The 144,179-nt window shown below is 41.0% G+C and overlaps 6 protein-coding genes across 6 annotated transcripts; 5 read left to right on the top strand and 1 right to left on the bottom strand.

The window, feature by feature from the left end:
- The first annotated feature begins 28,985 nt into the window (after positions 1-28,985).
- On the top strand, positions 28,986-66,186 carry LOC129110780 (rho GTPase-activating protein 21). Its single transcript, XM_054622990.1, has 23 exons — positions 28,986-29,041; positions 31,930-31,951; positions 41,746-41,838; positions 42,762-42,840; positions 43,222-43,276; positions 47,274-49,269; positions 53,584-53,733; positions 53,823-53,925; positions 54,050-54,086; positions 54,481-54,597; positions 54,766-55,065; positions 56,092-56,156; positions 56,249-56,391; positions 56,566-56,708; positions 56,920-57,078; positions 57,501-57,579; positions 57,708-57,781; positions 58,024-58,113; positions 58,208-58,333; positions 58,425-58,466; positions 59,270-59,375; positions 62,015-62,046; positions 63,390-66,186. Exons 3-23 carry the CDS (start codon positions 41,772-41,774, stop codon positions 65,040-65,042), a joined length of 5,616 nt encoding a protein of 1,871 aa, XP_054478965.1. The 5' UTR covers positions 28,986-29,041; positions 31,930-31,951; positions 41,746-41,771; the 3' UTR covers positions 65,043-66,186.
- Positions 66,187-68,148: 1,962 nt separating this feature from the next.
- On the top strand, positions 68,149-72,510 carry apodb (apolipoprotein Db). Its single transcript, XM_054623280.1, has 5 exons — positions 68,149-68,218; positions 69,657-69,789; positions 69,872-69,993; positions 70,735-70,820; positions 71,867-72,510. The coding sequence occupies exons 2-5, from the start codon at positions 69,679-69,681 to the stop codon at positions 72,097-72,099; spliced, it is 552 nt and encodes a 183-aa protein (XP_054479255.1). The 5' UTR covers positions 68,149-68,218; positions 69,657-69,678; the 3' UTR covers positions 72,100-72,510.
- A 430-nt stretch (positions 72,511-72,940) lies between these two features.
- Positions 72,941-75,367, top strand: otos (otospiralin). Its single transcript, XM_054623376.1, has 5 exons — positions 72,941-72,952; positions 73,247-73,308; positions 73,460-73,527; positions 74,049-74,072; positions 75,180-75,367. The coding sequence occupies exons 1-5, from the start codon at positions 72,941-72,943 to the stop codon at positions 75,365-75,367; spliced, it is 354 nt and encodes a 117-aa protein (XP_054479351.1).
- Positions 75,368-77,209: 1,842 nt separating this feature from the next.
- On the top strand, positions 77,210-82,142 carry cops9 (COP9 signalosome subunit 9). Its single transcript, XM_054623223.1, has 3 exons — positions 77,210-77,380; positions 78,575-78,647; positions 81,937-82,142. Exons 1-3 carry the CDS (start codon positions 77,318-77,320, stop codon positions 81,972-81,974), a joined length of 174 nt encoding a protein of 57 aa, XP_054479198.1. The 5' UTR covers positions 77,210-77,317; the 3' UTR covers positions 81,975-82,142.
- A 3,166-nt stretch (positions 82,143-85,308) lies between these two features.
- and1 (actinodin1) lies at positions 85,309-92,578 on the top strand. Its single transcript, XM_054623375.1, has 8 exons — positions 85,309-85,381; positions 88,282-88,326; positions 88,710-88,855; positions 89,847-90,263; positions 90,863-91,117; positions 91,225-91,431; positions 91,663-92,157; positions 92,190-92,578. The coding sequence occupies exons 1-8, from the start codon at positions 85,309-85,311 to the stop codon at positions 92,265-92,267; spliced, it is 1,716 nt and encodes a 571-aa protein (XP_054479350.1). The 3' UTR covers positions 92,268-92,578.
- Positions 92,579-120,812: 28,234 nt separating this feature from the next.
- tmtopsb (teleost multiple tissue opsin b) lies at positions 120,813-143,934 on the bottom strand. Its single transcript, XM_054623185.1, has 4 exons — positions 143,547-143,934; positions 136,873-137,201; positions 126,729-126,962; positions 120,813-121,136 (listed from the first exon to the last, which is right to left on the bottom strand). Exons 1-4 carry the CDS (start codon positions 143,932-143,934, stop codon positions 120,813-120,815), a joined length of 1,275 nt encoding a protein of 424 aa, XP_054479160.1.
- Positions 143,935-144,179: the final 245 nt, after the last annotated feature.

Genomic DNA, 144,179 nt, shown 5'->3' with positions numbered 1-144,179 from the left:
ACTTTCATAGTAAACAAACATTCTCTATAATACATTCCAGTAGAAATCCACCTTTGGGCTCTTTGTACTCTGATGTGCATCAGCCCACTTTTCTGTAGTCTCTCTCTCTCTCTCTCTCTCTCTCTCGCTCTCTCTCTCTGTGTCTGTCCGTCCCTTTCTGTCCTCTCTCCTTCCATCTCCATTTCTCCTTTGTGGAGAGGAATTCCAGGCTGTTGGCCCGCACAATTGGCCGTCCATTAGCATATGAAAGCTGCCGAGGGCCAGCGAGTGAGGCGGGAAAAGGGGAGGGGAACGGGGGAGTCGTAAAACTTCAAAAATCCGTCCCGAGCACACTAGTTTTAATCGGCCTCATGGCAGCACATGTGACGACGCAAATCCTTTTTAAACATTCATGCAAAAAGAACCGAATTATTCTCCTCTCCCAGCTTCATCACTGCGGTTCTATTCACGGACATTGTCCTGACAGTGAGCAGCATGTCAGCAATAACTGACAGGCTTATCTTCTCAGCCCTCCGGCTACCAGACTTGTCTTCAACCAGAGATGTGCTATGGCCTGCTCCTTAGACACTGCTCTCAGGCATAAAATCAATCAATCTGCAGGATTCGCTTCACTCGCTTGAGATCTTAATGTAGTTCCCAAATGAGGCCGCATGGCATTGTAAGGTGGATAACTCCTGAGAATGCTGTGTGTATGTTTGAAAAAGACAGGTGCTTTCTGGGTGTTTTTTCAGTGCAATGCTTTCAACATTTGGTTAGAAGTTGGACTGAACTGGTTGTTCTGAGTCTAAGCGGTTAAAACCTCCATCTCTCCATCTCCCCACCTCGATCTGGAGATTAGATCCCTATTTTAGGCTCTCAAAATGGCCTTACGACACAAACTTTTAGAGTTCAAATAGTTCAGAATGCACCAAAAGATCTTCCTGATAAGACTGCTTCATTGCATCTGATCACGTCTTTTGATTAGACGTCATTATTCTTGATTATTTTCCCACACTGCAGTGCCTTTTTAGATTTATTCACCGTGGCATCACAACATTGTTTTCAAGTGTTTAGCCTCCCTCTAGAGGAAAAATATGCATTTTAAAATGTATGACTGGTGGACAAACTGTAAAGCATGTGTGTTGTGTCAGTGAGTCTGGTTTCACCGAAGCATTAAACCATGAAGTAATGCCTCCCGCTGAGACGGGTTAATGTTTACACAGACACCAGAACCTCCGACTTGCACCTTTTAAGCATTTTCTTACAAGCAGCAATCAGCTGTTAGTGGAGGCACAAGATTAGTTTTAGTTAATATATAGCTGAAGTTATGAGTGTTAGAGAAACAGGGCTTAAATAAGGTTGTTAATAAACAGGTTAAACTAAATGAATGTCGAGTTTGGAGTTTATTGTGACAAAAGAGTAACGATAAACTATTAAAATTGTCCGAATGCCAAGCTTTGAAACCCTTTTTGATGAATCGACTTTGAAAAATAGGTCACATTTGATAACCAAGAAATGTAAGACATCCCTCCCGTGGCTACTATTGCTGTGTCATTGTCCTCCCGTACAGCTGCAGACTTTGGGGGGGGGGGGGGCTGTAGGGGCTGTCCCTACTCACATTGTCTGCTCGTGGTTGTAAACTGTACTCCTCAGCAGTTCGGCTGAGTTTGCAGTGAGGAGACGCGGCGTGAACAGAATGCTGATTCACCTCACGCTGCCACAGTAACACCCCCCACACACCCCCCCCCACACGCCTGCACACTGCCACATAATCCCAGAAAGGCATATAAGAAGCGCAGTGCTGCAGTAAACGTACAGGGATGCTGTTTGTAGAGGTGTGTGTGTGTGTGTGTGTGTGTGTGTGTGTGTGTGTGTGTGTGTGTGTGTGTGTGTGTGGTGTGTGTGTGTGTGTGTGTGTGTGTGTGTGTGTGTGTGTGTGTGTGTGTGTGTGTGTGCATGGCTGCGTTAACAAGAAAACAAGCTGAAAAGAAAGAGTCCATAGAGGCTTGGCTCAGCAAAACCAAGGAAACACCTCGTCCTTGGAGTGTTTGTTTACACAGAATATAATGGCACATAAAGACGCCTTTTCTTCAATAATATCTCAAGGACGCTATTCGTCTAAGCCAGAGGAAAGAAAAGGAGGGAGAGAGAGAGAGAGAGATGAGAGAGAGATGAGACAGTGGAGGATGTGAATAAGGAGTAGCTGGATGCTGCTGAGTCTCCTTGGCCCTCGGATGATGAGGAAAAAAACTGGCTCGGAAAAGATGCAGCTCTCTTTGGTGCAATGCAGACAGGGCTGGGAGGAGGAGGAGCCACGGCCAGTGGGCGGAGCTACGTGTGCACGCAAGAGAGCGTGTGTGGATGTGTTTGTGAGAAGGTGTTGTTTTGTTTTCGTCTGCGAGTGCTTACACAATTTGCCCAGCCCCCACCCAGACTCTCCCTCTCTCTCTCTCTCTCTCTCTCTCTCTCTCTCTCGGTGAGGTTGTAAATATCACGGGACGGTTGTTATGGAGATTTTGCACGTGTGCGTTTTTTTTTTTTTTTCCGAATGCCAGTGGTGCGTCTAAACTCAATCAGCCTGCTAAGAGCGTTTACGTCATGCGGTACAGTGTCAGGGCGGAGCAGGGGCGAGTGAATAATCCCCCTGCAGAGCGCTGACGGAGAATCCATAGATCACTGGTGTGTGTCGGTCAACCTCTCCATACTCCACCTCTCTCTGCTACTGCTGCCAGAGCTCGTCCTTCACAATCCCATTATTCCAACATGGAATGATCAATAACTTTAAGAACACAGTTTGCTTTTTTCCTTTTTGTTTTGACACACATATGCCCATCATGTCCTTCTCCCTCCATAAAACGCTTCGCCCGGCTTGTTTGCCTTGTTTTTCCTCGCACAACCCTAAAGGCATCCCAGTAAAAGAGGCGTTAATTGGCTGCCCCACTCGGTGCCAGAGCACGCGATTGGCCGCCAGGCGCCACGGGGCTGCGGCGGCGATCCGGACAGTGATAATGATGCCCTCTGTCCCGCGGCGGCCAGCGTGCCCGCTCCGCTTTGTCCCGACGCCGAACGAGACACGCACCAGCATTCAGAGAGCGCCTCCACACACCTTTAGTGATGGAGATGGGCTGAGCCCCCCAGATTTGACTAATCAACGTTGATGAATTGCCAGCAAAACCAATCTGACAGTGTCACAGGAGAGGTCAGCAGAGGGAGACGGGGCCAAATTTGCTATTTCTGCAAATCTGAATGCCTCTCCGCCCGCTCTAGGAAAGCTATTCCGTTGCCATTGTCTGCCTGTATTACACAAATGACATCCATCTGTTTCTCCCTCGCTGTGTTTCTTTGGCGTTTTTTTTTTTTATATAAAGGGGCCTGTGCGTGCATGCCAGAGAGACCGGCTCACTCAGTCAACTGTTTACTGTGGTGATGGAGAATGCAGTGGACACTCCCTCTCCTCTCTGTTAAATGGGATGATTAGAAAAGCAGTCTGATAAAGGCAGACAAAAGAGAGAGAGAGGGGGGGGACACCAAGGGGATAAAGAGAGGAGGTGAGAGAGATGGGAGACTGAAGATGGAGATGCTAAAGTTGAGGGGTTTAAAGTGCTTTGAGGTGGAGCGAGAAGGGGCAGCAGTAAAGGACAGGGGATGGAGGGGAAAAGAGGAAGAGATGAGGAGTGCGATGGGGTTTTTCATTGTTTCCAGCTGGGTTTGGGTGTGGTCATCATGGCCTGGGGACCTGCTGTGTTCAGTTCTGCTCCGAGTCTCCGACCCATCTGCCAAATGGCTCCTCTAGCGCGTTGTTTTTTTTGTCCGCATATGTTCATGCACGTGTTCCATTTAATTGGGATTTAATTATGTTGTGCGATGTTGTTATTTCACCTAGAAAAATGTTAATTTTTAAAGGATTTCTGTGCAAACTGGAGCGTTGTTCGGCTGCAGCGGGAATCAAACCGTTTCCACTGCAGGATGATCTATTGAAATAGAAGGAAACCCAGCAAGTGGAATGTGAGTCTCCAGGCCGTAAATCTAATTGAGCTGCTTGTCATTTTTTTGTATTTGTTTGCTGTGACTACCATCAGTCTTTGACATGCTTTATTCTCCGTTGAGGGTCGGCTGAGGTAGTGAAAGCAGTCCAACTTAGTCAGCACTTCCTGTCCAGGCTGGCACACATCCACATTGTCAGCAGTGTCTTCTCTCTCTGTGACTGGCAGTGACATTTTCTTTGTCATTTTTGCATATGAGAGATTTACATAAAAAAAGCCTGCGTTTCCCAAAAAAGCAACAAAAACCTGCAAATTAACCAGCATTTAAAGTAAAACAATTTTTAAGGAGACATTCCCAGTTATCGTGTTGCGCCAGAGTTTGAATATGATTCAACACAGTGTACAAACGGGATGGAAAAAAGCAACAAATAGGTCCAGACCAGCCAAACATCCAAACAGTTACGGGAAGAAAACCGGCTGCCAGATGGACTTTGAAAAAGGCTCCATTAGTGAAAACACCAGTTAACATGGATTCAATTAGCTTATATTAGCTAAACAAAATTATGAAGCAAGGCTCTAATAACATAACATGATTCCAGGCTCAAAGTTTACGTGATCACGTTGATGGATGGAGTGTGACAACGAGAAGTGACTCGGTCAGTTTTCGTGTTTTTTTTTTCTTCCCTGCTAACAGGATTAAGCTTTGACATGAATGAAAGATAATGAAAGTGTCGCTGACAGTCTCGTAGCCACAGAACTTATAAAATGTGTCGCTTTTTCAAAACCAAAGTTTGCAGCCTTCACCGCACAATCTCCCCGCTGGCAGCCTTTTCGGTGCAGTCCTCCGCCGTGTGGTTTTTTTCCCTCCTCTCTCATCGCTCCATTATTCAATTAAGCAGTAAAACACATGTTAAAGCTGAACGTCAACCGCACCGAGGATCCCCTGTTGGGACGAAGAGCTCTTGTATCACGCTCCATCAGAAGCGATGAGACTCCCGGCCTGCTTTTCATTTGGGCAAAGGTGATGCCGCGCGACGGGGTGCACCTTGTAAATACCTTCTGGTTTTGGAGGGTGGGACGGCGGAGAGACGGGTTGCCAGGTCTGGGAGTGGATGAGGTGCAGATGGGTGCGTTAAAAGAGCCAGGAAGAGACATTTAAGCCTAACTGGAGGAGACATTTGGTTTCTACTAGTTTGTGATTACTGCGGAGGTTGATGGAAACAATGCTAAACACTCTGTGTGTTAGCTTTTCCGTGTATGTGTGTGTGTGTGTGTGTGTGTGTGTGTTTGTGTACGGAGGCTAATGGGGTCAAGAAACAGTCGGGTGTAGAGCAGTGATTCAGGTGCAGAGATGATCCCATGCAGCCTTCCCGTCAGTCCCAGTGGGGGCATCCATCAACTGCCTCCAGGCCCTTTTTCTTCTTCTCTGATTTGATTGATTGCTAATGACTGGCACTAATGGACATGTGGCTGCACACACACACACACGTGATACAACACACACACACACACACACACACACACACACACACACACACACACATTTTGTAGAAATTCACACTCCTCTCAGACACACTTATTCTGGGCCTTTCCACAGTCTCCACATTCCACTGGCCGTATCTCACCGAAAAGGCCCCAACTGCTTTTAATCAGTTGGGTCACGAGGCGCTCCAGATGGGCCTCAGCGTTGGGTGGGACTGCCGCGGACGTGCTGGTGGTGGTGGTGGTGGTGGAGGGGGGGAGGCGGGGGAGGAGGAGGAGGAGGAGGAGGGGGGGGGCTTGAGCTCGTAATAGTCAACATATTTGTGCCCCCTCTCCTCAATCCTCAACATCCCCTCCCCTCCTGTATTGCGTCACCCTCCTTGGAGACCGGCTCTGGACAGCTTGAGCTACACTGCCGTATTCAGCGCACGCATTTTCTAAGCCTCTCACTTTTCCAGCGTTTTTTTTTTTTTTACTAGCTAACATTTTCCATCGTCAGACTGCATGCTCCGAGTGTTTTTGAAAAGAGCACTGTGTGCTTTTGGAGAGCGCCGTCCCAGGATGTGCTTTTATGCAGTCAGAGGAAAAGTTGTAGGTGTACATTGCAGTTTTTTTTACCCCTCAAATGTCTGTGTTTATAGTGAGTTCACTGAGTACAGAATGTCTTGAAGGCCATAAGGTGTAATATGTGCAGAATGTGGAGGGAATCTCTTATTCCATGTATGTATCAGCCCAATCAGAGTAGGAATGAGGCTTCATCATCCTTTTCTGGTCAGCATCCCAAAATGAATGTGAAATTACCAGAAACTTAGTCAATACCAGTGAAATTCCAAAATACATCATACCCAATTCGATACCACGGTAACAAAACTAACAGAAAACACACACTCTGGGCTAGTGTTAGAAGGTTAAACCGGTCGTTGTTCCCACTTTCACATACTGCTGTGAAAGCATCTCCTTCAAACTGTATTTATTCAAGTTTCTTGCTTACATTTGAACATGTAATATAATTTAGACTCCACCAAATACAAATATTACCTCAATAGAGCTTGAACGCGCCAGAATGAAACTCAAAGCAACCTCCGTTAACGTTAGCTTTTAGCTCTGCAGGACTGTGCTGCCCACCGGCTGCTAACAGCTAACGTTAACTAGCCTTCGTCTTGTCGATTTCAACACAGATTAATTGTTCACAATGCCGCGTTATTAGGGGAAAAATAGGGTTCCTCTTCTGGATACATAAATAGAGTTTCCCCGAGTCTTTTTGGATTTGCATACCGTTAGTGTTTGTGTTCGTTGCTGTAGAAAAACAAGCACCGTCACGTAGTTTTTAGACTTTTAGTAGTTGTTCTTTTGACATCTCTGTATCCAATTGGGGATGTAGAGATGAAGCAGAACAAGGAGATATTGTAAAGGAGTACTGAATGTGAAAGTCTATCCAGTCCAAAAGATTAGAAGCTAGATCAAAGCTCGACCACGATGGCAATGAATACTTTCTTTCATAAACACACGGAGTCATTCCATCCATTCGGTTGTTTAACTGCCACAAAAGCTGGTCTTGGTCATTATAAAGTCCCGTGCTCTGATTCCCTCCGTGTTCAGTCTTGCTTTGACAGTGTTTACGACCCGTTACCTGGATACCCTAGTACTAATCTCCCCCTTTTCCTCTCTCCCCCCTCGTCACCTCTCCCACTTACTGCTGAGGTCTCACGTTACAGAGGGCTGACGTCGCCTCGTTCTCAGCGCAGGCCTGTTGGGTTAATACTCACAGGGAGCACGCCCTGGGTGAAGGTCACAACACATCCGCACCGCAGGAAACGTCTGGGACACTCTCAAATATTCGGAGCGGGATGGGATCCGACATACTACCGAGTTGTTCCCCGAGAGTTCATCCCCAGCAGAGCGGCTCCTGTCGTAGTGAGATTGTGGTTTAGTGCCAAAAGGTGACTGGACCAGCTGAGCCATGATGCTTGATGGGCAGGCAGAGTAGGACGAGAGAGAGAGAGAGAGAAGTAGATACAAGAACAAGAGCGGGGACTTTCCTGTTTTATGGGCAAAAAGCAAACTTCAGTCATCTCAGGTTTTTACCTCTTTGGTGAGCTCCCAAGAACAAGAATCGTCTCAGCGACTGCCCCGAAAATGACATATGTTTACATCAAGTAACAAAGCCCTCCAGCAGAGGAATAAATTATGACTGGAGCAAAAACAGGGAAATCAAATGACATTGTTGTAGAGCAGAAAAAGTCCACATTTTACGGGTTGGATGGAGGGGTTTACAAAAAGTCTGGATTTAACTCGGAAAGCCACCGTTTGTGTCACGTTTCCAACTGCGAGTCAACATTGTTGCACGATTGTTTCCTAAGGAAAGAGTTATTTTAACCCAAACCATGTTCTTCCCCTCAATCTAACAAAGTCATTTTTGTGCCTAAACCTAATTAAACCTTAATGTTTTTGGACACATTAAACATTTTTTACTGTTTTTTACAGTTTTGAAAGACACAGACAAATGATGTAATCCTGCTGGTTGGGACGTAACATCAGAAAATGCTTCTACGTGTGGTTTGATTTGAAGGAAAAAGCTACAAATAAGCCTTTTTTGGGGGCTTTTGATTGCAAACATATCACACATATGAGTGTTTTGGAGGCAGTTCTCTGCAGTCAGGGCCCAATGCAGCAGAGACGCAGCGTGAGCTCCGCCACTATTCCTGGAACATTCTTGTGAATGGGATTGACTGAGTAAGGTTTGCTCTGTTTAGCATCTGATCTCAGCTGTCCTGAAGGGATTAGGGAGGCTGCACCTATAAGGTAGACGTTGGGCATCCCTTTGATGGTTGCTCCCGTAGCTTAAAGTTGTCTGTCACTGTTACGACTGCCAAGCTGCCCCGCGCTCGCCAGCATCACACGCGCGATTTGTCCTTCCCAGTTTAGACTAGAAAGGTGCTAAACTAATGAGCTCTGGATTAAGCTTACCCTCCGCTGCTATCTATCTGAGTCTCCTTTCTCTTTCTCTCAGCTGGCCATTTAATCAGGATTTGTTGCCTTGTCAGCAACCCTGCAGCCCTCCTGTCCACTTCAAAGACCATCCACGTACCATTAACACGATATGAACGACTCGTTTGATCGCTCCAGCTACGTTTCGTCCCGGCTGTCATTTTCTTTTCCATGGCTTGGGAGTCAAACAGGTTAAAGGCAGGAAGCTCTTAACTCTGATGTAACACTAATACTTTTTATAGGAGGATACGTTTATAGCCAGGAAGATGTTTGATGTTCAGGAAAGACTTGATGAGGCTTCAAAGTCATTTAAATCCATTTATACAATAAAAAAAACTTTGTGATTTGAGACTGTTACAGATTTATGATGTGCTGTATTTTTTTTTTTTTGCCAAGTTGCTCATGTAATATGAGAAATAATACTACAGAAATAAAAGGGGGTGTTTGCCGAGCCTGCAGACTGACAGACCCCACCCGGTTTGAGTCAGTGCAACATTCACATAAAGAGGCAGTAGCTTCATCTGCTCCAGGCCTCCATTAAGGCTAAGTGTCTTGTCTGGTGTTACTCACACGCAACCCCTAACCTTTCGCCCTAACCTTGAAACCTAATTCCATTTAAATTGCCGGTGAAAGCTCAGCGTGTGTTTCTCTCTGTGTGTGTGTGTGTGTGTGTATGTGTGTGTGTGTGTTTGTTTGTTGTTGCCATGCAGGAGTCTTTCTCTATCTCCAGTAGAATCTGTCCTCTCTCCCGCCAACAGATTATAAACAGATCTAATGCTTAATCAGTTGCTCTAGTTTAGCCCCAACACCATCATTGACTTCTAATTTATATAAAATGAATATAAAGCAAAGAAAAATGTGTAAAAGAAAACCAATCATACACCCACATGTCAGCCAATAGGGGCACCCACACACACACACACACACACACACACACACACACACACACACACACACACACAACACACACACACACACACACACACACACACACACACAAAGATGTCCTGGTTGTACGGTCATTTGGTTTCAGGCCAAACACACAATCCCAAACTGGCAGAGAGGCGACGGGTGTTCCCAATGATTTTGTTTGCTGTTGAAGCCATCTGGCCCTTAATCTGGGTTTGCATTACCACCAGCAGCCCTTTTTTCCCCTCTTTGCCTCTTACAGTAACACATAAGCTCACACATGTGCCACATCCAAGCACAAAAAAATCACCAATGAGTCGCAGTTTTGTACAACTTTTTGTTCAATTAGAGCATGTGATTATTTTTAGATTCTAAAGGGGACATATTTCATATTCTTGTTAGTATTAATTTGAACTTTGGGCCTCCCGCCTCCAGTTTGTTTGGGTTTGATAGTAGCTCTTTCTTTAGGAGACAGATTTTACATTGTATTAACATACTGCATGTGTGCTTGATTTTTAATGGCTGCTCCAAGGCAAGTTTTCCTTTTTAAGGGGCAAAAAGGTTAAATTATTAATGAACATGGAGAATTTAAATATTTCACTTTGTTGCCTCCAGCAGTTAAATCATGGGGTTTTGTTCCCAGCACTGCTGAGATAATAAGTCTGAAAAGAAACATCTTGGGATGGAGTTTCTCTGTTGACACTGTGTTCATCTCCAGCTGTTCTCCTGCCAAGTGCCTGTTTGATTTGTTGACACAGCCTCATAAACTGTTCATATTTAGACCTGTTTGCACATTAAACCCCCTAAGTCATATCAGAGTCTCAAATGTACACAAGCAATAGGTTGCATTTACACGAGCGCAATAACAAAAAACAAAGCTAGCCAGACTCATTAATTTAAGGAGTTCCGAAGGTTATGAGGCGTGACGAAAAATGTCTGGCGGAGAGAGTCAGAAGGAGGTTGAGCAAACAGAGATCAGCTTTATGCAGATGACCAGCCACGTGTTGTAACAATGGCTGATTAAAGAACATCTTTTTTCATTCTGCTGTAATATGTCATAAACGCTTCGTTGTGATCATTCTGCTCTCTGTTTATAACAAAATACATTGGTCATTAGGATGATACAGTGCGCTTTTATCAGGCGGCAACCTCTGAAAAGTGTAGCCAATATGGAAGTGCTTTAAATCTTGCATTTTCTCTACTGACCAGCAGGGGGCGACCCCTATGATTGCAAAAAGAAGTCTGGTTGTATAGAAGTCTATGAGAAAATGACTCTACTTCTCTCTTGATTTATTCCCTCAGTAAACATTGTAAACATGAGTTTATGGTCTCAATAGCTAGTTTCAATTCTCCTTCAATACAGCATGATGTTCATTTAGTAAATTATGGTCCATTAAAAGTAAAATAGACGATAAAGCAGAGTATGTTCTAAGGCGGGGCTACCTTGTGATTGACAGGTAGCTACTAGAGCCATATATAGTGTCTCTACGTCACTCCTTCGCCGTCTAAATATGGCTACTTCCGTTCATTGGTTGCAAAAAGTCTAGATAGCGACGGCCGTAAACCAAGATGGTGACGGCCAAAATGCCGAACTCCAGGCTCCAAAACATCCGTCCACAAACCAACTACGTCCACTACTCGCATACAGTCCATGGCTTTAACCAACACTAACGTACTGTATCAAAGGCCCACAGAAGAGAACTCCACCCATTTTACTGCTGGGTGAGTGTTTGCGCTTGATGGCAGACACTTACCTGATGTGGTTGCACCCAGCTGAGTAACAGACAGGACTGGTTGAGTCAGTGAGAAGAACCTTTGAATATTTACATAACTGTATAACTGTACATACTCTGCCTTTCATACAGACCATAATGTTCAGCCCATTCATCGGTGTTTAGCTACTGGATGTCCCTTTTAGGACATTTTAAAAAGTCTTTAAAGTTACAAACATTCTTTACATTTATTAATCCAAAAGGACTGATGAGCAAGAAAAAAGACATGTGTCATGTTTAAGCAGCGTGACAATTTATGGACTTGTTTGTTGATGATTGCAGGAACTTTAAAGGGTTTTGTATTTGTGACGGTATCCAAATTATTCAAAAACTATGTAGACAAAAATGTATTGCCCTAACTAACTAAATGACAAGCAAGACTGGACGTCCCCTTGATGAAGCAATGATGTTTATTCAGCTCTTGAGGCGGTTTGGTGAAGGGTGTGTGTTTGACGGGACAATTAATCAGTTAAGAACGCTTAACAACTCTTATCTTTAAGTGGGTCAGTCAACTTGGACTCATTTACCGTAAACACAGACAGACAGACAAACACTCACTCACTCGCACTGAGTTGTGATTGGTCGGCCCTGTGGCTTCGGGGTCTCAGCCCCCCCCCCCCGGAAAACATTCCAGTGAATAATGGCTGAGCTGCTCCACGCTGCGGGGAGAGAGCTGCGGAGCTAAATGCTCTTTTCTTCAGCTCATCTGGCCCAGGTCCTCATTGCATAACTGGGTTTGTTGGACCGGCTCGAGGAAAAGAGGGGACTGTTGTGGCTGTTAGGCGTTAAAAGGAGATGCCGCTTGGGTAGTAAACGGTCAGCACTGAGAGAATGCTTTGATCCAATTTGATATTTGTGTGATGCTCTCCTTTTTGAATGGAACGTAAGATGTCTGTCACTACATCACGCGTGTCCCGGCTACTCGTTGACATCAAACGGCAGGCGGCCCGGCAGCTATTCTCCAGCGAGTGATGTTTGAGCGCTCAGCTGAAAGACGACATTCTTCTCTCCTCAGCTAATACAGGACATTACTGTTCGGTCACACCTGCCCCGCCCGCCGTAAATCCCACGTCTGTCTGAATGTCTGCAGCGGGTCACATGAACTCTGGTGAACCCCGCCCCGAACGGCAGCCCTGGCTGACAGCACCGCCCGAACCATTTTTCAACTTCTCAGCATCTCTTGGGGCATCTCTCTGAATATCTGTATTCCCTTATTTCACTCCGAGTCCAAGACCTTATCTCACTCACTAGTCCTGACATTTTCTTCCGATGTGACGCTGACCCTCAGCTTCCAGTTTCTTTTGAATTCCCAGCTTTTTATGCCAAGTTCTCATCCCTGTCTTTGTTCTCACCCATAAGTCCTACAGGCTCGTCTCAACCAGCGTTGGTTGCTGTACCTACGGTAAATAATGCGCCATAATTCTTAGGCATTGCACCAAATCATTTCAAATGTTATGCAGGTAATAATGAAGCAGGGAGTTTATAGACCCACAGGTTGGGCGGGAGTAGAGGTGAATGGGCCCAACGAACAAGCCATCTGGTAGCCATTAGTATGTGCAACAATGCCAAAGTATTCAGTATTTCTGAATACTCTATCTGAGAAAAATATCTCCATATCCTTAAGTTCTCCTTATGAGTAGTGCTATTTATATCTTTTCGTTCCTCGTGTCAAACAGGAAGTCAATGCTGATTTATTTGTCACGTAACTTGCGTACTTCAGTAACGGCTCTTCGGCAGTTATTTGATACCGAACAACGATCTTTTCTAAACCTAACTAAGTAGTTTTGTTGCCTAAACCTAACCGAGTGGTTTCCTGTATCCAAGTTTTGAGCTGAAATGGAAATGTATTGCTTGCTTTTGTAGGAGAACGCACAAAAAAACAAATCGAGGAATAACTTTTCGCAAGATAACATACGAGGATACGTTGAGTCATGTAAAGCCCAGGCCCCAGGCTCCGGCCCCAGGCTCCGGCCCCAGGCTCCGGCCCCAGGCTCCGGCCCCAGACCCTGCACCGACCTCACTGAGAAGTACCAGCTGACATTAGACAGCAGCTCAGACAAGATGTAAAAAAAACCAAAAACCTCTCTGATTACAGTCTGACTGATCCACAGAATCACTCGGGCCATAAATCAGACCTGCATCCTCTCTGAGCTGCTGCCAAATGAACTCTGAAGGAACGCCTTTCCCCGCAGCGACTGACAATATGTCAATGTCAATAAATGTTTTTTTCATAAAGCTGAAATTAACACTATCTCAGAGTTCTTGTCGGGTTTTCTTAGGTCGTCACATTTTAGTTTTTCACTGATGAGTAGGGCTGCATCTATCTGCAGATACATTTTTTTTCTCTCGATATTGTCTTTGAAATAGTAAAATGCATTCATAAAATCATTGGCATGTTTCACTATTTTTGCTTGAAAATAACTTAAACAAGTACTTGATTATCAAAATAGTTGCAGGTTATTTTTTGTTGTTGAATATGTATTGTTCTTCTACCCAATCTGCTGGACTGGATCTGAACCATACAACAGCTTGTGTGCTCTTGCAGAGTCTTAACACCCAAACTCCATTGTGGTCCCTTTGATGAGATGCAGCATGATGTCACTTAAGTGAGTTCCTGGGCGTGCATGTCAGCGTCTTAAATGATGAACTCTGAGGTCTGATGAAGTGCAGCAAAGGGCGTCTGCAAAAGGGGTGGGGGGGGAGAGAGACGACGCACCCATTGGCAGGGAAGTGAAGGATGGAGGGAAGTGGAGAAAGGAAGGAGGGGAGGGCAGATGTTTGCTCCAACTCAGGCCATATGTATAGATAGGAAATCACCATGGCGTTTTCATGGAGAGGACCAGCATTCTTCTCTGAGACACGACGGGCATCCATGATGACTCACCGTGCACATCTTCTTGAACTCTTCCTCTCATTCTTTTCTATTATTTTCCCCCGTTCTCCCCAACACGCCTTCTCCTGCCTGGATCATAATAGCGGTGTAATTTACAGCTCTTGGTCAGCTCGGGGCTGTGAGTGTGTGTGAGTGTGTGTGTGTGTGTGTGTGTGTGTGTGTGTTATTTAAAGGGCGTGTCCCACAGTCCTCATCAGTGTTGGCTCCAGTGCAGAGAGCCTCTCTGCATAACCAATACCAGATCTGTCTCATATTAAATCTATTACAGTCCACTGAATGCCTTTAGAAAAAAAACAAAAAACGCTGATTAAAATGTCTTTTAGTATACAAGCATGAATTTTCACCTTTTAAACATATGAAAGGGCAGAATATAACCAGCATAGCCATAAAAACTAGAGGTATGTGGTCTCCATAAGGAAGATCAGAAAACAGTAAAAAATCACATTACAATATCCCAGAACCAAAAGTGATGCCTTGAAATTGTCCTTATTTCTCTGACCAGCAGTCAAACCCCAAATAAATTCAATTCATAAGGATATAAAGCAGGGTAATGCAGCAAATCCTCACATTTGAGAAGCTGGAACAAGCAAATATTGGAATTTTAGCTTAATAAATTGCTTTAACATCAAGTATCAAAATAGTTTTTGATTCATTTTCAGTCAACTGACGGAGAGAAAACATGAAAAAAGTCGCATTAGCCTGGAAAGTGGGGATCCAATCTTGTGTGTCCGTCAACCTCCTATCATGTGTGATGAGTTTCTCCAGAATTCAATTACACAATCATGAGAACAGCAGTCGACCTGTTCTGGCTGCAGAGTTCATCAGTAGGAACACATGTTGGGAGGTAAACAGGAGATCTCCAGACATGGTGGTTCATATCAAGATGAATATTTCATGCTCCATCACGCTGTGAGGTGTATTTATAGAGTTTGGGAGCATCTCTCCAGTCGCTTATGAATTTTAAATGTCAGTCTTGAATATTTCACAAGTCGACCAGAGGAGGCTGGGAGAGATGACGTTTGTTATTTCAGGAGTGGATCCAGTTTTAAGGAGTGTTCACACTTCTGTGTCGTAGCTTTTGCACGTTTGTTTGCTTCATGGAGATTCTTTTTTATGACTGAATAATCTGAAGGTTAGTTTTGAATGAATTAAATAATAGTTTACTGTATGAAATATGAATAAATGATATATAATATTACAAACTGAGAATAAGAGGCTCGAGGACACATATCATGTAATCGAAGCATTTCAAGTTTGATTTAAATAAAATAAATATTCTTTGTCGTCACCCAGGCTCCATCATTGGGTTACCTGTGTACACTTTTCAATACATCAACTCAACTGGAAGTAATCATAGTTTCATAACACTATTCTTATGCAAGCAGAGGACTTTATCATGCTTTCACAAGCAGTTCAGCTTTTTTGAATCAAAATGTTAAATTCCCAAAGATTCCGCCCCATTTTAGCTTAATATTTCTAGATGGTATTATATTAAATTTTTTAATATCTAAATTACTTTGATGCCTGGCTAAATGCTGTAGATTAAATTTAAATATTCTCACATGTAAAACAGCATCACAACATCACTGTAATCTCCTCTCAGTGTTAATCCAGTGTTTAATCACAGCAGAGGACCTGACTCAATGTTGGCTTCACTTGTTTTCATACCATGATTTAGGGCAGCTAGATTATGGAAAAAAATCATAATCACGATTATTTTTGGTCCTTATAGGGATCACGATTATGTAACACCATTACGCATTGACTTTGGAAACATCACGCATTAAAAAAGAAAAAAATTTTACACATTTTCAAGTTAGATGCGTCACTCTGGTGTACTTTAAGAGTAAAATGAAGAGGCTAGATCTATGAAGAACTTTGTGCTTTTGTAAACAATTTTACCATAAAGACTTTGGTTGTGTGGATATGAGTTTGGATGACACGGCAAAAAAGTAATGAGCCCCAAGTGGAGCGAAAGTGCACCGCTGATGCTGAGAAAAAAGAGGTGCGCTGGATTTTAAACACAACACAAAATCCATTCAAAAAATGAAATGTGTCACAATAATTAACATTTTCCATAAAACCATCGAGATAACCTGGACTATTTTATCTCCTTTCTAATGAACAAATACCTAAATGAATGCGGTTTCATTATGATCCTCTCCCTACTACCGCCACACCGTTATTATGCATCGTCAGCCATGAGTCTGGAATGAGTGGACCTCCACCCTTTAGCCTCCCCTCCTCCTCCTCCTCCTCCTCCAGCAGTCCGACCTCAAACCTCAGCCGAGGGAATTCCAAGATCAACTTACCGCGCTGCTATATGGGCTCTTTATGAAGCACACACGCTGGCCAACGGCAGCGTCACACTTTCTCAAAGGAGCCCTTTCAGACCTGAGTGACTTAGTTTACATTCAGGGCGGACAGGTTCGTCCATACGTCCCGTTCTGGTGTTTTTTAGCAGCCTCCCGTCTTGAATCAGGTGTTTGTCTGCGTGTCTCGGTGTCTGATTGATGGTGTCTGTGTGGAGTTTTCCAGACGTGGGCGGTTAACGGTGTTGGGTTGGTTCTGGATAGAGTAGGGGCGTCTTAGGTTGGGTGAATCCTGCTTTACCTATGGTGCCACTTCAGCACATAAAAGGCTTTAGTCTGACGCGTTAAACTTGACCCATTGATACGTAAAGACTGCTTTCACAACACCTGCAACCGCAGCTCAGACTCCATATAAACAGGTTTCTTTACCAACACTGGGAATAGAGCGTAGCAGACGGTGTGGATAAAATGTGAGTTATTTTGTTTTGTTTATTTGGGCTCTTAATAAAAGGTTAAAACGACCTTGCACAGCCTATGCAATGTTTCCAATAGATTTATTTCCACATATTTTTAAAGTAAAAGGTTCATCATTGTGGCTATCCTCCCGCCTGACGCCAAACTGTTATTTTAAATATTTAACATCAGACACAGAAGCACGGATTCCACACCAGTGGGTCAGATATCGGTTGACCTCAAACATAGGCTTGTCTCACGTCGCCGTGTCGGTCTGACAGGAGCACAACCGCGTCTTCATTAGCGCCTCCAGATGATCTGAGGGCTCTTCGTCGTCTCACCATGTGGTTGTCTCCCTGAGGGGGAAACCGTCTGAGCGATGAGAGGAGAGAGGCAATAATTAAACAACAACAGGGAGAGTTTTTTTCTATGTCCGCGAGTCGCTTGAGATGGGTTCGGGTTGTCGTCTGTCATCACAAACATTTCTTTTTTTTTGGGGCTGTCTGAGAGCAGCTGCTGAGGAGTGAATGAGCGGCCTACTGAATGCCTGATTGGCAGAGGCATTTGTGTGGAAGTGTCGAGGGACCTCCGGAGACAATTGTCCAGATCGAGCAGGGTTCCCTCACTGGGGGGTACCCACCCCCTTACCTCCCCCCTCTCCCGAGCTCTGGCCTTTTGTCTTCCCTGTTAGTTTTCGGGGTGAGTTTCCAACCCACGGCCTCTCCTCTCTGCAGCCACAGCTCCTTCTTGAAGGAAATCCCCTGTATTTTTTTTGTTTTGTGCTGCAGCGTGTTTCGTCTCTGCTCTCCACAGATGGTCTCCATAGCAAACCGTGAATTCTGATGGTTGTTTTTGCCAGCGGAAGAGGAGCGATGCACTGGCTCATGAATATATCGCTGGCATGACTCGCGGGGGAGTTCAAGTGGTAGCTTTTGGAGTAGTTGCGTCATGACTTATGTCTGAGTCGGATACGTCTTGAATTGAAAAGGAAGGCTGCTGCCAACTTCCTCCTCACAACAAAAGCATGTGTGAGGAAAAAGCAGCCATTGTGTCGCTGGTTGATTTAATAAAGAGGACTTTTAACGGTGGCTTTGACAGTTGTTGCAACATGATCTTTTCAAATGCAGTACCTGATTTCACTATTGCCTCCTACACTCAGATTTAGCTACTTATCTGAGCCTGAAACGTGATCAATCTGCTCCAGTATCTGCTTGATCAGCCTGCTGCCTCCCCGTGGAAGCCGATTGTCGTGGGGTTCGTACCCCCTGAGGGCCGTATGAAGAAGGGCATTGTGGGTGTGCAGTGGTGTGGGCGCACAGTGGTAGCAGTCTGTTCCCTCGCCCCTCATTAGCCAGTCCTTTGTTACAGTAAGCCTTACCTCGCGGAGCCCAGATGCAGCATGTCCAGATTAGATCTTACACCCGCCAGGAGTCCTGAAAAGCCACCCTGAATCGAGCCTAATCCTCCTGCAAGACTTTCTCTTTTCTTCTCGCTCACCCACCGCACCACACACACACATACAGACACACACACACACACACACACACACACACACACACACACACACACACACACACACACACACACACAGACGCAGATATATAAAGTTGGTCGCACACGAGAACCAATTGGAGACTTCAAAATTACTTATAGTAGTTTTTAGAGTCCAGTCGGTGCCTTGTGTCTTTAATCCCCGTCCAGAGATCCTGTCAGCTGCTTACAGACCATGGGCCTTCCCCCCTCTTTGTTACACAAATCAGAGCTGCAGATAATCATCTAATAAATCCTAGACTCCAAGATTTGGGGGGATTAAAATGAAACGGCATCATGAAACAACCTGGTTTTCATTGTGTAGAAATGTAAACATCTGAAACGAGTTTTGCTTCTCAGGGAACACAACTTTGGCTGTTAAGTTTTGAGAATGTTCCGCTGCTCACTTCTTTGCCGTACTGCTTTAAACGTAAATAGAAAAGACAGAGCAGCCACTTTTCCTCCAACTAGTTTTTGCTTCTTTTAGCTTCTGCACAAACTGGACTTGTCTGCCGGGGTGTTTCAACACACCACTAAATGTAATTTCAGCTTTTAAAAAAAAAAAAAACGCCACACTAGTCTCTGGGAAGCTTGTCGATTTCTCCATCCTTGTCTTTATTTCACCACAGCCGCAGTGTGGATGTTGTCTTTGGCCCTGAACGTCGTGTTGTGTGAGGCCGCAAGGCCATTTGCAGAACGCTCAGCGAGGGGACTCCAAGAAGGAATAGCACTGCGTCGGGTCCAGCAGCTATAAGCGGTGCAGAGAGAACGACAAAGACCTCTAAATGTTCCAACACACACATCAATAAACCCTCCATCTGTTGGGCAGTTACTCACCCGCCGGCGGAATTTCACAGGACACCCTCAAGTCGATCTTCTCAATTTTTTTATTTTTTTTATGGGATGGACAGCGCTGCTTACAATTTACACCTCTGTGTGATCTCATTAGTTTCTTCAAAGCCTTTTCATAGCTGGCGTTAAAGAGCTGTGGGTAGTTTATTGCGTGTTTTGAAAACATCATCTCGTTCACCTGTTGCTGCTTTTGGTTGGTTTCATATCGAAGTAAACAGAATTCATTGTTGGAAAGTCAGGATAAGAACTTTGAAGAAGTCCTGTTGGGCTCTGGGAAACTGCTTTGGCCCCCATTGTCTGACACGGACCCCATTTACACTTTTAATTTCAAGCTGTTTAATACTCTCATATCACATACAGTATATGGGTCTCAGTTGGCGGATCACAGATTGGGTTCCAACCCTTCTTGGTTTTCCAGGACTAGGACAGGGTCGGTCCTCCTCCCCTCCAAAGAGTTGAGGTAATGCGCCTGAAGCTGTTTGGTTACTGCCAAGAACACCAGAAGACTCATTCAGGCCAATGCAGATCAATGGTACGGCTTAATGATTTTGACAAAAAAATTGAATTGGGATAATTGATTGCAATTGCGATATGATTGGTGATATTAGAGAGTATGATTGGGTTCTTATTTTCTCATTTTCATTAAAAAACATATTAAAATGATTATGCTGAGATTTTCGCAGGCATCACTACCAAACAAAGATGTTTTTCTTAAGTCTGTAGGATCTCATGTGGAGGCCAATGACATCACTAAAGCACGACAATATTTAACTTGAAACAATATTTGACACACGTTATGCCTTTAACAAATATTGAACCTCCTGCTGTTAGAAAAATGCATCATGCCATGTTGCAATCTTGATTAAATATTTATTAATCGTGCAGCCATGCGCACACACACACACACACACACACACACACACACACACACACACACACACACACACACACTCATTTCATTCAATTGTCCCGCTTATCAGGGATCAGATAAGAACGTCTGCACGGCCTGTTTATGTTGAAATAGCTTGAGCTGATTTGTGTGTAGCTTCAGATGTCTTTATGACAACGCTTACGCTCTGTCGTAGTAAAATACTGGGGGTGTGTTGTGTGTAGATGGATAGGTTTTTACGCCTTTACAACATGTTACATCAGTCCAATTTCAATCCACCTGTAAAGCTTCTTTGCTGCATTGACACAGAGCTCTTTGGGATGGGATAGCTGTCCGATCTGCACAGGATGTGTGAGTGTAAATGGGCTCGTAGTTGTGAGATCCTACGTGAGAATGTAAAAAGCATCAAGGCTGCACCGTCTAATACAGTCTGTTGCTCTTGACAAACAGCATTTTGCTGATTTATCTTTTGTGTTCAGGCGCCCATTCTGATGAATATCTCCATGCCACGCCTCTGTAAACAAAGTCCTTGGGTTGTTTACAGTAGTTAGTTAATATGCTAGAACATGACTCCGCTGATTACTTTCTACTCTGGAGCCACAACACCAGAGATGACCTGAATTATCCTTAAAGCTGTGTCAGTGCTGCTCACACATGAAAACACGAGTCAGACAAACAGAGCAAAGCTAAATCCAGACCACACACATAAATCCTTTCCTTCACTTTTTTTCCAGCATCCTTAACTCTAATAAGCATCTCCTCATCGTGTTCTGGCCTCCATGGCGTCCTTAGACACACTGATAAACAAGAAGGGCGCCTAGGGAGGACACCCCAGTCCAGTGGCCGACATTGTTGCGGTGTGGTGGGTTGCCACGACGACAGCACAATATTTCTGGGCAGCTTGTCTAGTTTTTGTGTCTGCATGGCACCAAAATCCACTTCCTTGCCAACAGGAATTCCATTAAAGGAATCTTTCTTTTTTTTTTTTTTTTCCTTATCATGTGTTTTAGATTTGCACGAATTTCGAGACATATATGATGTGGGTTGTAACCCTATAACGGTGGAGGTAAGACGCATTGTTGGGCTGGAGACTGTAGCTCTAATGGTGATGTGGGTTTGTAATGGTTATGATATAAAATGGCATTTTCTTTTTCTACAATTTCCCATGTACATATGTAGCAGACTGTGCGGTTGTAATATGTAACCATTCTTGTGAGGCTTAATCCTTGTTTTGGCTTCCACGAGTCAAGTATCTTAACCCGCTGTGTTAGTGGACGTCTATTTCTGCCGTCCTTTCCATACGGAATACCACATGCTATATTGAGCTGAGTGAATGTGGTAACAAGATGCTCACAACAAAACGCTGAGAGGGAACATTCCTCCACTGGGTTCCTGATGTTGCATTTCATCGTCGCCGGCCGTCTTGGATGGCAAATATATCTCCGAATCAAAATAGTCCCGGTATTTACGTTTTTTTTTAGACATTTAGCAGACGCTTTGGTCCGTGGCGATTTTTGCAAACCACAGCGGCGGCTGTTGACGGACGCGCTTTAGCTGTTGTTGGAAGTGAGCCAGTTAACTGACAATTATGGGACACTCTGTACAACTAATAACTCACCATGGGGACATAGTTAGGTATTGAAATTCAAAACGGAGGAAAGAAAAAGGCGGACCCATTGTCCTCAAGCAACATTACACAGGCTTATTCAACATTTAGAGAGAGAGACTACATAACAGCACAGAGTCCTCATGGAGCAGCAGGAACGCTCCAGAGAGCCCTGAGATGAAAATGTGATTAAATATTAAATGGATGTTTTGGCCCTGCGCTCTACCGGAGAGATTTACTAAAAGGTATCAGGAACGAGTCCATCCCGCTCTCCCGACCCGCTCACTCTGCTCCTGAAATAAAAGTCAGTTGCCAAGCCTCCGTGGAGTTTCGATTAACTTGAAGGATTGAGGAGGTATTCCCTCGTGGCGTGGCCGGCTTCTTATGTAAGACTGCGAGGCGAGTGTGAAGAGAGAATTGGTGGTTGCAGGTTGTGGAGTTTCGACTTACAGGCCCTAATTCAGAGCAGGTTGTCCTGAGTGAGGAGGGTATAGGGTTTCACTGTCATGGTCAAGGTGATTTTCGACCATTATGGGACATTTAAAGGGATTGAACATGTAATCTTTGGGTTTGTGACAGCGAGTGTAGTCAAGGCCACCTCTAACTAGAACCAGGTCAGGACGGACACCAGATTTCATTGAGATGGAGACAAGAGCGAGACTTTAAGGAGTTAAGAACACAGTATGACTCATTTAAGATAAAGTGTGGAACATACAAACTATACACACTCCTCAAATGTATCTGAAAGACCAACATTCCCTCTTTATCCACCTCTTTTATTGCCAAATGTGCTGTATGTATGTGTATGTTTACGTGTGCATGAGAACCTATAAAGTGAAGTTAAAGCATGCTGGGGGAAAAAAAAGAAACTCTATGAACTGATAACAATGATAACATATAAACATTGTCCTGGCCTAACCGATGCAACGAAGGAGATGTCAATCAAGCAGTCTTAATCCTGACAAATCACACAACAGAGGTGGAGACCTGTTTGTGGGTGGACTGTAGGTTTGTTGGTCCATCATAGTAGATGCTAATTCATAGTAGTAAACTTTCAGTAGAAAAATCACATTGAAATGTCTGTTTTTTGGTAATCTAGTGAATAAAATTAAAGAAATAATACAATCAAAAACTGTAAATCCAATCTATTAATGAGGAGTTATGTAAAGTAATCCATTGGTAAAACACCAAACCCTGCTTGAGACTATTTTCTCTCTACTGATGCATTGTGTTTTATTACCAATCACCTGTCACACAAAGAAAGGAATGGTCCCTGAAATAATCCATGAAAATCTTAAACTTTATTACATCATCTGTCTTATTATCTGCCATGTCTGTTAATTAAACTGGATTTTTACATTAAAAATAACAGTTAAAAGTCTGACCAAGGCGAGGGCTGCAGATGCACTTCTAGCTAAACGTCCTATCCAGATTACATCTGCTGCACTGCTTATCCTTAGGTAACAGCGTTTATCCATATGGACCCTGTTAAACAAACAAATAAATAAATATCCAGGAGTCACCGTGTGTTTATGCAACTCCTGGTAGTCTCTCTGACCACAGAGCCTGCCACCCAGGCGTTAGCTCTTTGTAGTTGCCAGATGAGCTGCAGGCATGCAAAGGTGGGCGGGATGGGCTGTTGGGCCATTTTGGAGCCTTATGGTTTTCACAGAATCCATATGCTTCCTTATCTGTATTAGCCCCACTTGACTTCCTCTGCAGGCTGTGAAAACAATCCCAGTTATTCCTGCCTGCTGACAGAGAGCCACTTTGTCCTGCGTGTGTTTCCTACTATAAAAATGTTTGAATAATCCTCATATTTAACATACCGTTTGACTCCTTTCTGCGTCTCCTCTCCTTTTCTTTTCTTTTCTTTTTTTTTGGATTTGTTCTTTTGATTTATTAATCAGCCTCAACACACAAGTCTGTTGGCGGGGGCGCGTTACAGCTAAAACTTTTAAAGGCTTGCCAGCGGAAGAGCTGCGTTAGAGAGAGAGATGGGGGGGGGGGGACAGGAAAGGGAGAGAATTCACTTCAGGCCGCCTGATGTGTGTGTGTGTGAGAATATGTGTGTGTGTGCGCATACTTTGGGGAGAGAGTTTATGTGTGGTGAGTGGGTGGGTGCGTCAGTCAGTCGGCTCTCTGCAGTGCACTCAGCCGCTGTGCTCTCCGCTCGGCTGAGTGGAAACATCATGTGTGTCTGTGGGACGCCCCGGAGAACAGCCCTGTTTCCCCCCCAAACCCAGACCAGAATAGACAGTTGGAGACGGACCGCGGGAGGAAGAGGGCGCGTTATGGACTCATCCAGAACCTCGGAGTAGACGACGTAGAAAAAGAGGAAGCAAAAGACGCTGAAATCAGAGCTTTCATCTATTCTGCCATCTGATCCGACCACCTCAACCCTGGCTATGCCATGCTGGCTCAGAGGAACGGGCTACCACCGGGCTGCAAGCCGGTTCCCCTGAAGGATCACCCGGACCTGCGGGATGTGGACGTCAACGCAGAAGGGTGCTGCTCCCTCTCTCCCTCCCCGTCGGCAGGAGGGTGCCCCTGGGCTCGGCTGGCCGGGGTGGACGGCTGCCTGTCGGAGCCGTACTGCCTCTGGTTCCAGCTTTTGGCCAGAGCCTACTGGGGGGAGGTGGAGCTGGGGCTCACCAGTCCTAACCGCAGCGTGTCCTGGGCTCGGCTCAGAGAAGCCTCCAGGAAGAACTGTGTCCGGTCTCGGGTAAGGACACTTTTGTGTGAGAACGATGGAGAGCATCCTTGAAAATTGACATTTTTAGGAGGCAAGTTGTGCTGCAGTTTCGAAGGCATTTAGGAATTCCCTGACTCGCTGAAATATGTGTGTCTGGCAGAGATGTATAAGTTTACATAGGAAGCACTTGATATGGGAGGAGAGGTGAGGGGCGGCTCCACTTTGTTGTGCTGTCTGAGGAATTTAGTGTGCGTCATCCTGCAGTAAGGGTAGTCCTGTTTCACTGACCGGTATCTTCTGTAATCTGAGCGTGTGTGTGTGTGTGTGTGTGTGGGTTTAAGGTTTCATTTATTGTTGGCGTGACACTGTGCTGTAAGCTGTCAAAAGGGAGGTGATGCTTATTTTCCAGCTGTGCTTATTTTTTGAATTTCTTCTTCTGCCATTACTAAGCGAGGACTGAAGTCTCCTCCTTTTTGAGGGAACTAAAAGGCATATTTTCCTAGAGCATAGTGAACAAGTGTGACTAATGTCAGAGTCTGTGGTCAGAGAGGGAGAGAAGTTTGGAAAGAAAAGGCGAGAGGGGAGTGAAAGAGGTAGATCCATGAGGTCAGACGTCCCAGGGGTGACTCACACACACAGAAAAACAACAAAGAAAAAAAAGAAGTAATGTGGAGAGAAGCTGAGTCCACAAGCAATGCCATTCAAATGCACTCCTCTGTTATACATAAAGAAGCAGGAACGGGCATGCAAATGCACCATCCCGCAGGCCAAGGCACCATATGGCAGCTCGCAGATCAAACCCTCAGTGTGCACATAATGTGACTGTTTTGATGAACAGACTGCATGCATAATGAAGTCATATTTATCAGGTAATAGGGTGAGCGTGTTTGGAGCATATTTACAGTATTATGGCTGTATTTCACTGACGCACAATGTCCCTCCACACTGTGCCATGCTGCTGCTTCTCTCTCCATTTAAAGAGATGGATAATGTGTGTGTGTGTGTGTGTGTGTGTGTGTGTGTGTGTGTTTGTGTGGTGCATTGTGAGCCAAATGGATTAGCTGTTGCATAATATAACATTACAATTTCAGCATGAAATCAAAAACAAACTGAGTTGGACTGTCAGCTCTCCTCTCTCCTCTCTCTGTAACAATATGGATTGTGGCTTGCCTCCAGCTCCACACTCTACTGGGTATTGGTGGTGATTTCACCAGTCATACCATTAAGCCCACACCCATCCCACTCTCCGGAGGCCTTCTACATCTGCGACTCCCAGACAGGCGGAGGAGAGAGAGAGAGAGGTGTGGATAGAGAAGCCGGAGGGCTCGGTGGGGAGAATGTCTTTGTTTTGGATCCACACCGAAGACGTGTTTTGGTAGGAGAAGGGCCCGTGGAGGGATCCGGGCTGAGGCTGAAACTCTTGGCAGTCTCTCGTAGCCCGGAGTCACGATGGCAGCGTTAGCAATAACCGCTGACGCGCGCCCTGTGGTGCAGCGGTTCAGCTCCGTCGTTGCTTTGATGATGGATGTGACAGAAAGTCTCTCTGCTCAGACGGCTCGCAGCAGAAGGAGAAGTCAGAGTGTTTTTCTCAGTGATGGTGCAATAAGGAGACGTTGGGATTAAGAGTTATGGAATATTTCCTGCTGTATGGTTATGGTAGTTCTAAATCTGGGTTGTTTAATTCTTGAAATGGCTTTGGCAATAAATGATCTATCAAAAGTCGAGTTGAAGTCCTGGATAAATTGTTCTGAGAGTGGTGTTGTTGTCCTGTATGTTTGGACTATTGCAACACTTGACATTTTTTTGAGTTTTCAGTTGACTCTGTTTTTAGGACGGCAAATATCAATAATTTGAACTGTCATTTATTTTCTTCAATGATTAATTAAAGATGCTCAACTCCAAATTCTGAGCATTATTATAGCAGCAAACAACTTTTTGAAATGTGAAGTGGAGTAATGTCTACCTGAGCAGATGTCCCCCTAAACACCGTTAGCTCTGTCAGCACTGTTAGCGCTGTCAGCACTGTTAGCGCTGTTAGCACAGTTTGCTGCAAGCCGCATACTGTTACCATGTTGAGAGCAATATGGACGCAATAGAAATGCTGTGAATTTCGTATTGAGCTCTTTTAATCTCTTGGTCTCTAAATTGTCACAAAATAATGAAAAATGCACATCACAATTTCCTAGAAAACGTTGCAACACATTCAAATTGATTGATTTGTCCAAACAACTGTCCTAAACTCACAGATATTCAAGTTACAATGGTTTACGAGAACCAAGTGCTTGACATACTGAATATTTATAAAACTAAATTATGCAAATAATCGGTAGTTGCAGCTCTACATCACGCTATTGAGCCTTTCTTCACAATGCAATCTCTTAAGTTTTGATGTAAAATGAGACCACCCACACTCCCTCTGTGCCTGAATGTTTTTCTTGTAATTCTTGTAAAATTGTTTGTTTTTGTAACATCATCTTCAGGAAAAGAGGGTCTTTGAACGTAAACTTCTCTGACTCACTCTGTATTTCCAGCTTAGCTACAGTTGCCATTTGAGACGGAGTCGGAGTAAACGCTTTCCGTCATAGAACAGTTAAATGCAGAGTTTTGCTGCTGATGTGCGGCGCATGTGTTGTGTTATATAGGAATGAATGTAATGTTACTGAAGCTGAGAGCTGCCAGCACTTAAGGCTTGTTTTTATCCCGTGTTAGTCACAGTAGGAATGTAGAAGATAAGTCTGTCAGCGTGCAAACACGCCAAATAGCCCTGCAAAGCCCCAAATGTGCAATAACTAAAGCCATATGTACGCTTTGTGCGGAGCTCGCGGCAGTACAAATGTGGCTTAAACGACGGCCCTGATTATTTTGACAGATATTGTGATCACTGACATGAACCACAACTTAGGAACTAAATTATTTGACTGCATTTTTGGCCTCTGTCACCAACATTTTAACTGTTTTCATCTGGGGATGTCGGTTGTGCTGAATGAGATGGTTTTTCTTCTTGTATCTGGAAACTGAAACTCATGTCTTAATCAACAGATTCAAGTGAATATGATACGTTATAAATCCATGCTCACCATTTAGACAGGTCGCAGCAGCGGAGGAGATCAGTTCGGTGGTATGTGAGGCCATTTTTGTTTAAGTGGTGATGGCATTAAGAGTCGGGGAACATTTTGAGCTATTTGACAATAATGTATGTGAACCGAAATTACAGATCAAGTCCAGAAAATAACACAGTTTAGTAGAATAATGATAAACCATTTATATTGTGGTGGAAATGAAGGACTTTGTTTGAAATATGTTGTATATTTGTGATGGTATCAAACTGCCACTGTGTTTGTGTATAATAGCAGCTCAAACGTTCCACGTCGTCTAAAACCAATATGTCATCATTTATTTATGTAGCAGAAACAACGTATTTTTGAACATTAAACCCTCTTGATAACTATTTTCTACTTATTCCCAAAAGTGTGAACCTTGTCACCTTTTGTTATTGAGCAGAATCAACACAACCTAGCCTGATTAATGAGATCTATGCCGAGCCGTTAGCTGATTCATCTGTGAAAACATTCTTTTCTTTGTTTTAACCAAACCTCTTTTCTTTACACAATTACCGGGGGTTGAAGTGAACACAGTGACTGTATTTTGTCCTCAACAGTGAACATGGGGAAATGGCAGTTTTACTATCAGTGCGTCATTGTTTTCACAACCACATTTGATTTTCTTTGTTGGAAAGCAATGCATCATCTGCATCTGTGGTTCCAAACTGGGTTTTCAACACCTCCCAAGAGTCTAGAGTACATTTTGCGGGAGGTGATGATGATTTAAGGGGAAAAAGAGAGAAAATTATTTCTGTTACACAAGATTATGTTTATTTTCTTCCAACTTTTATCAATGATTTGACTTTTTTCTTGTTAAATACAGGATACTTTCACCTGATAGGCCTCAAAAAGTCCTTTTAGTCAGTGATCTAAAAAAATATTTTCATTTTTTTTCCCGTTTACATTATTTTTTTTTGCATTAATCAGCATGGAGAGAGTTAGATTAGAAAATCATTATCCAACTCACAACTGTACGTTAAATATGGAGCAAAAGCCGGCAGGCATTAGCTTAGCTTAGCATAAAGACTGGAAACAGAGGGAAACACCTAGCCTGGTTTGGTCCAAATGTACCAAAATCTGCCTATCAGCACATCCAAAGCTCAATCTTTAAAAACAAAGCTGAATCTCTTTTCAGTCTTTATGCTAAGCTAAGCTAAGTGGCCTCTTGTAGCTGATAGCTTATATTTACCGTACGCGACTGTACTATGTTTGGTATTAATCTTCTCATCTTACTCTCAAGAAGAAAGCAAACAGGGTTTTTTCCATAAATGAATTATGAATAAGTCTATCAAAAGCACTCCTCTCCTTTCCAGTGTCTGTCTGCGTCAACCCCACGGTTCAGGTTCTTCACCCTGCATGTGTCCTGAAGATCAACACTGACGTACCTGTTTGTTTGTCCTCCTTTCAGGCCAAGCAGAAGGATGGGCGCGATCAGAGCGATGCGTCGGCCGTGGCTTCTCCCGGGGCGGAGGAGGAGCCCTTTTCCTGGCCGGGGCCCAAGACGCTTCACCTGCTCCGAACCTCCCAGGGCTTCGGCTTCACGCTGCGACACTTCATCGTCTACCCGCCGGAGTCTGCCGTCCACAACTCTCTGAAGGTGACAGAACGCCGTCTATTGACCCTCTGATGACACTATAGAACAATACAAAACAACCTTTATATCATGTAATGCCATTCAGGGCTAAGTAATTGTTTAAAATAAGCAAAACATTCTGTCAGTTGATGTAAGAAAATATACTTCCATCACCAAAGTAAATACACTTTTGTTGAATCAAGTGATGTTAGCCTGAGCTCAGCAGGAGGATCTTTATTTAAGACACTGTCATAAAAATCTTTGCTGAAAAAGATGAAATAATCTCAGACCAGAAGCAGTTTTAAGGAAATAAAAGGAAGTAAAACTTGATTAAGATATTATAGTTTAAGAAAAATATCATTTCCAGGACTGAAATCCCCCATGAAGCTGTATAATCTTCAAATTGACTCAAGGATACAACCCTTTCAACAGCATCATACAATATAAGAGGTGTTTAATTGTTTTGTCTTGTTCAATCGACTACTACTGCATCGCTGTCATGCCCTGAAATTATAACCACTGGTCAGTATTTCAGATTGTTTTCATAAAATGTGACTTTATTTAGCTTTAAAGTGTCTGCAATGATGAGAAAACACCTGATTTGTGTGACACGAGGGGCAAAACATAATCAGAATAAGTATTTAGTGCTGTTAATACTTTTTAACTTTTTTTTTGGTCTATACCTTTGTGGAAACACAACACACTGAACCCCATAGGATTAGGATACACCTTGTATTATATGAAGAGTATCCATAGTACAAACTGCATTACCACTTGGAAATATAATCAATATTTACTCTGTTCAAGGTGTTAAAGTTGAGACATTTAACACAGACTAAAGACCAGTACAATGTTAAATGTGACAAATTCAAGTCCGTAATGTTTTCATCAGAGCCTCCCTGACTTGTGTCATCCCACCTGGGAAGTCTGCCAGCTGTCCTCTGGATAACATCAGCACCAATCAGCTCTCTGCTTTTAATCCTGATGTTACAGCACTTCCGGCTCCTAATGGGCACCACACACACACACACACACACACACACACACACACACACACACACACACACACACACACACACACACAGTAAGGGGCTTAGGATAAATACGACAGGGCTTCTTTAATGGTAGAATGTGCCGGTGTGTTGTGTCCGCTTTCCCAAAGCTTATCACAGCGTCCTGACTATTAGTTTTTTTTAAGTGATAATTCCGGATAAGTTGGGTTTACTTTTCTCTGAAGTGTATTTAGACAACCTCTTCAGTTTGCACAGAAGGATTTCCTACAAAGTTAGCATAGTTTCTTGTGTTTATAGCTTTTGGCTCCTGTTCTGTATGTTGAAAGAGAAGCCAAGGCACGACAGTTTGGACTTTTAGACATTTGTGTAACCAAAACGATGGACAGTTTCTCCCGGAGGCCTTCTTGGGTAGCACAATGTTGTTTCGCTCACTGTAAGTCCAGCGTAGACCACCACATGCTCTGTGATCTTCCTGTAACTAAATAGAAGGATATGAAAGTTTGTGAACTTGAATTGAACTGACATTAACAACCACAAATCTGGAGCCAGGCGATCTCAGATGCAAACAATGCAAAATGAAGACAGTAAATTAAACTTGAAACACTAACGGCTCCTGACGAGGCAGAATTCAGCTTTGCGTAACAAGTTGGCATTATTCTCAATCATTCATGTAATTAATTCTGAGACTTTGATATTTAGAATTACACAACTAAAACTACATTTTGTCCTCTGTGGCCTTCTTATCGTAAGACGGGATTCTGGGAAATATTCAAACTGAAGCCTTAAATTTCAATCCTTCAGGTCTCACTCACCGTACACACAAACCAGTCCTCTCCCATTACGTAACCGCATCCTTATACATTCATCACATTTCATTGTAATTACTCTCAGGGTCTTGGATTGGAGCTCTTGATTAATCACAGTTTGAGGGTATTGGGGTTAGCTTGGAGAGGGTCAGAGCGTCTTAAGGAAAGCCTTGGGAGAGCGGACGGTCTTTAAGGATACATGGAGAACATATGTGTCGCTGAGGAGAGGTGGATTAAAGCACGAGTGTGTGGATTTTAACTGGGAAATTACGGTTTTATGTGTTGGGGAAATGGAAAAAAAAAAACACCGCCACAATGCTATGAAGTGGTTTTTTGGGTTTCTCTGTCCTCTCTTGTGTCTTTTGCCACGAGAGTTTTAATTATGTAGCTGTGTTACATTATAAGAAACACTTGTCTTTTCCTCTGTGGATCATCTAATCCATTATTCAGTTCTGAGAGATTACATCCAGGGCTGTGACCAACTATTATTCAGATTATGAATTCATTGCTAAAGCTATAAAATGTCAGCAACACTGATACATCATCATTGGCTTTTAACTAACAACACGTACAGTCACTCCTATTTCCTTCTTTCGTTATCTGCTTCCCCCTTTATTGTTTGTTTAAACTCGGTTAGGGGTGACTTTTTGTATTTGTTTTTATGAAATAACTAAGGAATATATAAAGCAAAGAAAAATGTTAAAGTCTAATGTGATGTCTTTAACTTGCTTGTTTTTTTTGTCTGAGCAATAGTTAAAAACTATATAAAAATATGGAATAAATATTTTTTTATTAATATCTCAAAGGATTAATAGATTAGGAAACTTGTTGTCCCTTATTATTGGTGTTGATGGGATTAAATGTTAGATGGAGGAGGATTTGGAGATGGTGATTAATGTGATCTATATATTTTTCTTGCCATATGATATAAACAGATATTCAATGGTATATTTAAATGAAGTGTGGCGCATCTACTTGTGAATAAACTGATGCAAAAGATAAATAAAGTGTTCATTCTCAGAAAAAAAATGGATCTTTTGAATGAAATGAAATCACAAATCCTCAATATGTTCTTTCTCTCTTTCTCTTCCAGGATGAAGACAACGGCAGCCGAGGTAAGTGTTGACAAACTGGTTTTTTTCCCTTTTCTTTTGAATTCCCTCCATTCATTAGAGATGCGCTCTGTCATCTGGGACCTCAGGTGTTGCAATAAGAATGGCACAGAAACCATTTACTATTAGCTATTCTCCAGTAACTCCACAGAATAGAGATCAAATTAGGATTGACAGTCCATTACTGTAATGTATTCACACTCCTGATAGATCGGTCTCAACATTTCATTAGCGCTGGCAAATTCAGTCCCATTGATGGCTTCATAAATGCACATATTTTGACCCTCGGAATGGCACCACTGAAGCCGACGTAAACAACATGGTGCAGGTGAAGCAGCGGGCAGAAAGGCCAGGATGTCGTGCTGCACTTTGGTCTCTCAAGCTTTGCTCCTCTCAAGAGTGGCGGTCAGAGCTTTGCCGTTAGCTTGGCAAGGCCTCGGCATTCCTGGGAGCATCCAGCTCGTCGTTCCAGTCCCTCGGTATTCTGCTCACGTCTGCAGCCCAGCATGAACGCAGGGAGGACCGCTCCGCTGCATCTGAAGCCTTCTTAAACAGCTTCCACGTCTGTGTGGCGCATAGAAACACAAAGCACGCGGACATGCGCTCCCACAAACATGCCCAAAGACTGGACAGCAACAGCAAGGGGCTTAAACAAATGATCCATTGTGTTTTTGGTTTAAATAAATATCCACTTTACTTCACTTTACCTAGTTTATGTAAGCTTTTCTCATCTAAGCTCAGGGTTCGATAGATCTTTCTGTGTCGAAAACAAGCTGATACCTTTTTGGCAGGAGCGCTATTGTTTTCTGTTTGTAATAAAACAAGGGAGAAAAAGGGAGAAGATTATGGTCATTAGCTGTTTGTTTGGCTTGTAATGAACCCAAAAAGCCCTACCAGGTGTGGTTCAGTGAATTGTTTTGGCATGAGTGGACAGTGAAAGCGAAGCATCCAGGGTGAGAGGCGGGTGAGCGCAGCGTTTTTTCGGATAATTCCGACTCTTAAACGGGAAATTGAGAGATTCCTGTAAGTGTCCCTCATCATCCCTCTTGGCCCTTGGTGTCACATTCCTCACACTTTTTTTTTTTTTTTTAACCCCTCCACGTCCACCCGGCTCATTCAACACAGGCCTCGAAAACATTAAACAACTCACACACTGAAGGGCCCTGCCGTGGAGAGAGAGGAAACCCCGCGGGGAGTCTGTGCGGCTACACACTGTTGAACTTGAATCCCTCTATGTGACTCTACCTGAAAGAAGTCATGTAAAAGCCCACGCGTGTGATGGTGTGAAGAAGTGCGGGGTAAGAGCATGAGAGCTGGTCACTGCTAAGCTCGGTAGATGGAGAATAATGAATCCTGGCCTGGAGATCTCTACCCCCACCCCCACCCACACCCACTGCTGCCACAGGAAGTCACTTGGCTTGCTTCCAGCTTCTCATAAATCCTCCTTTGCCTCTCAACGGTGGGGAGGATGCTGACAGGTAGTAGGGCCACACAGCTGAGAGCAAGTTGATCAAGTTAAACGCTTATAATGGGAATAAAAATCTAATGATACCGTTGTTGTTAACATGGTCGCTTTCCAGTGAATCAGAAATGTTTTATGTATGACGGCACGTACACAGAACTTGACTTGGAAACACAGTGCAATAGTATAAAGTCATAGAAACATAAGAAAACTTAACAAATATATGAGAGTACATGGGAAAATAAGTTACTAAAGTGAACAGTTGTGCAGGTATGTCTAAATGATTGTCCTGGAAAAAACAGTCCATCTCCAAATCTGGTGATTTTTCAAGTAACCTAAAGGGTCTTTAATTTAATACATAATTGAACTCTCTGAAAAATGCCTTGCTAAAAAGATGAAGACAGGGTAGTTTTTCTTGAATCAAAAGTTCACATTATCATTTTGAGGCGATGATGGTTTTTATGATAATTAGGACTTTGCTTATGCTAAGCTGAATCATTGTATGAAGACGAAGGCTTGGATTTTACTCAATATAACTAAGTTTTGAATAAATTGTTCAGAGAGGCAGATCTAACAAAATTCTGTTCATCTTGTGCCTAATTGTTCTGTGTAGCTTAGTGCCTGTTTTTAAGACTGCAGCCAGCTGTGGCCTTTAATTATAGATCCTTCTGATCACCAAACTCTCTCCAAACTGCTGCTGCTGATTGTAATTTGTGTCCAAATGTGCATTGTCTCTTCTGCACAGCACTACCAATCTGATTCTGGCTTCCCATCACAGTGATCATTACTGTTTTTTTAAACATACAATCAGTTTCCATTTTATTAGTCCCAACTAGCTGAAACTAATGCCATGTAATACAGCAGTACTGCAATAAATCTCTTTATGAAGGTTACATAATGGAATTATAGAAACAGTATAATGTGTACAAATTACAAGCTGCAACGTCAAAGCTGCCTTTTAACTTTACTGTGTCCTTAAAACAGATGGAATTAAAGCATAAATAGATGGAGTAGAGTTTTAAAGGATTTTCTTATACACTTTGACAGTAATATTAATCCGTTATAGTAGTTGGTACTCGTTTATATTCAGTGAAATATAATCAGACACTGCTGAGTGAGGCAAAAGGCGATATTTGTCTCCGCTCCCTAGAGGCAGATGCATTGGTAGGCTAGTTTTTATACGCCTTCAAATTATCACGTTTTGGCCTTTGGTCATTTTTTTTGAATGGAAAGTCTAATCGCAAGGTCCATTCAGTAGTTTTTCTGTAGCTTTCGATTGTATTGAATCGTACATTCTTCCTCAGCAGATGGAGTTTTGCCCAGATGTCATTGGCGTTTACTCACTTTTTGTCCATGTCCTCTTAAAGGTTGAGATTTAAATGACCATTCTTGACCGCCTCACACCTCAGCAACATGTAGCCAGACACCTCGAGGAATAAAGAAGGAGATTTGTTGTGGGTTTGAACTTGTAGACATTTAGCTTTGGTGTCATTTCTCGCTGACTCCTACGAGTTGTTATTGTTGCTATGTGACCACCCAGCACACTGCTGGTCGCCATCACAGCGAACCACACACTCCCCAAAACACCCGCAACATCACCGAAAAACAACATAGAGACACATGGACAGAGACGGATAAAAAACATCCACTGTGTTTTTATTGTTTTAACATTTAAAAAAAAAAAAAAAAGTTGTATTCTCCAGTTTTCTGTGATGTTCCCTGCAGCCTCGCGGCCTCCCCGGCGCTCTGCACTGCAGTTTATTTGCTTGACTCTGGGCCAGTGTGTGATGAGGCTGTTGGTGTTTGGAGAGTGTGTGTGTGTGTGTGTGTGTGTGTGTGTGTGTGTGTGTGTGTGTGTGTGTGTGTGTGTGTGTGTGTGTGTGTGTGTGTGTGTGTGTGTGTGTGTGTGTGTGTGTGTGTGTGTGTGTGTGTGTGTGTGTGTGTGTGAGTACGGGGGGGGGGCTGTCGACCGCATGTTGACTAGCTGGGTGTTGCCGCTGGAAACATGCCAGAAAACACGGACAGACCTCCACACACACACACACACACACACACCTGACGTAGATACACAGATAAACAACCGTAAACACTGATTAACGGCGTGGAGAGGTGCATCGTGAAAACGGGGAGACGGAGGAATGATGTGTGTGCGTGTGTCAACTTTGGATCTGTTTGTTTCCTTTCACAGCGGTTGTCTACATACCAAATCTCCCTCCTCTATCTCGCTTCCTCTCCTCTTCCCTCCCTCCCTCCCTCCCTCCCCCCTCCACACACTTTCATGTGTCTCTTTCTCTCCAGCTGCATATTTTAGCAACTTGTTGAAGGGTGAAATCCGAAATGAGGCGTCCTGTGCTCCGCTTATGAATCTGTGGTACCTCGGCAACATAAGAAAAAAAAACGCTCTCCATCTGTTTAAATATTAGTTTTTCACTCAACGTGAAACACTTTTCTCTGCAGATACCAGCTTTATTTCCCTTTTTTTTTTTTTTTTTTTTTCTTGGTCAGACTTTAGTTGGTTCCCATAAAGTCTGCAGAGTGAACGTAATGCAGCACAAGCAAACAGAATTCCCCAGTATTCTCCAGTGGGCCTTTCACTGCCCCACCTTCTTTAACAAAGCTGTGTCCAAAGTTTTATCTCTCTGTTCTCTTCTCCCTCTCTCTGCTTCTATAAGTCTACGCTCCAACCTTCCTGCCTTTCCTTCTCTATCTGTATCTATGTCTTACTGAACGCAATGACTTCTCCAGTCTGAGTTTGCTACCATGAGGCCTGACACTGAATTCCCCAAATCTAGATCAATTTAATCAGGTTTTTTTTCTCTTATTTAATTCTGGCTGCAAGTGGAATTCCTGACCAGTCCTTTTGTAACTTGAGTGTGAGTAGTTGTGAATCAGAATGAGGACTAATGTGCTAGCTGGGGTGTAACTTTCCTAAATCTGCATCAAGTAGCATCCAAGGACAAACCAATGTAGTTAAAGCTGTTGTAGGTAGGATGCCTCTTAGCTTAGCATGCTAACGGTGGAACTTTGCAACACACAGTTTAATCTTTTTCTTTTAAACTTTAGCTGATGCATTTTGTTTTTGGAAATGTTAAAAAAAAAACAGACGCCACCCTCCACATTCACAGCCAGTTGGCTTAAAGCGAGAGAAAGTATTTTAGGCTAAAATCTTCAGGTTCCAGATGTTTGTCACTTGTTCCCTCAGATGATCTGTATATCCCTGGGTAGATAGTTTGGCTTGATTCACAGAAAGAAAACAAAACACTGAATCAAGTTTTGTTTGGTGTGGTCAGTATATCCTCTTTTTTTTTTTTGGTATTTGGAATTCATAAAAAAAAAAAGGGATGGAAAGTTCTCCACCAGCTTCCTGTCTGTGCTGGAAAAAACACAGGTTGTGTGTGTGTGTGTGTGTGTGTGTGTGTGTGTGTGTGTGTGTGTGTGTGTGTGTGTGTGTGTGTGTGTGTGTGTGTGTGTGTGTGTGTGTGTGTGTGTGTGTGTGTGTGTGTGTGTGTGTGTGTTGTGTGTGTAGTCTGTTGTGGTGTAGCGGCGGGGTCAGGCATATCTCACTCAGGTTAGGAACGCCACAGTTGAGGAAATGACTTATTTTGAAATGATCCTTCCCCTCCAGGAATGTAGCCCTGCTGGGTTTTACACATACTTGTACAGTTACAAGTTACATTTTTGTGTCCATGATATCATATCACAACTTATCTCTATTACAACTAAGCCAACATTCTTAGAAACATGTAAAATATCGAAGACCTTAAGTGTTTTTGTCTTACTACTGTTAACATAATGAACATTTCATGCTCAGTTTTCTTTGGTGGGAACTATTTAATAAGCAAAAGTGAAGGATCCTCATCAAAAGTGCTTGTTTATACAATGTATATTACAAAAAACAAGACATATAAGCTGATGTATTGTTATCAGACTTTTTATAATGGCATCTCAAATACAAATCTGGTTCTGGCCTCACAAAAAACAACATCTGTTGGGCGATATAACTCATTTTCTTTGTGTAACTGTTCAGAAACGTGCTATGTTAGTTCAGTTTACCAACCAATTTACTTACATGTAAGGACAAACCGCTGACTTGACAGTGTCAGTGATGGCGGGGGCTTTGAGGTGTATTGACACGTCCTCCCCCAGTGTGTGTGTGTGTGTGTGTGTGTGTGTGTGTGTGTGTGTGTGTGTGTGTGTGTGTGTGTGTGTGTGTGTGTGTGTGTGTGTGTGTGTGTGTGTGTGTGTGTGTGTGTGTGTGTGTGTGTGTGTGTGTGTGTGTGTGTGTGTGTGTGTGTGTGTGTGTGGCCGTTTACAAAGTGCAGTGATTAGTGAAATGAGACCTGTCCATCTGAGACCCGCACCTACAGCTCGTTTCCCCATCTGACGGAGGCGTTCTTCAAAGGATGAGGATGTGGGTTCATGACGTATTTCAAGGGGGTCAGGCGACGGGTACGCAGGTTGTTTTAGCAAGCGGAGTTTAAGCTTTCAAAGTAGAGTTGTGTTTGGACTAGTTAGTGTGTGAACGGCACAGAGAGCTTCTTCATGGGAACGGGAAGAAACAAAGACAGAATTACAGTATTTATTTTCACGACGGCCTCGTCGGCTGTCTTAAAGCAGTCCGGGTCTCTTTGAGGAGGAGTTCGACAGTGAACAACTTCTTTTGAAGGAAGTTGGAGTTTATGGATTTATGTAAAGTGTACTTGTGCTTTGACCTTCCCACACTATGTGGGGAATACACCGTGCCAGGATTATGTGCCTCCCATTTTCATATTTTCTCTGCTGGACGGGACCCGACGCAGATAGCCATCTAAACACACACACACAGGCCTCCTCCGCTTCAGGGTTTGAAAGTTGGGAAAGTTTGAGAAAAACACCTTTTCTTCTCAGAGTGCAGAGCGACAACATCTGTATAGGTTTTTAGTTTATTTCTGTATGTGGTGTTAGTTAATGCAAGAGTGACACAAATGGTTCAGAGCAGTTAGCTTGGACTGAGAGGTATTAGTGGAGGGTTAATGCAGTGAGCGGGCAGCGGGCCCGGCCCTCTGAAGAATAACATTATCTAACCCAAAACAACGGGGGAGCTGGCCGACAGAACCGGGCCCAGCTGTGCAGCCAGGGACGACGGCCAAGCCAGAGCTCGCCGAGGCCAGAGAGCAGCGCTAACATCCAGCCAGTGGACTTTGCACTGCTGCAGTAGATTGGACCAGATAGGGTCGTATAAAACTTACAGTAAGGAAAAGAAATCACATTTTTTGCTTCATATGCAATTGAAACGTGAGGCGTGGTTCTCCTGGAGACATTCTTTAAGCTTCCAGGGGCTTTAAAACTCTGGAATTTGGAAGAAGCCAACCAACGAGGTCAATTTGTGGCTTTCTAGAGGAAAGATGTTCCACAACAGCAATAAAAAGTTGTATTTAACTTTAAATAATGGAATTTGACAAAGTGGTGTCATCATTGCATTTTGGAAAATGGAGATTTAGATTTGTGAGAAATTAAAGTTTCTGGGAAACAAATCAATTAGTAGATAACTTGAGAAAAATAAACATGAGAGAATTATTAACGACCATGATCATCTTCTTGTAACACTACATTTTAAAAATAAGGCTCTGTTTTCACACTTGCTTTGACTTATTTTAGTCTTTTGGATGCAAAATGGGAAAGAATTTGCCACATAAATAAATGAAGCAGGCATTAAAATAGAATAGGAAATTTGTATTGATTACAGTTTTAAACGCTAGCAGCTTTCATAATGCTGTACCAAGTGGCGTTGATGTGGTCAACTTCAGATTGGTGTTATCCACTGTAGTTTGAGCAAAATACCTGCAGTTATTAAAATCTATTTTTAGGCCAAGATCTTCTTCAAACATGCACCTGCTTCACGGAGTGTCAAAAGATGTAGTGAGGCGTGAATGAAGTGCCTTGTCCACTACTGAAACATCCGCCTCGAGTACCACCCAAGAGTAGCCAAGGTTACTCAACTCTCATTCTGTGTTTTGGAACAGCCAAAGTGGATTCAGGGCAGGCTGATGTATTTCATCCACACGGTAGTTTATGCTTCGGTTAGACAGTTGGGAGCATTAAAAAAAAAATATCCAGAGCTTTAGATTTCCACATTTAATCCCGTTCATCCAGCTGCGTGGCATGGAAACTTCCAGAAATCCAATTTGTGCTGCAGAGTTGGAGCTCGGCGAGATTGGCTCTGGATTGGGAGTCTGCCGAGTACACGGAGAGAACGGGGGAGAAAGGGAGGGAGGGAGGGGGGGGGGGGGGCATTTGTTAACATCTGTACCTTCACCTCGGGTCAGTCATGTCCTACATTGTGTCGGTGACGTTACACATAAATGCATCAGTGCACATTCTTCATCACGCTCTGTGAAGGGCTGCAATGGAGCCACACTGCAGCACTTAAGGTTTTCTTTTTATTTATTTTTTTTACATGTGGAGCTTTTGTCCTGCAATCACTCACCGGGTCATCCAGTGAGAACATGAATGGAAATACAGTAACAATTTTACACTGTTCCTCACTAAGAGGGGTCATGTTATGTGCTGCACTGCCTTCTGCTGGATGAAAAACAAGCCTGCAACTGTTGTGAACGTCTCAGTCAAACCTGGAGGGTGTTTATTACTGTATACACAGGGAACGAGGAGTACGATGACACTAAAACAGGGCACATTGGCTGTGATGGGTATCAAACCCGTGATCTTTCATTTTTTAGAATTATCTTTCTAGAAAAACTTTTTGGTGATGATTTCAAACTTTTTGTAAGAGTGTCTGTTTAAACTCACTGTGTTGCTCTTCTATTTTATTTGACATTAAATCTCTGCATCAGTACATTGAACGTCACAAATTGAAATAGTTTGCAGTAACATTTTCAGCCACTGGGGGGAAGCAGCAGAGTGAGTTTGACATACTGTCATGCCGTCATCACAGAAGGACATTTAATGATAACATTTCAGAAGCTCATATACTGGAAACGCTGGTATGTTTACTGCCCACATGAACCCGGAAAACAGAGATGGCGAGGAAAAAAGGCCTTCAGACCAGAACAGGCTTGTTTTCCTGAACCAAGTTGAGTAAACCGATGATTAACCAACTCTCACCTCCTCCTCACCTTTGATGTTGCTCCTCAGCAACACTTTGAACCTCACATCTGCTCCAGTCCAGCTGTTCAGGTCTCTACAAACCACTGATTGCACTGGGTCATAACTGCATCGGTGTAAATGCGAAGCAGGGCGTTAATTAAATAGGAGCATGCGTACTTAGTCGGCGCTCCCTGAGGAAGGAACAGTGAGAAGCTCTGATGTTGCACTTCCTCAAAAGCCTCTCGGCTGTAAGAGGCAGCTGAGGCCAACTGAGATTGAGGCTTAAGGCTCAGGGAAAGACGACTTCTCCCTCTTTTGCTGTCTTAATTAGACGCACAAACAAAGTCACTCCCTCTTTATTGCATGAACATAATTGCCATAAAACACATATTATACATGCTATTTTTACTTAGTCTTAATTAGCTGGACTTCCTCCACTAGCTCGCTCCTTGCACATCACACAACACGGCGTGTCATCCCTTCCTCTGCCGTATAAAAACCAAATTCCCTTGTGGCCTGTTTACCCCCGACCTCTCCTCGCTGTCTCAGGACACATCCGACAGCAGAGTAGCTTCAATGGATGGATGTATTAAGGGAGGGAGCATGTGATAGCACGAGTACGATAGCATCAGGAGACTGAGCGTTTGAGATGTAAAGGGATATTTTGGGAAGAGGAGGAATTAGTTTAACACTGTTGTTTGTTTCATAAAACCTTGGAGCTTGATTGTCTCAAACTAGTAATGCCACTGAGGAAGAGCTCGTGTGTTTTGAGTGAGAAACCTGGAAATGAGGCTGATCAGAATTGAGAATAAGGCATTTTGCAGGGCTGTAAAATGTATCAATTAATCTTACAGCAGTGTAGGGCCGAAACAGTCAGTTTAATATCATTGGGCTTTGAAGACGTCACCTAGGCTTTTTGGTCAAACTCCGGCCAAAAAAGGGGTTTGCTGCACACCTATGTTGATTTGTAAATGCAAAATATATATATATGTTCCAACATAACCATTCAATTCATATCCTCATTAGAGCTGCCTATAACGATTGTTATTGTTATCCATTAATCTGCAAATTTTCATCTCAATTAACAGTAAAAAAAAAAAAAAATGGTCTAAAATGTCAGCAAATTATGATTGCGGCGGTTGACTTTCCGGCTCCAGAGCGATGTGGCCTACTTCTGATTACTGCTGCCGCCGCCTCTCTTCCTCACCGCGTGTGACCAATCGCCTCGTTGCATGTGCTCTCTTGTTGCCAGGGCGACAGCGGAACCGTCTGGAGCCAATGGACACCATTTTCGTCAAGCAAGTGAAGGAGGGAGGCCCCGCCCACGGAGCTGGACTCTGTACAGGTACACACACACACACACACACACACACACACACACACACACACACACACACACACACACACACACACACACACACACACACACACACAGTATCTATGAGGATCATTGCTCTGCTTCTGATAACCGGCTGATCTTACGATTAACTCATCCCGTCTCACATCTCACCTCAAAGCGGCCGTTCGATGCCAAGATTTCTCCACGTTGGTACTGTAGGTAACTCCACTTCCTCGTAACCCGCCAGGCAAAACACATACGAGTTACAAAATAACAGACGGCTCCTTCGTGGGAGGCTGGACAAAGTGTAATATGCACTCTGTTATTCCAACCTCTCCTTGAATCTGTCTCCCACTCTGTCTCTTATTGATTTCGTGAATCACTTCTTATTTTAAGCAGCCAGGATAAAAAAAAATAATACTTGAAATAACTCCCTTCTAGTGAAAATCAGCTCCTTCCAGTTCAACAGCTGAGGCTCCGTCAGCGTTATTGCCAGATTAGCACTCTGTATTACAGGAAATGTTAAGTGGCCTGGACAAGCCCTCTAAACTGTCTGCTTTTATCTGTTCCCTCTCCTCTCCTGGGATAAAGGAGTGCAGCGGTTTCCCACAATTATCTAGTTTCTCTCCCCGAACTCACCTCGCCTCTCTTCCTGTCAGACTGCCATCTTCAGAAAGCTTGAATGGACATGGATCTTCATGGGGCCTTCAAATAAACAAGTATTGGTATTCTCCGTTTGATCTAAACACAGCTGTGTGTTTGTGCTGGAAGGAGCTACTTCAGAGTGGTTTTCTTTGGTCGATAACCACATTGACTGGAGTCCAGATCAATTTCTTTTGCAGAGTGCAGAGGCAGCGTTTATTTGTCATGTATCTATTAGCAATAAAGAGCAGGTTTGTGATGTATTTATTATTTGTTATTCTCTCCAGGGGACCGGATAGTGAAGGTGAATGGAGAGAGCATCATTGGGAAGACCTACTCGCAAGTCATAGCTTTGATCCAGAACAGGTATGATGTGCGATACACTCCACATTTTATTTATTTAACTATTTATTTTCAGAGTGAATGACTCAGACATTGAAACCCTTCACCGCCTTTACCCCCGCTGCATGTTTGTGGACCAGCACAGAAACTAAAAACGCAACCATTGTGAAACCTCTTTGAAAAAAAACCACATTCAGTACATCCAGAGAGAATACTTTCCTTATCGCTGACAAGCACATGTGTAACTTTCATTCGCACTTCATTAAACTGCAGCTATTAAAGTTAAAGATTTTACAAGTTAAACTTTGCTCAGTTTGTGCCCTTGTGTTACAACAGTTTCTCTCTTTCTTTCTCCCACGCTCTCCCTCTCCCCCCCCCCCCCACATCACCCTTTCCTTCCATCAGCGATGCTTCACTGGAACTCTGTGTGATGCCAAAGGATGAGGACATTTTGCAGCTGGTAAGCATTCATGAGTCAATATTGCAAGTGTGCTTGAAAATGCTTAACATTTTTTAGAGCAGAAAACTATCCGATTTTAATACCAGACCAGTCCCCCTTTTTAAAATGTTTAATTTAACTGTTTTTTTTTTATCAATCTTAGTCTAATGGCAATTCAAATACATTTTTCAATCTGGTCATGAAGGGCGTATGTCGGCTGTATCTTGTTTATTTAACCTCTACGTGCACAGGAAATTTAAAAATCACAATTTGTAATTTTAGGGAGAGTAATAAAGTTTAACTAATTCTCTGTGGAAAACATTCTGTGCTGTGTTTTCCACTAAAGTGCGAAATGTCAGATATGATCGGTGAGAGCAGGTCTTTGTCTCTGTGCGGGATCGATGTTACCAAACTTGGCAACCGAGCACTTCCTGGTCACTAAAAATAGTTCCATCATGCAACACCCCCTATGACCTCATCATGTGACTTCTATGTTCCTGTTTACAGGTCAAACAAACCAAACACAACATGTTAATTGGCCAATTTTGATGTTGTTTGTTGGGGGTGTTTTTGAACTTTGGACCAGGCTTCATGCTAAGCTAAGCTAAACTAGCGTGACCGCAGCGCAACGATAAATATGAATCATTTTCTTCCGAAATGTGAAGCTAAACGACACTCACCTGTGAGTCACGTCAGGCTCTTGACTCCCTAACAAATAAATAAAGTGACTAGCCGTCTATACCGTAGCAGATAACCTTCTGGTGGACGCAAGATTGAGTCATTGGACTCCAGATCACCAGACAGGACTGTGTTAAAGACTGTGTGATTATTTCATTGTAAAGATTTGAAACTAGGTCACAGTCAGGCCTGATATTTAAAGAGTCACAGCGTTGAACCATGCAAGGTTCATGGATGGTGCGAGGCCTTCTAGATAAATGTATTGATTACACATGTGGGGATAAAAGGTCAGACTTTCAAACCACTTGCTCATCCCGCCTTGATCATCATCTTACAACATAAATAGCAGCGTAAGACTTCATGCCAAATCTGGACACGCCCCCTCTACCATCACGCTGATGATCTCAGTGATGCAAGCAGCCGGCCCGCGCCATCAGTCAGGGTCCAGAGCCCCGCAGACGATAAACCAGCGCCAGGCCACGTCAAAACCAGTTGCCACACGTTGTTCCCCCTCTGTTCGGGAAGTTCTCTCTCTCTTGGAGCAGAGATCCGAGTCGGATCCCAGTGTGTTGCTAAATTCCACACATAGCTTGTTAGCTTGGCCGCAGTTCACCAAAAGCCACAGAAACTTGCTTTTGGCGTTTTGGAATGAAGCTGAACCCTCACAAGGCTGAGGGATTTCAATGAAGCAATTGTCCCTTGATCCCCATTGAGGAAAAGTCAAATTCAACGTTAACTAGGGATTGTAATACTTAACGGAATCTGGCTTCCACAGTGTTATTGCCTTTAACTGTTGCACAATGTGCTGAAGTAAATTGAAGTAAAGGGGAAGACAAGATGTGATTCAACTGGCAAACGTTTCCGTTTGTACATGATTTAGTTTTCAGTTAACATGTGAGAATCACGTATAGCCATTCCTTTAAACGTCTGAATATACATATTGATACAAATCCTGAATGCTGCTCTATGTGACCTGTTTATCCACGTCATACAAGGAGAAGATTTCTAGGCTGTTTACGGGATGTATGGATGACGCACATGGTGGTGTCTGTGACTATGTTTTTTTAAAAATGTGTTCATGTTGATCTGTTTTGTGTTTCTGGAGACACTGAGCCCACTCACTACCAGAGGGAGTGCAGCTGCCGTCAGCTGACTCCTCTCAGCTCACTGTTTATAGGAGTGCGTGATGGAAGGAAGGAAGGAAGGAAGGAAGGAAGGAAGGAAGGAAGGAAGGCGAGCGTTCTGTTACGCTCACCCATGAGTGGAACACATGAGAGATAGAGAGCGGCGTCTATGAGATGAGGGAGAGGATGAAAGAGGCTCCTGGATGTGTGTTTTTAGAGCCACTGAGGAACCGAGACGGGGGGGGGGGGGGGGTGTACCACAGTGAGCAGGTGAGAGTGACAGAGCAAAGGGAAGAAATGCTGAGTATGTTGAGAGAGAGAGAGAGAGAGAGAGAGAGAGCCAGCAGAAAACATTCACCAATGTTATCTTGACTGCAGCTGGGTTGTGGGTGGAGGAAGACTGGGGGGAGGGGGGGGTAAGAGGAGGAAATAATGGGGATGAAGAGCAACTCAGAAGATATTCAGGTCTGAGAAGGAAAACCAACAATGCTGAAGTTCACCTCTATTCTTCTTTCTTCTTCTTCTTCCACTCCCGACTGTGACGCCTCTGCTCAGCGAGTTTATTTTTAGCCCGTTGCTGAAGTCAGAGAAGTCGCCTGTCTCACCTCCATCGATGGCGTCCTATTTCTTCATGCTCACCTGTGTACTTCTCTTTATTCCCTGTTTTTCCTCTCTGCTTGCCCTTCTCTAACCTGTGGACTGCAGTTTTCCAGGGATATCACTGCTCTGGTAAGAAGGGAAACTATCCTAACTAATCCCTTTCCTTTTCAGCTCACTTTCCATTTGATTCCGAGCTCTTTATGACATGTTTCACCCCGCTTTAGAGCTCGTATTAGGACATGTAGACTCTGGCAAATCCTTAAAACTCCAAATATATTTCCCCTTTTCCCAGCATGCCTACTGCGGTTTAGTATAGGCAGGTTATTGTTTTTGGCATTTCAGGTTGAGAGAAAGACGTTTGTACTAGAAAAACAAATCATCTGGCTTGACATGTCAGCAGACCACAAACACTTTGCCCTGTAATTTCCCTATTGAGGAAATTGGTTTCTATTTAACTGTATGACTGATGCAGAGGGAGGAACCAAGCAGCAGATTTACTGCGGCTGCCTCTGCTGTTAGTGCAATTGTAACCTGACACTTCAGGTAGGGTGCTATCGATTAAAGTCCAACACCACGACTCTCTCCCTTTTCATTTTCTCAGAAGTAGTTGAGCTGGAGGGATGAGGAAATGTACGGCGCTCAGTATGCAACCGGGATCTTTTTTTTGAAGCCGTCCGTCTTTCACTGGAGCGCTCGCAGGGTTATAATTAGCTACATTTCAGAGTTTTTCTTCAAGTTTTAATCAAAGTTAAGAACCCTAGTTGCTACAGTGACAGTAGAGTTGTGGAGCCATGCTGACAGAAGTGGCGTTAGCTGGCAACAGCAGACAGAGGCGTCCCCCGTTCAGCCTCTCCTCATGCCTCAGGGCTCACTCTCCAGTACCAAAGGTGGGTAAGCCCCTGCCAGCTTAATCCTCACTGCTGGCTCCACGGGTTTATTCTGGACTTTCCAGCTTTCTTTCTCTACTTATTTGCCTTTCTGGCTATCCCTCTTTCTCTCCACTCTTTCACATCTGTTACTTCTCAGGGCAGTTCATTTGTATCATGGCATGCTGTAACATTTGTTTGCAGTCTCCTAGGAAATGATTGAGAAACTGTAACTGAAACAGAGTGTGTTTGTTTCGGGGGGGAGTACCAGAGCGCTGTGTTTCTACTATTAGCATGCCGTTGATTTATTGTTTCAGACAGACTGAATTCAGTTGCCGATCTGTCACTTACAGTGTTCTTGAGGGAATTCAGTAACGGTGTTTGTCTTGCTGATAATCTCATCAGATCAAACACAGAAACTCTTGACACTAGTGGGAGATGTGAGCAACCACATTGCCGCGGTGCAGTCCATTCTGTAAAAGTCATAGGTGGGGGTGGCGGCAGTAAATTGTCATCTAGATCTAGATCTTTGTATTCTTGGATTTGCATTTGCAAATTGTTTTTTTTATTGCAGAATAGATTCACAAGCAGGTCTGTAACACTCCCTGTTCTGTAGAAGTCTACAAGCAAAAGTCTAATGTATCCTGTCCGTGGTTGGGTGTGATGCTCTCCCGGGGTTTAATGTGATCTATTTCAGCTTTCCAACCTCTCAGCAACCAAAGTGACATAATGTCCTCTAATCTCTTGCAGGCGTATTCCCAGGATGCATATCTCAAAGGAAATGATGCTTACAGCGGAAATGCCCAGAACATCCCCGAGCCCCCTCCCATATGCTACCCTCGGATAGAAGTCAAGACCGCGGGCATGGCTCAGACATCAGAGCCCGCCGCAGTCAGCGAGACCCCCCGAGGGCCGGCTCAGGGACCAGGAAGAAGAGGGGCGTCTGCGGATAAGAGCTACCGAGTCGAAATCCCTGTTCCGCCATCTCCTCCGCCCCAACCGACGTCAAAGACTCAGACGGTGGTTTGTGTCTGCAGTGACAATGTGAGGACAGTGGCAATGCCTCCTGATCCGGTTGACAGGGGGTCCCGGGCGGCTCGGGCTGGACCCAGCCACAGGACAGAGGAAAACCGGTACAGTCCTTCGGCAGATTCCGGCTCAGCTAGACCGAGACCGCTTATTCCCTCAGTACCTGGGGGTGCACAGTTGCAGTACCCCTCTTCCCGTCCCGCAGAAAGCCCGGTCTACTCCCCATCCTCGAGACCTGGTCCGATCTATCCGGACACGTTGTCTCCAGCTGTACGGGCCGCCTCTGCCTCACCGGACACGTTCTCCAGCGCCATCTCACCCAGCGCCAACCACTACTCACCCTCTCCCACAGCCCCCTCCACCTCCCCACATCAGAACATTGACTGGAAAAACTACACCACCTACAAGGACTATATAGACGCCAAGAGGCTGCACACTTATGGTTGCCGCACCATCCAGGAGCGCCTGGACAGCCTGCGGGCGGCTGCCAATTCCAGCTCCGCCTACGCCCAGCAACGTACACCGCCTCCTGCTAGCGCCAGTCAAAGAGGGGCACTGGACTCCCAGGTCAAACGGAGAAGCGCCTCGAATGACCGCGAGGGCGACGCAAGTGGCAAAGGCACAGCGGTGACTCCGTTACGTAGCGTCTCGCAAGAGAGGCTCGGAGGTGGAGCAGAGAGGACAGCACCGATCAGGAACTGGCCTCGGAGTGCTTCTGAGGATGCCCTGCCTTTCTCCAGCCCCACAGGAGTCCCCAAACCTCGGGCTCGGTCTTGTGACTACCTGGGGCAGCAGTCTGGAGAACCAGGTGGGTTGGCTGTCTTCGGAGACAGGGTGGTGTTGGAGGACAGGCTGCTGCTGTGTCGGGGAGAGGAAGCCAGAGCCAGCAGGCAGGGAGCAGGCCTGAGAGCTTTACCTCATCTGAACAGGAGTCTCACTGGACAGGAGGGGGACCGGCGAGGAGGTGGATTATCAAACTCCGCTCCCGTGTTTACAAAATTTACGACGGATTCCGTGCTAACCCCACGGACAGACGGTGTCATCATGAGACCATCGCGCCTGCCTGTTAAAAACTCCTTCTCAGACCCCGCGCATGCCTTATCCTCGATTAGAACCACCGACCCTCTCAAAGACCAAAGAGCTAACCTCGTGGGCAACCACCTGGGCTACTCCTCCCCTCTGCACCTGCAGCCCCGAGGCCGGGCTGACAGTCTGAAAATGGAGAGCAGGTCCGAGGCCGGGTTGTCAGCCAGGTCCTCCTCTTGCTCTGGTACCTCCTCTAAACTGCCCTTGCAGAGACAACTACAAAGCGTAGTTGCTGCCTCTTCCTCTGGTTCCTCCACCACTAACGGAGGTGTTACCCAAAAGCCAAAAGTCAGAGAAATCTCCAGTTCTACCGGCGCCCTTGTACGGACTAATGGCGGTCTCGCAGAGGGCGTGGAAGGACCGGATGCGACAGTGGTTGTACTAAGAAGGGAGAAAAACTCCGGACCTCCCCACATCCGCCCTCCGTCCTATGTGCTAGCTGTTAATGACAACCAGGGAGGGGTGAGTCACAAGTCCCCGCCATTGGTGAAGGCAGGCTCTGCAGATGGAGCTATGTGCTGGACGTCTAACGACAGCTTTAGGGAGATGCATCTGAGAAGATTTGGAGACACACGACATAAGTCTGGCTCCAACAACTTGGACGACTCCCTGGATTCAATCCCCTTCATAGGTAAGACTGCACCCGTCTGCACACCGCCTTCTTTTGAAACTCTTCCTGTTTCTATAGCAACAGCAGTGGCCGTGTAGTCCTGTTAGAAAAAAAAAGATGAAACCGCATGTGTTTGTGTGAGTCAAAAAGTATGTTTATGCTTGGAAGACTCTTCAGAAATCGAGTTTAAACCAAGATGAGAGCATGCTTTTAATGAGCCGAAAGCATTTTATATGCATGTTCTCACATGATCTTGACTTCTGACGAAATTTATATTTATTTTAAGTATCCAAGTTGGCATCATATGCTTGGCAGACATATTGATGTGATATTTCCTGATCTAAAACAGGAAATGCTGGAGATTCAAGCAGGAAACTTTAGACTGTGTTTTATTTAGGGAAAGTCCTCGTTCAACTGCTTGTGCCAAGAAACACAATACAATGCTTAAGAAGTTTGGCTTATTTTGTTAAAAGGTAAATTACTTTTGTGGTGGAAAAACAAGTTGGTATTTCTCAGTTTGATTTTTAAAAAACGTGCTGTTTTCCCATTATTGAAAGACCAAAATGATACCCAGTCCTTACATACAGTAGATATGAAAAAGTGTGCATTATTTTCAGAGGTCAGTCCATTGGGAAATTCTATCAGGGGGGTTTTACATGCTCAGATACTTCAATCATTCACAAGAGAGAGAACTCAGCTGCAGATGCAAATGAGAGGGTGTGTGTGTCTGTGTACGCTTTGCATACAGCATGTTGGAGGCAGTTCGGGTGGAGATACAGAATGCTGTTTTCTGCACGCAAGGTGGAACTGGTTGGAGTTCATATTGGTGTATTCTCTTAAATCCCCATTTTAAGGTGGCCTCTCTGGTAGTCCTGTCCAATCAAATGGGGACATACTTGTGGTTGCACTCTCAATATTTCCTTGTTTTGTGGATCAAAAAGAAAAAGCCCCTCTCTCCATGGGAACCAAATTACAAAAAAACAACCCCAAGCTCCCTTTTTGCTTCAGGAGTTGGTGCATACAATCACAAAAAGGCATTGAATATCAAGTGTTATCTACGGTGGCCTTTCTTATCCTACTACAAGGACATCTATTGTGTCCTAATGTCATCTTGAAACGCTGTGGATCATCAGAAATAATGGTAGTCTTACATGAAGCACCCCGGGGGTTTGTACTTGTTAGAATAGTGTTCGTTTGAGTAAAAAAACAACAAGCTTATTTAATTTAGTATGTTGCAAGTGAAACCAATCGTCCCAGGTCATGAAGGCAGTATAAATTATTGAATACACAACGTACTTTACTCAAGTTACAGTCAAAGCATTATAACGGTATTTAAATGAATGAATAAATTGGTTCCTTGTGGCGTTTTGAACTCGGGGGTGACATGGAGTCAAGTGTGTGATTATGTGACAGGGTGATACTGTACTGCAGGCAGCCATGACGTATTCAAACGAAGCATCAGAGTAAGGCAGCACACACGCACACACACACACACTCACTCACTCACTCACTCACTCACTCACTCACTCACTCACTCACCCCCCCACCCCCCACCCCACCCCACCCACACTCCCTGAATTGGCTCGCATTTCCCCCTCTGTTGTTCGGCAGGAGAAACCCAAGAACATCGCTCTAATGGACTGTGACATAACCGAGAGAATAAGAGCATTCCTGCGGCTTCAATTAGATTTCATGTACAGTACAGTTCCAAACAATAAAGGGAACGACTGCTGTACATTAGGTGTCCGCCAAAGATTTTGTACCGGGAACAGAGCACAAGGGGTCCTGCTACAGTACGTACAAAATGTCACGTCCCCCCCGACGAGGAAAATTCCTTGTTTTTTTTATGCTTTTCCTCAGAAAACTGGATGTGTTCTTAACAAAACAAATGCATCATAGTTTAACTCTGTGTTTACTTGTTGTGGTGTTTGAACCTCAATTGAAGAACACACAAAATTAAAGTTGTTAAGTATTTATTCGTCTGTGTCTTTTCACATCTTTGCCAAGTTATCGGCTGTCATAACCGAACAAGCTTGAACTCGACCTTGCGTCCTCAGTTGTGTCGTCATCGGTGATTCATCACCAGCCAATGAGTTGTGAATTGTGTTTCTTCGTTCCCCAGAACCTGCGGCTGTTAATCATCATATCCTCTTCCAGCAGCAACGTGTGTACACAAACGCACCTCAGCTGCCGCTTTTTTTTTTTTTTTACCTCTCTACATTTAGATCCAGATTAGATCAGGTTACAATTTCAGCACTTTCAGGTGTTCTGTGTTTTCACACCTGTGATGTGCTGTGAAGGCAAAACACTAAAAGGTTTTGTTATTTTTTTCACTGATGGTTGAAGTTTTATATTTGGACAGACCTTAGAGGAATAGTTTGAGATTTTGGGAAAAGCACTTATTGCTGAGATATCATGTCTGAAAACAGGGGGAAACAGTTAACCTAGCTCTGTCCAAAGATTATAAAAATCCACCTACAAGCACCTCTAAAGCTCACTAAGTAACATGTTATATCTTGTTTTGGGTATATTTTACTGGGGGGGGCATGTCATGTGCTTCATATTTAACAGAAAACAATATGAGAGTAATACTAGATCTTTTTATCTGTCTCTCAGCAATTAAGTTTAGTTCCCAAAAATGTGTAACTATTTGTTTGAAGATCTGAATCTCCTGTTATCCCCTGTGAAGGATATTCTAGTCTTGCGTGTCAGACATGCTATTCCACAGGAACAGGACTGGAGGTATACAAACAAGTCATTAAATGAATCTGCGGGGATGGGCTGAAATGAGGTCTGCAGTGTCATGGGAGATGTCTGAGGTTTTTAAGGGGGGGGAGATTTCACAGCAGTAATCCGTACACAACCAACAAGCAGATCAGATGATTCATATTAAAGTTGTTGTGAAAGTTAAAGATTTGTATCAGTGCACAGGAATTTAATCATGTCGATCTTCTTTTCTTTTTTTTTGCTTGATCTTACTCTCCATTCATTCTGTAACGAAGGCAGCATAATGGGGTTTTCATAAAGCTAAAGAACATATGAAGCGCTCTACTTAGTTGTTTAAGTTGGTGGTTCACCTGAACTACCTGCATCAGCACATTGGCTGATATGATTCAGCGTACGCGTCCCTTCATTTGTTTTTAGGGCTTGCCATCCTGCTGATATTGCGTATCAGACAGTATGACACGGCCGTGTCTGTGGTGATGTAATGCCACTGCTGCCTGTGTTTATTTGAAAGGGAAGGTGTGTTCCAGCTTATCGGCACTGAGACGCCTCTCTGCTGGCTGACTGGCTGCGTCTGGCTGCGTCTCTGTCTGCGTCGCGTCGCTTTAGCCCCATGCGCCATCATCACAGCGTTTTATCACCGTCTGCTGAATGTTTATTCTAGTGGAGTCAGCAGAGATGAATAAGACTTTGGTTTTGGGTGATTTAATGTTCCTGTTGCTCAATATAAATGCATTTATGCCAAAGTGGTATATGAGTTCAGCTGGAATAATACAGAGCATGCCACACAGTTGGAATTATGACACAGTAGATCTGGTAGTCATGAAGGTTTTTATCATTTTTTTATGGACTTTATGTAACAAACTAATTCAGTTAGCTAGATAATGATGTGTCAATGGTTTCAGTTACTGCTGCTGGTAGGAAGCTATTTCGACAAATATATCAATAACAATTGTTTGATGACTAAGCAGAAACACACACTTTCTAATACATTCTTTGCACTTTTGCATTGGGTTTGTGGTTTTCAAAAGATTATTATAAAAAAGACACCCTTCAAACTCTTTAAATGCCAAGTAAGCGGGGAGAGGTTTGGCTAACAGTCAGTCACAACCTAAAATGCTCCATGTTTTCTTGCCCTGTAGCTAATGGTGCATTCATGTGCTCCTCATTTAGTTTCATTTCTCAAGTTGGGTAGTTACAAGTCTGGATTGTTGCTGCACCAGAACGTTCCCTAAAACCACTTCAATTTGGCTTTACTTGACTTGTTATGAGGGTTTATGCCAATATATAAATTCTGTAAATAATCTAGGCAACTCTCCATGGAAAGCATCTAACGGTTACAACCTAATATCATATTGGCAATTACATGATAGCAAAAAATGTATATGCAATATGTAAATAAATACAATGTTCTTTTAAACACCAACCCAACATTTACTTTCATTTGCCATGTTTTTGTGTGATATGACGTCAAATTGGCAAGTCATGTACCAAACCTTTCAGAGACGTTGTTGTTGTTGCAACATACATTTTCCAGTTGGGAAGTCATTTTTCCGATTACTCCCACAGCACATAAATGCAGCATAAATGTGTCTCTCTCTCTGTCCTCAGATGAACCATCCAGTCCCGGTACCGACCAGGACAGCACCCTCATCCCCGCCTCTGCTGTTATATCAGGAACGCCCATCATCACCACCACCATCCCACCCAGCCCCTCCTCTCCGTCCCCGCTCATTCGACGCCATCTGTCACATGATCAAGGTATGTTCATGTCAAAGCAGCCAAATCGAGCCTATGACAGCGACTGAACTCGCTGGTTACAATCATTTCTTGACCCTCTCTCTTTATAGATTCTCTCCGTCTCACGATTATTGACTCGGATTCCGGTACTAAAACAGAGCGGTCCAAGTCGTATGATGAAGGCCTGGATAACTACAGAGGAGAAGGCATAGGGTAAGTTATTCTACCATCAACAGCGTCATCATAGATAGGAATAAAGGATTGATTGGCGTAAAAATATTTTTTATGAGGAAAACGTTCAAATTACTTAAAAGTGAACCTTTTCTTTTCCATTCAGGAGGTCTTTAATACCTGGTCTGAAGAGTCTGAGGAAGGTGAGTTAAATCCCCATTTTGTTTTTGAGTTTGAGTTTGTTCAGTGCCAGCTGTGTTCACCTGCCATATGACTGGCACATCCTGCTGCTTATCAGCTCATTAGGTCACACCCAAAAGATAAAACTTCTCCCAGTGAAATTTGAATAGGGGAAATAGGGACGGCTGTAAAAACAACATCAAGCATTGCTGGTAAATAATTAATTCAAAGTTTCTTTCTAAGTATTTAGGATCTTTATAAATCCTTAACTGTGATCATCACTGTACCATCCTAGATTTTAAAACTAAAAAGCTTTTCATCATAAACGACACTCTTTGTCTCTCTCTCCCATATTTATATTTCTTTAACAAAATACATTTTTGGCTTAATGTTATTTGTTTGGTCCGTCACCCGCAGGTGGACAGGTCATCCGAGGATTCAGGGTCCAGGAGGGATTCTTCATCGGACGTCTTCTGTGACGCCACCAAGGAGGGTTTGCTTCATTTCAAGCAGCTGAACACGGACAAGAGCAAGGTGTGGACCGTCTCTACATACGAAAGCCGACGAATCAAATAACTCACACACTGACGCAGAAAGCACGTCTTCAAGCAACTCTGTTTATAAACTGTAGCAGGGCTGCCCTTATTTCTTTGTCTGACCCTCAGATTACCTCAATTCTGCTTTTACAACCTTTTCCCGCAGCGTGTCGGAGGAGGTATGCGCCCGTGGAAACAGATGTACGCCGTGTTGAGAGGCCGCTACCTTTGCCTGTACAAAGACAGAAAGGAAGGGCAGGCTCACGCCAACTGCCAGGCAGTGGACGAGCCGCTGCCAATCAGCATCAAGGCCTGCCTGATCGACATCTCGTACAGCGACACGAAGCGCAAGAACGTGCTGCGGCTGACCACGTCGGACTGCGAGTACCTGTTCCAGGCCGAGGACCGGGAGGACATGCTGGCCTGGATCAGAGTCATTCAGGAGAACAGCAACCTGGATGAGGAGGTGAGACTCACGCTGTTCAAACTATGGAAGATGAAATAATCCACTGGACAAGCATATCTTTTCACCACCTAGAATAATACATTTCCCTTTTTGTGTCATTTCAGTTTTCACTATATAGACTTTATAGTTATAGGCAGGAGTGCGAACATAATTAAAATGAACTAATTAATGAATTCATCTCGAGCATTTGTCTCGACTTTATGTCAAATTATTTCTTCTTCATGTGTGTGACTGTCAAAGTTGGCTGTGAAACTTTTAAAATGCTCTAGTTGATTTTTCCTTATACCGCAACTGATATTCTTTTTCTTTTTTTTTTTAATCTTAACATTTTTGTGAATCAAACGAGAGATTTTTTTAATCGATCACCTTTCAGCTGTTTTGCTTTTGTTTAATATGATAGTGAATTTAATATCTTTGGATTTTGGCCTGTTGGTTGGACAAAACAATACATTTAAATAAGTCAACTCAGGCTTTTGCGAAATCTCAATCAGCATTTTTTCATTACTTCCTTCCGTTTTATAGACCGCAAGTAATTGACAAGTTAATCGATAATGAAAACGGTTGTAAATTGCGGCCCTGATAGGTGATAAAATCTCACAGACGAGTGCTTCCTTATGAACAGGTAGATGCGTTTGTCCAGTATGAGTAAACCTCACAGGAAAAAAAGAGAGATTTAGGATATTGTATTTTGTTCATTTGATACACTGCTGTTGCTTGGCAGCTATTGCAACATTACTGTTCATATAATGATAATGTGTATTGGATATTTCTTGCTATATGCTCTTCTTTGTCTTGAAATAGGCGGGTCTCCTTCCGTTAGAAATTTAAGCCCATCTTTCCTGTCTCTTTAGGATCTAACCACAGTGTCCATACTATGACATTCCAGTGGTCTTACCTGTGTCACCTGATAGCAGCAGGTTCCATACAGATCCGTTATGTTAGGGGTGGGACCTGATGCACCTGAAGCCTTAACCATCACCTATTGTGTCCTCTTTCCTTCCATCCTTTTCCCTTTTCTTTTTTTAGAACGCGGCCTTCACCAGCCATGACCTCATCAGCAGGAAGATCAAGGAGTACAACACTTTGATGAGGTGAGGGGGGGGAAAAGGGAAAAACTTCACTGAGTGCAGGATGCGTTCTGTCCGATGTGAAAGCTCATTTTGTGTTTTCACGTCTCGCGCAGCCCGACGGGCAGCAAGACGGAGCCGTCGCCCAAACCGTCACGCCAGAGCATCAGACAGACGCTGCTGGGAGGGAAGGGAGAGCCCAAAGCATCGAGCCCACTCACTCCCAAACCTGAGCAGGAAAAGAAAAACATGCACAAAGGTAGGAAAAGAAGCAATCCCCATTTAATGTTTTATTCAGTTTTTTCTTCGCATTTGATGTCTTTTGCATGAAAAAAAAAAGTGAAATCAACTAATTCTGTTATTTTTTTTTTTACTAAGAATACCAAATGTGTTCGTTGTGCTCATTGTATTGTTTGTTTCATGGTGCTTGCAGATGACACAAGCCCTCCAAAGGATAAAGGGACATGGAGGAAGAGCATCCCGGGGCTGATGAGGAAACCTTTCGAGAGGAAGCCGTCTCCAGGAGTCACGTTTGGAGTGAGGCTGGACGACTGTCCACCTGCACTGAACAACAAGGTCTGTGCTGATATTTTATATTTGTATAAATAATAAAACCCTGTGAATGATTATGTCGAGGAAAAATACTCATCTTTAAATCTTTTTTTTGCATCTCTACTAAACATTTTAGGGTTTTTATGGATGTTACTGATTTTGATCTTCTCCTCACAGTAATAATATACTTTATGTCCAATAAACTAAACATTTCCCGCACCTCTCTGTCTTCCAGTTTGTGCCTCTGATTGTGGAGGTGTGTTGTAAGCTGGTGGAGGAGAGGGGGTTGGAGTACACAGGCATCTACAGAGTCCCAGGAAACAACGCCGCCATCTCCAACATGCAGGAGGAGCTCAATAACAAGGGCATGAACGATATCGATGTCCAGGACGATGTGAGTGGAACTTTATCGATCGGTGTTGCTTTAATTAAACTCCCCTTGAAGTGTCACGTTCTACAGTGCTGACCTTATTGTGATGGAGACTGCAGTGTTCTCTAGATGTGTGTGCTCACAGAACAATTCTCTGCACTGAATACTTGCTTGTTATCCGTCACTTATTTATTTGAGATAAGTTTGATTGTGTTTCTATATTTAAGTACTTTTTTGTATCCAGAGCAACAGTCAGTGAATGCCGAGACAGAATCTTGCATTTCTAGATTGTCAACATAGCAACCGACGTACGGGGGTGCAGCAGTCAGAGCAGCAGCACCTTGTTCGTGGATGTTACCTGTTTTTTTGTGAGCTTAAAATCTTCATGTTTGTTGAACAAACTTTTTTTTTTTGTATAACTTCAATTCTTTTCTCATGTTTTGCAGAAATGGAGGGACCTCAATGTGATCAGCAGTTTACTCAAGTCCTTTTTCCGCAAACTTCCAGAGCCGTTGTTCACCAACGGTAAGTCTCAAAGGTTGTGCATGACACCTAGTGGCCAGAAGTGAGAACTGACACACAGTAAAAAAAAAAAAAAAAGTTGGCTGTATTTCACCTCCAGCCTTTGCCTAATTGTCTTATTCCTCCTGCAGATAGGTACGCAGATTTTATAGACGCCAACAGAACAGAAGACCCAGTGGAGAGACTCAAAGTGCTCAAGAGGCTGGTGAGTTGCTTTGACAATTCATTTGTGTAATATGTTTTTATTTGTTAAATCATTTATTTATTTTATTTATTTATTTGGTTGTAAAGCATTTGATTTTTCTTTTTTACAATCTGTCAACACAATGTACCAGAGCGCTATAAACCTATGACGTTCTTATGAAATGCAACTAAATATTGTTAGATAGAATAGAATATATGTGTGTTATTATGTCCGTGTGTGATGTCGTCTCTCTTTACTTACAGCTTCATGAGTTGCCCGATCATCATTACGAGACCCTCAAGTTCCTCTCGGCTCATCTCAAAACTGTGGCTGACAACTCAGATAAGAATAAGGTGTGTTACTTACAAATTGTTATCAGTTTTATAAGTTTTTGATTAGATAAATAAAAAGAGATTTACACTAAATCTTGTTTTTCTTGTTTGTTAGATGGAACCAAGGAACCTGGCCATCGTGTTTGGTCCCACTCTGGTGCGCACCACCGAGGACAACATGACCCACATGGTGACACACATGCCAGACCAGTACAGGATAGTGGAGGCCCTCATTCAAAATGTGAGCATCAGATCTTCAACTTTCCATTAAAGATATTGTGGTGTTACATAACACACAGAATAAATTGTAATGCCGTTTGTCTTTCCTCTAGTATCACTGGTTTTTCACCGAAGATGGGAACGGAGATCCAGTGGTGAGTTCATTAAATTATCTTATCAGCTCTGGTCTCTCTCCAAATATGTCTTTTAACCAATTCAATTAAATTAAACCAATTTCTTTGTCCCTAAAGGGAGAAATTTAGGCAAGTGAGTATGCAAATAGAAGTACACATACAGTGCCTTGCATGGCGTTTGTGCTATTTTGTTGCATTAAAACCTGGAACTAAAATGTTTTTTTATATTTGGATTTTATGTAATGGATATAAACAAAATATTCGAAAATGGTGAAAAATAACTTATTTTCCCCCACCTCAAAATCTAAGAAAATATATAAAAACTGAAAAGTGGTGTGTGCATATTTATTCACTCCCTTTGCTATAAATGATAATATTGCAACAAAATAGGAAAAACAATAAGGGGGGTGAATACTTTAAGAACTGTAAAAAATCCATTCATACACATAAAAATAATCCCAAAAATACAAGATATGATAAAAGAACGGATTTGAGATAAATAAGGGTTAATGGCAGCGGCCAATTTTAAGCTGGTCAGCAATATCCAACATTACAGATGCACATTATGTCAAAAAAAATGCATGTGCACTTGTCAAACTGCATGAAGAGTATCTGGCCATCTCTTCTACTACAGCTGTTTCTTATGGCTGCTGAATTAAAAACCAATCTTCCTCCTGTTGTTTTTTCATTCAGAAGATGTAAAACAGGTTTCATTGCAACAAACTGGATGATTTATAAATTGCATTTTAGCTTCTAGTGCTGCAAATTTCTCTAAATTGTCCTCCTGAATCTGCTCCTTACCGCGTATCATTTGTTTCTTTCAGACTATATCCCATAATGACAGCGCGGTGGAGTCTCAGCCCGTCCCCAACATCGACCACCTGCTCACCAACATCGGCCGTACGGGCACATCGCAGGGTGAAGTATCAGGTAACACGCTCTGCCTCTGGCAGACCAACTCTTTGGTGGGTTCATCTTTCTCTACCCTTTCCTCCGCTGAGCGCTGTGGTTGGAGAGCGACCGGTGGGTAAACTAGTAACAAATGTTGATGATTACGCTGCTTCTTCCCTCAGGCCAAGCTTCCCCCCTCTTTTTGCTTCTTTGGCTGCTGCCACTAGATAGAAATGTCTATGGCTAACCATGAGTCCAAACGCCTGCGTGGGTTTCTGTGGGCAATTTATCTGCATCACATCGAGAAGAGAGGATGCAATAAATTGTCTCGCTTCTTCATTTGCTTTACGAGATTTATCCCCCTTTTTCTCGGTATTTGATAGATTTAGATGTCCTTTTCCTTTTTTTATCCCTCTGCCCTTTTAATAACTTATTTAAATCAAACTCCACCCCTGGGCTGTGTTTCCTCGCTCCCTTTATCCCGCCTACTGTTGCATTAATAAGGCATGTTCTTCCTCACGTCAGAAATAGATGTTTTTACAGTGAAAGGCGACCTCTGATTCCTCTGTCTCTAGTGAGGCTCTGTCGGGTGTCCTAAAGGCTTTCCCAGCATTCACACATACTGATCTTGACACAGGCCAAGTGGGAGGAGTCTATCACACCATGATGACACTGATGGACTCTATAGTGTCCGTGATGGACAGCTGGAACTGTAGGAAGAAGGAGGACTGTTGCCCCCAGTGTAGCTGCCTAGTCTGCAGGAACCCGCAGTTCTTTTGAGCGCACGAAAAGCCAAAGAGTGAAAAAAGTAAAACCAAAAAAAGCAATAAAGAAACAAAACCGAGACGGAGAAGGGGAAGCGAAGCGGCTACACGGTACTGTGCAGGCGTCCGGTGTTGTCGGTTGTCTGTCAGAGTTTACCTAACACAGGCCGGTGCTACTGTCTGAAAGGCTTTCCGCTGTCTCTCCTCACTGTCTCGCAAGCTCGCCAACAGGAGAGATAGCATGGTATGGTTTTCTACGTCACCAGTCAGTGTGCACTTGCATATCGTGCCATCACCTGTATTGTAAGGGGTGTGTATAGGGGGGCTCGGCTATGTCACACAAACAAACAAACAAACAAACAAAAAAAAAGCAAAATTCTTAGCTAGAAGGATGCCATGAGTAGATGTGGTTACAGAGCAGGTGAGGACTGATTCTAGGTTTTTCCTCGCTCACATACTCTCTCTCATGTAGTTTCCCCTCGTCTCATATAGCTAGCCCCTCTGTGACCCCCCTGTCACTTCTGTGTCACCACTGCTATTTCTTTTTTGCTTTCTTCCATAGCCGTCTCCTTCATCACCGTGTCACTGTTGTCATGGCAACTCATGTCACCTCACATTGCTTCGTCAGATCAGCTAAAAAGAATTGTAGTCTATCTTTTGAGGTTGGGTATCAAGACTCATTATTAGCAAACAAAATGGGTCTGTTTCAAGTATTGAAAACTGGCGTTAAATGTCCAGACTTCTATGTCTTCTGCTTATCAGGTAGTTACTGACCTACATCAATGTATTGTTTATTTTAGGATTGTTTATTTAGGATCATAAAGGTTCTTTTGATTAAACCAGTGGTTCCCAACCTGAGAGTCGCAAGATGAATCGTAGGGATCCATGAGATAATAATCAGGAAAATCTACAAAAAAAAGTTATGTTTACTTTTAAACTTTTCTCTAACATAGTTTTGCTTTTTTTTCCCCCAATAAAACACTAGATAGTTTTACCTCTCTGTGCCTTTAAAAACATAATTGAAACAGTCTGAGAAGTGAAAGTCACTCTTTGATTGAACTTCTCTCATCTCATGGACTTTGTCTCATCTAATGAACACCATATTTCTCCAAATTTGCTGATTGATGTTGATCAAATATAACCCAAATAAACCTTTGAAAAAACCCATTGGGACATCGGTTAAATGCATCAGCACAAAGCTGAGGAGGAGATTCCATTTTGGAGTTTGATATGGTTTTCAGAGGACTTGTACATATTTCTTTAAGTAGATGTTAGAAACCACTGGTTCAGACCACATGTAACATTTGAGAACTGTGGCTATTTCTGTTGCAAAACAAATATTTTTCTAGGGGAAACTTTAACAGTAAGGCATGGAAAAAAGTATTGTCTAGGTATCTGCAATAACATTTAACATTCTAAAACAATACTCAGATGTTTTTTTGTTTTTTTTATCAATAAATGCTATGATAGGGTTCACGTCTGCATACCTGGATATCCCTCACCGTCCTTGTGTTGCATGGCACATTATCAACCTCATCAAACGTGCTCGTTGTGTTTGTTGCTACAGTTGCACTCAGTATCACAAAGAACCTTGAGGGAAGATCAGAACTTTCCTCGCTCGGCTTGGACTCCATGTTCTGGTGTGTTAGGAGAGATGTGGACCTGAGTGTAACCTAGAGCTCGTCTGTCTCCGTGTGAAGCATGGCCTGTCGTCTGCTCATGTATGTGCTCACTTGTCTTGTCTGTTGTTGTGTGTTTTTCACTCCACACGATCCTTCTCATCAACATTGTTGTTCTATTCTTCCTTTTTCTTTTTCCTTCCCTGATTCATTTTCCCATGTTGCACTTCACCTTTGTGTTCATCTGCTTTGTAAAACCCTCTAACGTGTCCCTCTGTTCTCTCTTTACCCGCAGATTCACCGACTAGTGACTCAGCTAAATCAAAGGTGAGTGTGTGTGCGTGCCCAGCGTTAACCCTCTCAGGCCGCTGGTAGTGTAGGATGACAGGAGGTAGGTGACGAGCGGGAGAGATCGCCTCCACCTCCAGTCAAGATTCAGCATCAAATAAACGCCACGCAACCCTCCAGTTAAAGGGTCGGTTCACCAAAATCACCAAAGAAAATCTCACTTAACTCTTGTGGTTTGGCTTGTCGCCCAGCTTAAATATATATCCCACTTTTCTGCTTTCTAGAATGGAATAATGATTCATTTGTGGTGCACAAAGGTGTTAAAAAAAGGACATTTAAGAAAGTCAGGAGCAACATCTCTTCACATTTTTTTTTTTTTAAATTTCTAAATCAGAACGTTGATGTTGTGTCATGGCATTTATCACACAATTTGACATAAATAAAATGTTCTATTGTACAGTCCAACACAGATTGCAACTAAGGTTTTATTTTTGTTTCGTGCAATGAGAGGGGACTTTACCCTCATGGACTTCCCTGTGAACAGTTTTCATTGTAATCAAATGCTACTGCATAAATGGTCCCAATGAAACCTGTTCAGCCGTTCTGTTAATCACCAAGGATGCTGTATTTTCCAAAACAATGTTTCTTTTTTCGAACTTTAAATGTAAGTTCTCAATGATGTGAGCACTGCAAACTGTACTTCATGGACATCCATATAATCAGGGTAGACGCATAAATACCAAGATGGATATCTCAAAGCTTAGACAAATAAAACCAAACTATCTGCATGGGTAGATACCACAAGGGCTGAGGAAGAAAACATTTTTTTGGGGTGATTTCGGCGACCCGACCCTTTAAGTTCATGCGACTAGTACTCGGTCATTACTGATCAGACAAATCCTCCAGTACGTCCAGTGAGCCGCAGCCTCTTCTCTGCTTCATGTCACATCACGCTTGTGGCTGAGGAGCTCCGTATTTATGCAGTTTCTCATTATGAGATAGAAAAAAAAAAAACTGAGATTGCCTCATTAGCAAAAGTAGTTGCCTCTCATCACTGCACTGCTGTTATGTGGCTGCTTCAGAGCTCAGACTCGTGCAGGGACGCTTCAGTTCATGCTGCTTCTCCTGCTTCTGCTTTTAAGGTCGGCATGGAAACGATACTGTGCTCCCTGTTACTGACGCCTGTTAATGTTCCTCTCTCTGTCCACTTCTCTGGTTTGTGGTGCTTCACGGGAGCAGGTGGAGTTCAGGTTTAAGTTCCCAGGCAGGGGTGAAGGGTTTTTTTGTTCTCTTTGACGTGCTCCTTCGTTGTGTTTCTCAGCGTCAGATATACTCATTTTGGTTTCCTCCTCCTCCTCCTCCTCGTCTGTCCCTCTCTGCAGGGTTCCTGGGGCTCAGGGAAGGACCGAGAGCTGCTAGTCTCCTCCATCTTTGCTGCAGCCAGCCGCAAAAGAAAGAAGTCAAAGGAGAAGCCGCTGCCTAGCAGCTCAGACGATGATCTGGACGCTGTGTTCCACACGAAGGAGATCCTTGGCCAGAAGCCGAACCACCACGGCCTCCAGACTGAGGCCCAGCAGAGCGAGACTCGTCCGGGCCCCAACGCAAAACCCAACGCCAAGCAACCAGTACGCGCAGAGGAGAGGAAAGAGAACGGGAGAACTGTGGAGGTCACGCCTAAAGCCAAGAGAGATCACAAGAACTCCTTATTCCTGAAGGAGAAGACTCCATCCAGACAGCCCTCCCCCGCCCCGTCCCCAAATATCTCTGGCTACCAAACTCAGGTGAAATCCTCCTTGTCGGATCCCCCGTCCCAGCTCGACGAGAACACCTCAGACCTCGGGACCATGAGCTCTGGAGCGTCCGCGCCCAAGTCCAGACCGAAGAAGTGGACCGGAGCGTCCTCTGATCTTCCTGCATGTGTCGGACTGGCGACGGGTCCGGGGGCGTCGGCCGGTGCAGAGGTGAGCTCCATCACCTCCGACTACTCCACCACGTCTTCCATCACGTTCCTGACCGGAGCGGAGTCCAGCGCGCTCAGTCCGGAGCTGCAGTGTGGGGAGGAGGCGGACGACGAACGCAGCGAGCTCATCAGCGAGGGGCGACCCATGGAGACGGACAGCGAGAGTGACTTCCCGGTGTTTGCTCCGGGCGGAGGCAGCAGCCAGTCTACGCCCTGTCCAGACCAGAGTCTAGACAAGACTGAACTGAGAGCAGGTGGAGCAGCGGAGGGCGGCACCACGCCAAAGATGGAAGCGCGGCGCCTTTTCCCGTCACACAGGATGGTTGAGGGCGACACCCTCTCCAGAAGGTGGTCCCTGAGACAGAAGACAGACAGCGAGTCATCGGTGGAGGGCGTCGCTGGGAGCTCGGAGCGTAGCGAGGGTAGGGCGGAGTCTTCAACGCGGCTCTCTCGGGTCCTGGAGGTCATGAAGAAAGGCCGGTCCACGAGCAGCCTCAGCTCGTCCTCACGCAGCGAGTCGGAGCGTCCCGAACCGGCCTGGCACCTTAAGATCACAGAGCGGCTCAAATTCAGGTTACGCTCCTCTGCTGACGATATGTTCACCCCGAAGATCAGAGCTCCGGACGCCCGAGCGAAGAAGAAGAACATCCGCCGCAGGCACACCATGGGCGGGCAGAGGGACTTCGCAGAGCTGGCGGTCATCAACGACTGGAGGGAGCAAGGCGGAGTGGACCAGACCGCCGACCTGTCCGCCCTGGACCGCCTCAAGCCCAGATGTTCCTCTCAGGACTTCTCCATCCGGGACTGGATCACCAGAGAGCGGTGTAAAGGCTCCGATTCGAGCGTTGAAGTTGCACCTAAAGCCCTTCCAGAGGACGATCACGCAGAAGATAAAGACGTAGCGCCTGAAAGACCTTCTCCTTCTGCGTCTCCGGGCGCAACGCCGCCAGCAGGAGAGCAAGTCAACGGCGGCGGGCTGCAAGGCAAAAACAAAGGCAGCCTCGGGGCGGACGCTCACCCTCACAAACTGTCCGGAGCACAGGTGGTCCGCTCACGGTTCTACCAGTATCTGTGAAAAACGTATGAATGCGTAAATGTACGAATGTGGGTATTTTAGCTAAGGTTACTGCACAATATTTTTTCTACAAAGTATACTTTATGTATCTACTGTACATACTATGTATAGGCTTATGTGATTGTTACTGGAATAATGCTGAAGAGATGTTTATGTGTTTGATTCCACTGACTTGTTGGCCGTACTGGAACAGACGTGGACAAAACTTGGACGTCCTCCTGCAGGATGGAACCCTAATAATGCAAGAATGTGACTTTGCTGTTAAGATGTTGAGTTAATGGGACAGAATGGACTTCGTGGGTTGTTAAACAGCACTAATGAAAGGAAAGAATGTCAACTTGACTTTTACTGAATGCAGGAGGAAGATTTTTTTTAAGGAATCATGGTTCAGTTCTTCCTATTATAAGCGGTATGAAGAATGTATTACTCTCTTGGACTAACCCTAGTTGCTTGTGACAATATTGTCATTTTCAAAACAATATGTATGTGTTTTTTGTTTTTTTTGCCTGTACTTGAAGTATGTGGATGTAACTGAAGGCTGCTTTCTGAGCTGGGTGCTGTGGGAAAGTTGTTTTTTTTCACAGTACAGTCATAACAGCCAGATATTAGCTTGATGGACTGGAAGATTATTATAGTTTTATCAAATAAAGACTGAAAAATAAGTAATGAAATGCTGATACTATAGTATGTAATGCTTGGTACAGTAGTTTTTATTTCCAAACGTTGTCCAGTTGTAGTCCAAAAAGTGAGTTTTTACACATTGTTTTTATCTCAAAAAGAAAAAGTGCCTCTTTTTTCCCCTTTTTTAAACAGTTTTTACCAACAATTGACGAGAAAAAAACACTTTTTGGAAAAAACAATCTCACAGGCATTCCAGAGATGTTTTTTTTGTTGTGGGGTGTTCCCTGTTTATAGTTAAACTCACATCAACATCAGAGCATCCAAATGTACGTCAGTGTCTGTGTTTCATTAGAGTTTTAATACCCCTCTTTTATTTTTCAAATGCAGTAAAATGCATGGGCGCTTAAAACCTGGGAGAAAAAAACAAAAGTATCTTTAAAACTGCATGAGACAAAGTTTTCTGAACAGTGAACATCTCACCTGTGTACAGCAAAACAAGGGTGCAATGCCCTCCTTCAACAAACACTGGAAATAAATAATCTTTATTAAATTGTGTGCGTTTGGTCTCATTGGGCCTCGTTTACTAACATTTCTCTGTATCAACACACTATACTGTGACTTTTGCATGAATTTTGTAGATGTGATACTATGACCTGTTAAACATTCTACATCGTGTCTTTTTAGGACTTTTTTTCAAATTACTATTTTTGACTTTTCTACATACTATACTATGACTTTTTATGATTTTTAAAAAATATTTAATTATGACTTTTTCTAACATACTATAATATGACTTATTCGACATACTATACTATGACTGTTTTATGATTAAAAAATATAAACTATATAATAATCTTTTTAGGCATACTTTCATATGACATTTTACATACTATACTTTTTCAAACAAAATTTTTGACCTTTTATATGACTTTTTCAACATACTATACTATGACTGTTTTTTTTAATTTTTAAAATACTTAATTATAACTTTTTCTAGAACACTATAGTAAACTTTTCTTTGACATACTATACTATGACTGTTTCATGATTAAAGAAAAATACTACATAACCTTTTTAGGAATACTATACTATGACTTTTTTGAAATAACAATTTGGGAAAAAAATGTACATGCTATTCAATCTTGTCTATGAAATATTTAATGAAATCTTTTAAGCACAATATACTACAACATTTTTATGACATTTGTATGCCATTGCATTTTAATTAGCCATTAATCATTAGCTCCGAGCACCCAGCATCGATGAAAGGCCATCCACTGTGGACTTTGAAGTTCTGGTGGGAGACTTCATCGCTCATGTGGGTAACAAGGGAGAAACCTGGAGGGAGGAGCAGAACAGCCTGCCTCATCTGAACCCGACTGTAGCTTTGTTATTGGACTTCTGTGTTAGTATAGGATAGGTCCTAACAAATACCACGTTCAAGCATGGGGCAGTTGATAAGTGTACTTGGTACCAGATCACAGGCCAATACTCACAAGCTCTGAACCAGCGACTGAAGAGAGGAGCAGAGCTGTCAACTGCTCACCTCCTTGTGAGGAGTTTGATCAGGTGGCGGGGGAGTTTTAAAAAGGGGGACAGGTGGTCGTGCTCTATTTGACTTTTTTTTTTACATTTTCATGGCATAATATATCATTAAATGTTTTAGGACATTTTATATAAGGGCATTTCTTTAGACATATATATGGCAAACTTTGATACGAGGACGTGTCTTTGCACACTGTACTGTGACTTTCTTATGACATACTATATTATGAAACTGGGCTATGATATAAAGTTACTACTGTATGTCTATTATTATTTATTTTTTGGCACCATCTGGTTGTTGCAACAAGAATTGCACACTGGTGAACAGTAATGTTGTACAAGAAACTCATAATAACAATAAGCCCTTATGTATATCAACTTTTAAAAAATGTACACAAAATGCTTTGCTATGAAAGAAAAAAATAAAACAAAAAACCCTTAAAACAAGCACCACAAATTAGTTAAATAAATAATTCTAAAGAGAATGAAATGCACAAATAAAATAATATAAAAACATTAGAACATGAAACATGATTTTACTTATGCCATCACATTATCTGTTCCATCCATTCCATTTTCCGTAACCTGCTTATCCAGTTAAGGGTCGCAGGGGTGCTGGAGCCGATCTCAGCTGTCAACTGCTGACATTATCTGTTGACCAGTATAAATCAGAATTTTAATATATAATCCAAAATTTGGTATAAACACATAAAATCCTCATAGTCATTTTGTTCAGATGAATCTTCATAATAATGAAACATTGAATAAGAGTTTGCTTAAAAATACAACTGTGTGATAATGGTTAAATATTTGATTCGGTCAATTCCCACAGTGTCTGCATTTTCACAACTGGGAATGTCAGCATGATGACAATTTAACTAATGAGCAGCCTCGTGGTGTGGGAGTGATGTAACGTGAACGTGAACACACTCCCAGTCTGTGTTTGTCCAGAGAGCTCGAGACAGTCCACCAGACCGCCACCTGAAATCTTCAACTCTCATACACCTGAGGTAAGAAAGTTTTACATATTCTATATATTATAAAATGTTTTCTCTCCTTTGAGTCAAATTGGGACTAAAATCAAAATGTTGTTGTTCAACCTTGTTGTACAATGACAAATAAAAACCTTGTTACCTTGTAAATTTGTATTTTACAGCTTTTTTTCATCATGAAGATCAAATCCGTTTATTCATTTTCCGTAACCTGCTTATCCAGTTAAGGGTCGCAGGGGTGCTGGAGCCGATCTCAGCTGTCAATGGTTGAAGGCAGGGTTCACCCTGGACAGGTCGCCAGTCTGTCACAGGGCTGACATATAGAGACAAACAATCCGTTTAGAAACTATTAAATATAATGATTATGGTTATTGTTATACAGTAGTATCTACTAAAAGCAAGAATCATATAAGCCTGAATGAAGGAATAGCTGTTACGTGATACTGGAACAACAGGTTAGGCAACGCCTGATGTTGTGTAAAACAGAGGGCTAAACAGATTGTACTGGCATGTTTTTCACAAAACCTGAAATCCTGGTCAACCACATCTCTGTGTCACGCTATACACCCTAAAGAGAATGCAGTTAAACCATGGGGACGTTTGGGTTCAGTTAAGTCAAAGGTTCAACTCTTTGATCTGAAAGTATCGCAGCCTGCTAACAGAAACATCCACATACAGGTATACTTCTCAATAACAGCAATAACAGCTTGGTGTGGATTGACAGATATTACCTTAACATTAATGGAAACAAAAAATGCAAATTATACAAATTTCCCCATTAAAACCTTGAATTTCAGTTCGCCACACCAGTCTAAATGAACATCACCCAATATGTTAGTACAGAAAGTTATTGAATAACTATTATTGAAACTTAAAATTATAACCAACATCTTTTACAATTACTTTCTAGTTGTATTTAAAACAAAATTATTATAATCTATTATTTCGAACATAAAGGCTGTGTGTGTGTACATAAAGGCTACACAAAGAAGTTTGACTTTGTTAGATTTATTGTGTGTAGTGTAGGTGATTTATTTTTTACAAGACGTTATATTACACTTCCATTATCAGACTCACAATGAACATTTTTAAAACATAAGGATCACAAAGGACATTCTGTTTTTCATTCCATGCATTCTTCTGATTTGTCAAACGCCTGGTGCCTAATTACTCTTTACTGTACTTACGCACATTTTTAAATACTTGACTACAATTCAGGTGGTAATGTTGTCCTTTTTACTCCATTACACTTTTTTGATATATTTACTTTACAGATTCAGAGTAATGCTTGAAAATGTAATCAACAAATAAATTCTAATATCATATAAATACGACTTTATTGATTGACATCAACACATCAATCATTTATAATCCAATGATATAATATAGATTTTATTTTGACATTTTACATATTGAGTACTTTTACTTTTGATACTAACTTAAATCTTGATGTTAGTACTTTTGTACCTTTAGGAAATATGTCTGCCGTCTACCTCCTCCTCCTGCTGCTCCCTCTGGTGTCAGCACAGACCTACCATTGGGGTCCCTGTCCTAATCCCAAGGTGCAGCCCAACTTCAACCTTCAACAGGTAAACGCACATAAAAACCATTCATTCACACACTTGAAATGCATTGAACTACGCTGAACTGATGAACCCTCTCTGTTAACAGTATCAGGGCAAGTGGTATGAGATCGAGAAGCTCCCTGCGTCCTTTGAAAAAGGAAAGTGCATCGAGGCCAACTATGCTTTGAGGAAAGATGGCACCATTCAGGTTCTGAACGCACAGTTATAGTGAGTATGGAGGGATTTTGATTTTGATTTAATTTAATTTGTGTTAGTGATTCTGCCTTGGAAACAAACCCACTAGTCTAGTTGGCTACAGACTCTGAGGAATAATTCTATTGAAGCATTTTGGGAAAGATGCTCATCCAATTTCTTACAGAGAGTTAGATGAAAAGATTTATACCAATCTGTGAAGTTATTGGTGAAAGTGACAGGAACTCTGCTATTTTTACGTAAATCAGGAACACTTAATACCCTAATAATATGCTTGGAATACCCTACCAAGCCAGATAAGTGGAATATAATGGATGGATGGATGCAAAACAATAAAACAACAAAGATAAACTCAAAGAAATGTACCCAGGTTTTACTCAAACTAAACCATTTCACTTTTCATAGTGAGTCAAGGGTAAACTGACCTTTTTTCCATGAGACAGAATGGCACACACCCAAGCTTTTGTGTCAACTGGATCACACTATAAACATAAAAGGAGTAATAATAAGTTAATTAATGAATTACTAGTTATGTGGACACTGATCAGATGAACAAAGGCCTTGTGCTGGCACACCTCAGGGTGGAGTGTGCTTATAGTCAAACAGACTGTAGACGAAACCTTCTCTGTGCTGGGAGATGGTTGACGATTGATTCTGTCTTTCTGATTGCTGATCGCATGTACTTTTGCTGATTTAGTGTACTCCTCATGTTAGTTTGATAAAGTGTAATTGTTTCTCTGTCTCTCTCTCTCTCAGTAAAGGGAAGGTGAGTGTAGCAGAAGGGACAGCGGTGATTCGAGACCTGAACGAACCTGCCAAACTTGGAGTCAGCTTCTCGTATTGTGAGCACTCTCCTCCATCTTTGCTGTTGTCCTCCTCTTCTTCTTGTTCTTCTTTGCCAGTGTTGATGTCTTGTCTTGCTTTGTTTTCTCGTTTTACGTATAATGATAATTATATTGTTAAAATCATTCAACAGTTCCTTAAAGAAAATGTACAAAAAAACAGAAAATCGAACAGAAAAGTACTTTTGTGGGAAGACTTTCCATTCATCGCTGTATTTATTTCAGCTCGTCCTGCTTAAAGAGAATGATGATATATCGACGCATGATTCAGCAGCCTCAGTGCATTTGTAATGGCAATGACAATGAGTCTGTCTGTGACACATGTCATCATCTATTCATGTCCTCACAGTTATCAGTGGATGTTTATGTCCTTTTTTCAGCCAATTTGAGCATTACATCACTATAATGGTAAGGCGATATTTCTCAGGCAGGACTTCCAGTGTGAGAAATGGTGAATGAAGATGTTAACAAATTAGCATTTAGCTCCTCAAGGCTGCTAGCACGGCTATAGACACTTATTCTTTGGTATTTTTATGCTGTTCCGTATCATCAATATGCAGATGATACTGTAATTTATATATGATGTAATCTGAAAGGAAATGTTTATTTGGACCTTCATCCCAATATGTGTCCAGCACAGAAAAAAACATTGCTGTTAGTTCTGTGTACAAATGTCTCAATAGTTTTGCATATGCAAACTAAATAAAAAAGTATAAGTTCCACTCAAAGATAGAAAAACAGACTTTTATTTAACTGCTTAATCCTTGTGTGGATCATTAAACAATCAAGGTGCATTTCTCTTTTAGCTCAAAAGGGTTAGGATACAAGTTGGTCAATGTAGTATGATGTTCCAGATCTTGACTTTGAGCTAGCAGTCCTTTCTCTGTGATTCTCTTAGCATTTCATGTTTTAAATCTTGCTCAGGCGCCTCTGTTTCATAGTACATGTAATTTATTGTGTTGCATTATTTATTTATCAAATAATTTTATAAACTCTGCTTTACAAACACCTGCTTCTCTTATGTCTCTTTGATTTTTTTCTCCCAGTTTCGCCCTACTCCCCTTACTGGGTTCTGACCACGGACTACAACAGCTCTTCCGTCGTGTACTCCTGCACCAGTATCTTAAACATTTTTCACATCGACTTTGCCTGGATCCTCAGCCGATCTCGCTTCCCACAACCGGAGACCGTCGAATTTGCCAAAGATCTGCTGACTAACGAAGGGATCGACCTGTGCAAGATGAAGCCCACAGATCAGAATGACTGCGGGGATAATTAGGGATTCACCTGTAACTAGTCACAGCATGGGGCAGGGCTCAACACTGAATCAAAAGCATTGTGTAATGCAATTATTGAGCCAACAAATCTCAGTAAGGTTAGCTTTGATTTGCAGTTTTCATCCATCATCATCCAGTCCTCATGTTGTAAATATGTCCTCATATCCCTGACAAAAATTAGTTAAATCTGCTGTGTTTACAGATAATAAAACAGAAACAGCATTTATAAAACCTACAAATAAACACCAATGCTCAAGGAAGTCTCAAAAGTATATTGTATTGTGATATTAGAGACATGTTATATTATGTGTAATAATATACTACATATTCTAGATGTGAAACAAGCATATTTGTGGTGATTGCACAAAACTTGTGTGGTAGTTATCTGTGTATTAAACCTTTATTCATTAAGCAGATCATTGTGTCACTCTTTATTTATGTATTTACTATCAGTGAGCAACAAGAAGAAGATAGAAGTTTTCATATATTTGCTTATATATTTCCACAGTGAGAAGATATCCAAAAGTTCCACAGTAACTGTAGGAAAAAAAAGTTATAGTGAATATCCTTAAAGTAGTAGAATAAGAGATTTTTATCCAATGACAAAGAATTTCACTGTGAAAATTAAGCACGACATTTAGCCAAAGACTGCTCATTGACCAACAGCAGAGAAGTCAAGTTGTACTGCTGCTCTGATCGTGTGTGTTCACCTTTCAATAAACAAACCAAAACTGATTTGCAGAATGGAGGCTTGAGCAAAAAAATTCTCAAATAGTTGGATTCAAATTGGTTTGTCTGATTTCTTTCTAAAATTGTAACTCTGATACTGCCAAATATGCACTAATGCTAAAACATGTAACATTATGAGAGGGAAATATGTGCACCTACAGAAAAATAACAAAATGCATGGACAGATCATCTGGAAATATCATTCAGTATATCAGTATATTCTGGGCAGGGCTTGGCGCTGTGTGTGTGTGTGTGTGTGTGTGTGTGTGTGTGTGTGTGTGTGTGTGTGTGTGTGTGTGTGTGTGTGTGTGTGTGTGTGTGTGTGTGTGTGTGTGTGTGTGTGTGTGTGTGTGTTTGTGCACTAGCGTGTAGGTGTTAGGTGCAGGTCCACTGGCTCCTACTGAGCCCCCCACACAACAGACCACAGTCAACCAGCAGAAGAACAGCAGCACCTCTTTGCACGGCTTCACAAATCATTTACAGGTAAACATCTTAATATCATTTTTACTCTCACAAAATTGTGGTAGAAGAAAACATTTTTTTTTTTAGGAATTAGGAACTATTATACTCTTAGTTCTTATGGACTGACCGGTGCATTAAAACCAATAGCATCATCTGCACTTTTGTTAATTTAGGAGGGAAGATGAAGCTGTTGGTGTGTGTCAGTGTTCTCCTCTGCCTCTTTGCCTGTCAACTCAGTGGTGAGTGGTTCCTCTTTTTTAATCTGTAAATTATACTTCAGGTTTAATATTCACATGAATGCTTTTTGTAACTGAAGTTAAGTTGTTTGAATGTAAAAAGATGTTGTTGTGAAGTAATAAAAGCCCAATTTGATAAATATGTGCATAGCTGTGTATGAACTATGTATGATTTTCCCAGATGTGAGAGTGCTGCATCTATATGAGAGAATTTGTTTTTGTTTTTTGGCATGTGTACAAAGAGGACTCTGTGAAATGCTTCAGACTGTGTGTCTCTGTGTGTGTGTGTGTGTGTGTGTGTGTGTGTGTGTGTGTGTGTGTGTGTGTGTGTGTGTGTGTGTGTGTGTGTGTGTGTGTGTGTGTGTGTGTGTGTGTGTGTGTGTGTGTTTATGTTCAGAATCGTCAGCGCTAATATTTGTGGAGGGAGCAGGTATCCTGCGCTTGAATCCCGTCTTTGTGCAGAGGAAGCCTTGGAATGCTTGGGAATGTTAATTTTTTTCCTCTCCCTCTCTCTCTCCTCACAGAGGCCAGAGTCATCCCAGAAGGAGGTACTATATACAAATATCACATCTCCTTTTAGCTGCCTTCATTTTTTGCAACAAAATGCAAAATGCCAGAGCTATATTATAGTTTTCAAACTCTTGGAACTAATGACATTGACACAATGGCTTCAATCTGAAGTAAATACACATTTAAATACTCAAATCCTCCGAAGGGCAAATTTAGTTTAGTTTAGTTCACTTTAGTTTATTTTTTTTTCATCTCATATACAATCACATAGACATATTTTTTTTATTAAAAACAATAATAAAAACAATAATAAATATGTCTTTGTTAAAATTATGGTACAAATTTATAAATAATATAATATTGTAAAAACAAAAGTCACTCTTTCTGTGCATATTTTTTGGCGGATGATATTTTTTCTCATCAAGAAGAAACCCTAGCCTCAGCCGTAAATATAAAGTATAGGTGTCAGTTTATCAGGGATCAAAGGGCTTATTATTAGAACTCCCACCTTAAAGAAAATATATATTTTTGACGATTGATCAGTATTCTGAAATTCAGAGTGTAGCCAGTGTAGAAATACAAAAGTATTAGCATTAAAATAATGTGTTCATCACTTTAATGTTGCATCTTATAATTACTTCATATACTGCTGGGTAGCTTAATCCATAATAATACATCATTATTTATTAGTTGATTTATATTTTGTATTAATAATCTGAATCTGCAGAGTAACTAAAGTTATCAAATATAGTGGTGTAAAAAGTACAATTTGGGCTTCCAAATTGTAGCGAAGTAGATTTTTGTATTTCATAGTATATAATAAAACTACTTAAGTAAAGTACAAGTACCTCAAATTTGAATTTGAGTACAGTTCATGAGTTCTACATTCCACTGAATAGGAGGTGTGGCTCTATATTCAGGAAAAACTTGCTCTTAATGGTTTTTCACCTATATAAGCTGCATGTTCACACCCTTTCTCTGAGGGTTGTGTAAAGGCATTCCGGAGATTTTTCTCAACACACTGACTGAACTAACTGAACCTGAACAATAGGCAGATCCAGACTAACTAATAACCAGTGGAATATGGTTTATGAAAGTATATGAGAGTAGATTTATCATATAAGCTGTCTGCTGTGTGTCTTTAGTGCCTTATGACGAACCACCAGCCGTGCCTTACTGGCCCTACTCCACCTCTGACTTCTGGAACTACATTGAATACTTCAGATCCATCGGCGCCTACAACCACATCAACGAGATGGCCCGGGCCTTCTTCGCCCACCAGCACCTCGGAGACACCCTGGGATACGAGACCAATGAAGGACACGAACACTGAAGTGGGGCTGGAAGGAGCCAGGAAGTGAAAGAGCTAATGTGATATCCTGCATAAATACAAAGGGAGGCATTTATGAGAAAGGAAAGATAACGTGGAAATAATTAAATTGATATGAAGTAAACATAATGAGGTGAATACTTTGTGATTTTTTTCTATAGTATATCACATTATAGAGCGTAGTCATATGTATGAAATACAAATGTAGAGTATGTAGCACTTTTGTAGGTGATTGTATGTTATCTTCATGTAATGCACCACAAATAAATAAAACATTTTTCAAATGTGTAATGATGTCTATAACATTTAGTTTTTTTTCCTTTTCTTTTTTCTTCTCAATCATCAATTTCTCTTTTCCTCTGTTATACTTTTTTAGGAACTTATGAACCACTTTCAAGTAATCAATTTAAGTAAGTTAATAAAAAATGAATACCAGTGTCTTTATGACACAAAGAAAATCTGTTAAAATTACATTTTATATTCCAAAAATATAAATATTCATACATAAATATTCAAATTACTTTTCATGTTTTTCCACTATACATCCTAATATATACATCTATAATCAAAGTCAATATAACTGACAACTATACTGTTGCTAGGATACATTTTGAGAAGAATTAAAAAAATTTCAATTTATTTATTTTGTTGGTAATATAATTCAAATAGAGTAAGCCATGCCCTTTTGCCCCATGCAATGCATTGTATTATTAACTTGTTAGTATAATTTATTAATATAGTATTATCCTTGATTATAGCAACATTGATAATGCATTTTTTGTTTCCAATTTTCTGCATTATTCCAGAAAGAATGGCTTTACTCACCACATTAACATCCTGTAGTCAGATAAAATACATTTCATTTAAATTTAATTTTTTATTAATTTATATTTTTAATCTGTAGTTGTTGCATTCATAGGGACTTGTAGCATTACTTTTGTGTAGGAGTAAATGCAGGGGTACAAACCCAAATCCCCTTAGTCAAAATCAAACCCGACTTATTCTCTCATGCACACATAAATGCACACATATGAATTTACACACACACACACACACACACACACACACACACACACACACACACACACACACACACACACACACACACACACACACACACACACACTCATTCACATCTTGACTCATTGCATTTTTTTCCCTTTGTTTTCTTGTTGTTTATAATGTATTATTATTATAAATCATATCTTGTAAAAATGCTTTTTCAACAATATTTCATACCATATGTATTTTCTTTTTGTATTCGTTATAGTATTGTGATTTTAATATTATAGAGGTGGAGGCTTCAAATAAGCCTCTTCCTGCACTGTAATATCATTTATCAATGTTATTTGTTATAAGATAAGATAAGATAAGATAATCCTTTATTAGTCCCGCAGCGGGGAAATTTGCAGGCTTACAACAGCATAGAGTAAAGTGCACACAAGAGACATAGTAGAAGAAGACAAGATAAAAAATAAAAAATGAAAAATAAAAAAAAAAAAACAAGTATTATAAATAAGCAATAAAAAAACAGTAGAAAAAAACAATAACTGAAATATTATATTTACAGACAGAGAAAAAAAAAAAAAACTATTTTAACTATTTTTAACTGTTTTAACTATTATTGCACAGTGTAATGTGTAATGTATTGCACAGGTTTTTATTGTCATGATATGTTATGTTTCAATTGTGCAAATAAACTAAACTAAACTAAACTAAAATTGAGTTAATATTGTAAACTGTTTTCATGGTTAATACTGCAGAAATTAATTTATCAAACTAAACATTTTATTAACAAAAAACAAAGAGCGGAACTAATGAAGCCAGCTCGCAGACTTAGCCGAGCACAGTTCAGTGTTGCACACGTTGTGTTTACGTGTGTCAAAGCTAGCCCAAGCTAGCCACAAAGTCTCTCTTAGCTGCTCGTTCCCGCTGAACTGATACCGAAACACGATGAAGCCCGCAGTGGACGAGATGTTCCCTGAAGGAGCCGGACCCTACGTGGACCTGGACGAGGTGCGTTCAAAGATTTTAAACTAAACCGAAAAAAAACAACAACACAGCAACAGAATCTAATGCTAATGCTAGCTTAGCTCAGTGACGTCACAGGTGTGATGTTCCAAATAACAATGCAACAACACAGTCTGTGTGCAGCCTCTCTGGGGGGGAAAGAAGCATAATAATGATAATTATGCATTGTATTTATGTATTTATAATTGTGCTTTCACTTTCACTACCAGGCTGCATATGCAGTCTGACAAAAATAATATGTAGTATTAACATTAAAGCCCTCCATGATGCACAGCTTCTTCTTCTTCTTCTGTGGTATTGCAGTGTCTGCTGTCACCCTTCTGTGTATTTCATTACTGCAGATCATGCCTAATATTAAGGTTTTTTTCCCCTTCTCCATAAAGCACATTATCTGCCCTACAATCATGTGATTTATTTTGTATATACTTCAGATTATGTCTGATAACCTTGGTGAATGTGGGGAAGTTACTACTTTTCTAGGATTTACATTACATTACATTACATTACAGTCATTTAGCAGACGCTTTTATCCAAAGCGACTTACAGGAAGTGTATTCAACATAGGTATTCAAGAGAACTACTAGTCACCAGAAGTCATAAGTGCATCTCCTTTCTTAAACAAGCATCTAAAAGCATAAACCAGAGCAAAAGTATAGTGCATAAACAAACTAATACGAATACAATAATTGCAACAAACTAAACTGAATACAATAAGTGCAACAAACTAGTACGAATACAATAAGTGCAACAAATATAGTAAATAAGTGCTAAGTGGAAGGCTCAGGGTAGTACTTCTTGAAGAGGTGAGCAAAAGATATAGTGGAATACATATTCTGTCAGACTGCAGTTTCAACCTGCCACAAAACATATCCTAATAATGCACAGATGATGCCCCACTTCCAGAAATCATTAAGTTATAAAATAAGATAATCCTTTATTAGTCCCGCAGCGTAGGGAATAGTGCAAACAAGAGACATAGCAAAGAACAAGTGTAAAACAGTAAAGAATCCACAAAAACTGAAATATTATATATACAGACAGAATAACTGTTATATTTTTGTTATCACATTGTCCCCTAGTAGCTTCTTTATCCCTACTGTTCACATTTAAAGTAATGTGTGTATGAATATGTGATTTTGCGAATGCTTTAGAACTGGTTGTACTGCTGTGTGTTAACAGGCAGGAGGCAGCAGCGGACTCCTGATGGACCTGGCAGCCAATGAGAAAGCAGTGCACTCGGATTTCTTTAACGGTCAGCCACAGTTTGCTCTCCTTTTTTCTCCCTAAATTATAAAATTTGCATACACTTGGACGAATATTTGTTCCTCTTAAGTCGTCTGTTCTTTAGATATAGCAGCAGAATATGTCAGCAGGACAGCATACAATGAGGAGGAAGCTTGAAGAGTGGAGCAGAAATCAAACAGAAATCTTTTATTCTGCACACAATCCAGAGTGACAACTACTCAAAGGAATACGCTTAAATTCCTTTATCTGTATCACGACTGAACCTAGAATGATTAGACACATGACGTGATGCGACAAAAGAAGCAGAAAGATACTCTTTTGTCTCTAAGAGTCATATCTGATGAAGAAGTGTGAGGTGAAGAAGTAAAAACCCCTCATGTGCAAAGTTACAGCAAGTGAACCATTATGATTTGTTTCAATCTGTCCACTTACTTTATTGCCCATATTTGTCAGCAGACAGTCACGATTTTAGACTTTAATGGCTGTGTTTACATGCATTTAACTTAACTTAACATTCCAGATTTTTGATAGTAATGTCATATCTGCAACATCATGTAAAGGAGAAACACTGTTTCCTGTTTAATGATCAAAGAAATAACAAAACCCTAGTTAACACACATACATTTATTTTTTCAGACTTAAGCTGTAAAATGAAACACATGACAGAACTGTGCAAACACTTGAACGCACTAAAGCGAAAAATCTGTAAAGCATCTTATCACCAGGAAGGATTGTAATGGAACATACTATCTTGAATACAATTAAAATATTCCCCAAAATTTGAAGAAGGGACATAAAATAGTAAAGGGGAATAACCAGATTATGGAAGGCCTGCATGGTAACTGGTTTAATGTTTAACTAGTTATGGTTTAAGCATGTTCTCCAGTTTCTTGCCTAAACCTCTCTGCCTTCTGAAATTAACCCTCCCAAACCCTGTAAACACATTACATTACATTACATTACATTACAGTCATTTAGCAGACGCTTTTATCCAAAGCGACTTACAGGAAGTTTCACACATAAAAAACAAACGCACAAAAACACTAGGCTAATCTGTTTTCCGTCTTCCAGCGTCGGCTTCGGGCAAAACTATTTCGGCTCAGCAGCACATGACTTAGAAAGAAAAGAGCTGATTGTTAAAAAGGAGGGAATGAAAGAAGAAAAAAAAAGAGGGGAGCAAAGAGGAGGATGGTAAAGTGAGTTTTATAGTCGGTGTCAGACTGAAACTCAGCGGGACACCTCGCCAGTCAGCTGCTTTAAAACACACAAACACACACACACACACACACACACACACAAACACACACACACACACACTCACTGTGGTTGTTAACACTGCTAAAACTGCCATTCAGTGAGTTCTAAGCTTGTGGCACTAACAGGGAGTTGGGTCCTATAAGGGCCCTTAATGCTCCTAATGTGAAACGCCATGTTTCATCTGTAAACAGACACAGCTGGTGCACATGATAAGACTGACATACAGTGTTCAAAATGATGCAAGTTAACGGCTCATTATGTCGTGGTATGTGAATGCAGATAGAGAGCTAATGGGTAGGGCTTTCCTCGACCTAGAACATCTTAGACTAACACTGAGTTTCTCCTCAAACAATCACACAAAACCTGTGTTTACCAGAGATGTGCTCATAAGTTTCTTGGAAAAAAGTCATTCAGCATAAAAAAAAAAGCATAAAACATGACTAATCAACTAAAGAAGTCTTAGTCGACTAGAATCAAAACAACTGCTTAGTTGACAAACCGACTCTAAATCGTTGTTATAGCCACTCATCTTTTTATATGTGCAAACCAAACATGTCCGCTAATTAGAATCAGGTTTGAACATTTAACAAGAGGTGAGCACGGAATAGAAAAGTCCAAAAGTCTTCTGTCTGATCATAGAACTCGGGTTACCATTTAAAACCTTTATTTGCTTTCAAAAGTGACCCTTTGGTTAGGCTTTGTGAGCTCAGGTTGTTATTTCCTCACATGGACATGACAACGTTATAATAAGTTGTAGTAAAAGGTCAGCTTAACGGTGTGAAACATGGGACATTTCTTAACCCTGTTGTGAATAAAAGAAGACTTCCAGTCCCTGGTGCTGCTGCGGCTTGTGTTAAAAGTTGCAAGGGGTTATGGGTAGCCGAGGGGCTCTTTGACTCGTGGCCTGTCCCTTATTAGGCAAAAACAGGAATGTCCTGTTGCTAGAAACCACTCAGACATGAAAGAAAGAGTTTCTCAAACCTGGTAAATCTCGATCACTTTCAGCCTTTGGACATTCTGGCAAATATATGTAAATATATAAAATTTGACTATACGGAGAACTACTTGTAGATATTAACATAACTCCTTGCTGCAGACAGCTCAAAGCCCCTCGAGGTGATTTGTGATACTAGGCTTTATAAATAAAACTGACTTGACTCAAAAGGTCAGAATATCATTTACATAAACCACAAACTCACATCTTCTGTTACAAGGATGAAAGTGGTCAAATTGAATGTGTGTGTCTTTAAGGAGAGCCTGGACAAATCCAAATAAATAAATAAGCCCCTCACAGTTTGTCGAGGGTAAAGTTGTTTATTTAAATTGTTTATTGAGTTTATTGTTAATTGAGTCTAAAATCCAAAGATACTTTGATATCACAGAAGACAAAGAAAACCAGCCGTTTGAGAAGTTTAGTCAATTTTGAGCATTTATGTTTCACAAAATGACTTAAATGATAATCGAAACATAATCAGACGATTATAGTTGCTGATTATGTTTCTGTTGATTTATTAAACCACGAATTGTTTCTGCTTTTATCACCAGAGCTTATAAATGCAGTGCTTCATTGTGTGTACATGCAAAGAAAATATGCAGAAAAGCTTTGAAAATGTTGTGCTACAAGAGGATTCAGCCTCCACCTCTTGTTTATATAAATGTATATTATTATTATTATTATTATTATTATTATTATTATCTTGTGTTGTGGAGAATTTCATCATCTGGAGACGTATGTACCATTATCTTTATAACACAATGCTGACATATGTGGATTGGCATGTCATCAGGTCTTGTGCAATTGGCTACATTTTTTTTATTGCAAGTAAAAGACACTCTGGATAAAAGTGTTTACCAAACCTCTCACAAGAAGCTTTAAGGTTTAAACTCAGAGGCTACAATTTAAAGAGACATGATATATTGCATAATTAGCTGTAAATGTAGGGGTTTCTGGGAAACAGCTGGACTAATTCTAACCCTGTTCTCGTCCTGTTTGTCTCTTTTCTTTCCGTCCTGTATCCTTTTGCTCTTACTGCCTGCAGACTTCGAGGATCTGTTCGATGACGATGACCTGCAGTGACGACATCGTCTGACCTCCTGTGTGTTTCTGTGAACGTGTACATACGAAAAGCAATCATGAAAATGGGCTCATTCTGACTACAAGTTCTCTCTTATTTGTACAGCCCCCTCCTCCCTCCTTCATGTCACTCACCACTGCACTGAAATAAAGATTTTTTTTTTGTTTTTACACAAAAAGAAGCTGTCTTTGTAAACCAGGTGTCTGTGAATTCTGAGAATCCCCTTACATTCCTGCTTTAGAGGAAATTATGAGTATGGTTTTGGCGTCGTCGTGTTTGAATCTGCTCCGGTTTGGATTGTAGGTTTGTGGGCTCTGTGAAACACCTGTTAGCAAACTTAATTACATACGAGATACAGTGTTAACATGACCGCTAAATGTTCAGTTTGGGTCCAGATGGGACAGGAAACGCACCGTAAAAACATGTGGAAAGGCTTAAAAAGAAAACAGAGCAAATAGAGCTCTCATGTGTGGAGGTATCATGAATATAGAAATAAGCTGTGATTTGACTTTGAATCTCTTCATATGTTTCTTCAGTTATTTATGCTGACTGTTGAATTAACTCTTGAGTGAAAATGACATTTTAATGTATTCAGTTTTGACTTTCCCTGAGGTGACGCAGGCCCACATAAACCGGCTGCATGTGTCGGCCTAGAGATAAGAAAAATAGAAAGAAACTTCATATTTACACCATGCATGTCCATTAGACTTGTAAACATGTTGCATAACTTACTACTGGCAGAGAATGATGGTTGTTCAGGGCACGTGCTTACACTTTAAAGAAGCTACAGTTCATGTTCAAAAGTGTGGATGCCCTGAATATCTCATTCCTAAACCATGCACATTAATCAGCTGCTTAAACAGCCTCCGCTCCTCTAGAGGGGGTTTCCATATGATGAAGGAGCCGGGATGCAGGGATTTGCTCCCATTCAGCAACACAAGCATTAGTTCAAGTGGACCAACTCACAGCCAGCTTCTCATTCCATCCCAAAGGTGTTTTGAAGGTTGAGGTCAGGGCTCTGTGCAGGTTAGTTTATTCACAACAAACTGGGAAAACCGTTTATTTTATGCACCTGACTGTGAACCGGGTTGTCGTTGTATTAATCCAGAAAACGGCCTCCCCCCCCAAAACTGGTGCCAAACTATTTGAGGCACACTGTAATCTGTGTTTCCCATAAACTCTTAAAAAGGGCCTGAAAAAGGAATTTTTTTAATCCATTTGCTTTTTATGAGATTTCGCCACAAACACAGACATTTCTGGCAAAATTAAAGCAATTGTATTATTTCACCATCCCGAATTTAGAACCACAATGTGATTATAGTCCTGATGAAGGTGAGTTTTGAGTGTTTAAATCTCGATGTATAACACAAACCTTAAACTCTGATTGCTTATTTATTCATGAATATTCAATGTTCCTGAGAAAAACTTTTTAGTGTCTTTCTATGATTTTCCTTTATTGCAATTAAGGGGCCGAGCCGAAACTTTGACTGAACTTTAACAATATCTCAGTGTACATAAATAGAAAAATATATAAGTTTAGCATCTGTGTCTGGCATAAGAGCCAATGCTCACAAGGTGGCTACTTTCTGTACATCCAAAAATATCATCCAAAAATAATAGAAAACTATATCTTCTCTCTAAACTTTAGTACGATTATGTTCATAAATGAATTTTGTCCTCAACAAACATGATTTATTTTGGGTTTAATGACTTTTGGTTTGAAAGAGCAGATTGCAATTTTGCCGTAAACTTGATAAACCCTCTTCAGACGCCGGCCTGGACACAAACCTCATAAGTCTACAGAGAGTTATAACGAAGTTACAGGCTAATGCTGTCATTTGTGCTGATATTGCATCACACATCACAGCTCAGAGACCCATTCAAATCACGGTGTGTGTGTGTGTGTGTGTGTGTGTGTGTGTGTGTGTGTGTGTGTGTGTGTGTGTTACAAGGCTGGCATGCCTGAACACAGTTAAACTGGGGAGGAAACTGTAGATTATCAAATTCCTCATGTGTAGACCAGCTGTCCTGCATGTGTGTGTGTGTGTGTGTGTGTGTGTGTGTGTGTGTGTGTGTGTGTGTGTGTGTGTGTGTGTGTGTGTGTGTTCAGGTTTAAACAGAAGCTGTGGTTTGGCCCTCATTGAGGGTCTCTGAGAAGTGCTTATGTGGCACCTCAGCTCTCCTTCATTATTTCCTGATGTTGTCTTTTCTTCTGTTCCTTTCTGTCTTTTAGGTTTTTTTTCTTTTAGGAGTGATTGTTGCATCCATAAACGACCCAGTGTCTGATTTCTAACCTTAAAAGTGAATTATTGATCAATCATGTTAAATCAAGAAACGCCACTTCTACAACATCTCACACCGCTTCCCTCCACGTCTCCATCTCTGCCCCGAGCCCTCCCACCTTCTCTCTCTTCCTGTCTTTAATTACGGTGCCTCCAATTGGCTGGAACTTTCTGAAAGATCTAACCAATCACGCTTCTCGTTGAGGTGTTCCTTGACCCCCCTCAGGTGGTCCCTGTTTGCGTTTTTTCCGTGTGAGTCTTAATGAACGGGCTCTGTTTAAAACCTTGCCAGATTTCCTCATCGGGGCAGACTGTCAGAAGGGCCTCAGGGACCGGTTGCACCAGGAACCTCTACGATATACGCACACACACACACACACACACACACAAACACACACACACTTAGTGTTGGAGCCCAGGTGGACTGAGTCATCATCGGCTTCATTTGAGTCCACATCTGGATCCGCAGACAGAAGATAAGATAACCACAGGTAAGAGACTCAAAAACAAACACTGTGGTGATTCTGCCCATCTGTGTGTTTACCTTAAAAAGGTACTTAACGAGGGATTCAAGTTCAGGTTACAGTCAAGTTTGACCGCTGAACAACACCTGGTTCTGTTTTTACGACAGCAAAACCAACAGCTTCAGGAGACTTTGAGGTCTAAGGCTCTGGGGTTGTAATTGGGTTGAAAATCTAGTTTCTGCACTCTTGGAGGTAACAAACACTTCTTTTTTGGCTCTTAGTCTTGGAAGATCTGCGTTCTAAAGTTGCAGCTGTAGGGAATTAGTGAAAATAGCAAGACTATTAGATAAAGATACCATTCTACTACATCTGGTTAGGTGAAGTCTAACCTAAAATGTATAAGAATATGGAGGTATCCATGTAAATTTTGGGACTTTGCTATCATTTTTGATATTCCATTGGTGACAAAAAGTTGACATCTGGTAAAATCTGTTGTGTACTAATATTTCAAGGCATAAAAGTGATGGAAGAAAGTTTTTTGTGAGCAGAGCATCATTCTGAATGTTGGTTTCTTTGGCAGGAGAGGAGTCATGGCTGGAAGGAGGAGGACCAGTTTCTTCGGTGTGTTCATCACAACTCTGCTGGCTGTGATTCTGCTGCCCGGTGAGTACAGAACTCAGACTGCAAATATATTCTATTACATGTAAAAGAGTTGAAAATGTTATTCAATTAAAAGTTTGTTAGTATTGTCAGAATTGTTTTTTCTTAAGGTCTCAAAGGAAGTACTCACTGCAGCAAATGAGCCCCAGTGGGTGTTACTGTTGCAGAGAAGGGTTTTATTCATTGTTTCAAATCTAGTTATATGTATTACAATAAAAAAAAGTATTCATTTATTTATTTAACCTTTATTTAGCCAGGATAATCCAATTTATATTTTGAATCTTTTTCTTACAAGGAGGCCCTTGCCAAGATGGCTCCTTAAAAGTTTCACCACATAAAAACACAGATAACAGACTTAAGAATTCTCATAAAAGAGAAGACAGACTTAACACAAACCCAAAAAATAGCATCAATAAGAGAATTTCAAGCTTCAAAACTTGTCATATGTTTTGTATCTTAATCTGAAAAGCAACTAAGAAAAACAGCTGTTAAATAAATGTATTGGAGTAGATAGAACAATATTTCCCTCAGGTATGCAGTGGAGTAGAAGTATAAAGGGGAATGAAAGGGAAATACTTAAGTACACAACTTGAGTAGATATACTTAGTAACTGACGACAGAACACGGGTTCTAACATTTCAATGTCCAAAATCAAAAATATAATTAAACAGAAACTCATCTATGTGGTTCGGCTCATTATAATACTGAGTGAATGGATGGAGAATAAATAATTAGGTGACGAATATTTCAAATTACCACCCTGCACTATGACCGAGGATGAATCATTCAACTCCTGTGTATTATAAAGGATGAATTGAGTCACATGTCGGCTATTAGCTCTGATTGTACAGCAGTAATGGGTCCTTTCTCTTCAAAGCAAAAAAAGCCTAGTTAGATTAATTACCATCATTTAGAGATTTTATCAAAGTTGGCATTGAATGATGAGCCTATGTAATGTCTTTTTAATGATTTAGATTCATGCAACTCCAAAGTGCTGGAGAAAAGGTATTGTGAATGAGTAATTATGAACTCAAACATGCAGTAATTTCACATCATGCAAAAATGACAGCTGGTTAGTGGTAATCATGATGTCGATGGAGCCATTCATACATACATCATCCACAGCATGCATGTTATAATCAGTCTCCATTTTAAAGCTGCACTCTATAGATTTGTGAGTCAAAGAAACCTTAAAATAATTACACATAATCTGATTTTTCCAAGTAGAGAAATATGGTTGATGTTGTGTTTTTGCCAGTTCTGGAAAAAAAGTGTTCAAATATTTGACTTTATGTTACTTGAAATCTGGATTTCAGGACTTCTACTTCAGTAAAAGTACAAAACTATTAGCAGCAAAATTAACTTAAAGAAGAATTCCTTATTAAGCAGCAGAATCCCACCTTGTCAGTGTGATATTATATTATTATATTACCATTACAATGTAGCTTTAATCTTAACTATGGCTCTCATATGAATGCAGTGGAGTAAAAAGTACAGTATTTAGAGGTATAAAGTAGCTTACTAATGTACCTATTACTTTGCATCTCTTTTAGCTGATAGATTTTATTTGTCATCATCCACAAAATCATTTGCTTGTATTCATATTTCATCTCTTATTTATTTTCTACCTCCGTTTGCTTGGTTACCTTGATTACCTATCTTATTTAAAACTCTTCATAAATCAATTTTACTTGCGTCACAGCGTCACCATCTACAACTCAAGGCTGAGGTGTTAGTTAGACTGCGCCGGGTCACCAGTTCACGGACACGTACTCACGTCATCGTCAACTGTAACTGTGCTTCATGTATATCATAACGTGGCTGTGTAGTCATATATCATATATCATGTACAATGTTTCAACATAAAGACAGGTTGCTTCTTCACCACCTGTTTCCAGTTTGCTCGCGACGTGACTGACATATTTACAAAGGGGCGAGTCCCATCTTTGCTTTGAAAATGTTTTTTTTGTTTTTTTATTGCACTAGTTGAAGGGGGGTAAAAAAAAAAAAGCATTAGTAGGAGCAGACTCTTTCATGTAAAAAGAAAAATGAGTACCTGTCAGCATCACCACCTCCTCCGCCCTCTTAAACCTCTGCTGTTTCCAGATGTGCCAGCCTGTTTTTTTACAGGCTCGTAAAAATCTAAACAGCGGATACACTGAGACAGCATCCTTTAGCCCACCCCCTCCCTCCTCCACGTCGCTCCATCACCTCGGGTCACCTTCATTCTCTCTATTTGCCTATTTTTTGTTATATTCTGTTTCTCTCTGCTAATTCATACCTTTGCTTTGTTGCCCTTCATGTTTGACCTTCCACGCTACAGTGTGCATCACATCTCTCTGATTAATCCCGTCAAAGCTCATCAGAACTCTTTCTTTTGATTGATGTTTTTCTACATCCGACACGCGTCACATAACCCTGAATTATCCCCTCTGGATCTCTCTTTTAAACCTGTCATCTGCTCCCCTCTTGTTCTTCCTCCTCTTTCTCCCTTCCTCCTGTAAGGCATTAACACCCTTTCCCTGTGGAGATGAAAGACACCTAGAGCAGAGCTGAATCCGCTGTTCTCTTAGCTGCATGTACGCACACACATACACGTGTGTGTGTAGTGTTCTTTGAAAACGCAGCGTGGGGTGTGAGGTTACAGGCTCACCTATAAAATCTACAAAGAGATGCAGTTGCCAGCGTTTCAGGCTCAGGCAATTACCCTTGCCCTATTTAATGAACAATATCTGCCTGTAAGTGTTTGAGGTTTAATGTCATACATTATCGCTTATGAATTACAGACACATTTAAAAAGGTCAGAAAAGAAAGAGTAAGCAATTTCCAAAACTTAATCTCGACTTCAGCAACTTCTAGGTTTCACATCTGTTTTTGCTTTTCTCTGTTTGTTTTTTTTATAGCATTCTTGTCTGCCGGACCAATTGTGCAAAAGCCTAAAGGAGATGGTAAATATGTGTTTTTTTTTACCTTAAGCATATACTTAGACATTAGTGTTTGTTTCTGCAGAGTAAATTAACCATGAGAGTTAAAAAAATGAGTCCACGATAAAAGTGTAACACCCAAACTCATCACTGCACCTCACCTTGCTTCAGCATCAACACTTAGCTCTGATCAATATCTAATGTGAGATAGGACCAATATTCTTGGCACGTAAACACATTTGAAGGCTTATCAATGATGTCTCACCCCCAAATATAACAAGTTTGATGTCTTGAATAAGTTGTTATAAACTTTAAAAGTTACTAGAAAGTCCTTGAACTTGATGTCCAAGTGAGCACAAAAAGCCTCGGGATCAGGAGCGGCTGAACTTTTCTTTTTTTCCTCTCAGCGGGAGAAGGTATCCAGGAGAGTGCTGGCGCTGCAGAGTTTCACAGGAAGCTGATCCGCAACCGCAGGAACATCAGCTGGTACAAACAGAACTCTGACTTCTGGGGCTGGTACAAGTACTTCACTGAGAACGGCAACCATGAGGCAGTAAGTACACAAGCACACGGAGAAAACTGACATTTCACCTAAAGTCTTTTTAGCACCAAACAAAAGTTCCTCTGTTACAATGAATTCCAATAATACAGGCTGCTCTAGTCAATATTTCCATATTAACAATGAGGCAGATAAGATGTAATATGAAAGAAGTCACTCCTACTGATAAACCCACAGATATCAGTCATTCATCTCCGAAATTCCCCCAAATCAATGAAGCATTTTAGCATCTTTAAGCTCATTTTTTTTTATGGCCAACAACTCTCATCAGTGTTGTTTTTAGACACAGCAGGTAGCTGTTTCTATTGATAAAAGCACTGTACGCTACTTGGTCAGCATTAGACACAATGAAGCAAATAAATTACCCTACTTAAAATCATTTTTAGTTTCTTTTACATTTTCTTCTTTAACTTTATGATAGATAATGTAAATGTTTACTACTACAAAGCGCTCTGTGCTCTACTTTCTACTTTATTCAGGCATGAGGTGTGTCTGCAGGTATTCCTTTCAGGCTGCATAGAGTCCACAGATCTTTAAAGCGTTCCTGCAGCATTATCCACTTCTCCACTATCCATCTGTATTCTCATTTTTCCATCATGCTGTTGGTTTTTTGCTTTTAAAACTTAGTATTATTGTAGTCAGTTTCAATCAAGCAGCAACATCTTGGGCTTAGAGATGAAGCACACGAGGAAGTGGCAAAACTGCAGCTCCTCCAATGGCCACTTGAGACAAGCTCCAAAACGAGTCAATCCTTATAGACGACCATGTTAACATTTTTAAACTTAAAAAAAAGAAAGAAATATTGCAGCCTGATACTGTTTGGTCTATATCGTGAATTTTAATTGACTGTTTGAAATTTTACAGCTGCTGTGCCGACTTTTAAGCCTACACCTGGTTATTTGATAATAAATACTATTTGGGATTTCACAAGTATTGTTTCCAAAACAATGCATCAATGTTCCAAAAACTCATTCTCTCCACTCAGGTTCAGGAGATGGACCGCATCTACCTGGCCTACCTCCAGAACAAGAACCGTGCTGAGGGACGTCGCTCCTACAAGGCCTACTTGCGCCACCTGGGGGATGTCTACAAGTCCTGCTCCGACTCTGACGACCCCAACTGCGTGGCTTCCTACACCAGCAGGCCCAAACCTAAGCCAGAGGCCCCCAAACCGGCACCTGTGAAAACATGTGACCCCACCAAGGACGCCTACTGCCTGTATGCTGCTTTGGTCCAGGGCAAGAGCCCCTACCTGCCTCTGGTGCTCCCAGCAGCTGCCACCCCCGCCCCGGCACCAGTGAAGGCCCCAGCGCCAATGTACGTCCGCTCCGCTGCTCCGGCGAAGGACCCCCAGTCAGGGTATTACTACTACTCTCCATCCGCAGCCTCCTTCCTTTCCAAGGTATGCTTCCAGACAGTGTTTATACTCCAATGTATTGAAGAATTCAGTCTAATATCACCTTTTGGTTAGAAGTATATGATGCATCAATTACATTTAGTACATTGCATGCAGAGAAATACAATATATCAAATTCGTAGCACAAATATCACAAAATATTGCAGATAATTTATTGTTAAGCGATGCAAATCAACTCAAAAATGTTTCTTAAGACTACTCTTAATATGACCGTATACATTTGAGGGATTTTAATATATTTATTTATGAATAGATTGAGGTCGAGCAATTTACTTAACCTCGGGCTGTTGCAGAAAAGATTTGTGTCTAAAAGTTTGTAGGATTTGAAAATGTTGGACTTTGGTGACCCCTTGTGGTAGTTTTAAGGAAGACGCAGTGACCGTGTTTTCCAATTGATACAATATGGGAATGCTGAGAACAAAGGGAGGAAAACAACAACAATTGCCTTAAAATGTTAACAAAATCCCAAACTTATCTCATCAAACCTAAGTTTAAACAAGATAAAAAATCTGCATACAGTGGCTTTACACCACAAGATCAATAACATCATGCCGCCATTTCTGCCTCTATTTTTCATGCATTAGGAGCAGAAGGCTGAGCTTCTGCGTATCTGCTCCGCTGATGATGTGGAGTGCCTGCAGTACCACTTGAGAGCGGCCCACGGGTATGCACCCTCTGCCGGACCCCCGCCTTCCTACGCCCACCTCGGCTGTGACCCCAGCAAAGACCCCAACTGCAAACCCAAACTGGTGCAGAAAGCCCCATCTGGTCTCTACATGCAGTACCCCAACTGTGATCCACTCCGGGATCCTCGCTGTGCCCACGCTGCCTCCCTTGCTGTAAGCTTTGTTTTATGATAGCGATAAAGACTTTGTGTTTGTGTTCTTATTTGCATCTATGCATTGATTATAATGACCTCTGTTTCTGCTTTGATGTGTTCCTCCAGGCGCCTCGTGCCCCTAACACTCCTGCCGCCGCTGGCCCTGGATCCTGCAACCCTCTTTATGAAGAAGGCTGCAACCCTCTAAGTGCCACCAGATTCGCCTCCCCTCCTGATGCATACAAAAACGAGGAAGAAGACGAGGCTGCTGCCATCCGTGCTGCTCCTCAGGCTGCGCACAACGACCCCTACGCTATGTTTAGGGATGCTGCTGCTAATGCTAACAGAGTCAATGATCCATATGCTATGTACCGCCAGGCTAGCGCTCCAGCTTCTCCTCCAGCTAATGACCCATATGCCATTCTGCGCAGATTCATGTCCCAAGCTCAAGGTAACAACCCATATGCCACACGCATGGAGGCTGCTCCACGCATGGAGGCCGCTCCACGCATGGAGGCCGCTCCAGAGGCCAACCCCAACGATCCTTTCTCCGCGATCCGTGAGGCGGCTGCTGCTATGCATCGCCACGGTAATCCCTCCGCCAGGCAGCAGTTCCCTTTCTCCAATCCCAATTATGAGGAGCCAGCCCAGGAGGAGCGCCACCCTCTGGGCCCCCCGGGTAAAACCAAGGAGGGCCACGACTGCTTCATCGGCTACGATCGCGAATGCTACCCCGTGAAGCCCGCCGAGCCTCGCTCCGGAGTTCACCGCCACATCCCCTACCCCGCCGAGGCATACGAGCCCCACCTGAACGCCGACGGCAGCCGCAGCGGAGTGATGGAGCCCACCAACCCACACTGCGACCCCGAGTACGACCGCGACTGCCGCCTGCGCCGCTACGAGCCTCAGCCCGAGGCCCAGCCTGAGCACCACGCCGAGGAGGACCACAGCCAGGGGGCAGCAGAGAGCCAGCAGCAGCCGGAGGAGCAGCACGAACAGGAGCAGTACGAGCGGAGCCCTACCAGAGCGGCCAGGAGGAGCCTCACATGTCCTACCAGCAACTCCCACAGGGTATGCCAAGCATCCAGGACATACTGAGGCGCTACGGAGACCAGTACCCTGAGCAGGAAGATCACAGAGCCTATTCAGACGACTACCGCAAGAAATAAACATGCTATCACACACATGCATGCAGATGGACATGAATACACAGTCCCATGCATTCTTGTAGCTTAGCCATTTACCACCTCATGCAATACGCAGTAAGTCCTACCAGGACCAGATAAGGGACACGAGAGAAATCTATGGACCCAATGAGCGAGTACATCCACATTTACCTTCCAGCTGAAGGAGCACGCTCATAAAGCCGAGGGTGTTCAAGCAATGTTTTCATCTCTTAAGCTGCTTTAGACCTGTTGCTTTGGCCTATTGCCTCAAACCACTCGAATGTGTAATAACTTCTCAATGCTCAGCTTTCTTTGTTTCCATGCATTTGTTTGTTAGTTTTTGTCAGTGATGGAGTATGTAAAGATTTTTTTTTCTCATTTTGGATGTTCTAATAAAAAGCTGTAAAAGCTGTTTTTGTATTTCATTCATTGGATCTTGACGCTTGACTCAACTTGATTGCCTCGACTCAACTCAACCATAATGAGTCCACTGACAACTGAGTTACAAAGCACCAACATGTTTCTATTTAGGTGCTACATTGATCTTAAATATGTAGGTTGATGTGGTCTCATCACTTATATAATTTCTTGATTCTATATCAAGGCTTTAAGGTCAAGTGTGTAGGATTTTGGGGGATCTTTTGGCAGAAATATACTAGTATTGTCATCTTAGAATGATCCTTTTATATCCACATATGGTGCTAGTCCCTTTAACAGAGTCCACCATGTCGCACCGCCATGTTTCTACAGAAGCCCAGAACGAACAAACCAAACACTGACTCTAGAGAGAATCTTTTGCGTTTTTACATTTCCTGAAGGCCATTGTAGATCTCTACTTGAGAAGGGAGGAGTGAGTGTAGGGGTATTCATTTGTTTGAAATCTGCAACCTCACCATTAAATCCACACACCCTGTGTGTTTGATTTACCATATGTATTTTTCCTATTCTTTTTCCTTTCATCCAGCCTTTTTCTTGCTGTTCAAGTTGCAAAATTGTCACTGTCTCGGGTTCATACAAATAGTATCTTTCTTTCCCTTTGAAACAGATACATTTGGAGTAAATCAATGACTCTCTGTTTGTTCGTAGGAAGCTGCTCACACTGTTATTTCTGTCTAAAGCTAATATTTCGATTTGGCTTGACAGCAAAGACAAACAACAGCTTGTCCATTTTTTAAAGGGATTTCTCTGCCCCTCTGCTTTCGTCTTACGCTTCTCTGACTTCATGTTATGCCGTGCTGGTTTTCTCAAGCTCCAAACACACCATGCTCCCCCTGACCCCTTCTCATGCTGAGGCTTGACTTTATCGATCCGAGAGCTCTCAGACACATCAACAGCAGCAGCAGCAGCAGCAGCAGCACCAAGTCAGGGGTCCGAAGGGAAGCTATTGTTTCGCTGCTTAGATGGTTGCAGAAAACTTCAGACTTTATCTAGCTGCAGAATAATTCACCCCAGTTAGCAGCATCACCATAGGTCCTTCTAGCAGGGACGTAACCGGCAAACAAGAAAACACTGATGTCAAGAGATGTGGTGAAAGGGGTTAAGAGAGGTTATGCACTTTTGTTCTACTTTAATTGGACCATGGCCACTCGAAAAAAAAGCATTTATTAATAGTTACAGGCATGGCATTGGGATACATTTATAAGTATTTATCGGATCAAACTACTTAATGTTTACTTGGATCACCTCGGTTTTAATTGTAAAACATCACAATTTCTTTCATGCATTGTTAGAACAGGATCTACTGTTCATTTGAGTACTTATTCATTATTAATCCTTTCAAAAGATAGAATGATAAAATTAGTCAGCTACAAATGGATTTTAAACAATGTGTTTTTGGTCATAAACTTATTAAACTATGAAAGAAATGAAAGATGAAAAGCCTACAAAGCAAAAGAAAAAGGAAGAAGTTTTATTTTCTTCTATTTCATTTTCTGAGATAAAGGCTGTGCAGTTTTGGAAATGCCAAGCCGACCTTTCAGGCTGTCGAGGTATAGTCGTTCAAAAAAGTCAAATGTGACCGAAAATTACCTTCTAAACAACTTAATATGAAAAGTTTGAAAGTTCTATAAGATTCTGGGGTTCAACTTTTCTTCAGTGTCCTAAAAAGTGGAACTAATATGTGCTTTTAACAGGAATGACAAAATATTGCACTGAAAGAGCTGATAAAAATGGATGAAATGGTTTTATGCATCAATAAAATTTAAGCAAATAATAAAGTGTATTCTAAAATGGACCAATCTGGATAATGAATTCTGTTATTTTTGGTACTTTAAATATATATTGAGCACAATACTTTTTTACATTTATGTAAAAGTACAACAGTAAAAACACTGGTAGAAAAGCTTATGATCTGTAGGCACCATAAAATGTGGGGTCATTGTTCATCATCCTGCCCCTCCTCCCACTAAACACAGATAAATCCGGAGCATGTTATTATGTCTTCTTTCATTTTAACCTTGAACTTTACTGTTGTCCTCTTTGATTTGTGTTAACCCTTCTGAGGTACCGTACATTTCCTCTGCAAGTGAAGTCATGACTGCACATAATTGATGTGTTTTTTCTGGTTTTTGTCTGTGTTCTTTTTATCTATTTGGCTATAAAAGACAATTGCATCATTATGAAATTAACCTTCTGATAATATCAGAAAATGCACAAGTGCCTGCAGTTTATCTACAAAATGTAAGAAAGAGACCACAGATAAAAACCTGTGTTCAGTCAGCTTTATTACAGCAACTACAATACAATTACCACTGGAGTTTTTGGCTGTTTTAACCTGTCCCTTGTCATATTTTGGTTTAGGGAAAAAATTAATCTCTTAACTTCTGTTTGAAATTTCTAGCAGCATATCAGTTCTACATTACATTAGCAATGCGATCAAGCTTGTCAGTTAGAAAAGATTGAATCTGTGCAAAGAAAATCAGTTTCTGCAAAAAAGTGAATAATTGCATCTCACAAAAATGTTGATTTATTCAAGTTGAAGCAAAGCCAATACACATTTATTTCATTATGATGTCTCTGGAAACTAGATAATTCCCCCTTATCATCTGTCATTTATATCTGTATCACAGCATCTTGTTCTGCTGTAATGTGATGAACCGCGAAAAGGTCGACAGAAGGTTCAAATAATGTGTTTTATTACTCTCCATTTGTATTGAGATGAGAAATTACAATTCAGAGGCAATACCTCAAAAACCGGACACAAAATCCCCAAAAACAGAAGAAGCAATCTTCAATGACCCTTTAGACCAGGGGTCACTAATAGTGACCCAGATGCCGTTGTATCCGGACCTCGACCAATTACCTATACCTTTGTCTGGTTAAAATCTACCACTCAAAACACTTGCGAAACAGAACTATTGTACTGGATTTTTAAAAAAGGAGAAACGTACAAAACAAATAAAAAAAAGAGAATGATAAAAAAACAAAAACGTTGGGATTCCTCAACTTTATTCCATTAGAGTAACTTTGTTCTTCTCTCTGTAGGACGTTTGTTAAATCTTTGTTTAGCTTCAAAAATTGTTGAGATATTATTCAATTAAACTTTCTTTATTTGATTTGACAGTTGTATGTAGACAGTTGTTGTCTACATAGAGATGTTGATAAAACTGCTAGGCTACATCAATATATATGTCGCTATAAATCAAAGCGCGAATTAGACATTATTGTGTTTGTTCCGGACCTTTGCATGAGGACATTCTCTCTAACTGGACCTTGTTGAATGTTAATTGATTACCCCTGCTTTAGAACTTGAATCTTGTATCTGTTGTTGAACACTGAGGGGCAGCATAGAGTCTCAGTGGGAAGAAATAATGAGAGTCAAGCTGATTACCATTAGACCAGACTACCGTGACTACAGCATTTTGGATGCAAATTCAGGAGGCTCATCACGTAATACATTATGGAGACCCATTCTCACTGGAGCAACAGGTCTGTGTGAATATATAATATGAGCATAAATTTGCCTATATTATATAATTATGATATTTAATATGAATAATATGTAGTTGGACCTTAGAGGACAGGGAGTGTTTAGGGGGAGATAGCAGTTCAACATTGTAAGCATGAGTGTATGGTCTAAATCAATTGTTTCAAATCTTCTTCAATACACATTTCAGTTAATTTAGTAAATTATGGTCCCATTTAGAGTAAAATAGACTGTAAAAAAGGTTTTGCTTTAGGGCGGGGCTACCTTGCAATTGACAGGTTGCTACCCCGGTGTTATCCGGTCTGAGAGTGTTTTCGTCTTAGAACTTTCATGAAAGTTAATTGTAACATTTTGATCACTTAAGTATCATCATCTTAGTCAGCGATGGGTTGTACTTTGCTCTACCCTTTTGTGTCACTTTTGGTTGCAAAAAACCAAGATGGCGACGGTCATTAACCAAGTTGGCGATGAACACATTACTGAACTCGAGGCTTCAAAACATAGTTCACAAACCTAGAATTAGCCCAAATAGTTCTATTACATCATCCGAAGCTGGATGCACCACCCCCGCTCCACTTCAAAACAAATTTTGGCCGATGTTACACCACATAAAAAGAAAATTTACGAGGTCCTCCATCTTCACCTCAGGGCAAAAGAGAATAACTAGAAACACATCAAAGAGAAGAAAATCAGTGAATGAAGAAGTGAATGATGGGAGGTGGTCTCATCTGTGTGTGTGTGTGTGTGTGTGTGTGTGTGTGTGTGTGTGTGTGTGTGTGTGTGTGTGTGTGTGTGTGTGTGTGTGTGTGTGTGTGTGTGTGTAACTGAGAAAGAGATTCACGACGACTGACTGATTAGGAGCGACAGTTTGCCTCCAGCCGCTGACAAAGTCATACCCCCTGCACGGCCAGGAGCACACACACCTACACGCACACACCAAACACACACACACACACACACACACACACACACACACACACACACACACACACACACACACACACACACACACACACACACACACACACAGTAAGTCAGGACTCCCTCTTGTGGCTGCCGGTGTACAGGAGGAGACAAGGTGGAAGTCCGTCACTGCTGTCAAGGCTGATCATTTGCTGAAGACTAACAATAGATCACACTGTCAAATTAATTATTGCACATCCTGTTACACGTCAGTCCTGTCATTAGCTGTTTAATTAACACACATGACATTTAAAAACACTTTAAATTGGCAACTGGTGGCCTTAATTTACCTTAAATGTGGACAGGACCAGGTCTTTACTTGCAATTTACGACTCTATGACCATTTTATCATAATTTAGTTTATTTGATGTTGATGCTGTTTGCTGTCAGGATAGTGTAAATTCCAGCTTAACTTTTTAGTTAGTTTTATAATATATATATATTTTTTAAACTGGCTTTTATTTGAGATTTTATAGTATCAAACTAGAAACTCTTTCATGTTCTTTAAACCCAGTAGACCCTTCCGATTATGTAACTCTTACCTCAACAAATCTTCACCCTCTGATTCCTTTGTCTCTTAAACAGCAGAGAAATCTGAAGAAAAAGTCCTTCAACCTTTCCTTCCATCTTTAAAAAAGTTGAAAATGTGCAATATCTATAAACTCTCTGTGCAGCAAAGTAATTTCATTTTCTGTTTTCATGTTCTGTTAATGTGCATTGCCTCTTTAATTCATATTCAGATGCTAACAGACATTCCTTATGGTGCAGTCCATTTTTGAGTTTTTGCAGTCACAACGATCCACAGAATTTAGACTTCTGATAGACTTCTTGATTTTGAGCCAAGATGCAGAATCAGAATGTGGCAATATGGATTGAATTAAAACCATTTGAAGTTCAATAAAATGCTGTATTAAATCTTCTTCAAAGAATAGTAATAGCCTCCACATTTTTACTGGGTGAATGGATGATATCCTTGTTCAGTTTCCAACATGCTCAGCTTGTCAGAACTTTTCTCTTCGTCAGACTGGCACTTGTCCCTGTAAAACAAAAAGGCATTACTATTATAATCATATTAATATTATTATTTCTGTTATAGTCATGATAATCATAATGATCATCATCATTCGCATTATTAATATTATTATTATCAATATTATTATTCAAGCAAGGACAACAAAGGAATAAAGAGAGACAATATGTTTTGAGAAAATTATGTTACGCATAAAAAACAACAAAAAGAAACCAAAAGCTTTAAAATCCTCCTGAAGGGGATCAACAAGAGTAAAAATAACATCTGGATGTTACATGACAGCTTTCACAAGCACAGCTTTAATTATACTAATTATTTTAATTCACTTGAGACTAAAAAAACATTTAAAAACATAATAAATAAAATGATTGTTGATGAATAGTTCCTCCACATAATGAACAGCTAGAAATGAGTCACAGGCTGCGGTGGTATGTCAGTGTGATGTGTCACCTGAAATAAAGAGGTGTTACTTCTGTCAACTTGTGGCGAAAGCTGCCAGCTGCTACCAGGTGTTGTGAAGCCTCTGGGATCAATAATGAATAAGTGAAGAAAACAGGAAAAGATGGTCAATAAGACAAAGACAAGGAGAGGAGAGGAGAGGAGATGAGAAGGCAGTGAGAGTAAACAATGAGGAGAGGGGTGAGGAAAAGGGAGACGTACAGCAGGCCATAAAAGGTCGTGTTCACAGAGTCGCAGAAATATTCTAAGATGTCATGATGTGAGGGATAAATGTTTCCGTATTGAGTCATCGCCCTATAACGTCAGAGAGGTATATTCTATATATATATATATTCATATATTTGTCACACAGAAAGTGACATTCCTGATAATCAACACTTTCTTATTCTCAACTCGTTAAATAGTGACGCTTTATCAGTGGCCCTATATGCTTCAAACTGTGATCTAGCTTCTAGCCAATTGTTACATGCTCAGTGTCTTTTTAAACAGTTACAGTTACAACATGTTTACATGCGTTAATGCTCATAATCCTCCTTGTTTTTCTCATCCTGGCTGTCCTGCAGCACCTCTTCTCACCCTCTCTCTGAAATACTCCGTTGTAGTGCTTGCTCCTCCCTCCAGAAAGCAAAGTCTGCTCTGATTGGTCAGCTAGCCCGCTCTGTTGTGATTGGTCAACGTTTCCCATTTAAAAAAACATAATAGGGCCACGTTAAAGTAAACTTTTGTCTTCACAGGGAGTTTGGTTTAGGCATTAAACCACTTGTGTAGGTTTAGGAAAAAGAGCGTGGTTGATGTTGACTTGACTCACATGACATTAACTTTTAATTTCACACAACCTGTGTTTGTTTGACTCTTCCACCACTCCACCCGCCTGCTTTGTGCGGAGTATTTTACTCTTTAAACGTCAGTTGCCCTGTGCGTCTAATAATGGAGTTGGTATCAGAAGACAAGGGGAACGGATCATGCATTGGTATTTGAGTGAGGCCGGGTTGGATAAATAAGGAAAGTTCCACATTAGTCTGTAAAGATGACTTTTATTATATGCAGTAAAATATTTGGTTGAAGCACGCTAATACCACTAGGTGATAATACTTGACTACTGAACTGCCTCTTTGATTCAAGACGGCACCACGGATGGCTGCCTCAGTTTGTTTGTTTTGTCTTTTGTTCACCTTTTTATCTGCAGGATCCAGAGCTTTCTCACCAGAGAAGAGCTCAAGAAAATCAGCGAAACAACCCTGGTGGATGCGCCCCACAATTTTTTTCACTCTCTCCTTTTGTGCAAGCAGTGAAGCGTCTGATGAGAGCGATATGCACCGGTGCGCTCATGCACCTCAGCGGACTTTGCACTCCATTACAGCCAGGGAATATTTCTCTCCTTCGTGCGATCGCTGTGCAGTTAACTGGACGAAAAATCAACAGACTGCAGCTGGCTTCGTCGACAAGGGCCGGAACCCCCACTGACACTGACTCTTGTCCAAACCTACTTGGCAATGAAAACTGATTCTGATTCTGTGTTGTCAGGGGCTGCAGCTCCACTTAAGGTCTTTCAGGACAAATTGGACCAAGGTTAGAGGCCAGACTACACGTGATTCATAGATCCTAAGGATTAGCCACAAGAGAGCTGCAGTAAATCAATGCAAACAGGTGGAACTGGGGCCCATGTGTGTTAAAGATGTCACCCAAACCACTACAGAGAAAGGCACTGACCATGTGCATGTGAAAACAACAGGTTAAGACGTAAAACGATCGTCACGCCAACATATTTCAATGAATATGAGGGGGTTGTAGGCTCTATGTATAGCTATTATAATAATAACTTCAAATAGCTGCAGGTTGAACTCATGTGTTGATCAGCTTGCTTTGGCAAAGGAAGCACGGAGAGAGTTCATGCTCAGTGTGGATTCTTCTCTTTGTTAAATACGCCGACCCCCATTAACAGTGTCGTTATTGAGGCCCCAGCACCATTCATGAAGAGCCTCATGCTCTTCACGACGTAGATTCATCTGCGTTCACAGTGAACCAGAGGTCAGGGGAACACAGAGTCAGCAGGATTAGACTGAAGAAGGGTCCACTATATTAATACGGGGGGATTTGAGGGGAAAACTTTTACCTCACATATTATTCAATATGCTTATTCGTTTCTTGTCCACTCTGTCGCCAACTTTCTAGTTGCCTTACTTAGCTTTTGCTCTTGCTCAGGGACATCTTACAATACTGCAACCTCCAAGAATTCAGTCAACCTTTCATGCACATTCTTTTTTTAACTAGCACATTTTGTTTTTTTGAATTGTGTGTAGTGAAATTCTGGATGTTCCTTGAGTTGAGTTGTGTGTGAACTTCATCCCTCAGAATCTTAAATCTAAGAAATGTAATCTTTTTCCTGTGTGGTCTACTTGGTCATCACAAGACACTCTGCAAAGGCGGACAATATGAACCTTTATGTGTGTCTCAACCTCCTAAAGAACAACAAAGCTTCATGTCTTGTCAACTCCTAAATTCGTGTGACTAATAAAAAGGCAAATATCTGGTTTAAAATGTCTAAATTCTGATAAAAAAAAGATGCTTCAAAGTGTGATGGCTCCCTGCTTAACTTCTGAGATGCAAGTGTGGTTTTGCCAGTTTCTATTTTCCCTGTGTCCTTGAAGATAGACACAGGAATGTTACCTTCAAAATAATTTTGCCAACATAATTTTGGCATATCAAACATTTACCTCATAGATTGATGACAGATGTTTCTTTGCAGATATTCCCATACTGTGCAAATGGTTGTCTACAATTAAAACAATTTCTGAAGACCTTTCTCCATCTTTCTCCCGTAGTTTGGTTAGATGTCCAAATCAATTTGACAGGTTTAAAGTTTGTAACCAATTCTTCTACTCTGTTTATTGGAGGCGAAACCAGTTGAAACCTCCTCTGTAGAGATGAAATACCAGAGAGGGGGGGGGGAAATGAATGTCTCGGGTTGTTAGTCACTTCAGGCCTCTCCAACCTCGCTACACCTTTTAGGCGTGGACTTCAGGTTTTACACTCAGACCTTTACACTGCGGACCTTTTACATGTACAAAAATATATATAACACACTAAAGAAGAGGGAAAAAGTGGAAAAGTATAATAGGGTCTATATATACAGGGCGGCTGTGGTGTAGTGGAGAGCAAGGTAGTTCACCAATCAGAGGGTCGGTGGTTCGATACCCAGCTTTGGCAGTCGATGTGTCCTTGGGCAAGTCACTTAACCCCAAGTTGCTCCCGAAGGCTTGCCATCGGTGTGGACTGGATGTTGCATGAATGTTAGTTAGAGTCTGATGGTGGCACCTTGCATGGTAGCCTGTCATCAGTGTGTGAATGGGTGAATGATATGTAATATACTACTGATTGTAAGTCGCTTTGGATAAAAGCGTCTGCTAAATGACTGTAATGTAATGTAATGTAATGTTGATGGAAGCACCTTATTCACAATAGATTTTTGGGAACAATGCGAATGCTTCAAGTTTGCATGGCATTGAAATGGAAACATGTCGACTGACAGAGGACAGAAACTGATGCTGCTCTGCAAATGTGCTGCGTCTATAATGCAGATACCAGTGTTACATACTGGTGTTAAAGAGTGGGCTCCTCTGGCCATCCTGTCCCACCAAAGGACCCTGCGTTTGCTCATCTCGGTCAGTTCTGTTCTGGCCCCACTGTGGTGGATTAAAAGGACAGCAAAGTCACAGCTCATCTGCAAGTTGAAACCTCACCTCATAATTTTATTTTTAATTAAACACTCCATGCTTGTTCTTATGTAGGTTATTTCTTAGCAGGACACAGAGACAGCTTAAAGGTGATTGCTTTCAGCCTTCTGCCATCAGGCTGCTTAACGCTGACGGTAGACATTTTGAATTGAGTGAATGTAGGACAAACAGCCAGTCAGGACTAGATATTTAAATAGTTGAAACCTTCTGTATGTGTTTTTTAGAACAAATATTCAAATTACATTTTTTGCCAATTTCTTTAGACTTACAGAATATTTGATTTGGATGGATTTGTTTCTGAACAGGCGTTTCTTACAGTAGACATAAGATCTTTTTTTCTTTCTGGTTCAGTCATCATTGGTTCTTCTTGCTCCCTGAGGAAACAGAGAGAAACTGCTCCAACAAAGACAAGAGAGAGCAAACTGTAAAGGGAGACAGAAAGAGTAGGTTGCGTGGTGTTTGTCTTATCATTGTGAAGCAGCGCTGCCCAGAGACAGAAACCCATGAACTCATTTCATACTAAATTTACATGAAAATTACTATTAATTACGCAAAGTTATTAGGTACGTTGGAAACAATTATACAATCCACATGCAGACATTATTATGTAAATGTCATTTGGTTTCTGTTCCCAGTGTAAGGCAAGTGTTTAAACGTTTTTTGGAGGCCACATGTCAAGCACACACACACACACACACACACACACACACACACACACACACACACACACACACACACACACACACACACACACACACACACTCCTCTGTGTGTGTTTCCATTTAGTCTCCATTTAAACGTTCCCCCCTTTTGTTTCCTCCCCATGTCGTTGTATAAATTGGTGATTAGATGTTCTGCTAGTTGCTTGAGGGCCACTGCTCTCTGCGGCGAGCGGCGTGGAGCGGTCGCCTCCCAACAACTGGCGACAGGTTGTCGTGGCAACCTTGGTTTGATAGATGTCCCCGACTCCTGCTGTCGTCTTGGCAATGCTCTGGTGTTTATCTTGCCATCCTTCGCCTGGAGGTCCCATTCATCATCCGACTGCTCAAAGGGGGCAACTTCCCCCCGGCTAACCGCACGTCTGATTAAATATTAATCACTTTTTAAAACACTGCCAGACGTCTGTGTCCATGTACAAAAAATAAAACGTGTTTTTTATTTAACTCTTTCATGTCTAGTTTGGTTAAAACATTTTCCTAACTTGCTTCCATCTAGCAGTGGACAGAAGTAGCCTTTGCTCTGCCTCCCTCTCTGTGCTTCTCCTTTGTCACATTTAATTAAAGCAAAATAAAGGAACGCTCTGAAAATGAAATGTGAAGGTCCATGATAGTGGAGCAGCAGTTCGCCCGGCGTGACAGAGTCCATTCTAATAAAACGTGTCTGAATATGTAAAACGTGCGTGTTTCTGAATTATGTCGGCATGTCTCTCTTTCTGTGTGCGCTTTCCAAACTTTCCATGTTTGGCCACGAAGCTGTGCCATCTGGAGCTACAATGCCTCCGGTTAGTGCACGTGTGTGTGTGCGTGTGTGTGTACACATCTGAACAGCAGCTGTCTAAAACAGCAACAGATGGCTCCTCCTCCTCCTCTTCCTCCTCTCTCCTGGGGCCGTTCATGTTTAACCCTTATTGCAACGAAAAAGTGGAGAGATTATAGCAAAAACAGTCGTTTATTTAAACCTTTACATAACAGGGACAAATGTGTTCATTTGTGCAGCATTTTCCAATGAATCACAGCCAAGTAAGCTTAAAAGTTATTGTTTACTGTCATTGACCATCATTTATGATTTTGTGATTTGATTTGATTTATCATTTAATCAACTTTAGTTTTTTCTATTCAGAGAAATAGGTGCAAAGTTACAGGTGACATCACCCACTCTACTTTCATTTATAAACTCTTTTTCCCCCAGTTAGTTACAGTGCATGTTTGCACTCGTTTTCACTCTCATGTCTTGACAGTGGTCTCTTTAAGCCTGTCAGAGTTAACATCCTATCCTCATTGTACTTTATACCCTGATGAAGACTGTTTGAGTCAAAACATTTTGATTGTAAGTTAAATTGAAAATCCTTTATTGATGAAAGGATAACCAGAGTGCCTCGGATGTTCTTCAGTCTGGAAACCTACAGAATGGACTTCCTATTCGAGTATGAAAACAGCTTTGAGGCTCTAACTTTGATTTCCATTTGATAAGTTGAGACATAAATATAAATTTCGACCACATATTCAATTCTCTGAAGTACATTTTTTGGGGCTTAGGCACGGAGTGGAACTTGTGTCGAACAGTCCAACTGAAAACTGTCCCTGAACTATTGAGAGAACTGGAGAGTCAAAAATTGTAAAACATAATATTAATTTACACCATCCAGTTTTAAATAAATTTGCTCTCCTGAGTGAGAAGCAATGTGAAAGAAGCTTTGTTCTTCATATTGATTTAACTCCAAACAGAACAAGTCAAACAACAAACATTAAAAAGTAATTTTAAGCGACCTTAATAACTACAAATGCCGAAATAAGAGTTTTGTTAAGTACAACCTCAGTATCAACTTCTTTCCAAAAAGGAAATTATATCTGTACGAGTTGATGGATATACAGGGGTTCACTTTAAATCTCGTGCAAGTTTAATTAAAAACACGCATACTTCAAGCTGAGTTTTGATCTGGAGATGAGGGAACATGACAAATTGTCTTAATTTATTCAGGCTCCAAATGTCTTCCTTTGAAAATGGTGGAGAAGCCTTGTTACGGAGCTTTATTTTTTTTTTACACATCGTTGTGTTTAAAAAATGTTTTGCCATTCATCAGTGAAAGAACACAACTGTCGCACATCGAAGTGATCGGTGAATATCAGCTGTGGTTCAATGATCAGATAATTATCAATAGAATCGAAATCCTCATAGATAATCTGTGGGAGTCCATCTGGGTACTGTTTTTCAGCTTGAACGGTCAGATACAGACTTGTGAAGTTGTAGTATCTCGTTTTTTTTTTTTATCATTTTCAACCTTGTGGTATAGTTTAATGGCTTTTTTCTGCCAAAGAGAGCCTTTATAGGAACTAGGTGTTCCCAGCTTTTTCTAAGCAGCCATAAAAGTCTGGACCGCAATACTTGATTTCATTAATGATGCCCATTTTTACTCCCACATCACAACAAGCTGCAGACCATAACGCTTTTGCAATGAGTTTAATTTACCATTGAACACTCACACCATGCAACTAGATTCCCAGTGTGGTGAATGACGAAAAAGAACAAGCTGTGTTTACTCCAGAAAAAAGCAAGCTGTGCAAACCCTGAGCAACACTCAAACCTAATTAATGCAGTAGCGCCTAATCTCTGCTTTGAAATCAAAGGTTTCTTAACTATGTTGGTCAGTTCCCTTCTCTATACCCTCAAAACATAAGGCAGCAGATGTTTTTGACAAATGCATGAGTAGAAAGCTGAATGAATCTATCCAGGGCTGTTGGAATGCTTTGTCATACGTCAGAATGATGTATGACAGGTGATCCTTTGTTTGACAAAGTACTAAAACAGAATCTAATTGTCAAAGCTAGATGCGTTGTGCGCAATGATTGTATATCAATGGTATTTAGGCTTTCTTAAATGCTCCACAAAAGCGTCCATACATTTCAATGTATTGGAGAAAAACTTGTTTCCCCTTAATGTCCATAGCACATACAAAATTTGCCTCACGCATGCCATTGTGACACCTAGTCTCAAAATCATTTATGTAAATAAATAAAGGATCTTGCGGCAGTGCCCGACACTGTGTTTCCAATATTATTCATAGATGATTTCTATCTTCTTATCTCAAATAGAAATTTGACATTTCTCATTAATGAAGTAAACACTGGAATTCTCGGATATTCAAAATGGTTTCAGACGAATACATTTGCATTAAATGTTTTTAAAAGATCGAATAATATGATATTTGCAGTGAAGTTGTATTATTATTATTCCAAATGAGTGAAATTGTATATTGATGGTGAAGAAATGACAGGACGTGCACTGCTCAAGTTAAATCTCCTATCCATATTCCAAGCAAAAAACAAAACATAGAGAGCAGAAGACTGAACACCCAAAAAATCTGCCAAAACTCACTGACACAGTGAGGAAAGATTATTTTCTACAACCTACGTGAGAAGAGGCACACATAGTCTTTGACAATTTTCCCCACAGGATCTGTCACAGTCAAGCTGAGCCTGGCTTGCCTTGTTCATTGTTTGTTTTGCCGAGATGTTCACAGCTGGTGAGCATCAGACGCTCATTCTCAATTGTGTTATTTTCTGTGAAATGAGAAATGTATGCAGTGGCACCATCAGTGGCCCTCAATAATGTAGAAATATAAACATGAACTTGACAGCGAAGGACATATGGGAGTCACCAACATAAAAAATGCAAGCCACCCAGCTGCAAGGGTTTCCAGGTAGCCAATAAATATTGATAAATACAGTATTATTGTATTCTGCTTTTTCTGACTGTTGTATTTTGTCCTTTTATGTTTTTTTGCATTCCTGGAAGCATATCTTTTGTTTCCCCACCATGTCTGTGCATCCAGGCCACACAGTGTTACATGACTCTTACACAAAATTAAAGGGAGTGTAAGAGCAAAAGGGCAAAGAGAGAGGGAGCGACCAGGACAATGGTGAGGAGAGGATGAACAGCAGCATTTGTGTTCATCGTCATGGTCAGCCACAGAATGGAGAGAATGACAAAGGTATGGAATAATCCAAGGAAGTGAATGGCAGGACAATAAACAAGTGCGACATGTCTCTATGATAATGTTTCATTAGCATGTGACCTACCCAGGTGTAGGTCTGTGTGTGTGTGTTTGAGTGTAATTTGCCATCATGACTCTCGTTACTCAACGTGCCCTTTGACATTCTCCTTTGGGTGCTCCTTCAGAGCTCGTAAGAATAACAGAACAATCAATGACTGATTGTATAACAGATGAATGTGTATTTGTTTTTGTGTTTCAAGTCTTGTTAACAGCATAACGTCATTTAAAGGGCTGTGATAACATAGGATCAGCACATGGACGCTACAAAATCCCTTTCCAATTAAATATTTTTATTAACGATTCATATCCAAATTATTTCTATCCAACCATAAGCAAATGAAAAAGGGTGCCGGATAAATTTACATATTGACAAATTCTGTTCAGAATATGTAAAATTCAGGAATACTACACACGGATATTTTAGATCATTTTCCAATCTTCCGACTTACCACGATTGATACAAAGGTCATTCAAAAATAATAATTAAAGAAAACATAAAAAAAGAAATATAATCATCTCCTTAGAGTAGCTTTTTGGATGATTAGTTCAAGAACACTGCAAATAATATCAAAGCTACATGGACGAGTATAAATAAATAACTGCAAAAGAAAAAAGCATCCACAAAATTCCCCTCAGATGGGAAAACCATCGATCACAAATCCCTTTGATATCACTTGCAAGTTCTATGAATTCTTTGTGAACATAGGAGTTTCAATTTCTAAAAAGATTGATAATGATAGTCCAACTTTTTTTACAAGAAGTTTGCCCGGTTTTGTGATAGTCACATGGTTTAGGGTTTTCATTGTCATTATTTTCAAGCTCATTGCATTGTCTTGCTTATCTATGATGTGTATTTGTATTGTTAAAATATGCGTGATTCAAGGCCCGCTGTAAATCTGCAGCCCCAGGTTCAAGTCCGGTTTAGTATTGAAACAGTTTTTATTGAATATCAAGGTTGTTCTTCTGTTACAATAGGTTGTCACCTTGTGTAAACACATTGTCTTGTGTTTTTATGCGATGATCTTAGCAATGGAGTAGGATTTCTCTTTCACGTATGTGGAACAACTCAGCATTCATCTTTTAAACATTGGTTTATCCTTTTATAGTCATTTGTGAACATATTTGTCAAAGAGGTTTAACATGTCAACAACAGGAAAACGTGTAAAGAAAATCCAAGCAGCCCATCTTTCCCCCTGGGAACTTTTTCTAAATATGAAAATAGGCTTAAATGGTGTGTTTTTCAATATGTTCTTGTAATTGGTCATACATCTTTTAGGTGGACTTAGGTCTTGTGATCGTTATGATAGACTGAAGCCCATTTTCTTAACAACTAAGAGGTATAGCTAACAAAAGAGAAGGATCGCTATCCACCGAATTGACAGACCAATTCTAACTTCAATCACTCCCCTTCCCCCACTTTTACCCCTCGATATTGTCCAGACAGAAATCACTAACATTGACTTTTGCAAAGCCTTATGTTCGCCTGTCAAAGCCTTTCATTCACAGGTGATATAGATGCCCCAGGAGCCAAGCCAACGCTGATTACCACAACATCTAGCCAAAGTGGACTGGTCGATTCAAAGTCCTTTCAACCACGAACACAACCATAGACCTGGACCCAAACTCCTCACTAAAGACATCCACAGTCCCAGCTGACCACCATCTTTGTAAGACACAAAAGCTACAACAACACTGCTGCTGTGGCTCTTTGATAGCATGCACAAAGTCGACAAAGTCAGGGTGAGGTGTGTACAACCTCTTGATATCTGCTTCTACACATAACAATGTATTGTAAACCGCCTGTCTCCCTTCAATACTACTTTCTTTCATTAACAAATAGTACACAGGACCAGCCTACCTCTACACTGACCAAGATGGTAGCCGACCACACTACCAAATTCTACCAACTGGTTTGTGTGTGGATTCATTGCTCGTAGCACCAATAAAAGCCTCCCCCAAATGCTTTTCCCATTTGACTGTGACACATGCCATCTGCTCCACCTGAATACATAAACATTCATGAACTGTGTACAGTTGCACCTGTGATGAGACCCTACCACTGAAAAACATCCACAAGCTGCAGTCATGCAGTGTTGCCCCCCCCGCTGGCATCCCTCTTGGTATAGTTCCACCACCATTGAAACGGTGCATCAAAGGCACAGGAGGTGGTCATAAACTGTGAATCTCAAACTGCGACTTATTCTTCACTCGCATGTCTTCTAGAATTTCGACTTAACACTAATTTGCACAAACCACCTGGAGTGGTATCTTAATGTTTTGGTAAGTTGGGAGCTCAATGCAAAAAATAGAGCATTGTCAATGACAGTAATTGTTTTCTCTCTCAAGCTGTGTGTTGAACACAAAATAATCATTGCCAGACAGACGTGCTTTTGTTCAACAGCTGGAAACTGCATGCTGTGCAATATCAAACATTTTTCAGAATTGAGTATTCGTCAATGTCACAGTATGTGCCATGTTAATACCTGGACTATGGAAGTAGAAATACAAGCAGCAGCAGACTATTAAGGGGTTCATATGTTTACATTTTATCATGGGAGACAGCTAAAATGCCTTTACGACATTAGGCTTTTGTCCAAACACAGCATTTACTTAGAAAATCTCCATGGTAACCATTGGAGTTTGTGCTGAGGAAAGTTACTAATTTGTTGTTACCGATTCTGCAAAAATCAGTACTTCTTTTCATTTACACACAGTGGTAAAACATGGCACAAATACAGCTGTAAGACTACAATGATGTCAAAGGGAAATATTTGCAGCCCTCCTCCACCCCATTCACCTCCAGTTCATCATATCCAGTGTCCAGGTTGAGCTCATTAGTCGTCCACTCCTCATCCCATCCAGCTCTTGGGATGCTGTCTGTTCATATTTCTCATCCTGTTGTGCACATGTCAATTAAAATAGGTTTCAGAGATTCAGTCTTTGTTGTAGAAGGATATTGGTAAACAAAAGCACAATGAAATGTTTTGATATTGCTTGCAGCCAACAGTAAAATAAATGAAAGAAGACAGGAGCTGACCCGCCTACACAGACGTCCACTCCTGCTGAGGAGCTCGCCCTCTGCAATAATGAGGGTCGCCTTTTAATGGAGGGAGACGTCTCATCAAACCCTCAGTTACCCTCAGTTAGTTGTATTTACCTTTTCTACAGCTCATGGGGGAGGGTTGTTGTTGACGCCACCACCCACTTACACTCTGTCAAATACAAAGGTAACAGTGAAGGCAACCTGTCAGACACACAGGCATGTGTCTGACAGCTTCTCCGTTCTCTACACTGGCTCCCTGTAAGAGCTCGCGTCCAGTTACAGACTCTGGTGCTAGCCTACAGGGCAGTGAAAGGAACAGCTCCTTCCTATCTCCAGGCCTTGGTCAAGCCCTACACCCCCGCCCGACCACTTCGCTCTGCTGCCTCGGGGCGATTGGTTGCCGATCCACCCGGTCACAGCTTTTTCTGTCCTGGCCCCTCAGTGGTGGAATGAACTCCCCACTGACCTCAGGACAGCAGAGTCGCTGCCCATCTTTAGGTGCAGGCTGAAAACTCACCTCTTCATGAAGTACTACCCGGAGCCTTCCTCGTAGCACTTATTGTATTCGTATTAGTTGTTGCACTTATTGTATTCGTATTCGTTTACTGCACTTATCCTATTCGTAGTAGTTTTGTAGCACTTATTATATTCGTATTAGTCTGTTGCAATTATTGTTTTCGTAGTAATTTGCCTCTGCACTATACTTTTGCTCTGGTTTATGCTTTAAGATGCTTGTTTAAGAAAGGAGATGCACTTATGACTTCTGGTGACTAGTAGTTCTCTTGAATACCTATGTTGAATACACTTCCTGTAAGTCGCTTTGGATAAAAGCGTCTGCTAAATGACTGTAATGTAATGTAAAAATGTTATCTGTGGTTGCTGATCATGGATTAAATAGGCCATTTACATGTCTTATTTTCTCCTCAGGTGGAGGTCTTAGATGAAGAGCTGTTATCTGTGTGCTCAGAGAGAGCTTTTGGGGTATACTTCAGTCTTTTGTTACCTATTTATTGCAGTTTTCAATTTCCTCCATCTTGATGAGGTTGTGACAGTTGGGTGTAATTTATTAATATTTAATCACCTGCTAATGGAGGTGCTCTACACATGGGATTTATAACTGCTTCAAGTGCTCTCTATCCTAAAATCAATCGCGGTTGATGTTCATTTTGCAGGAAGAGGGAAATCTTCCTCCCCCCAAAGCCTGTGTTCACTGATTCTAGACCAAAAGGATCCCCAGTAGTAATTAGTTAACCTTGATTTTAACAGGCTAGGCAATGTGCCATTTCGAACGTTCTTGAAGAGAGCCTTGCGTTGCCAATATGTTAAAGTAACTGTTTTATTTGTATCAGGTTGGAGCAGATAAGGTGAGGTCTCTCTACAAGAGGACCTTAGAACTCAGTGTTAAGTCCTCCATATTGGGTACAAAGAACTTGAAATTAAGTACAAAAAACATTCAATCAAAAGAGTGGAAGTCAAGGTGTAGAAACTAAAGTATGCGAAGGAGTTAATTCAGTCACTTCATTTATTTCCAGTCATCGGAAACAAGAATTCATGCAAAAATGGCAAAAACTGATGATCTTACATCTGTCAGGGAGCTAACAGGGCTGTTGCCAGTCATCCTTTGCACTCATCCAAGTAATATGGGAATTATTATTCACACTGGGTCTTTTAACATTCTGCAAAAGACAACTGGGTAGTGAAACTGTCTCAGAGATCCTGAAGAAAGACTTATTTCACCTGCTACTGGAGAAACTTAGTGTCTGTAAATCGCAGCATGTATTCATTTCAAGCCCCATTTAAACTTCAAGGAAAGGAACTCTTTGGTTCGAATGCATGGCTGACGTCGGCATGCTTCACCAATCATATAGAGTTGGACAATTTCAATGTCTCTTGGATTTAAAGACGGTTTCAAACTAGTGGGGTTCATCCAAACATCACTGGATACACATTACTTGGTACCAACCTATGTCATGCTTTTGAAATCCCGTACCCAAACAAGAATGTATGAAAATGAGTAAAGGCATGCACACAGGCAGTGAGGATGTCCTCCCAAGACATTCAGAAAAAGGGTGGATGTCTGAATTAAGACATTTGCATGAAATATTTTTAGTTGAGACCTGGCAAAACAGCACTGCTGATAAAGCAACAAGGGGGCAACCTCCGCGTCCTAAAAGTGTAGCCAATGTGGAAGTTCCTTTAACTTACATTCTTCCTAATGTCCAGCAGGAGGCGACTCCTCTGATTGAATAGAAGTCTATAAGAAAATGACTCTACTTCTTACTTGATTTATTACCTCAGTAAACATTGTTAACATGACTTTACAGTCTCAATCTCTAGTTTCAAGTCATTTTCAATACAGCATGATGTTCATTTAGTATATTATGCTTCCATTTATAGTATAATAGACCATAAAGCAGGGTATGCTTTAGGGCGGGGCTACCTTGTGATTGACAAGTCTCTATCACTGCCTTGTCTTTCAAAGTGCGTTTTCAATTCATGAAAGTTAACTGTAAAATTTTGGTCGCATAAAAATGCCTTTATACAGTGTTCAGTTGTTCTTGTCAGTTGCGTTCCACCCTCCCGTGTCACTTCTGGTTGCAAAAAAACAAAATGCCGAGGCTTAAAAACAGCAGTCCACAAACCATTGGTGATGGCATGGTGACTATGTACACTTCTCACATAGTCTATGATAGCAACACTGATAGAGGCTCATCTTCCCAACAAACTTTTTGAAAAGTCAGTCAGTCAAAAAACAGGAGGGATTGCAGCCATTTTCTCTATACATGCTAAGTATTGTGTGGATGCACCAGATATGCTCTGAATATCGAATGTGTACTAAAGGCCAGTCTCTCCAAAACTGAATAACGTCCATCATATCCGTCTGGTAAAGTTGAAACTGTTGTTATTGGTGGTTTCAAATTAAGTCTGCATATTGATGATAAATGTGTCCCACAAGGACAAATTTTAGTCTCCCCGTTATTAACCGTTTAAACATCTATTTTCCAACTCGGAACCGCAATGTTACTTTAATGTTGATGATAGTATCTTGTTAAACAAAACCTGATTAAAATTGCCATAAGACAGAATCATGAATATCTGGAATTTAGATTAGATCCTTTAAACAGAGGTTGTTCGCCCTTCAATAACAGGAAAAATTTGACAATCCACTATATTATCTGCACTCCAAATATCCTGTATACTCATGCTGCTGCCACTACCCGTTAACCAAAATATTTAATTTTATTCATGCCTCAAGACAGCTATCACAGTCTGGAATTAATGTAATTTTCTCACAGGTCTCTTTTGCTCAAGAGATCTCCCTGAATAATTAAAGCTTGAGTAAATAATTAAAGCTTAAATAAGTCTTTGCTTATCATCTCTCTCACTCATCACATCCCATTCACTCTTTCATATACACAGTTGGATGTGTATTAATTTGTTTTTAGAATAATTATTTCACCATAAATAGCCCCAAATCCATTACTTTTAAGATTTTAAGCATCCATAATCCAACTTCCCTATCAAGAGCTAATGTGCTCAGGGTTGAGGAATCAATTATTTACCAACATAAACCATACATTTTAATTAAATCTCTGTCTGAGTGAGAAGTGGATTTGTGATAGATTCTGCAATCAGCAGCCCTTGGAGTTGTGTGATCAGTGTAGGCTGTTTTGGTTGTCTTGTCTTAGGTAGCGTTTTCCCCAGAGCCTCTCAATATCAGCTAGGAGTTTATTTGAGGGCTGTGTTCAATGAAGGTTATTTATAGGTTTCTATACTTATAGGTAAGATGGTCAGGGGGTCAATGGTTTAAGTAGTGCAACATCAGTGAAATCTCAAAGTGTGGATGGTCTTTGCTGACTGGCCACTCTATAAGTCCCCATTTCTGCAACTGTATGTAATGTTTAACAGTATAAGGCAACCCAACTCAAAAGCCATGTGAAGACACTGTTACAGTAGTAGAGTCAACTGAAGATAAATGCATGGCAGAGTTTTTCCAACTCCTGCTTAGACATTAACCTTTGATACTATATATATATCATATATTCTTTATGATAGTAGGCTGATTTTTAAATTGTCTCAGTGTGGCTGTTGAAATTCAAGTCAGAGTCCATGACCACACCAAGATTTCAGGCTTGGTTTGTGTTTTTTTATATTTCCGATTAAAGACTTTAAATCATTCCTACTTGTCACCAACAACAACTACCTCAGTTTTTATTTGAAGTAAATTCTGGCACCTCAATTATTTGATTTGCTCAATGCATTTACTCACAATGTCTGTGTCCTCTGCATAATGCAGTATGTAGATGTTAAATAGAAGAGGCCCCAGAACGGAGCCTTGGGGGACTTTTTGTATGTTCAAAAATCTAATTATAGATTCAAGGAGTTTCTGTCCTTTAAGTTGGATTCAACCACAACAAAGGCACAACTTGACAATAATGCCATAAATGCATACAAAGAAAAACATTCTAAATATAAATAATTAATAATATACATATAAATTATCATAAATATTCGAGTGGATTCTGTTCAAGTAGTTGAAAGGGGGATCATCAAACTGACAACCTGTATTCTTGAAAGAATATTTATTTTGACTATAGATATACAGGCCTGAAGAAAGATGCGAAGGCTAATCCATGTCAAAATAGGGTCATTGCCATGTTATTCACATATAAGGAATTTGCCTTGGTGTGACCTCTGCTTTAATTCTGTTGCATGCTTTGGAGTGGTTGAATGACACATTGCAGTTTTAATGGAAAAATGTGTATCAAAAGATACTTAAAGTGTTGAACAATATTGGCTGGAAATTGAAGCATTTTAGCTGGCTCATTTAGGGGTAGGAGGGCATATTTGGACAACCAAACTCAAATGGATATCGAACTAGATATAGTTTGTGTTTGATTTTCCATGAAGACCAGATCATTATCTGCATATAATGGCATCTGTTTGGAAGTCGTTCAGCTGTTGATAAACATTTTTTAATGATTTCTATAATTGTTCATTAGTGACAGGACTAGGAGGGGGAATTTGGCCATAATGCTTCACAGAGGAAGCACAATTGTATGCTCTCTAGATAATTTCTTGAACAGAAAATATTGCTTTTTCCCAAAAATTGTCATGGATGCAAACAAAACTAATAGGTAAGTTCAGTGTGCTTAATTTAAAAATGGTATTTAGAGGATGCAGAATCATCAGAGCAGATCCTGATTTAATAAAATAAATCAGGCCAATCTATTCTGCTTCTACTCTCGCTCAAGTAATTGTTTTAATGATGTTCTTCTGCATGACAGGTTGGCCTATTAAGCCACATAAAAGGCTGTGATCATCATGACAGGATTTTCAGCTTCAATTCCATGTTACTCTTATTTTACAAGCTCAAACTGCAAAATGAGTTGCCCGGGTCACAACCCTTCAATCATCATGTTAACAAGCTCCCATAGTTCACGGCCTAATGTTAAAACAGACCACTGCAGATTCTCCTTAATATTTGAATTGAGTTGTCATTGTGGGAAAATTAAGGCTTTTTATTCTGGCTTCATTTCTGACTGTAATCTTATTTTCATGTTTTGCTTTTCTTATAGGGTTGACTCAGGTGTTTGCAGCAGCAGCACATCATTTTCATGTTTTAATGTGGATTTGGTTGACCAAAAATTCATCTCTCAAACGACCATCATTTTATTTAAATAAGAAACAAAATCTTAAAATCAAGATGTTAGGGTTCCCTTGCCCACAGTTAAAATTCAACCACTGCATAAAACCCTGAGCTTAAATACTGTTGGAGTATACCATTTAAATCAGCTACAGGGAAGAATGAATTATTGAAACGTAAATGTAAATGGTCATATCAGGTGACAGCTATATTCATGAAATCTTTTTCACAGATTACATATCTTTCAAAACATCAGTATTTCATGAAAGGAGATAAAAAGGAAGAAAAATACAGTAAATAATTAAGCACCAAGTCTTACTCCCCCTTTCAATTCCTGAACTGCTTGATTGCAGTCCAATAAGTCTAACTAGCTGCAGCTGCCACTCTATGGGCACCTGGTTGATTTCACTGCAGCTCACCTGGCCTCAATTAAGTGGTGGACCTCAAAGGAAAAATATTGAAAAAAGTAAAAAATCATGTGCAAATGTTCCAAAACAGGTAATTGAAAAACAATATTTTATTTAACTGAAGCAAGAACTTTTTCCAGTTGAAACTGTATGAAGGTCAGATCACACCAAGATTTGAAATGTCTAAATTACAGGAGGAAAAACAAAAAACTGTTGCATCATCCACTTTTGTTCAACCTGCTCTACCAGAATGTAAACTGCTCCACAACAGAGGCGTCAATTTGAAAAAGTTATGAGACAAATACATTCAGCTCAATGAATTTAGCGTTCACATCCTTGTGGATGAATTATAAGAGCTGGAAAGTGACTCCAAAATGACACTTATCCACTTGAATTCAAATTTTTGGAGGAGCACATAGGCAAAATAAGTTTTCTTGCTTTTACTTTCCATTGGAATAACGTCACAAATGTTAAAAAAAAGTGGCAATGTTTATCCGATATAAAACATTCATGAATTAAAATTGAATTTAAATAATAATTGTTCTTGTTCGTGGTTAGATTTTTTTTCCATTAAAAAGAAAAGAATGTAAAAAGCTCCAGTAACGTTGGTAAAGACAAGATAAGCCTTTATTGTTGCCTGGGGCATTTGAGAGAACACAGATGACATAGCAGCACAGAGTCTCTCCATACACATACAATACAGCCGTGTACACGTACAAAATAACCAGAGGTAACATTCAGTAACATACACTCATGAATATTACACGATGCCCTACAACAAGATATTGCATATTCCCATAACAAAAGCCAAAACAGGCCTGTTCGGCATCTTCTTCCCTACAAACAGTTTCAGTCACTTGTCTCGAGCTGCATATTCTGCATATTCCAAAACCAATTTGACGCTTCCTCTTTTTATCAAGCCGCTAATGAGGATGCACGTAGCTTTTTTTGTGGAGACTTTTCCAATACGACCCATGTAAGGATTGGATCTGGTCCATTTACAAATGAGAGAGCGATGTGACGAGAGGACATTTCTCCTCAATCCAATTATAACTGAGTCAGAGGAGGGACGCGCTAAGGACATGTCATACAATCAATTATTAATAATGGAGGTGTTTTCCTACTCTCTGCTAAGTGTTTTCTGCATGCAATAGAGAGTCACTGTAAATAAGATAATTTATCCTGTCTGACTCATCTTCAGTTTGTGGGTAAATATTGTTCATCTGTGGTCACATTAATGGTCCTGGGAGTAAAATGAATGAACTTTAGCAACGTAAAATCATAAAAAAAAGGCTATTTGATCATATTTCATCTCCCTGATCACAGTAGAGGAATAATAAGTGCACAATTAGTGCAAAAAAAATTCAGAGAAGAAAAATAGGTCATAACGTTAAACCTCTTTAATCTGACTTGGAGCACTGGGGCATCAATTTAATTTGGGCGACAACTGCATGCATTAAATTTTATTACCTGATCATATTAAACATTTGTGAAGTCTTTCTTTGTGAAAGCTTCAACTTTTTGGCAGGTAACTCGAAAAACTCCCATTGCCATGTTGATAATTATCTTACTCAGAACCCATCATGTGTTACTTCATCAGCTGGATCTCTCAGGCGGAACGGGGTCCAAGGATGGGTGACAAATCATTTTCTGCAAAAATGAAACTGGGCTGTGCTTCAAAAATACACAAACCTGAAAATAACCAAGTGAGAACACACACACTTTTGAGTAAACTAAACCAGAGACATGAGCAGAGCCAGCTGTCTTTTTCAAGAAATGAAATAACTTTTGTTTAGTACTTTTGATTATCATAGCAAAATAACAAAAAGTTAGCAAGACCCTAATGTGAAAAAACCTCTTGCAGTGTACATGGATCAGAACTGCGTCCATAGCAACGGTCTCCTATTCATAACAGACGGAAGAATGCTGTAATTAACCAGACAAAATAGGGTCAAAAAAGCTGTGTGATACTAATGGATTATCCCCACTTAAAATTAACAACATTACATGACCAGTGTTTGGTCTGCTACTCGCCTGCAAATTTCACTAACATGTGAACACTGTGTCCTGACATCCCATCATAGCAATTTATCATACATTATACCATAAAGGGTACTGGTGCTAGTTTGAATCTCTGGGACTGATAATCAGTGCATGGTTCACTCCTTGGTGTTTTTAATTACACCCTTGATAGACAGACTCACACAAACACACATGCATGCAAAATGTAGCCTTTTCTAAAAGAGTAACGTCATTGTGGGAAACAAAATGCTATGAAAGTGTCAGTTCACCCAAATGTGCATACCACATCACAATTCTCGCTTCACTTTAGCACTGCATGAAAAACGCAGCCTTTCATTTCAATGATGCCCTTTCCCCGTTTCTAATATAGTATGTTTTTTTTATGCAACATCATCCAGCAACAACATAGTTTCTTTGACAGTCACGTACATAAATGTGACAGGAAAATCTACTGTTTACTGCTCAATCGTAAAGATAGAAGACAAAATGATCGTTGCTTTAATGACTTTTCCCAGTAAAATCCTGTCTCATTGTATTCTACATTGTTGTGAATTGACGTTTACTCAAGATGAATCTCCTGGATTACAATTTCCCTGGATCATCTGTACCCAAAACAAGAAACTGAAAAATCAAGCGAATGCTGATGGGGATATTTTCAAACTCTACCATCTTTCTAAATGATGTAAACGTGGCCGAAAGTCCAAACAACCTCAAGCTCCGTTGAGAACTGAATCAGCCAGGTGTTGTTCTTTACAGGTTTTGCATAAGTGCTGCTTGCTAATGGGAGAGCTAGGGCAGATAAAGGAGAAGCTACTAATAGGGGAAATTGTAATTATTCATAGCATTGATAAAATGCACATTAGCCCAAAATGATTATTGTGTTTAATGTGTGTCGTCAGTATTTTACACAATCAAACCTATGGGGGTGGTGACTGGACTGCATTTATATAATGCTCTTCTAATTTTAGCCACCACTCAATGTGCTTTATAACACAAATCAGCAATAATCCATTCTCTAAAAACATTCCCGCACTCAGGAGAAATCAACATTCACACACACGAAGACTCACAGCAATTTGGGGTTTAGTATCTTGTGCAAGGACACTTCAACATGTTTACCTCAGCCTCTGCAAAGACAGAGGAATTTTTTTGCAGCCACTTTTAAATCCTAGAGGAATTTAATACCTAAACTGTAGATATTTACACCCAAACATTCCCAAATTTACTCCGAGCAGTAAGACATGTTATTTACTTTTTTCCTCTGTGCGTGTGTGTGCGTGTGTGTGTGTGTGTGTGTGTGTGTGTGTGTGTGCGTGTGTGTGTGTGTGTGTTTGTTTGCAGCCAGCAGCTCATTATTCATTCATGGCCGTGAGGTTGTAATATTCTACTCTACCGCTCCAAAATGCTGTTTGTTTTTCCCAGAGACGAAGCCTGTAATTTAGAACGCTAATCTGCTTCCCTCCCTGTAATTAATGCCCCTGTTAATAATTCATGGATTAATCAACATGTGGGGGAAAAAGAGCAATAGAGAAAATGACACTGAGCTCCGGCTTCTGAAGGAGGACACACACTCACACACACACACACAGTAAGACAAACCTTTCGTGAAGTAAAAAGAAAAAAGATAGAGACAATAATCTGTTTGTGACATGATTTCATTTATGTAACATAAGCAAATGAAAATACATTTGGAGACGACACAAAATCACGTTTCCACTAAACAAGGAGAAACAGCAGATTGAGAAACATCAAGGTAATGCGAAACAATGAAATCTCTTTACATGTCCCTCATAAACATGGTGAAAAGTCCCTTTTTAATGGCTTTCAGAACAGTCCCAGCATCGACGACAAGGCATAATAAAACCCCTCTCGGTTCTAAATAACATAAAATTGTTCAACAAAATTGTAATACTCTGTATCAAATCCTTAAATATCAGGCATGGAAATGGGGTCAGGAAACAGAATGTTACCCTGTTCTTCGACCGAATTACCGCCGAAAAAAGGAAAGAATAATCCTGCTAACAGTAGCTCCACGCTTGAGCCGACAAAATATCTCATTGCCCCCATTTTACAGAGAAAAAGAAAAACACCCAAAGAAATATGAATTCTCCACCAAAGAACGCCGTGCTTCTCCAAATTGTTCCTGAATGGTTTCTCAGATTAAGACAGAACATTATTTAAGTTAGGTAACAAAGGAACTTCATCAACACAAGCAAACTGCTGCAAAAGCATGAACTATTTCTGTGGATTTTATGTTATGTTATCTGAGGATGAAGCACTACGTTTAGCCCTATTCTCCTATACAGTGCCTCTGGTAAACAGGATGTGACTGGCATTTTTTGTTTATCCTAGTTTGTCGACTTCACCGAGCAATGATGACCCGGAATGTTTTAGGATTAAAACGTCCCGGCTAGTATTTAAGAGTCCAACTGCGGCGCCGACATTTCTATGAGAGGATTTCTTTGTTAATTGGAGACCTGCGTCCTGCTCGTCACTTTACTTCCTGTCAACCTTCAGCTCCATGTTGTTGTTGTCTTTCCTCTGTTTTCATTCCCTGTAGTGAGCCACCAGAATCAGTTTTGGTTTTGGGGTGTTAGCAGCAGCAGCAGCAGCAGCAGCGGTTTGTGAAGCAGCAGAGCGTCGATTCGATAGAGATGGCGAAGGGGACGGAGACACGTGATTGGCTCCCTGCGAGGACCTGTGGATGGAGTCGGGCGTAGGCAAGGCGGAGGAGGGGGCAGGGGCGGACACGTGGTACTCTTTGTCGTGGCGGACGGTGCGGAGCGTCTTGGTCGGCCGTGAAAATGTCTTTAAGGTGGAGCCTCGCTCAGGTACGGAGCAGCTAAGGAGCGCCCTGAAACACCTGTAGAACTACACACAAACAGGAGTACTGGCATTATTAAGAGTGTGGTACAAGTATCAGTTGTATACATTTGTATTATTAGCTACTACGATCAATAGAGGACACCTGGTTGTAAAAGCCAGGAAAGTCACAATGCCTCAACATGAATGCAAAAAGCTTTTCATTTAAAAAAAAGGAGACTTTACCAGTAAATTCAATAAATGTAAAAAAAAAGTAGAATGATATAAATAGCAACAAATTGATGACCCTGGTTAGGATGGAAGGGTGAAGCAGTAAAACAAGGTAGAGTGGTTCAAACATATTGCAATGCAAAGATGCTCATTGGTTGATGGACACGTCGTCAAACAGTTGCCAGTCAAATTATGAATAAATAAGAAGCAGATAATAACTCAGAGACGCAGAGGGATGATTTAACATTGTGATAAAAGCTTCTTAAGTGACAATAATGAAATATCACAACATGATACAAGTATCAAAAGAAGTACGCTTAGTTTTAGTCGTTCAGTCATGGTATTTGTAGCATAAGCCGAAGTATAAGGGATAACAGCAATAAAATAAATGGTAGTGGTAGAAGTACATACAGTGGTGGTAGTTGCTGTGCAGCACTAGTATTAATGTTTGTGATAGAAGTAGAAGAACTCAAATAAGTAACAGTCATAGTTGTAGTATTAGCTGATAGTAGCAAAAAGTTAGCTTTTATATAACATATAGCCCAATTTGTATACATTTCAAAAACAGCAATTTGAAAATTCAGGTAAAAAAAATAGTTTTTCTTTCTGTTGACATATTAGAGTCAAAGGTTATTACAGAGGGAATATTGAATAGCTCTCAATAAATTGCAGTAATAGAAAGAAAATCAATTTCCGCCATGTTTTTAGGAATAAAATGTTGTATAAGTTAGGCTATGAATGATATATGAACAAAGCCCTCCGTAAAAACCGACAGAACATAGATTTGAATGAAAGTGGAAAGTTTGCTGTATGTCATCGCTACTGAAGTGGAGTTACTGGGTCAGAGTCAGAAAAAACTCTCTTTGAGAAAAACGGCCTTTGAAGGTATCTATTGTGAATTTTTCAGACACTACAACATTTAACTAAAAGATATCACCATGAAACTTTCCCAGTTGATTGATATTTTTTGATATAGTATGTTTAAATATGCAAATTGGGCATTATCTAATGGTAACTTTTGGTGAATTTAGGATAAATTTAATGCGCAAATAGACAAAGTTGTAAAAAAAACACCTAAATGTTACGTATAATATGTAAAAAGCCAAAAAAAGTGAACAGTGCATGAAAACCGTTGTTTTGCTGTGCTGTCTCGTCTTAATGCTTGTAGTCTTGTAGTGATAGTAATAGCAGTAGAAGGGTAACATATATTCCGTATTACATAAATGATCATGATATGTACGAATAGTTCGGTTCCACTGTCTTCCTTCTTCCCTCCTCCATGTTTGGAGCCCAGCAGACAGCGTGCTCCCCTGGATAAACGTAGTGTACTTAGTATACTCTCTGGTTCCACACGTATACTTTAAGTCTACTACATTTCTCCAGGGCTCCGCGGATCAAACGGGCGTGCTGCTTGAACATGAGACACTTCCGTGCATCTCATTACATCATCAGAGTGTTTCCTCCAGCATGTTTCCAGACAGAGACTGATGTGACAAATGAGGCCAGTTTGTGCTGCTTTTTAACTGAGATACTTCGGCAGTTGGCTGACAATTCATCATGTATTAGCCAATTAATTTATGTTACCCCGAGGAGATTAAGCAGCTTTCGCTTTTAAATCTTCTAGTGTCTCAAATCCTCATGTATTAATTTACTTGAGAGCTGTGCTGTGGTGGTAAAAAAAAGCTGTTGGTTTTTTAAACTCCAGTGGAAACAAAAATATTAGATGTGTGAAGAGGGAATGGGGAGCTAACAGGAGACAGGGATGTCTGTGATGAAAAAATAATGTAAAAATAGAAGAGTCAAGGAACAACGTGACATCATAACAACACAAATTGTCCATCAGTAACTCTTTCAAAGTCCAAAAAGCAGCCTGGTGATATTTGCCACATTTGTCAAATGCTTGTTTACATTTTAATCTGGCAGGAAACACAAAAAAAGGAGGAGAAAAGAGAAAATGTTCCAAAAAAAAGCTATTGGTTCGGGTTAAAGTTTGCTAACTGAAAATATGTGATGTAATAAAGGAAGCATTTTCTTTTACTATTTTTTACTAGACAAAAGCTTCCATGCCAAGCTGCCAGTCACACGCCAGAAAGCCCAATAAATTAAGAATAAAAGGAGCAGAGGTATCAAGGGAAGTCAACACCTTCTCCACCCCGATAGTGGCTGAAATAAACAACGCAAGGTGTATCAGAACAGACAAATTCCATCTAAAGGGGCGTGATTAATAAACAACAAGATAGTGTGAAATACCCTAATAAGTCTAGGGCTTTTATTGTGAAAGGTCAGAACAGAAGGATTGGATCTGGTCTTTAAGACCTCCTTCTGAACATCCCAGGCTCTTTTTCCAGAAAGTTATATTATTATCATTCATCATATTATTTGATTATTATTACTTGTGCTTTACCACATAAGCAGTATTTTAATGTTGCTACTTTGTATACTGTTGGACAGTTTTATCTTAAGCATCTATAATATCATATTTAATAAATTGATCACTTATTTTGTTTGTTAAATCCATCAGATAAAAGTAGAACTAATAAATAAAAGTACAATATTTCCCTTTGAAATGTCATGATACATTAAGAAGTACTTCGATAAAATATAAAAAAGTTAACATGACCGCTTTAAAGTTGAAAATGTATCCACAGAAAGATAACAGCAACGGCGCCTTCGTGGCAGTGAAGGTGTAATTCCCGTGATGGCAGCTGAGGTGGGGGTGCATGAATCTGTGCAGCGCTTGAAGTCTTCAACTCGCCTCAACACACTGCTGCCATAGGTATGGGCTGGGAGGAACTGAAGACTGAAAGTGCCACACAGTGCGGCCTCCTGTTCGTTTTATCTGTGGCCTTGAAAGTTCAGTTAGCAGCTTAATCATCACACACACACACACACACACACACACATGCAGCGGAAAAACTTCCCGTCTGTCATCATCAATAGAAAGTTAAATGTCTCGGAAGCTCAAAAGTGACAAAGAGACAGGCAGTCCAACAGAGGAGACGGATTGATAAAAAGAGACGCAGACAGATAAAAGAGTCGGAGTGAGAATAAGGAAAGGTCGCCGTCGTTCCCTGATCGTAACATCGCACGCTGATCAAAATCAAAGCTACGTTACCTTTTGGAGATTAAAAATAACTTTCTTCCTTTTCGATCTCGTCGCCGTTGTCTTTCTCTACCTGTTTTTCATCCTCACGTCTGTTTTCTTTTATTCATTCATTGCTACTTTAACAGCCATTTTCTATATATTTTTTTTAACTTCTTTTTAATTTTTCCCTCTTTTTCCTTTTCCTACTCTTTATTGTTGATGTCTTTCTGACTTTCATCACTGCTTCATTCTTACTTTCCAACTTCTCATTACTTTCTTTCTTCCTCTTTCCCCATTTTCCTTCCTTTTTCTTTCTTTACATTCTTTTTATCTTTCCTCCTTTCTTCTATCTCTTATTTCTTTCATTCTTTGTTCATTTTTTTTCTTACCTCCTCTCCTTTTATCTTTCCTAATTCCATTCTGTTTAATTTTTTCCTCCCTCCCTCCTTTCTCTTTCTTTCATTTTTTGTTCCTGTCATTCTTCTTTTCTCCTTGTTTCTTTCTTAACCCTTCTTGTTCTTTCCTCCTTCCTTCCTGTCTTCCTATCTCATCCTCCCTTTCCTTTTTCTTTCCTTTTTTTCTTTCTTTCCCCCTTCCTTCTATGATTTTTCTTTTTCTTCTCCCTTACTTCGCATCATCCCTCATCTTACCTTCAACTTTCTAATTCTTTTTTTCCATCGCTTTCTTTTTTTTGCTCCTTCTTTCTACTTCCATCACTTTTTCCTCCCTCGTTCTCTTTGCTTGCTTGCTTTCTTTGACTCTTTCGTTTGACTTCCCCTTACTCACTTTCTTCTCCTTTTTCCTTCAAACATTAATCACTACTTATTTTTCTTCCCTTCATCTTTAATCAATCACCGTTTTTTATCAATGTACGTTTCTTTCTTTTTAGATTCTTTTTGATGAATTGGCAGTAAGATGATGTGGTACCAGAAAGAAAACGTCAAACTTCACGAGAACTACGAATAAATATTCTCAGGACTCAGAGAACTCTGCATTGTTATACGGTTTTGTTTATCATCATTATTATTATTATCATGCGCAGAGGGATAAGCTTGTCAAAATGTCTGAAGCAGTGTGGAGTAATGCATTAGCTGTCTGCTCTGTGATGCTCCTATTTGTTTGCTGTTATTAATTAAGCTAATCTTCTAATGACTATGGTAATGATTTATTGAAGGTGAAATGCCGCCCAAAGCTCCTTGGAGTTTGCTCTGCTGTCAATTAGGACGGCTGGTGGCCTCACACAGATTACCTCCTCTTTCCTCTTTCATTTTTTCCTCTGTCTTGTGCAACTGAATGTCAGTGGTGTCAACCTCACAGAGGGAGGGGGGGTGTTGATGCTGTCATGGTTTCGATACCATGATAATAATGTCTCATCTCTGTCTTTCATCTGTGTCTTTGCATTATGTGTGCAAAGCTGGAGTCTGTTTTCAGTCCGAAGGTGTAAATGAGGCGCCAGCAGACGGACTGTGGAGGTCTGCTTGCACCTACATTTACTTCTCCTGGCTGTGAATCTAATAGAACTTCACTGGGTGTCTGATTCTTTGCCTAAATAAAGTAGAGAGGAGATCATTAAATGTGACCTGCTCTGATCTACATTAGTTTAGTTTGGTTCTAGTTAGTTTAGTTTGGTTCAAAAAGACTTGCAACAACTATGAAAACGGACAAAACAACGATAAAGATACACAAAGCAACTTCATAGAGACTCAAAATGACCACAAAGAGACACAGAAGGGCTAAACAACCAGACAAAAAATGACTACAAAAAGACCAAAACATTGCAAAGTCACACAAAGCAATTACAAAGAGACACAAAAGACCACAAAGAGACACAAAACAACAAAAAGGAGACACAAAAGACCACAAAGAGACACAAAAAAACTAACATAGAAACAAAAAACTACAAAGAGACACAAAACAACCACAAAGAGAGAAACACAAAACAACTAACGGAAGCAAAATAATTACAAAGAGACACGAAACAACTTAAATTGACCCCAGAAGGGGGCCAAACAACCAAGGACAAAAAATAACTACAAGCAGAATAAAAAAAATTACAAAGTGACACACAGCAATACATAGAGGCACAAAACCAAAGAGATGCATAACAACTACAAAGAGACACAAAACAAAAACAGACAAATCAACTGTGTCTGAGCCCAGGGGCCCATTGTCTCAAAGTCCACATATGATTATGTTCACACGTTATACTAATGTTGGACTAATGTTTTACAATAAGTAAACAGTCAGACGACACACAGACGGACCGAGAGCGAAGACAGAGAAAGATGTGATTGAAAGAAACCAGCAGTAAAGTGACTGAACAGAGACAAAGAGTGAGAACTCACCTGTTTGTTCATGAATATGTAGATAAAAGGGTTGATGACGGTGGAGAACTTGGCCAGCAGCGACGGCGTGATGCTCGCCTCCGGGGTCAAAAGGTCACGGGGGCCGAAGGTTGAGAGCAGAGCAGCCACTCCGTAGGGCAGCCAGCAGACCAGGTAGCACACCACCATCATGACCACCATCAGCAGCACCCGCTGCTCCCTGTGGCGGGTCACCACTGAGCTCACACCGCGGACCTGCAGGAGGAAAGAAAACCTAATTGGTACAGTTTCAACAGCTTGAACTCCAGTTCGTTTAGCCTGAATGTTCAGGGTGCTGCTGGGTCTAACCTTTAGAAACTTGTTCTCTGGCAGTGTGTTCTGCACCTGGGGCCAGTTAATGAACTCTACTATGAACATACAGTCACCAAAAACACAAGAAGCAGAAAACACAGCACACATGTTACAGCTGGAACACATGATGCAGAGCTAGGGACACAGTTTTTGGGATTCGTGATTACAGACTGCTCTCACTTTTATCTGCAATAGATAATTAGATCAATCTTGAAGTACTTTCAAGACCAAAATATAAACCTGTTATGTCAACATATACATTTTTATGGAATATTATGGCTTGATTCATTCAATTTGAGTACTTTTCCTCATAAAACTATAAAGAAATTTCCCATTATATTAACTTTTTTTTATATACTTTTTCCAGAAATTATGACAATATGACTTTTTTTCTTCTCAAAGTGGCCTATATTTTAAAAACATTTATTTTAAAGCCACAGTGGCTTCAATCTCTGTGATAGGATTATGCCGTTCTTACTGTCTATAATGTTGAACTGCCTGAAGATGCAGCAAATAGAAAGCCTGCTGCAAACAATCCAAATGTAAAGGAAAGTTAATTCTCTTTCAATTCTCTTTCATCTGCACCTTCACCTGAACTGTTTGCCATATCTTTGGCTACAACCACGATATATGTAAGGTGTAACTCCTGCTGATTTCAGGAGGAAGTGTCTATCATGAATCTACAACAAACTGTCTTACAACTGTTCAAAACTTCAGTCTCGCTATGAAGCCTTATCAATAAAGTCGATGGCAGAAGTCCCTGCCTCCCCTCCCCTGGCTCTTCAATCATGCTGGATAGAGAGGCGACACTCTTTAGGTGATGCAGTCAAATAATGACACCCAGAGGGAGCCTTCACGCATCAACCTATACCCCCTGCTGGGTCTCCTTGTTATCTTGATCTCTCTAACTAGTCCAGCCTGAACAGTTATGAAACGGTCCCACCAAAGGTTATCATTTATTGGTCTTACACTGCAGTATAACTAATGTACAAAAAAATGCATCAGACTCCCAGAAAGGGAAAAATTGCCAATGTCTCCTTCTGCTAGAGGCAGATGCTTGTTATAACCAAACACCTGACGGAGAGCAGAGACACATACAGTCCATCCATCATTCAATGCATCGACAGAGAGATCCTACAACAACAACAACAACAACAGAACTGTATCTATTCAAGTTTTCATTTCCAGGAGCTAAAATATAAACCCAAGCAATCACATCCTGCTGTCTCAAGCTTCATATTTACCTTATGACAGTAGTATTGCTCCTCTCTCTCTAACTTCTGGCAAGAACACATGCATTTCTAAAAGCTATTACTTTAAAAAAACGAACTAAGTTGTCATTACAAAACGTATCTTATGATTTAGGACACAAGACAAAAGACCTTCAAGAGTAAAAAGGTTTGTTTGGTTGGCCAAATGCTCCAAGGGTGAATTTCTAATTAAGTCTCGATGTGGAGTCGTCTCAAACAAGAACAAATTAGAAAAGCAGTCTGTGCTTTGGGAGTAAGACCTGAATAGGTGGAAAGTCTACAATCTGACTGTCCATCATACTGAAGGGAAGGACAAATCCATACATTTCTGTGCAGAAGCGAGGAATTTTAAGGTCTATTGACCAAGCAGAGGGAGGAAAGTTTTCAATATCCATTCAAAGTGCAAATCTTTGCAGTAAATGTCCTCCAAAATGTAATTTTCTTTCCCTTTTTAGATAAAGCATTTTATTTTATTTTAGATTAAGGACGGTGAAAGCAATGAACCGTCTTTCTCTTTTTTGCAAAGACACACTGCTGAGGCCACCGCGGACCTGAGAGAGAACCAGATGGAAAAAAACAACTTTTGTTGCTAAAGAAACAGCCATTTTTTCAGAAATGCACATTTAACGATTCAATGATTCAAGGATATTTTATTGTCATTACGCAACACAGGGATGAACAACGCCAATTGTAACACATGCACATGTGGCAACGTTGCCATAGAGGATAAACAGTAAAACATTTGCTCTCGCTCAGCTTCTTATTAGCGAAGGTTTCATTACATTACATTACATTACAGTCATTTGGCAGACGCTTTTATCCAAAGCGACTTAAGGGCAATATTACGTTTTCCTTCAGGATTGCAACATTTTCTGTAAAGGTTGTTCCACATAAGAGATCTTTGTATTTCTTTTCTCTTCTTGTGTAAAAGCCTATATTTATTTCAGTGCAGCCCTCAGGATTTATTAATATTTTAATCATAATAGGATGACAATTGTGAGGTTGTTACTTTAGAGATTGTCAATCCAATCCGATCAACCTCACCCGAACCATCCTGATGGAGCATCAAACTATAAATAATGAATACCTAACATGTTTTACTGTTGTGGAGAAATAGACCTACTCAATATTTCACGTCTGGTGTTCAATCGCCCCAAGTTCTCCCACACAACTTCCCTTCTCCGTTCCCTGTAAGAGCTCGCGTCCAGTTACAGACTCTGGTGCTAGCCTACAGGGCAGTGAAAGGAACAGCTCCTTCCTATCTCCAGGCCTTGGTCAAGCCCTACACCCCCGCCCGACCACTTCGCTCTGCTGCCTCGGGGCGATTGGTTGCCCCGTCGCTCAGAGGTCCCTGCGTCCGATCCACCCGGTCACAGCTTCTTTCTGTCCTGGCCCCTCAGTGGTGGAATGAACTCCCCACTGACGTCAGGACAGCAGAGTCGCTGCCCATCTTTCGGCGCAGGCTGAAAACTCATCTCTTCAAGAAGTACTACCCTGAGCCTTCCTCATAGCACTTATTGTATTCGTATTAGTTATTGCACTTATCCTATTCGTAGTAGTTTGTAGCACTTATTCTATTCGTATTAGTCTGTTGCAATTATTGTTTTCGTAGTAATTTGCCTCTGCACTATACTTTTGCTCTGGTTTATGCTTTTAGATGCTTGTTTAAGAAAGGAGATGCACTTATGACTTCTGGTGACTAGTAGTTCTCTTGAATACCTATGTTGAATACACTTCCTGTAAGTCGCTTTGGATAAAAGCGTCTGCTAAATGACTGTAATGTAATGTAATGTAATGTAATATTTGAAACAAGTTTTCAGGGGGTTTGAAAAAATGTGGTTTAAACCAAAAACACAAGAGCAAAACTGTAAGAAATGTATGGACTGTGAGTTTGCTGTTAGCATGCCTTGCAAACAAGTTCACTACTTACAGCGGTGAACTAACATTTATTATGAAGTCAAGGAGCAGATCATTAAGTACATTTGTTGAGAGGTTACGCAAGAAAAAAGACCAATTCATGATTGGAACATGTTTGTGGGAGCCAGAGTTCAGGCATTAGCAGAGTTTGTCCTGCTCTTTGTTTGGTTTGAGGATGTTACACTCAACAACATCAGCCATACTCGCTGTCCGACTGGAGCTGTGTTACATTTACCAAATTGAACAGTTAGTCTTCCTCCTTGCGGTCTTTTTATCTTGTACTAGTGAAACATATTGTTTAAAAATGTGAGCAATAAATTGTAAAAACTGTCCGGCTACAGCTGATAAGTTCTGTCGTCCGTTAAGTCAGCAAAAATCAACAGTTGTTGGCTTGAATTTAAAAGCCTTCTGTATTGTATCAAAATTATTATACATTTTGACATTTATGTAAACTGAAAAAGGTACTTTAGAAAGGTTTCTATATTTTTAATCAGGGACCTTTTTAACTTAACCTCTGCAATGTATTGAATTAAACATTTATTTTGGGGATTTGTACCTCCCAAAGGTTCATTACTGTGGTTCATTAAGTTGTGTTTTGATTAAACATTATAGAAAAGTTATTATGAAGCAGAGGAAACTGTTGCTGCTGTATTAAAAGCACTGATGCACATCCAATGTAAAAATTCTTGCAAATACGAGCTATTAGCCTAAAATCCATGATATGAAGAAGGTAAACAAATCATATAAGTCCGACAAAGAAATATGCAAATGTGTGCACAACTGCATCGTAATGCGCATTAATACTGAAAAAAGTCCTGTAAGATTTATTCGAGATGACAATAAAATGCTTATGAATACCATATAAAAACAAATTAAGCTCACACTGAGAGGAAAACGGTGAAAGCCTGAAGACACTCGCCTCCCGCCTCAATTTCTTTCTCTTGTGCAGTGTTTCAGGTTTCAACATACAAAAAAAAGATTAAATCGCTTTCTGCAAAACTCTGGGAATGGCTTAATGTGTGTGTGTGTGTGTGTGTGTGTGTGTGTGTGTGTGTGTGTGTGTGTGTGTGTGTGTGTGTGTGTGTGTGTGTGTGTGTGTGTGTTTGTGTCCTGCAATTGAGATGTGCATGCTGTGTTGGCAGGGGATTATCTTCACCCCAGGTTACCTTATACCAAGGCTGCTGAGAGACAACAGAGCACACATTCAAACCCAAACACAACAGAGCACACATTCAAACCCAAACACACACACACACACACACACACACACACACACACACACACACACACACACACACACACACACACACACACACACACACACACACACACTCTCACACATACAAACAATATATGCAGGCTGCAGAAATTACAACAACGATCCTGAACACCTGGAGCTTTTTTTTGTCTGTGTGAAATAGTATTTTATTGCGGTTAATCAACAACTCTACCAAAGATCTTCACACAACATTATATTATGAAATCATTACATCATAACAAAGCTGTGAAAATGATTAGGATTGTTATCAGTTCATTAACTGAAGCTGTTATCTGCGCGATTCTTGTTTTGGGATTCTGACAACATGTTTGCCTTGGTGAAGTGAATCATTTATCAGCTCAGTAATCAGGATGATAGTTTAATAACCTGCAGTGAATCGCCAGCAGCTATGAATTTGAGATTACAATCAGCTCTCTGTGTTGTGGACTCTGCTACCTGCTGCAAGATGAGGCAAATGCAAAACGAATACGTGCAATAAAGACAGTTATCTGTCTGCCTTCAGGCTCGCCGACAACTATGCAAAAATTGGGCTTTATCGTTCAACAAAATCAGCTTCTTCAACTTTCCCACAAAGCACTAGCATAAAAACTGCAAACGATCGATAATTTAATCTGTTTATTTTGCTCAGCAGTTCATTTGTTGTTTAAAAAAAACACATTTGGAGTCCATTACTCACCTTTATCTGTCTTTTTAGCAGCTACATGCTTCTGCTAGATATGCCACTTTGTGCGGGCAGGTATCTATTTTTTGCTAATAACAGTGTCCTGCTGGAAACAACACAGTGAAACAAATTAAACAAGCATTACAATGAAGTGAATGATAGTAAAATGCTCCATACAGCTGTGGGGAACTGCAGAGTTGGCTATGAGTTTGTGGCTACTTTTACTTTTGTTTTTGCAACAAAACAAAACAAAGCAAGTGAAACATTTTTATATCCGCCAATCCAAAAGTTAATTTCAATAATTCATTAATAACTTATAATCCATAAAGCATCAGGGAAGTATTTAGCAAAACTTAAAGAACGTTTTTTAACTGAAACTTTTAAACCTGCCAACGAGGATTCATCAACACATCTGCCACCTGTGCTTCTCACTACATCTGGCTCTGTTTACTTCAGTCTAATTAGTTCAGAAAGCATCATGAGCTAAAGCAACCGAGTCTGATGAGTCGCTTTCTCTCTCTCTGTCTTAAGCCCCTCCCAATCTTAAGGTGTTAAATGACAACTTCCAGCAGATGTGAATTCATCTGCCACTGCACCAAATGAGGAAACGCAGCCATCTCATCAGCCTAAAGGTAACATTTAGACTGCAATGGAGGAGAACATTTCATCCCCACTGAGCAAAAATTGCTCAAATCAGCAGACTGGTTTGATCACTGATGGGAAATCATGGTGTGCATAAAGACAAAACTGTTCCTAAACACACATCACCACTGCTGGTTGAACCTGCTGCTTAAGTGCTTCTTATTTTCACATTTGTTGGCTAACATTAATGTTTTTAGGGCTCTGTCTCTTACAAATTCCCTCAAGGTAATTTGAACATGATTAATATTTTGCACTTCATGTTTTGTTCCGTCACCCCAACTTCGAATTAGCTTGCAAATTTCCCCGCTGTGGGACTAATAAACGATTATCTTATCTTATCTTAAATATCTCAATAAAATATTATTAGTAGGAACATTTTATATGAATCAGGGAAATAGATGTCACAATGAAATTCCACCAGGTTATTACTCACATGAAAGCATTTTGTTTTGTATAACATTTTTTCCTAACTTTTGTGTCTAAGTAGAGGAAAGTCAGGGGATCAGTAAAGTCATTAGGATTCATCCTCTGGGAACATGAATGTCTGTACCAAATTTAGTATCAATCAATCCTGTAGATGTTTAGATATTTCTCAGGATAAGTGAAAACTATAACCTGCTGGTGATGCTGCATAAACAGTCAGGCAAGGACACAGTCATTATGATTCATCCTCTGAAGACCATGAATCTCTGCATAAAATGGTATATCAAAGCAGACAATAGTTGTTGGAACAGTGATGGACTTCGCCATCCATGGAGAGATGCTGCTATTACAATAATTAATAGTGTTATGTTTTCACAGCTTGTTAATGCTTTTATCTTGAGAATACATGAAATGCACCATTTAATGTTCATACAACCATAACTTCAACAACCATTTGTGTAATATTTCCATTTACCCTCCAACATTTTTTACTTTCCATTTCAAATAAGTTCATATAAATACCCTTTAAACAAGACCACAGTCCAAAAAGCAACAACAAATGAAGGTCAGTGTGCTTGAATGCATTGTAGAGGCCTACAGAGGCATGGGACATGAACTAGCAAATGGAGTGGCAAATTAAATTCTTGTGCAAACAGCATCAACACATCAACAACCAGGGCTCCAAGAGACGCACAAAGTGTGGTTCATTGCCGCGAACAAACACTTTTAATCATCCCGCACAAAGTTAAGCAGAGACATATGACGCACAGCCAAACGCTGAGGCAAAGACTAATTGTTAGAAACACTCTGTGACTACACTACCTGACTGACAAATCGATTACATTAAAGAATAATTCATCATCAGGATGACAGCAAAAGCAAGCAGCCACACTTGCAGATGAACACTTCCAACCATTTACATTCTTACCAGCACAAACACAGAGACACACATCCAGGTTTTGAGAGTCAAATTGCCATCATTAAAATACATTTATGCAACTTTTATCTCCCAACATGCTTTTTCAAACCCTTTATCGCATTCTTTTTTTTGTGCCTAAAACAGTTAACAGTTAAAGATATTGAGTTCATGATCAACTTTTAAAACCCACTGCCTATAACTGTATGATGCTGTAGAATTTGAACTCCTCCCCAGATCATTGAAACCCCAACATTACAAGAAACAATATAAGATAAGATAAGATAAGATAATCCTTTATTAGTCCCGCAGCGGGGAAATTTGCAGGCTTACAGCAGCAGAGAGTAAAGTGCACACAAGAGACATAGTAAAGAAAGACAAGATAAAAATAAAAAAATGCCTTAGTGTATGTGGTTCCTGCAGCCCTGGTAAACACCATATGCACACAGAAAAAAACCAAAAAAGAGTTTTTGTCTCTAGTGATTAGCTGACAATGGGTGCGATGGTCTGCAGCCTAAATTTAACCACGACAGTCATCCGTAATAATAATAATAATAATAATAATAATAATAATAATAACTTTATTTATATAGCACCTTTTAAAAACAAGGTTTACAAAGTGCTTTGACAGACCAGCCAGCAAGACAGTGCATAAGAAACAAAATGAAATAACCAGTGACAATCAAATAAACAAATAAAATAAATAAAATAAATAAAATGAATAAAATAAATAAAATGAATAAAATGAATAAAATAAAAAATAAAAAATAAATAAAATAATGAAATAAATAAAGTCAAGTGATAATGGTAAAATATAGTAAACAAATATAAGATAAAATACCAAGACCAAATGAAAATGAACCAATAAAACGACGACACATAAATCACATGAAAGCCAATCTATAAAAATGTGTTTTAAGAAGTGATTTAAAAGAGATTACTGATTCTGCAAGCCTTAACTCCTCCGGTAGGTCATTCCAAAGCCGAGGGGCCCTTATGGCAAAAGCATGTAATCTTGTCATTAACACCAGCCTGAAGACAAAAGCTCTGTGATGCACAGCCTTCTAACTTGACTTTTTGAAATTATCCCAGCAGAAGGTGCTTTGTTTCACTGCAACACCAAACTCAAAAGCAACATCTCACAGTCAGAGATACCAAAAGCAATTTACCATTTTATAAAGTTTCATTTGGTGGAAAAGTTCCTGCTCTTAAAGTTCTTAAAGAGTTCCAGCAGCAACATTTTTTTTGCTGAAAATCCGCTTTAGCAAACACATGAACTTAAATTCAACAAAAGCTGAACATGCAAGAAAGAGGCGGGGGAAGGAAACCGTGTTTGCATGAGCATATTTGCAAAGGTACGGTTACATTTCATTTCTGGCCCTCGGATATTCCAATTCATTTATTTTAAAACTGATACAAAGAACAAAATGAGCCACTGAGGGTGAAGCTTGAGTGAAGCAGCTGATGCCAATTAGCTCATGTGTGAGTACTCTGCCTGAACTAACACTATGCTCCACGACATTATCCTGGTTAGCTCTCTGTCACCAGGAGTACAAAGGAAAGGGTTGCATTTCAAATTGAGGAAAAAAATACCAATAAATGTCAGTCAAAGGCCAGCAAGTACAGAAAAAGGAGCGGTTACAAATCCAAATATATCAGGATGCTGTTTTAATGTGAATTATACATTTGCATATACAAAAAATGTCAAAATATTGCAGAAAAGTTGGTTTATCGATTAAAGCAAAATGCATCAAAGCAAATTAATCCTGATGTACATGAACCATGTTACTTTCATCACTGAAAAGAGAAAAATGGCGGCAAACCATCAGCTTTGTGTGGAAAGACAAGGAGACCTTTATGTTCTTCAAATTAATATATGAAACACATAAATTACATATTTCCATCACCTTTTTCTGCACTGTTCACACTATCTGACAGGTGCTCTTTTAGTTACGGCACCTCTTCTTCTATGGTGGTTTAATAATTTATGAGTCTGGTAAGGAGAAATAGAAAGAGAGAGATCAACCCTGAACTAAAGATTACAATATTGCTAAGCAAACATGTGTACTCAAACACAAACTGCATCTTGATATGTATAACGTGAATCTGCTAAACTCTCAGCCCTCACACCTGGTGGTTGCAATACGCAAGTGCCTCCATTAAAGTTTTAGCTTATGAAAGCACAGAATGTTCTTTCAGGAATACAAGTCAGGAGCAAACACAACACCTAACCGGTTAAGCAACAATATCAGTATACAAATTACGTCTGTCATCCAGAAATTGGATCAACCTCTTTTGTGCCTGCTGTTCTGGCATCAAGGTTTTAATAACATCCGGCTTCAGACACTTCTGAAAAATCTCACGGTGTCATATCCGGCCGTCAGCAACAGAGCAAAGCAGACGAGGAAATAATGGATCAGTGTTGGCAGCTTTAATAGACAACTCTGTTTAGATGTCAACCCTGATTGGAGATTGCTAAGATCTGATGATGAATTGCCAAATTTCTCTTGTCAACTTCACGGCCCCTGATTGAACATTCAGATTGGCTGGAGGCCTTTTGATACTGTGGATAAGCTAAGATCACAGATAAGGGAGTGCACAGTGCATTTGAAGTGCTTTTCTTGGGTTGTGACACTCGCTCTGCGATTTACAACCATAACATGGTGTTACGCTTTAAACAAGGTATAATTTGGAACAAACTCTCTCGTTCACATTTGCAGAATCACCTGTCTGATGGCTTGCAGCAGCTTGCCGTAGGAGTAGAGGATGACGCCGAACGGCAGGACCAGGCAGAAGGTGAACAGGCAGACGATGTAGGAGATGTTGTTTGGCGTCTGGGTCTTCCAGTCCACCGAGCAGGTGGTGCCGGGACCCTCGGGCCCGTATTTGCTCCAGCCCAGCAGCGGAGGTACAGTCCAGGCCATAGAGTAGAGCCAGGAGAAGCAGATCCCTACCAGCGCTGGGCGGAAGTCTCTGCCGTCGGCTATGGTGGGCTTCATCATGGTGCAGTAACGCTCGTAGGACAGGACGGCCAGGGAGATCAGGGAGACGATGCCTGAGGAAGAGGAGGTGTAGGAAAAGAAGTCAGTAGGTGTATAACAAAATACTGTGACGTATTTGGGGATACAACAATCCGATTCTGATATCGATCTGGTACTGACTCAAATTGATGGATCGGGTATTGGTGTTTAATTCTATGTTTACGTGTCATTACATGTGCCCCTATTATGTCATGTGTCACAGCTGAGGGAGCACATTACATTACATTACATTACATTACATTACAGTCATTTAGCAGACGCAGACGCAGAGCACGAAACAAACAAGTCAGCTGTTTCCAACAGTCAAATCAATTTGCTTTTATGTAAGGAAAGATAAAGCAGGGAATTTCCCCAGGACCCACAAAGAAAATTGGCATTTTTGCTTGAAAAATGACTTAAATGATATATAGATTATCAATATAATCGACAGAGCATTGTAGCTGTAATGAAATGTGAAACCAAAAAGAGCACATTTAATATGAAATTAGTTTTTCTTTTAATTTTCTATACTCAGTCTATTTTACAACACATTATTTAAATTGTGAGCTAAGTGACTCTCTTGCTTAGTATATCCTCGTCGGCTATAAACTGTTCACACTGAAACAAATATACACAGACACATTGATTTGTATGAGCGGAGACAGTGAGCTGAACAGCCTTTAACTACCTGTGAATAACCAATTGATGAATTTGTTCTAATGGAGTACATTACATTACATTACAGTCATTTGGCAGATGCTTTTATCCAAAGCGACTTACAATAAGTACATTGTTGCTGAACTGACTGAAGTCTTAAATCAGGGCTAATCAGCACATGCAGGCTAAAGTGCTGGTCCAGGGCCACTTCACCTCTCCTGCAATGAGTCTCCCAGGGACAAAGACTTTGATTAACAGTAATCACTGCACCTCTATGCGTAGGCTAATGAACTATTCATATTGGCTGACACACACACACACACACACACACAACAAAGAGCCAGAATCTTGAGAAAATGGAAATGATTTTGTGTGTGTGCGGTGTGTTTTACCCACCTTGTGGGGACATACATCTATTTACACAGTGACATTGTGGGGACTCACCTTCCTTACAGGGACAAAATACAAGTCCCCATAATGTGAATCATTACATTTACGGGTGAGGACTTGGTTTAAATGTAGGTTTAAGCTGGTAGCGGTTATAGTTAGGGTGTAGATAAGTCTCCAGGAAATGAATGTGACTCAATGTAATGTTCCCAAAAGTCTTGAAAATACATTTTGTGTGTGTGTGTGTGTGTGTGTGTGTGTGGGGGGGTAAATATATTTGAGTATTTTTGCAGGTGGGTGAAGAGGGAGTAAGAGCCCTCTGTGTTCATTACTGATGCTCTCTGGTTTGATAAGACACTAGCCAATTAATGTCCTTATTAATCATTATACAATGATTGCATATTCTGGTTGAATACATTTGTAGGATAGATTGTTGATTACCTGTATTTTTGCTATCACCACTAGGGGCCCCTAAATTCAGAACTATTCTACATTTTAGAGTTTTAAAGGGATTATATCATTAATACACATTTAAGTGCTTGTGCTCATACATTTGGCTATCTGGAGTGCCTTCCAACCCATAAACAGAAGTAAGACAAATAAAAAAAAAAAGCCCAGTTAGTTATTTGTAGGCTGTCAAGATATAAATACATGGGATTCAACAAGCCATTCAGATTTGTCTCGCACACAAAGCTTGAAAACTATCTTTGGAAAGGTGCAGCATATTTTTTTCCACACATATCAATCAGAGCAGATTGTGCTTTTTCAGGAGGGTTTCTTAAAGAGACTCAAACGGAGCGTTTTAGATATACATACAGGTTTATTCAGACAGACAGTATGAGAAAAATAGTTTTTTAGAAAATTGTGATACCTCCCTGTGTTTTTTTTATTATGATCAAAACCTTTCACATTTAACATATTAATTCGATCAATTTGGAACATAACAATCATTGACTAGAGCGGCTTTACTGTTTTGATCATGGTGTCATCTTTTTGTAAACTTAATCAGCTTTGTCGATTGTGATAATGTTATGATTGTCTTGTGATCGCTACAATTAGGATATGTGATCTCAACATCACAATCATTGTTTTTGTCTGATTGTGTAATTGCATTTAACCAGCTTGCAGATTATCTCATAAAAAACTTCATCAATCACCAGCAAGATTATTAGATGCATGAGAAAACAAAATGTGTGTTAAGAACTATGATATAATGGATAAATAAATCCTAAAAGTAATAAAACTGCCTTTCCAGCGTAGGTTCCTCAATTATATTAATGTGAACGATCTCTGCTACCTCAGCTGCAGGGAAACTTCTCTTAACAGTGAACATTATTCCATTCATTTCCTGTAATGATTGCACACTCTCTCTTCTCTGCGCTTGGTTGGGATTCGGGGGCAAATTTATATCAGTTCCTGACGTTGGCTTTGATTCAAAACATGGCCCACTTTGATTCCCGCCATGCATTTTAATAGGTTTTTCACCTGAGGCCTGATTCTTCCTCACGCAGCTCCAGAGTGGTGCGAAATAGATTTATGGTAAAATGAATGACCCAATGTCCTACGCCTGAGTCAGCACGGGAGCTAATCATCTTTCATTGTCTCCCACTTGTCCCGTCTCTCTCTCTCTTCTAATCTCTCGCAATCTGTATTACCCTCTTCCTCCCTCTGTTACTCCCTTCCTCACCTCTGTCTCCCTCTTTGCTTCTTTCTTGAACACTTGTGCCAAATCAGACCTTTTCTCACCAGGCGCTGCTGCACACTCAGCAAAACCTCCAGCACATGAAGATAGCGTTTTACACGCACTGACTGCAAGTTACAAGATTAATCTTGTCATTTAGAGGTAATCTGATATCTTAAAACTCATGCATATAAATGGAGGTAGGCGAATGGTGAAACCTGATTCCCCTAGTTAGATTAGTCCTGGAGAAAGATGATCTTTCAGGTTTCCAATTTATTTTTTACTTTTTCATTTGTGCACAACAAGAGAGAAAGTGTATTTGCAAGAACAGTGGGACAGGATGATAGGGAACATAATTTCACCTAGCAGACAAGTACTTTCATCAATTATTTATTGTGCAGATTATTTATTTGAATAATCTGCTAATTGTGAAAAATGCCCTAAAGCAGTGACATCAACACATTGATTATCTTTGGTTTGGTCGGGGGAGATTCAGCGCCCTGCAATGATGTAACAGAGAAAAGCAATTTGAGTCACATTGGAGTAGAGGAAACTCAATGATACTTCTGTAAATGCACTGATTAATATAACCGTTTCAGCTCTACACGAAGCAATGCATCCTTGTATTTCAAAATAATTTCATTCCAAGTGTGACTGAAACAGTGAGTATCCTCTTTATGTCTGAATAAGTTGGTTTTCACAGCTGAGCAGCTGACTATTTGTAAAAATAAGTAATGGATGGGCCTTAAAACTCTGCCTGCTCCACAGAGTCCACAGTTGTCCTCCCCTGCTGAACACAGCCTGAACCAAGACAGTTGTGTAAACATTCGCCAGAACTTCCATGAGGTCAATTGAAAGTCCTTCTCCATAGTCTACCTGAGCATCTCCTACACCTGGGTTTTTGTTTGGAACCTCAACAGTAGCAGCCCTACAACTGCTACCTGTCTGCTATTTTTGGAGACCCATATCCCAGTCAAGACCTAAAGGCCTCCTCCTTCAGCTTGATGGCCTCCTAGTGAGATTTTAGCTTGCTGCCATGACAGGCACTGCCGTTCTTCGAACCACAACCTTTAGCAGCCGCCTTCACACTTTTGTTTTCTGAAACACATATTAAATTGAGTTCAATATAGTATGTAAAAAGGTATTTTAAAAGTCTTAAATTGAACTTAGGGAACTCTGCAGGTTCAGTATCTTGCCCAAGGACATACGAGATTCTGACTTGAGGAGCAAGTTAGTGGCCTACCGCTCTACCTCTTGAGCCACTTAATGCACACAAAGATACTGTAGCCAAATATGCATTCTAAAGAAGCACTGCACTGAAGCTAAATCTCCTCCTCAGGCATTTTTTTCAGTTACTCTACTTCTAAATGGTGAAAGATTGAAAAATTGTACTTTCTGTTTCAGTCACTTTCCTCTTGATAGATTGATTATTTGTATTACTTCTTTTTGACTTACAATTACACAGGTACACTATTTGTACCATTGCTTAAAGTCTTTCCATCAGCCAGAGTACAATGTGAATTCAATTAGACGTATAGGTTGTTTATGGGCATTTTCAAAATGGTCTGCATTTCGTCTTGTTTTTCCACAATCTGATCAGTTCTGACCAAACTACTCACATACATATTTAATGTCAGGGTGAGCATCTCTCCACTCCAGATAGCCAATGATCAGCCCAGTCCAGAATTCAAACTTTAATGTTATTGGTTATTGCTTGTTTATCTGACAGCCTCTTCATAAGCATGGCAAATATGTATGCAAGACGCCACAGAGAGTAGACAACAATGACAGCTCTTAAAGAGGATAGCGTAGATGTTCCAATCCGTATATCATAGCAAAGAACAGCACTGAAAGCTTTTCTCAACAGAAAGTGTTTGCTCTTCTTTGGCAAGAGTTTGATTGACAGATGGTTCATCTAATCACCTGTCATGTATGTATTGAAAATGCCTGCCATTGTCCAAACAGTATCCAACAACGGCTTCTCAGATGGTTGAGTGTAAGAAACTATGTGAAGGGTCAGTTCAGGAAAAACTGCTTATTAGATATAAATTCAGCATGTCTCATTACAGATCGGATGTCAGTATATGTGTCAAAATATGTGCTTGAGGCATTCAGGACTGTATTAAGAAGCTGTTGACCCTGACAGTGGACTTGTTAAGGAATTGAGTCGGAATCATTTTATTTGATGGGAAAGAGATAGAAGACCATGTCAAAAATGGTCTGAGGAGAGAAGGCAGAGTACTCCAAGTCCAGACTTCAAAGCTAGAACAACTTATTTAAGCAACAACACCTTGCTTCATGTCCAGATTCCACAGAGAAAATAACTGATTTAAGAGCACCAACAACACTTACAGGCACCATACTGCAAGTCAAGACTGAATTAAGAGCAACAACAGCGTACTGCACCTCACAGTGCACCGAAGAGAAAATAGGAGATTTAAGAGCAACAATACCCTACTACACTTCCAGACTTCACAGAGAAACAACAGTTTGTAAAAGTAACAACACCTTGCTTCATGTCCAGACTCCACAGAGAAAATGACTGATTTAAGAGTAACAATACCAAGAAAGCAGTAAAAGTAACCCAGATAGGTGAGGAGGAGGTGAGTAAAGGAGAAGAGAGGTCTGTACTTTTAGTATATTAACAGATATATTGTTCACTTGAGTGAGCTACCAAGAGAAAAACCGCTGACAGACATAGCAGGATCAACCCCCATCATCTCTCTTGTGGTTTTCTTCGCTCCACTGGCTAGAAAATTAGGAACCTAGTTTCTGGGCAGAGGGTTGACATTAATCAAGCCATGGCAGTAATTAGGGCGACTGTCCCGAAACTGAAAGGTCACAGGTTTGATTCTCAGCACCGGTGAAGAGCTCTGTCAACAATCGGGTATGCACAAATTTTAAAAACAGACACAACCTCTAAGGATCAAGATAAGAGCCGAACAAGAGCAGAATTAATATGTAATACTTATAGAAATGCTTTTTCCATGTTTTTCGACTTTTCTGTGTCCATCTCTTCTGCATCTATCCTCTTCCATAAAAAAGTAAAACTAGCTCTGGGACAAAATGTCAATTATGAGATTATGGTTTCAGATTATTTATGTCTGCAGGAAGTTATGTTAGCAAACTTAGCACAGCTGACAATAATCAGCATTGAACAGCACATTACTTTCACAACTTAATTGGACTGTAATTGAAATAAACTGCAGAATGAAATTGGTTTAGGGGATTTTAATCATACTGTTCATCATACTCATAGTTGCCGCAGGCATTTCATTTCCTCCATTCTCCTCCATGCAGCTACAGCAAGAACACATGTTATAGCAGAGAAACTCTACTGTCACATATTGAAATGTGAAGGAAGCGTGCTGCTGTTTAGCCTTAAAATACTTCATTTCATGTTTAAATTCCCATTTTTTTGGTTCTGATATCGTTTTGGATACAATTGCATGGTGTGCAGAATAGTCCAACTGGGAAAAAAAAAAGACATTTGGGGGACACTTTCCTTAACATTTAGAATCAATAGGTATCTGTGTCCACAAACACACACAGATACTGTCTTATCAGAAGATTATGAATTCATCAATAGGTGATGTTAGTGTGTTGCTTTGTGAGTGACACCTGTCATAGACAAACAAAATGAAACACTGCTTACCTAAACACGCGTTAACGAACCCGTACCAAACGCACCCCGCTCGTCCGATCAGCCACCGCCCCTGCGTGCTGGCCGCGAAGCTGAACGGGGTTCCCAGCATGCTGACCAGCAGGTCACTGGCGGAGATGCTCACCAGCAGGAGGTTCATGGGTGTGCGCAGAGCCCGGTACCGGCAGAACAGCGCCATCACCAGAAAGTTACTGAGGAACCCGAAGGTGCCAATGAAGCCCAGGCACACCGCCACCACCAGGTGACCCCTCGGGCTCAGGGTCGGAGGAGGCAGAGAACCGGACACCTCCTCGTACGCGTCCGTGCCGGTGGCCGCGGTGCCACCGGCTCCTCCCCCGGGACAGTGCGCACAGCTCAGGCTCACGTTGCAAACGATCATACCGGGCTGAGCTGGGAAGTTTGCAACAGCCCCAAGTTGGCACCACAGGACGGAACCATCCGGTGTCGGTGCTGGTGACTGCGCTAACCCATTTGGAGACGCACGGTCCTCTTTTACGCACGGCGGGGGTCCTCCTCTGTTACGCACGCTGTTAATGAAGGATTAGGTGATTTGTAAACGACTGGCTGTCAAGTCCAAGACAGATACTTGGGGATTGAGTGAGACTCTCAGACAGCAGATGCCGG

This window comes from Anoplopoma fimbria, chromosome 21 (assembly GCF_027596085.1).
Source record: "Anoplopoma fimbria isolate UVic2021 breed Golden Eagle Sablefish chromosome 21, Afim_UVic_2022, whole genome shotgun sequence".
Classification (NCBI taxonomy): domain Eukaryota; kingdom Metazoa; phylum Chordata; class Actinopteri; order Perciformes; family Anoplopomatidae; genus Anoplopoma; species Anoplopoma fimbria.
This window is presented reverse-complemented; position numbering and strand designations above follow the sequence as displayed.

Coding starts and splice junctions, on each gene's coding strand:
- LOC129110780 (XM_054622990.1), top strand. CDS start 41,772: ATGGACACCATTTTCGTCAAGCAAGTGAAGGAGGGAGGCCCCGCCCAC. Junction 41,839..42,761: donor CGGAGCTGGACTCTGTACAG/GTACACACACAC, acceptor TATTCTCTCCAG/GGGACCGGATAGTGAAGGTG. Junction 56,709..56,919: donor CACCTGCACTGAACAACAAG/GTCTGTGCTGAT, acceptor TCTGTCTTCCAG/TTTGTGCCTCTGATTGTGGA.
- apodb (XM_054623280.1), top strand. CDS start 69,679: ATGTCTGCCGTCTACCTCCTCCTCCTGCTGCTCCCTCTGGTGTCAGCA. Junction 69,994..70,734: donor GTTCTGAACGCACAGTTATA/GTGAGTATGGAG, acceptor TCTCTCTCTCAG/TAAAGGGAAGGTGAGTGTAG. Junction 70,821..71,866: donor TGGAGTCAGCTTCTCGTATT/GTGAGCACTCTC, acceptor TTTTTCTCCCAG/TTTCGCCCTACTCCCCTTAC.
- otos (XM_054623376.1), top strand. Junction 73,309..73,459: donor GGCTTCACAAATCATTTACA/GGTAAACATCTT, acceptor TTTTGTTAATTT/AGGAGGGAAGATGAAGCTGT. Junction 74,073..75,179: donor CAGAGTCATCCCAGAAGGAG/GTACTATATACA, acceptor GTGTGTCTTTAG/TGCCTTATGACGAACCACCA.
- cops9 (XM_054623223.1), top strand. CDS start 77,318: ATGAAGCCCGCAGTGGACGAGATGTTCCCTGAAGGAGCCGGACCCTAC. Junction 77,381..78,574: donor CCTACGTGGACCTGGACGAG/GTGCGTTCAAAG, acceptor GTGTGTTAACAG/GCAGGAGGCAGCAGCGGACT. Junction 78,648..81,936: donor GCACTCGGATTTCTTTAACG/GTCAGCCACAGT, acceptor TACTGCCTGCAG/ACTTCGAGGATCTGTTCGAT.
- and1 (XM_054623375.1), top strand. CDS start 85,309: ATGGCTGGAAGGAGGAGGACCAGTTTCTTCGGTGTGTTCATCACAACT. Junction 88,327..88,709: donor GCAAAAGCCTAAAGGAGATG/GTAAATATGTGT, acceptor TTTTCCTCTCAG/CGGGAGAAGGTATCCAGGAG. Junction 92,158..92,189: donor GCCTCACATGTCCTACCAGC/AACTCCCACAGG, acceptor AGCATCCAGGAC/ATACTGAGGCGCTACGGAGA.
- tmtopsb (XM_054623185.1), bottom strand. CDS start 143,934: ATGATCGTTTGCAACGTGAGCCTGAGCTGTGCGCACTGTCCCGGGGGA. Junction 137,202..143,546: donor GTTCGTTAACGCGTGTTTAG/GTAAGCAGTGTT, acceptor CCTCTTCCTCAG/GCATCGTCTCCCTGATCTCC. Junction 121,137..126,728: donor ACATATTCATGAACAAACAG/GTGAGTTCTCAC, acceptor GTTTGTGTGTAG/TTCTACAGGTGTTTCAGGGC.